The sequence below is a fragment of the Lupinus angustifolius genome, chromosome LG03 (assembly GCF_001865875.1).
Source record: "Lupinus angustifolius cultivar Tanjil chromosome LG03, LupAngTanjil_v1.0, whole genome shotgun sequence".
In the NCBI taxonomy this organism is placed as follows: Eukaryota; Viridiplantae; Streptophyta; class Magnoliopsida; order Fabales; family Fabaceae; genus Lupinus; species Lupinus angustifolius.
This window is the reverse complement of record NC_032011.1, coordinates 20,505,656-20,649,834: the sequence shown is the minus strand read 5'-3', so window position 1 is coordinate 20,649,834 and position 144,179 is coordinate 20,505,656. Positions and strand designations below refer to the sequence as shown.

The 144,179-nt window shown below is 32.3% G+C and overlaps 11 protein-coding genes and 1 long non-coding RNA gene across 15 annotated transcripts; 4 read left to right on the top strand and 8 right to left on the bottom strand.

The window, feature by feature from the left end:
• Positions 6,785-14,923, bottom strand: LOC109343610 (lysine-specific demethylase JMJ15-like). The gene is given in 13 exon segments (XM_019581998.1): positions 6,785-7,077; positions 7,079-7,306; positions 7,700-7,897; positions 8,119-8,222; positions 8,324-9,290; positions 9,440-9,808; positions 10,791-10,952; positions 11,237-11,458; positions 11,551-12,060; positions 12,158-12,235; positions 12,401-12,472; positions 14,350-14,445; positions 14,641-14,923. Coding segments are annotated over 12 exon segments (3,051 nt in total). The 5' UTR covers positions 14,392-14,445; positions 14,641-14,923; the 3' UTR covers positions 6,785-6,978.
• On the bottom strand, positions 42,220-54,053 carry LOC109342419 (the record flags this gene model as incomplete). Its single annotated transcript, XM_019580406.1, has 4 exons — positions 42,220-42,315; positions 43,423-44,493; positions 48,203-49,273; positions 52,983-54,053. Coding segments are annotated over 4 exons (3,309 nt in total), but the record flags the coding sequence as incomplete, so codon positions are not given.
• Positions 67,243-70,144, bottom strand: LOC109343609 (cationic amino acid transporter 1-like). The gene is made up of 2 exons (XM_019581997.1): positions 69,731-70,144; positions 67,243-68,607 (listed from the first exon to the last, which is right to left on the bottom strand). Exons 1-2 carry the CDS (start codon positions 70,131-70,133, stop codon positions 67,265-67,267), a joined length of 1,746 nt encoding a protein of 581 aa, XP_019437542.1. The 5' UTR covers positions 70,134-70,144; the 3' UTR covers positions 67,243-67,264.
• On the top strand, positions 74,688-78,639 carry LOC109343608 (BTB/POZ domain-containing protein At1g30440-like). The gene is made up of 4 exons (XM_019581995.1): positions 74,688-75,284; positions 75,909-75,978; positions 76,544-77,758; positions 78,020-78,639. Exons 1-4 carry the CDS (start codon positions 75,226-75,228, stop codon positions 78,599-78,601), a joined length of 1,926 nt encoding a protein of 641 aa, XP_019437540.1. The 5' UTR covers positions 74,688-75,225; the 3' UTR covers positions 78,602-78,639.
• On the bottom strand, positions 81,475-82,260 carry LOC109342418. The gene has a single exon (XM_019580405.1). The coding sequence runs from the start codon at positions 82,258-82,260 to the stop codon at positions 81,475-81,477; it is 786 nt and encodes a 261-aa protein (XP_019435950.1).
• Positions 85,698-87,948, bottom strand: LOC109343606 (photosystem I reaction center subunit psaK, chloroplastic-like). The gene is made up of 3 exons (XM_019581994.1): positions 87,776-87,948; positions 87,108-87,188; positions 85,698-86,063 (listed from the first exon to the last, which is right to left on the bottom strand). The coding sequence occupies exons 1-3, from the start codon at positions 87,854-87,856 to the stop codon at positions 85,836-85,838; spliced, it is 390 nt and encodes a 129-aa protein (XP_019437539.1). The 5' UTR covers positions 87,857-87,948; the 3' UTR covers positions 85,698-85,835.
• LOC109343607 lies at positions 86,604-87,187 on the top strand. 2 transcript variants are annotated; one of them, XR_002107235.1, is made up of 2 exons: positions 86,604-86,637; positions 87,077-87,187. It is a non-coding gene; the product is annotated as an uncharacterized LOC109343607 (long non-coding RNA). The 2 variants fall into 2 exon arrangements; XR_002107236.1 differs by having other exon boundaries at positions 87,045-87,187.
• LOC109343604 (cell division cycle protein 123 homolog) lies at positions 90,401-94,288 on the bottom strand. 2 transcript variants are annotated; one of them, XM_019581991.1, is made up of 2 exons: positions 94,235-94,288; positions 90,401-91,650 (listed from the first exon to the last, which is right to left on the bottom strand). In XM_019581991.1, the coding sequence occupies exon 2, from the start codon at positions 91,584-91,586 to the stop codon at positions 90,567-90,569; it is 1,020 nt and encodes a 339-aa protein (XP_019437536.1). In that variant the 5' UTR covers positions 91,587-91,650; positions 94,235-94,288; the 3' UTR covers positions 90,401-90,566. The 2 variants fall into 2 exon arrangements, with proteins under 2 accessions (XP_019437536.1, XP_019437537.1); XM_019581992.1 differs by having other exon boundaries at positions 90,401-91,646; positions 94,235-94,287.
• LOC109343602 (desiccation protectant protein Lea14 homolog) lies at positions 114,543-116,429 on the top strand. Its single transcript, XM_019581989.1, has 2 exons — positions 114,543-114,748; positions 116,131-116,429. The coding sequence occupies exons 1-2, from the start codon at positions 114,543-114,545 to the stop codon at positions 116,366-116,368; spliced, it is 444 nt and encodes a 147-aa protein (XP_019437534.1). The 3' UTR covers positions 116,369-116,429.
• Positions 119,015-132,087, top strand: LOC109343600. Of its 2 annotated transcripts, none has more exons than XM_019581987.1 (4): positions 119,015-119,240; positions 119,760-120,487; positions 120,591-120,689; positions 131,823-132,087. In XM_019581987.1, exons 1-3 carry the CDS (start codon positions 119,189-119,191, stop codon positions 120,681-120,683), a joined length of 873 nt encoding a protein of 290 aa, XP_019437532.1. In that variant the 5' UTR covers positions 119,015-119,188; the 3' UTR covers positions 120,684-120,689; positions 131,823-132,087. The 2 variants fall into 2 exon arrangements, with proteins under 2 accessions (XP_019437532.1, XP_019437531.1); XM_019581986.1 differs by having other exon boundaries at positions 119,018-119,261.
• On the bottom strand, positions 135,225-136,789 carry LOC109343601. The gene is made up of 4 exons (XM_019581988.1): positions 136,548-136,789; positions 135,991-136,210; positions 135,504-135,549; positions 135,225-135,355 (listed from the first exon to the last, which is right to left on the bottom strand). Exons 1-4 carry the CDS (start codon positions 136,672-136,674, stop codon positions 135,266-135,268), a joined length of 483 nt encoding a protein of 160 aa, XP_019437533.1. The 5' UTR covers positions 136,675-136,789; the 3' UTR covers positions 135,225-135,265.
• On the bottom strand, positions 138,694-140,420 carry LOC109343603 (60S ribosomal protein L32-1-like). The gene is made up of 3 exons (XM_019581990.1): positions 140,263-140,420; positions 139,090-139,271; positions 138,694-138,996 (listed from the first exon to the last, which is right to left on the bottom strand). Exons 1-3 carry the CDS (start codon positions 140,350-140,352, stop codon positions 138,867-138,869), a joined length of 402 nt encoding a protein of 133 aa, XP_019437535.1. The 5' UTR covers positions 140,353-140,420; the 3' UTR covers positions 138,694-138,866.

Sequence of the window (144,179 nt, the reverse complement as noted above, 5' to 3'; positions counted from 1 at the left end):
AGAGGGAAGGATATGTATAGTGGCAAATATGCATGGTGACTATAAGGAGGATCATAGCTATAGATAAGAAGACGATGATGTGGTGGCCATGATGGTGGTGATGGTGGTGGTGATGATGGTGGCGATGATGGTGGCGATGATGGTGGCGATGATGGTGGCGATGGTGGCGATGGTGGTTCATTATTCTCCATGAGGAAGAAAGAGAGAGGGTGGGTTATGTTTATGTGTTCTTGGGTTTCTTGGGATACAAGTTATTTGGCACTTTGTGTTTGAATGAGGTAAAGATAGCTTCTTCTTTTTTGTGATTGAATTTCTGAGAGTTTATATGTTAAGTTCATGCAACGGTTTTGTAGTCGCAATCACTTTCCTACCATAAATCAGTTTCATGGAAAACTTAGTTCTCAACTTGGATGGTTAAAAATATTTACTTCAAACCTTTTTAAATTGGGGTTCTATCACTATTATTATGGTAATGGTTGTGATTATTACTATTGTAGTATGAATCATTTTATAATTAAAAAATTATTTTTCAATTTGACGTGGCTTGATGCGACTCAATGTAGTTGCGTTGTGGTATGATTCAGAATCACACTACAATTATAGTATGATGCAGTTGCGATTCAATGTGGTTACGTTGCGGCCTGATGCGATTGCATTGCGACCTAATGCAATTGCAGTTGCAATGTGATGCAGTTGTATTGTGATTCGGAATCAAAATACAACTTAACTTATTTTCCTCCCCTTACTTCCCATCCAATTTGAGGTAGTTTAGCACCAACTATATGTTGAACACCAGATAATCGTGGGTTGTTTTTAATTTTTAATTTTTGGTGTGTAAGAGTTAAATTTTGTGAAAAAATAAATGAAAAGGCTATAGTATCATGAAATGTACTTTATGAGATAATTAAACATTCATTTTCACTTCCCTTTCTAAAAACTCAATTTGCAAATAAATTATAAAGGTTCATTTGGTATCTATGACGGGATTAAATACATAGTGTAAGGTTGAATATAAAATATTTGGCAGTGACATTATATAGTTTAATATTTGAGTTATGTTCTGTTGTTATGATAACTTGCAACAATTATAAATGACATAAAATAATAATTATTATCCGAGTTATGATCAGATCGCTTTCTTTAAGATATTTCATGGTACTGTCTAAAATGTGCAAGGAGACTATCAATCATGCGTCCCCAGGATAAAACATCTTAGATATATGTTATCGAGTTCTTACTGCATTGTAAGAACCAATCTCGAATACACCCACTACGATATGGTTATCAGTGCCAGAAGTTTGCCGGAAATGTATCGGCAGAAAATATGAGGGAGAAACAAAAAGTTGAATGAAAACGCATTTAACTTGGGGCAAGAAAATGGGAAGGAATGATGCTTCTATTTATAACTTTTCAAGTTTCTTATCTCTTTAATATGAGACTTTGAGAATAGTTTTTTTTCAAAACTCTTCTATGTGAGATTTAGAAGATTTTTAGATTTCACATCCAAATTCTCCATTATAATTTTCAATAAACCATGTTCCAACATGTTATACACGTACTCTTTACTTAGAATATAAATTTGAGTAAAAAATAGTGAGATATATAAGACAAGTAGGAGCTATATATGAATGTAGGAAACTTAATTTTAGATAAACCACATGTTGAGGATTGAAGATGACAAGAAGAAGAGTATATCTAAATAATTTGGGTATTTTATAGTATTACCAAGAAGAAGAGGACATCTCTTCATCCTTTATGGGTAAAGAATAAATTATTTATGGGATGTATAATTGTTCTTTCTAATAAATGTTATTCTCAAGAATTGAATATTTAACATTTTAATCATCTTAGAAATTTAGTGGGGTCATATATCACTAGAACAATACCTAATTGGTTGAATAATTTGAGTATATGTTAAGGTTGTAATAGGAAATTTTATAAAACACTTATAAGTTTATACAATACAATAAACATAACAATGTATTGACTTAGTAGTATAACGTTCTGTTATATCCTCAATATAACTAAAAGGTTAATACTTCGATTTGTGGGAGCTACACTTATTGAGAGGAACAACCATAAATCTCGAAAGAAATTAGTGTAATACCCTTGGTAATACTAAAACATGATAAATAAGTCATAATGTATTATATTACTTTAGATTATAATGATAAATAAGTCATAATTTGATCACGTTCATGTTCTTTCTTTCTGGAACGGTTTGTTGAGAAAACATAATTTTTATTATTTTTAAGTTATAAAATATTTGAAAAGCTCGGTAAAAAAACTAATACATTAATAGATACGGTATAATTTTAATGGGTCACGCTCATTTTACTTTAGTGTCTGTATTATTAAGTATTAATAGCTTTATTATGTGTAGGTGTAAATTTTAATTAATATCTTCATTATTAGTCTCTGGGTAATGTCACTTATAGAAATCGAACTTTCGACCTTAGGGATTCAGTAAAGTCTTACACTACTAAAGTAATATTAGTATACTACATTAACTTTGAATGAAAAATACTAACATAAAGGACTAAATACTTAGAAAATAAATAAAGACTAAAGTCAACAATAATCCATAGCACAGAAGAGGAATCTTGCATAGTCACTCTATTTATTTCTTGGCAGGTATGTCAATTATATACTCCTTAATTTTATAGTGCAAGTGAACAATATCAAGTATTCATTCATAGCTAATGCTTTATATTCTTAATAACAGTGGGTATCTTATGTTTTTGTACTGCTTTTTTCCCACTTTATATCTAATGTTTTATACTCATAATTTCACACCTGTTAGTGAACAATCATGTACTCATTTATATCTAATGTTTTATACTCATAACAGTAAACAATATCATATATTAATTTCCCCATTTTTTTATTGAATGTAATGAACAATATTATGACCGAAAGAGAAGATGGACCACTCAAAAATAATAACGGTGATGGACTTGAGAGAAGCAAAATTGATGAAATTCATGAAAAGATTCCTAGTAAGCTTATTCCAAAAATTGGAATGGAATTTGAGTCTGCAACTTATACTTTTTACAATTCTTATGCTTATAAAGTGGGTTTTAGCATAAGGAGAGGTAGAAGTCACAAAACCATTAATAGTCAAATAGCAGATCGATTACTTTGCTGTTCATGTGAAGGTCATCGTGTAAACGACAAAAGAGATGTTTATATGAAAAATTATCGTGCTCAAACAAGATTTGGTTGTTTGGCTAGAATGAAAATAAGTAACCATTTAACTAGAAAGTTTTCTATTACTGAATTTATTGTCGAACTTAATCATCAAACATCTACCTCTAGTAAGAGTCACTTGTATAGATCTCAAAGAAAAATAACCATTTCCCAAGCAGATGAGGTGGATTTAGCTGAGAGTTGTGGAATCACTCCAAAAGCAAGTTGTGAATTAATGGCTAGGCGAGCTGGTGGGCGTGAAAATCTTGGTTTCATCCCAGATGATTACAAGAATTATTTACGCTCTAAGAGAACAATTGAAATGAGGACGGGAGACACATGTTGTATGCTTGAGTATTTACAAAGAATGCAATTAGAAGATCCTAATTTTTGCTATGCAATACAAGTTGATGAAGATGATTTAATAACTAATATTTTTGGGCTGTTGCAAAAATGATGGTTGACTACTCATATTTTGGTGATATAGTTTATTTTGATACTACTTACAGAAAAAATAGAGAAGGTCGTCCATTTGCAATGTTTGTTGGGGTCAATCATCACAAGCTAAGTATTATTTTTGGTGTAGCATTGTTGTATGATGAGACAACTGAAACATTTATCTGGTTATTTAATACTTTTTCCAAAGCCATGTTAGGAAAAAAAACCCACTAATTATCCTCTTTGATCAAGATGCAGCGATGGCTTAAGCTCTAAGATTAGCATGGCCAAAAATATGTCACCGCCTTTGTATATGGCACTTGTATCAAATGCAATGAAGAAACTTATTCATGTATTGATAGAATTTGGTGAATTTAGTAAGGATTTTAGTAAGTGCATTTATGAGTATGAAGAAGAGGAATAATTTATTGAAGCTTAGAATAACATGCTTAACAAGTATAATCTTAAAGGTATTATGTTAATCATGTTAATTACATTGTGTTGAATATGTTTTTCATTCATCTATTTTACATATTAATTTTTGTAACAGGTAATAGTTGGTTGGAACAAACATTTGGTTTGAGGAAAATATGAGCTTTGGTTTATGGGCAGCATATTTTTGTGCTGATATGACAACCACATAACGTAGTGAGAGCATGAACATTTTGATCAAAAAATATTTAAGCTATGAGCATGATTTATTGAAATTTTTTGATCACTTTCATAGGCTGGTTCAAGATCGTCGTTATGAGGAGACAAAGGCAGATTTTAAAGCAACTCAAAGAAGTTTGACATTGTCATTTAATATGGAGATTTTGAGGCATGCGTCAACAATTTATACTCCTACGGTTTTTAAAATGATTCAATTTGAGGTATCAATCGCATATGATAGTAGTATGCATATTTTCTATGAGGCAGAGAATGTTATTAAATATAAAGTTATCCCATACAAAAAACATTTTCAATACATTGTCAAGTATGATACAAATAGTGGTGTTGTGACATGTAGTTGTAAGAAGTTTGAATTTTCCGGAATCTTGTATTCACATTCTCTTAAAGTTCTTTCATCAAGAAACATAATGAAGATTCCTGAAAGGTATATATTAAAGATATGGACAAAGGATGCAAAAATTGGAAGTGATAAAGATATATGCCAGAATGTAATCCAAGAGGATCCTAATGCCAAAATGGCTAGCTGGTTTGGTACTGGTATACACATTTTTGTAGGTTGCGTGCAGATTTAGCAACTAAAGGTGCACAAAATGAAGAAGTGTATAAAATATGTGTCAATGGTTTGATCAAGACCATGGAAGTTATGGATGAATGTCTTAGAAGCAGTTGTAAGGAAACAAACACTCAAGGTGCTTCAATCATTAATACTGAAACTATATGTGGGATTAATAATAATATTAAGGGATTGAAGATTAAAGAAAAATCTCATGGATCATCTAAACAGTTGAATCTATTCTTGAGAGAAGGAGGGGAAAAAGAAAACTGTACAAAAAGATCAGAATCCTTCACTAAACAAATTTTGTGCAAGCACAAGTAATTGGTACAAGACAACTCAATGAATGTCGTGGATTCTGAACGGAAAGACCAACAAAGTCATTCATGAAACAACTTGACAAAACATATTGTGTATAAACACTACAATTTTTAGATAGATTATGTTTTTTATTATTTATCTATTTTATTAAATGGTATTAAGCAATTTTTTTATTTTTATTTTTTATCAATGACATGATTGGTTAAGTTTCTATTTCCACATTTATTTTAAGTTGCAAGTAAATTTATATTTCTAACTGTAAAAGAAACTATTGAGGGAATATAATACTTTATTTTAAGTTAGTTATCTTTACTTACCATCATGTCACAGTTCATTGGACACAATGGAAAAAAATAAAAGTGAATATTAAAATTTTAATATGCTTAATAAAACATAACTTTTTATTGACATGTTACATGGCAATTAGAAAATGACAATGTTGTGGTTCTTGAAATGATAGTGTTAATTAGGTTAGGAAGGAACCCAAATTATCTTTTATTAACTTTTGGTTAGTTTTATTTTGTAACTTTAATTGACATGTTAATTTGTAATTGGTGGCAGAGAAGTGGTATAGACAACTTCTGCTTATGAATAGTGACCACCAAAATTAACACCAACCCAAAATGAGGACTAAAATCATATTTTACACTTGAAAAACTTATAATAAAATACCATGATATTGTGATTACAAATTAATTTCATGTACAAGGTTTCATTTAAGTTCATTCAAGTTTACATGTGTTATTTTCTTAGAGTTTTCTTAAGTAGAAAACTTCTTGTTGGAAAATATTTTGCCAGCAGGAATTGGAATTCTTGTGTTATAGGAATTTATGATTTCAAACAACATATGACAGATTGAAAAATTGGTCACAATAGCAGCTCCAAGAGGCATGAAAACCTTGAGAAAAATGAACAATGTGTTGGATTTTGATAAGAGACTAGTGAGAACGAAAAACCAAAAATTCAGTTTTCGGTATTGCTATTTCAGATCCTAAACAACATCGTATCTGACAGTTTCAGAAGGCATAAAAACCTCTCCATCACACCTGATAAATGCACTCAGTTTCCTCGCATCGGAATTGCTGTGCGCGAATAAATTCCTACATCGTCAAACATCTCCACGCGGAAAGCGTCGTATTTAAATTCCGAAACCCAACAAAACCATTTTTGCAGATTGTGGATCAGCCATTGATGAGCAAAAACTCCTACAAGACCAGACATTAGTTGATTTTTCTGCTTGATCATAGATGTTTTCTTCAGCAACAATGCCTTAACATCATGCAAGAAATGGAAAATTGCTATTTCCTTGAGAAGCATATATATTCAAACTTCTTAGCAGCAACATGTGTATTTCACCATGTATTTCCCTACTCTTATCATCTATGATAAAGCAGCATTTATTTTCTGTGTATACACAACATTTGTTGCTTATTGAGTTCAAATCCTGGAAACAGCCTTTCTGCTTACAGGAGTAAGGCTGCATACATCTACCATTCTCAAACCACACTAAGTTGGAGCATCGTGCACTGGGCCACCCTTATATATGAACTTAGAGAGGAAGGAAATAAATGTAAAACCTAAATCTAACACAAACTAAATTGCTAGACCTTGAAAAGCAAATATACTTCAGAGAAAGGAAACTTTGAATTGGTTAATGCCATTTATCAACTATAATCAGGTCATTCATTATGGGCAAGTAGGAAAAAAAACTTCCTCAGTTTAATTGATCTCTAAAAGAATGGACCTAACTAATAACTAAACTGAAGACATTCCAAGCCAAAATAAATTGAGATCTTATTCTTACTTTATCTACAAGCTTTCCGATCTCCTCCATTAGTGCTATAAATGCCGTTCTCCACCGAGTTGAATAACTTTTGGATTATGCTTAACTCATCAGGATTTAAGGGATCCTTGTAGTAATGATTTCATCTCAAGGGAATGGCAACTTCCTCTTATGCTATCTTCTTCCTGCTTGATCAAATTGACACCGAAAACTTTGGTATTGACATTACCAAGAGAGTTACTTGAACAATGAGTGAACTTATTATCGATGTCACTGCATGATGATGGAGGGATAACTTTGTGATTCCAGTACTCTACACACTGATGACTGAGATCTTGAGCTTCAATGGCCTGAATGTAATATAACATCAGAGGTGAGAACATAATTCCGGGGTAACATTCTAGAAGAATCATGTAAGCTTTTACCGAAATGTCATCACAATAAACAATGTTAATCAATCTAGGTCAGAACTATGTGATTTAATTCTACATTATAAAAATTATGCACCTATGATATTAGTGTTTGAGCTCAAGGCAAGCAAAAGTATATACAACAACAACCCGGCCTTAATTCCAGTAGGTGAGGTCGGCTACATGGATAGACCGACGTCATAATGCTCTATCAGAAATCATGTTCATTGACAACGCATTGATCTCTAAATCTTTCCTAATAAGTCTGCCTACGGTTTTTCTTGGCCTCTTTTTTCCTCAGGCAAAAGTATATGCAAGATTTAAATGCATTACCTGGATAATGGAAGGTGAAAGGAAGCCAAACATTCGAAGACCGTTGATGTTCTTCAGAAGCTCTAAGGGAGGGAGTTCATGTTCACCTAGACTCCTTCGCCTCATGATTTCGTTATGTACTCTCTTTAGAACTGATTCCCAGCACTTATCTGCTGAGATATCTGTGAAAGTCTCGCCTGGATGTTCTTCCATCGTAACCTGAAATGTATTTATATTTATGGGATGAGAAAGAAATATACTTCAATCGAAAGATGGAAGACATACCAAAACAAATAAATACCAAATGTGAACAAATAAATTCAGATATAATAACTAAGTGGCTATCAATCAAAATACATGAATAACAGAAATCAAGAAACAGTAATTTTAATAACTCTATCATCTCGAACTTGAAGCAGAAACAAGAGCAGAAATGATACCTTGAAAATAGGTCCAAGAAATCCAGCATCAATGATTTCAGATATGTATCCAGAGATTCTCGCAGGGTCGAGAATGCTAAAGAAATTAACTCGACTCTTGAATCCTTCATAAGTTTACCAAAATTATAGGGAAGTTAAAATCCTGAAAGGCTAATCAAAGCCAAAGGTATAATTGAAGAGCAGAAAAAACCGAACTGTGGCATACCTTTTGGATATATTGTGTGCCTACTAGACCATAGCTTTCCATAAACAACCGATCCCAAACTTATAGGCTTGACAGAATTACCAAACGTTTGCATTAGGTAGCTTTCGGCTGTTGAAGTTATATTTGTATTTGTGGTGTCTATGACTTCCATCTTGAATACATTGTTCGGCTGCTTTACTGAATTTGAATCCATTTGCAGATCCAACCCAAACTTTCCACCACCAAATGTACAAGAATTGTGGACATCCCTTGAACATGATGAAAAATCTGTCTTTGAACCTGAATACAGATGTGACACGTTACCCTCACCACCAAGTTCCATATTGCCTTGTCCCTTTCCAGACCCTGAACGGCATACTTTTTCCTCTATTAAAACATCCATATTATGTTGGCTATCAGAAATATGCATCGAGTAATTTTCATTTTCACCAGATATAACTTCAAGATTCAAATCCAGACAACCAGCCTTATCCATGTTATCTTCATTGTCTACGACCAATTTTGTATCATTAATATTGTTATTATGACCATCCTTGGTTCCTGCACAACCAGTTGAGCTTTCCCCATCTTCACGACTCTTGGTCTTGTATGTATCTCTCTCCGAATCTTGTTTAAATATGGAAACCTTATTGCCATCAGAACAAACCATTCCAAGATTTTTATTTGCCCAAACTTCAATAGCGACTGATTGTCCTTCTAATGCTTCAACCAATTTATTTAGTTCATCTGTAGTATAACGAAGCAGAACGGATCTTCTGTCCATTCCACATGAGCAAAACAAATTTGAATGCTTAAGACAAGAATATCTGTCGGGAGAGCACTCACAACCTACAGCAGATAGGTGCAAGTCATAGAAGCAAGAGAAGCATTCCCTTTCCTTGTACAAATCAAAGTCACTATCCATCTTCAGCAACTTTATATCAGTTGCAAGACACTCTAGTCTCTCTTTTTCCATCTTTATCCTTGTCTGTGAAATGGAAACAAGAAAAATGAGTAAAACTCAGATACGTAAACAAGTAAATAAAACCATAGAATGGAGGAGATCGGAAATTTTATGGAGCTTTCAATTTGATAGAGTGGGTATGATAAAAAAGGAGAGAATAGGAGATCCGTTACCTTAACTGCCTTGGTAAGAACTCCATCTTTCCCACAGACACTTCTCCATTTTGAAATTTTTGGAGTTTCATTTCCAAGATTAGCTAGCTCTGCAAGAGCTCGTACAGCTTCCTGTGCCGATCCAAATAAAAGCTTGTCATGTGACAATGATGTCTTACGGCACTGCAGACTGTAAAGCTCAATGGCATTCTGCCCATGCATTAACCAATCGACAGGAGCCACATTCACTGCCTCGGCACAGTTGAATCCACAATTGAAGCCAGAGTGGTATGCCCTTGGAAATGTAATAACAAATTCCCCAGAATGCTGTACAGTGCGATATAAAGGTACTCCCTCGGATTTAAGGACTGAAGGAGATAACTGAGTAACCTGCTCAAATGTGAAAATCATCACCATTATAATCACAACACGGTTCCCAGACTTAGAATCTCGGTAATTTACATGGAATACTAAAATATCTAACACCACTAACTGAATAGAAGCACATAGCGTTTGTACAGATAAACTAGTATTATCGTTATTAGTAGAATACTAGAACAAGATTGTCAAAAATTCAGCCCATTATGTAACGAAGGAAGGGTTAAAAACACATTGATATGAGCACCACTGATTCACTGCAGCGATGATAGAGCTGAAATCTTATATCAGTTATGTGTCACAGTATACATCAGGATAACATTTGTTATCCCATTCCCTGCATCCTTCCCTATCACACTCCCTCTAATAGGTCAATAAAATAAAAATATATTTCATAACTTAAGAATTTAATATTTAATTAACCAATTAGAGGGAATGGGACAACAAATGGTATCCTGAATAAATCACAAAGGATATTTTTTTCTGGAGGAACCATTAAATCGTTAAGTTATGATGATGCCATAACTCGCCACTTTTTCCCAAACACGCTAGCAGCTCTCTTGGGTAGTATCTAAAGTGAACATAAGTTCTTAGTGGGACTACCTAATATCTTATCTCTTTTGTTCATAATTTAATGACTAATTAGTATGGTTTCCACTTTATACTTCTACATGTGAGGGACCTTACAATAGACTGATCAGCATGCAACATCATTAACTGGTAATAACCCTGAATTGACATTTCACACTTCAAAGTTCAAACATTAAAAAAACCATCATTGATTATAATTTTCTAAGCTTCCGAAGTGTATTGAGGCATAAGCATTCCTAGCAAACTGCACCGACGAAATATTATATTTGGCATCAACTAAAATCTTATTGCATTCATGAAATCTACACATAGAAACAATATAATAGCACTAAAACAACCAATAACTAAAAACACTTGTCAACGATGTTCAGCAATAAGGAAAGTTTATGTTGTAGCATTCTACCAGTTCATTGAGTAGATTTGGATTTTCCTCAAACAAATCAGGCAAGTGCTTCCTCATTGCATCTTCAAAAGGTGAAGCATGGCTTCCAGGCACTCCGTACCATACTTTTGGGTCACCCCAGTGCAGATAATTAAGCGAATAGAGGTGGTGATCCTCAACATGCTGTTCCAAGAAGCAGGAAATGATGACAATGTGTTAGTCTATCTAGGAAACTGCAACAATTTGAACCAAAAGAAATGCAAAATTCAAGACACCTTACTAGTTTTACAGGTCATTATTTCAAATATGTTAACATAAATATGTTAACATAAAGAAGTAAATCTTATCTTTAACTCATAACTCCACGAACAGATACATACAGAGACAGGTGACAATGAAAATTGGTGTTATCCTTTGTTATGCGTTCATATATTTACACATGAAATAAAATAATTATCACCACTTACCCAGCAAAATGATGAAAAACACATGCCAACATAGAGCCATGGCACTAGAACTCCTGAGATGTCACTTCCTTCAAAACTTAGTACGGAACCTGGGAGTCGGGGGAAGTTATTGAGATTCCAGCCAGATAGGGCATACTGATCTGAATCACTCTTAGTTAAGGAAGATGCCTTCGGAAAACCACTTCCAAGTGCACCACTTTCCAAGTCAGCTCCATAATACACCTATAATATAACAGAGTGACGTATTTACTATTTGCACAATTATGTGACAGCAAAGACCAACATTGTTGTAGTCAATAAATGATGATTAATACCTCAACCTCGTCCGTTGGTTTCTCAATTATTCGCCAGTATTCACCTTCAATTTCCTCCTGACAGGGTTCCCATCTCAGCTGGCTGTTACTATCACTAAGTTTTCCATCTTCATTAGTTTCTTTCAACCGGAAGTAGCATTCCTTAAAAAACTTATCATATTGCTGAAAGTCTTTAAGTGTGAAGTCTGACCCAGATTGGAATCCAAACTTCTCATCGGGATCAGGATTATTAGCTTCAGAACCTGAATTAGCAGGTCTCCTACATGTGCCCATTTTGGAGTGCTTTCTACGTTTTCGTTTCCTTCCCCTACTTTTCTTTCTCATGGGCTCCCTATTTTGAAGCAAATCAATATACTGAATTCGGGTAGGAAATTTAGTATTTTCCCATATGTCTTTCTCCTTAAGAGGGCAAGGTGGATTCCAGCAAGCTGGAGGGACAATCCTACATATGCCATGGGGTTCAGCTAGGGGCCGTATCTTTGCTATGTAACCAAGTGTATCCTCAAACTCCTAAATCAAAAGAGCATAAATAAGAAACGAAAAAAATTCAAAAATACAATATCACTATCAACAAAAGCAAAAATATGAAGGTGGTACTAGTAAGTACCTCAATAGTCGGATGAAATACAGGCGCTTCATCAATCATAGGCCGGCATGCTTCAACTGGATCCCATCTAGCTGATACCTGAAAATGAGAGGGGCAGTGATGAAAAATTTAAAGCACTAGCGTTGAAAAGTTAAATTCCATTCAAATTTCAAATATACGGTCTCTATTTGTTCAGAAGAGCAAGAAAAATAAAAAAAATATACCATCAAAGATTATGACTCAGTACAGTAGACATTCTATTACCTTTCTACTTCTTGGACTTGTAGACGACTCTAATGCATTGTTAATTTTTGGCTTGTGCCTAAAAGGAGAGTCCTGCAAAGTATGTAAAAATGCTGAGTTTGTTTAACTAGAAGCCTCAATCATAGTCATGGAATAAAAAATGAATTCAAGCAAATTACAGTTAATGCTATTAAGGCCAAACATTGCAAAAGGACTTCATACAAACCATGTGTAACAACTTGATGTCAGATATTGAGATGTAAATAAAAGAAAATGTGAATGGGCCAAAAAAGTACCCTCAAAATACAAATATACAATATAGATAGTCATGCATTCATATTACAAAATTACAAGGGTTAAAAAGGAGTTTGAGTAGACATTTTAGAGTGCCAATAGTCTCACTTGTTATCTTATAACACAGGTTCTGCATAAAATGCAAAACCAAAACAGTGGTCACATTTCACACTACTTTCATCCAGGTTTAATATTTCTAGCTTCATAATTTAATGCATAACAATTGCAATGTTAACTGAAGGATTAAAAAAATTTAAGTAAATAATCATTTCACAGTTCAAGTTAGTACTACCTCCCAACAGTTGAAAACACTAAAAAATGATCAGTGTAACTTCCCTATTGTTTGAAAAATCAAGAACCAGAGATAAAAAAAACATTAAATAATAGGTACAGATTGCTATTGTACTCTGGCTTCGACGGAAATTTGAGGAGGAAAAAGTGGATGATCACAAAAATAACATTCACCAAATCTAGGCTAACCAGAAACCTATAGTGATTAAAACATGGCAATGATCAAATGATGAAGCGATACTAATGCCAGATATAGGTTTTTCCAAAAAGCTAAACAAAGGCAGATGAAAAGCTTCTATAATCTTTTCAAACCCTGTGAAAGAAAGAACCCATATAGCTTAGCACATATATCCTAAAGATCATGCTACAGAAAAAGATTAAGGTTGACCCATATGTGTGAATCAAACACTTCAACATCATCCTTCTGAGAGCAGAATTAGCTCAGCAACTAAACTAAAAATAGTTAAACAATGATACCTCTTAAAAGACAAAATACAATGCTAAAAGCAGCAGAACATACAAAGAGAAAGAAAAGGTAAAGATACACAAGAACAGTAACAAATTTTCAAATTCCATTAAACAAGATCAGCAATTGTGATCTGCAAAAACCTATGTTGCATACATACAACTTACAAGTACTGTATCGTACCCGGTGCAGATACCAGTATGGTACCTGGTGCGGATACCGGTATGGATACGGTACCTAGTATGGATACAGGAATGGGTATCGTACCCGGTGTGGATATGGATATGGTACCTGATGTGGATACGCATACAGGTAGGTGTGGATACGAATACGGGTATGGCACCCGTGCGGATACAAATACGGGTATGGCACCCGTGCGGATACGAATACGGGTATGGCACCCGTGCGGATAAGAATACAGGTATGGCACCCGTGCGGATACAAATACGGGTATGGCACCCGTGCGGACACAAATACGGGTATGGCACCCGTGCGGATACAGATATGGGTATGGCACCTGTGCGGATACGGCACCTGGTGCTTATATATTTTTTTTTTTAAATCAAAGATAATGATACGCCAATATAATTAGGTAAAAATTATCAATTGAGGATGAGAGATTGAGACCCAAAACTAGCTGAGATATGAGGATTAGAGACTAACTATGTAACTCGGAATCAGTATTGTGATATGTTTAAGAAGGGAAAATAAAAGTTTCCAACCTAAAATGACAGTTTTGAAATAATTCACACCAAAAGAGTATCAATGCAACATATGCAAAATCAGAGGGTAGAAGATTTGAGCAAAGGAAAGATATATATAAACATATACATATATATATATATGAGACATGCATAATGAGTTATGAGTTCCAGAAACAAAGGCATATCATACATTAATATAGGTTTGAAAATCTAACCTCTTTGGCCACAGATTCTGCAGCAAATTTCAACTGTTCCATTCAAATCAAAGCAAAATTACTGGAGAAAAAAGGTCTCTTATTCAATAACCAATCCTGAATCAAAAAACCAGACACCCTTTTAAAATAACATCATCATCATAAATAAATAAATAAAAAACCATAAGCGGTTTTCTACTTTCTCCATTAACAAAAACTACCAAAAAGGAAACCTTAAAAACTGCAAAAAGAAAAACAAAACAAGATTAAAATTAAAATTAAAAAATAAATTCAGAACATCATGGTACACACCCAATGCAGCAAAAGATAGTTCTTTTGTTCCCATGTTCTGATTGCGTGCAAATGAATTAACCCAAAAAATTCCCAACACAAATCAACACAGTGAAGAAAACCTAAATGCAAAATTCACTTTGCATGTGTGTGCAAATTTTTGTGAAACTTTCCATTCAATTGTACAAAAAAAAGTGTAAAATTGTGTGAATCTTGGAATTAAATGCTCAAAAATCAAATGGTCCTAGAATAAAATAAGAATTGACTTGGTAAAAATTTGTTTTTTTTTGACAGGTGGAAAATAAATTGACAATTTATGGGAAAGATATTTGTTCTATCTGAAATTTAACTCTTTAAACAAATATATAATTTCATTTAATGATTAATATGTTTTTCCCAACATGGAATAAAATAAAACAAAATTTTTATAAGGACCAAAAGCAAAAGAAGAAGCTAAGATTCTACTTTGAAAGACGTGTTAGCTGAATTTGAAACCTTGTGCTACTTGGCTACTATTTTATAATTCTTTTTTTTTTGTATTATAAAGAAATTAATTAATTTTAAAAATAATTTTTGGATATAAATAAGTATTCAAGTTACATAATATTTTATGGGATATATGAGATGTTTATTATAAGAGAAAGTTACTTTTATTTTCTTTAGTATAATTTATAGTATCACTTTATCCTACGAATAATGATTATTATTCTCTTTTAGGGTTTGCGAATACTGAGAATTAAATCTTTGATTTTTTTTTACGAATCAAATGAATCTTATATAATTAGAAATTTTTAGTGAAAATAAATCTACTAATACAATATATTATTTTATGTCAATACAAGCTAATATATATTAATATATATTTATTATTCATGTGTATTGTTTAAACATTAATAATATGTTTGTGATATAAAAAATTTCAATACATTTTTCTCAAAAAAAAAATATATTTACATTCACGTTATGTTGGAATTAAATCTAAATGAAATGAAAAAGGGCATTAGAAGAAAATATTAAAAAACAGAAGGAAGCAATATTCTAATAAAGTTGGAAGAGAGAGAGAAACAAGAAGCCGCTGAATCGCACGCAGTATTAACTGAAAGCAGTGAAAGAAAGTAAATAACAAACCATGTACTTGTTGGACAAATAAAAAACAATCACGTAACAATATCACTGGTTACACTCAAAATATGAAGAATATAATATATGTGAATTGTCCCCATAAAGTTTTATTTACATTCAATATTGTCTATTATTTATTTATATTACTTTTTCAATAATAATTAAATATTAATAATAAATAATATAATAAAATAAAATAAGTACATATTTTTATTTTTTAATTCATCACACTTCTATCTATATAAATATCAGGTCTTTTTTCCTTATCTTTAATTTTTATGATTTATCTTTAACTACAAAAGTTTCATCATTTTCAAGCTTCCTTAAATCTAAAGTTTAAAAATAACATGTCATGCTACATTTTCTTTATTTTTAAAATATATTAAAAAACAAATAAATATGATCACTTGAATTTTCAATTTAAAAAATAAAAAGTAAATTATTTTACTTTTAATTTTAGTAAGTGTATGATAAACAATAATAAGCTACCATATTAAGTTAAATTTGTTTGTAAAACATTAATAGGGTGTGTTTCAGAATTGATGAATGAGATTTTTTTTTCATTTTCTAAGGCAAAAATTTGAAGTACTTAAAAGTCCATTACATGTGTAACAATTGAAGAATCATAATTAATAATACGGCAACAGTAGAGTCCGGTAATGAGATACACATACTCTCAATTACCTAGACTTGCTGGCCATTCATAAATTTATATATATACCAATATAATTGTAATATTATTAACTGTTATACTATAGTAATTTATAAATATGATTATTATGTTGTTAAAAATAATGATGATGTTATGTTTGTTAATCATTCATTTTATGTTATTAACTCATATGAACTGATGTTATCTTAATTAAACAATCTTTACTAAAATTGTTTTTTTATATTTGTTTTAGTAAAATGAGTTGTGTTTAATAGACAATTTAAATTATATTTTATAAAAAAATTTGTTTTTAATTTCCTAAATAACATATAGGATTGTAGAAAATAAACAGACAACTACATAAATTACTCGAACCATTTTTAATATTTTCTAATTTTCTAGGTAGTCAATGATTTGTAGGTGGTAGACTCAGCAGTATTTACAGGATCTGGGGCAAATCTAGACAAAAAAAAATGAAGCAACTGAGCAGTCGGATGGTGCACTATTCTGACCCATCACACCCATTGTCATCCATATGCATCATAGCTCTCTCTCCCTCCCTTCATCCTCTTCATCTAATAATTTCTTAGTATTTCTAACATTTATTTTTTGAAACCTCATAAGTTTTCATATTTTCATTTCAAATTCATTATGCAAAGTTATTACTTGTAGAATAGTTTTTGTGCAACCCCATATGGTCCTAATAGAGAAGATAGAAGAAAAACAACTTTTGAAGAATTGATTATTGGAACAACTCAGAATCTAGCAAAACATGAAATAATAATATATATTGCTTTTTGTAACAATTACAAGTAGAGTGTTATCAATATTTCTTTTGTTAATCATTGTTATTGTTTTTGCAGTGAGGTTTATAAAACCCTTATTTGCAAACCAAAAGGGATTATAAATAAATGTGAAATTGAAACAAGATAACTTGGAAATCAAAGTGCATTTAAAACTTGACTAGTTCTTCCAACATGTGGAAACACACAAAAAGACTTTAGTCCAAAATGAGACATTACATATACCCTTGAAAAAACAGAACAAAATAAATATGCAATTTCCCAAAATAACTTTACAACTTCCAAATTAACAGATTTGCCACGAATAAATGTGAAACTAAATTCTTTTACCAACTCAAAACATTCAATGTACATTCATTTCATAACTAATTCAAATAATAATGTTTCACAATAAAATAAAATTATGCTTGACAAACCTATAATGTATAACTTCTCATAGATAAATGTTTTTTCTAATGTCCAATAACCAATGACATTCCATCAATTTTAAAGAACTAATTCCTTTCAGAATATATAGTTATATTTTTCAACAAGGGTTGCTCACATGAATTAAATATATTTTTTCCAAATATTTTTTTTGATACATTTGAATATACACTTTCAAAATGCAATAACCATCTATTTGATAATGTATTAATACTAACTATGAAACCATATACATAATATTTCTTAATCCAAAACATCACAATCAGACCAAAATGATGCTCCATAACCCAACATAGAAAATATTCCTTATTGAATCACAAGTCTTTCATCATATATCTATTAAATATTATATTCATATTGTATTTCTACTCGACCAGCATAATAACATTTAACAAATAAAAATAACAATATAGAGAGTAAGATACCAATTGCAATAATCATAGCATGATTTGCGTAGGATATTATATTCAAGCACACAATATATATATATATATATAAACCATATGTACACAATGTATAATATTTATACCATAATATATGGGGAAGGATATCCCTAGGTACCAAAGTGTGCGCCCACAATCAATTATTCAATTTTTTTTAATCCACTTTCATTTCTTTTCAACTCTACGATCTTCAAAAAACAATTGACATTACATGTTATATTAGGTGTGTCTATTCAAGAGCAACATCATTTCGGTACAATGATAATAGAACACTATACATCGATCACGCTAGCTCAAAGGAGTGGCATAATACATTTGGTTAATACAAGACTAAACTAGTATTGTAGGGAGAAAACCTGGCTCATTTCTAAAATCGCCTCATCTAATTAACCCTCGAGACTTTTGATGAACAATCATCAAGGCCACCGATATTTACTTCCCTAAAATATTTATATTTTATATCACACGATCTTTCCTCCAAAGTAAATGTTGTATGCACACTAACCAAAATTGAATGAATTAAGTCTTTTAATCAATTACACATGAGCTTCATGTAACTTGAGATATCTCATATGTAGTCATTTTTGCTCCAACGTCTTATCACAATTGTCTTGTCTTTAATAGACAAACCAAAAACTAAAAGGGATTCTCAATGTTGGACTCAATCCTGAACAATAACAATAACAATAACTTAGCCATCATTATTCGAATATAGCCTAGAAGGCAATCGCCACTTAGGAAGTATATAATGCTAAGAAGGTAATCGAATCAATCCTTAGGCCTCACCCACACATCCACACTTTCCAAGTGTACAACTAGCCTCAAGCTTATAAAGGACATTTGGTCCACATCATTTGTACTCTAAGGATCTTGTTTACCTATCTTTAGAATCAAACAATATCTTTCATATGAGTATTAACTTCATTTACACATATATCTCACTTGATCTTCCACCTAAATGAATTCTCATTTAGTGATTCACACAATTCCAAACATAGCTCAAAAGCTACCACTTTCTATCTTTATTCTCAACCTCAAGACACCAACATAACATGTAAAATTAGGACAACACGTTTATTTTTACCTTCCTATGGTGTTGTTAAAATTGTATCAGTTATCAAACCAGACAGGGTACTAGTATAGTGGTACAGTATTTTAACCGGTGTTTCAGTAATTAAACCGCATTTCGGTTAAACCGGACATAACTGCTTATATTTATATATATAAAAACCTATAATTAAAAAAATCAAATAGGTAGATACTCAAATTTATAATTGATCGAGGTCGTACCCAATACAAATAATATAACGATTAAAAACTGCATTACTAGGAAGTGACTCCTAGGTCATTTCACAAGGATTATCTTTCAAGCAAAGCTTCAAACACCTTATACTCACACACTCACAAGGGGTTTTTTTGTTGTTGGATAGTATGAACATAAATCAAATTCAGAAACAGTAATTAAGCAATGTAATAAAACAACTAAATCCCTTTGGTTCGTTTGTTCACAACTCAATCCTCGGTTTCAAAAGATTATTTTCAGATTCCAACCATTAACTTCCGAATTTGTTGAGAATCAATTAACTAAGTGATAATCAATTCAAAGTTCCAAAACTAAGCCTCTAACTAAGTGAAATCAGCATAAGCATAAAACGATTAACAAATTCACATGAACTAAGCATTCATGCACTAGAGAGTAAATCAAGTAAGCAAAGATAAACTCATAAACCAGTTTCTAACATAGACGAAATCAACAATAAAGAAACCGAAAATGCACTAATAACAAAACCGAAAATGAAGAAGATGAATGAAAACCGAAAATGAAGAAATTGTTAAACCCTAGCAGAGCAAAAGATGAGAAAACGGAATTCTAAACTGGGTGAATGTAGAGAGTGAGAGTGGAATTCGGGTTCCCTATTTTACAAAGAGTAAAACCGAAAATGAGCCCTAAACAATGGGTCCAAAACTAAAACCGAATTTATAAATAAAAACTCCCAAAATAAAAATACAATCTTCACTTCAATACATATCATTCACTTCCATAATGCCCAAAATGTCATTGGTGCCAAATATGATCTGAAAATGATAATAAATTTAATCAGGCTAATTAATTCCAAATTAACTCATTTTAGAAATATTAGTCCAGTAAAGTCTAAAATATTAAACCATGTGAAACAAAGTCCATTAGGCACCAAGAATCATCAATCATGCTAAATTAAGGTTATGAATAGTGTGTAATATATTGTTCATCAATAATCCATATTCATAATCTACTCAAAATTCACATAAACAAACAACTTTAAGTCTTTAACAAATTCAAAGTCTAAATTACAAAACATATATCAATCCAAAAGTATCACTTAACAACCGCAAAAAATAAATGACACAAGTTCACAACTCACTCTACAAAAAAAATGGAGTTTTAATATTTAACACCAAGGTGTCAAAGGTGTCTCATATTGAGATTATATTTTTGCACCAAATCCTATCTTCAGACACTCTAAGATTACACAAATGTCACTGAGATTACACACGAATGTTATGAACCAAAAGGCGTAATCTAAGCATGGCTTGGAAGCATGTGTCTTAAAGTGTTGAAGAAAAGTTGGAAAAATGGGTCGCTTTGTAATGAATTTTTAAGTTTTTCTTTTAAAAAAAATTATGTATAAACTGGTCAGTTTAGTCAAATACCGTCCAGTTCACCGATTTTGACCGATTTTGATAGGTTTTGACCAATTTTAATATTTGACTGATTCAATATCTATACCGTACCGGTTAATGATTTGATTCACTGGTTTTCTGGTCGAACCGGCATATACAATATGGTTTTTACATCATTGCTATTTCCTAATTTAGGAACCTCTCACTGAACCTACCTTATACTCACTCTACTCACTAACCCTCTAAAAGAACAATCAATTATAAACTTATCAAACATGTACTATAACCTCCAAATCTGAAATCACAATTACATAATTGGTAAAGAAAGTCTAAAAATGTTTTTAATTGATTATTTCCTTTATGCCCCATATGTAAATAATTACAAACGTGATTATTGTTTCATTTATATGCTTATCAAATATATTCCCTTTACAAATTTCAAATATATCATTCCTTTTTCAAGTTTAGGTTTTAGGTTATTAATAAATAAATATAAGCCCATTTCGAATATCAAATATATGATTCCTTTTTCAAATATATGATTCAAGTTTAGATTTTATAACCACAATTTCTACACTTACATACCCAAAAAAAACATTGGTATTACTTTTAACTCAAAACCTTTCCTTTTTCTTTAAAAGGCAAGCATTTGTGGTTTAGATTAGAGAGGAGAAGAGAATCATAGTTTATTCCGTTATGTTCCTTAAGTAACAATAATCTTCATTAATAACACATAAAATATAATATATAATGACATTTTTATCATTTTATTTATCATGAAAACACATTTTTGTTATTGGAAATATGAAAAAAAACAATCACTTGTCTCTCAATTAATTAATTATTTATTTCTTCTTCCTCCCCTCTATGCTAATCGTTAACTATTATATATGTTCATGGATCAGATTCTGAATTATTTATTTCTTCAAATATTAAAGATGATAAAACATTTTCAATTTAGTTATAAAATATAGTAAAATATTTATATTATGATATATTAATGTTTACTATGATGAATAATGTTAGCATTGAATCTTGGAAAATTATATAGGTTCTTTATTATGACCAGAAGAAAAATATAACTTCTGATATTAATTTTTTAATCAATTGTTGTCTTTGCTATAGAACAGATAAACAATATGATTTTTTTTAAAAGTGTAATATTTATACATTATTAAGGTACAAATTTATATAAAATCAGTACATTATTTACTATTTATTTGCATTTGTTAAGGTTTATTATAGTAAATTAATTTATTTTAAAATATTTAAAACAAAAAATAATTTGTTATTTAATCTATTTATGAAACTTGAATAAACCACGTTCATTCACATCATGCCAGCCATCCACGCCATTGGAAGACGTGTACTCCATACTTTAACTCGTAATTTATTTATGCTATAGAAATTTAAAGTCTCTATGTGATATTTTTTCCCTCTTATCAAGATTGCACTGAATGAAGAGGTTCAATTCATGAAGATGTGGAAGAAATGAAGAGTTATAGAACATTACCCACCTTTGTTTTTATACTACCAAATATATCTATTTATTTTATGAGTAAGAAATTAATTAATCTTTTTTGGGTTCATGATTGCTCCTCCAAATAAGTGTCGTTCACTTGAATCAGGCTCGTAACTTTTTGGTCATCATAGGAATCTTGTAAGGTCTTACACCACTAAACCAATTGGTTCATACATTACTCAGCTATAATATAACTATTATATTAATACATTCATTTGTTAAATTAATACAATATATATGTCCTGTCTGTCTAAATATTTATACAAAAAGAATATATCAATAATTTATTTGTATTACTTATATTTGAAAGTTAATAATAATTATATATGAATGATAACTATTATAGTAACAATATAAAAATTCTTACAATATCAATACATACATTTTTTTTCCTTATTCAAATAGGTAAAGATTAATAAATTATGTGAGAAAATGGGTGTTGAGCATAAGTACCTATCTTTGCTAATGTTACTTTGATAGAAGGAACCTGACACATAAATCTATTAATATTCTTCCTAATTGAATCATCCATTCTTGTACTATTAATTATGATTGGAGCCCAAATAGTGAGAGGTCTATAATAAATGGGTCTAAGCAAAATGAAGAGTCGTATAAATTACTTTGAGGCTAATTTTTATATTAAGGATTATTCTCATTCCCACCAATAAAAATAGTTACTTTATTAAAATTATTTTTAATAACTTATTTTTAATGAAAATTAATTATAGTTTTAATGAGATGACTATTTCTAATTAATGAAAATTAACTATTGTTTTAATTCCAAATTTCTTTCCATTCTTGACTAAAGAATAGCCTAAATGGAGAAGAAGTCAAAAGTGGTTTTGACGACCAAATTGTCATTCCTCATTCATAGTTATTTGAGTTTAAAATTAAACTTAGTATTATTTTTTGTTTAAGAATCAATGAAAATTAATATATAAATGATAAATAATTTGTGATAGTGTAAAAATACTTACAATAATAATATATACACGTTAAATCCTAGTTATTTTGGCATCATTTTGATTGCGACTAGAAGCATTAAATGTTGTTGTAAGAAGAACCTTCCATCAACCTTATGTCGCATGCTTGTCGTATAATTTAAGTCATGACATTTTAATTAATTGTCAAAAAATTGTTTCAAATTTTTGCGGGACACTAAACTAATCCAATACGTTATCCGAATCAACTAAAAAAGAAAAACTAATGGATTGATCGTTAAGTTAACTACTCCATTCCGTAAATTAGAATCTATCTCCATTTCTATGTCATATTTTCATTTTTAAAAAATAATTTGCATATTCATATTTTTATTTCTTCAAAACACGTTTGTTATTATCATTTTCATTTTTAAAATACATTCATTATTATCATTTTATTTTCAAAACTCTTCATTCTATACTTCAAAACTAGGACAATTACCATTGTAAATGATTCAAGTCTAAATTTTAACAACTAAAGTGCTTAAAACAATTATTCATAAGATATCTTCATATTTGATATTTGTATTTTCTTTTCCAACAGATTCTATGTCAACGATACATTGAACCCATTTAATTATTGGGCTTGATCAATAGTTAACACATGGAAGATCATATTGAGCATGATGCACATGTAGGTGCTCTCCAAAAAGGTTAAAGTTAAAATAAATTAGTAATATAGTAGTGTTGACCAACTAGGCGTTGGTCTAGTGGTGTAATGACCGGTTGGATTCCCAAGTTCGAGGGTTCGATTCCTAGGAGTTACACTTGTTGAGAATGACAGTCACGAACCCCGAAAGAGATTAGTTTCTTACCCAAAAGGTGAGGGGATAATCTTAGTAATACAAAAAACATATTATTGTTCTATTATTTAATTCACGATGCAATAACTTCAAGGGACAACAACTTTCATCCCAAAGTCATATATTACCACAATCATCATCCAACTATTTCAGCAATACTATTAAGAGAGACAACAAAATGTTGTTATGTTAAGAGAGTAAGAAAAAAATATTATTACGAAGATGTGTGGTGGGCTAAACGAGAGAGACAATCATTAATTGATTTTGACATTTTGTTGATTATTGCTGAGAATAATTGAAAAATATATTCTCGCCATTCCATATATTTTAATATTTAAGGTTATGCACATAATTTAAGAATTTATTAAATGATATAAAAATTAGATACAATTCGACTAAAATAACCATATTTAATGCACATTGAAAACTAAATAAAAAAGAAAGAGTAAATTACACTAACACCATCTGAGTTTTAGTGAAATTACATAAACAACCATTACTTTTTACACCTACATAAATCCCCTAATTTTTTATAGTTTCATTACACTAATCACCCATACACGAGAAATGAGTGTAATCTTTTAAACAAAAAATGTGATAAATGCAATTAAGTTAACCAAAACATAGTATATTATGGAGACAAATCCAAATAATATATCAGTCAATACCTATTTATTATTTTTGGTTCGTTACGATAAAATATAAGATCGATTTAAATAATATATCTTTAGAATTGTTGATATATTTTGTAGCAAAAAATAATGAAGATACATTGATTTGTATATTATTTGGATTTGTCTCAACAATATATCATGTTTTGTTTAACTTAATTGCATTTATCATATTTTTTGTTTAAAATATTGTATTTATTTCACATGCAAAGGTAATCAGTATAATAAAAGTATAAAAACTAGGGAGGTTTGTGTACGTATAGAAAAGCGAGAGGTTATTTATGCAATTTCACTAAAATTTAGGGGCTGTCAGTGTAATTTACTAAAAAAAATGAAGAAATACGGGGTGAAAAGAGGAGTAATGAAAATGTTATAGCTTAAAAGTAAAATCTAAATGTGTGTTGAGTTTTCAAAAAATAAAAAGATTTTTAATCACATGGAAAGTTAAAACAACAAAAGATATGTAAGGAATGAAGTAACAAATGTGTTATATATTTCAAAATATGACATTCATTCATTCTTGAAAATGCTGGAAATGATATTTTCTCATTTTCAGATTTTTTTTCAAAATAAAGCTCATGTTTTATGAAATATGAAATAAAAACAATAATTCAAACATACATTCACCTTACTTTTCTCATTTCATTGAAAATGTAAATAAAAATTGACCAACCTAAACAAGCCCTTATATAACTGTTTCCCTCTTCTTTCAAATATGTTCTTCATGTTTGTAAAGTTTGTCATATTCATTCTTTTTTTTCACCCTTAAGGAACCAATAATTTTTGGAGGTGCATAGCCACCCCTTCTCAACACATCTCAATTATAATATTCGATCTTTTAACCTTTGGCTTAATATGATACATGAAAATTTAGTAAGGCCTTAAAATAGTAGGCAAATGCTTTATCGGCCTTCTTCATTCTCTTTGGTGACCTTATAACTTTTTTCGTCAACTCGCCATTTTTCTAGCGACCTTTGGGGAGGAAAAATCTCATTTTCTTTCCTCTTCACCCACCTCACCAATGATTGTAGTCAAGTTTAATGAACTTCTCGAAGCCACTAGAAACCTCCAGATAGGCCCACCATTTTGTCATGAGTTTTTTGACAACCTTAGTTGCAATTGACACTACAACATGTTTGACCTTTGGCAACGGCTGAAAACCATGGCCAAAAGTCATAAAATCATTCTTTTTGCCAAATGCAACGGTTTTTTTAATTATTAGAGTCTAAGGTGTTGCCTTTTGTTTAGGCCATAGTTTTTTGACTTTTGGCAACACCTATTTAATTTGGTATCCTTGTTTTGATTCTACATGTGAACCTCTAATTTTTCAGGCCAAAGTGAAAGGTGACCAAAATTTAATTTTACAAAGGTAAATGATCTTTTCAAATTAATAATGGTTGTTAAGAACTATCTATTGATTTAAATAAATAAATCTCAATGTTTGTTAAGAATTATCTATTGATTTAAATAAATAAATGTAAATGTTTGTCAAGAGTTATTTGCACACTATCAAAGCTACGTCGTACCAGCCGTTTCAACCAAACAAATGGTGAAACAGTCCTCATATCGATACAATATGACAGTTATATCGGACATGTAATTAAACATATCAATATCAGTCAGAGTGTATCGTAGCATACCGACCAAACACCATTTATGAATGATTTTTTTAAAAATGACATATTAAGAATTCAAAACTTCAATTTAATAATTGTTTGTAACGTAATTAGTCGCTGAACAATTTCAATAATTGAATTATATAATGCAAATAATAATATTTATATTTATAACTGTATTATATTTTTTATAATACATATAACTTAAGCAATGTGCAATTTAATTAGTAAAGTAATGATTGAGCTCCTAGGTCAATACTCTGATTAGTATGATAACTAGTATAGTATTAGTAACATTGATTATTTGTTGATTTAAATGAATATATTCTATCAATTGTTATTGAGTATTATCTATTATTTAAGAATAACATTAGCAATTTGGGCAAAACTCATGGGGTCCCTCTGCCCATACTTATTTAGCAAGCAAAACATGAAAAATATGTCCATCCACCATAAAATGTTTGTCCAACATGCCATATTCGTCTGCGGGCGTTTCTAATGGGAACAATGGGCGGGCGGCGAGCATTGTTTGATAAAGTATTATTGAACATCAAATAGATAAATGTATATGTATTTTGTCAAATGTAAGAAAGTGTATTCTATTTGTTATATATGCATTTGTAAATCAAATGTAAGAAAATACTATCATTTTCTTATTATATATGTATTTTAATTTTGTATATTATATATATATATATATGCATATGTACTATTTTGTATTGTACTATGCATATTTTATATTATATATATGTATTTTTATTTTGTTTGTGTTATTCAATTTATATAATTGTTTATTATGTTTAAGATATTTGTATATTTGTATATAAACTATGTATTGTTTATTTTGTATGAACCATATATAATTCTATTATTTTATTTAGGGCGGCCCGCAAGTTCTCAATGTGTATATCTAGAGCATGATATTTCATGCACTAGTTAAAAACGGGCATGCGTGAGCATGGGTCGGGTAGACAAAGTGACCCTAATTATCAATATTATTTAAGAAAAAGAAAAATTCAACTGTAGTTAAGAGTTATTTGTTAATTTAAAAATAAACGGATCATATCAACTTTTAAACATCAACGGACGTTGGTTCAAGTGGTACATGCTTGATTCCCCTTAAGCAAGGTCTCGAGTTCAAGTCTTGTGGATGAAAAAATGTCTGATGGGAGAGTTAGCCCCATACACCTGTGAATGTTCCCAGCTCAGACAGGATTGCTTCCAGTGCGAGGATACCTGTGGAAAACAAAAAAAATCAACTTTTAAACGAGAGATAAAGAATCCTATTAGTTTTTTAAAGAAGGTTAACAATTTTTATTAGTACTCTTGGTAAAGGCAACATATTCTCTAGCATAAAACTGGTAGATGTTTATAAATTTCCAACAAAAACCTTACATTTTTAACTAAAAATAGGTTTTTATCTCTAGTTGAAAAAATACTATAAAAAACACAAGATAATCCCAAGAAAAAATCTCGAAATTTGTACCACTTATTATTTCCTTTTTCTTTGTTTCTTGTGATGTCAATTCAACTCTAGTCACAAGTAATAAATATTACAAACTTCTTTTATTTTCATTTTTCAATTATTTAATTTAATTATTTTAGCTTTAATAATTTAATTAAATAATTTCGATTTTTATCTATACTAATATATAAAGGGAAAACTTAAATTAACTGTCAGTAGAGTAATTTATATTCCTATTTTACCCTTTATAAGTCTAAAATATCATTTCTCTATAGATTATGAGGTATGTTAATTTAATTAATGCTTCTTTTTAAACTGCCACAACAATTTTGTTTTGAGAGAAATGTGGATAAGTGAAATATATTGAACATGCTCATGGCAATTTACACTAAAACATGGGTAACTGGTTTACATGCTCATGACAGTTTATTCTCATTTCAAACTTGCCATGATGGTTTCCATTTTGTATGGAGAAAATGGATGGGCAATGGCAGTTTTCATTTCTTAATAAAACGTGCAAATACAAGCTTTGTCACTATTGTTAAAAGTTGATTACCCTATAAAATATAGTATTTCATACAGTATTATATATCAAACAATTTTTTTCAAATAGTATTGTTTCACACAGTATTACAATAATGAATAAGGCAATAATAACAAAGTATAAAGTTCTTCATCTTCAACAATAAGCATAAAGAAACTATCATCCAAAGACATTCTGCTCATTTTTTCCTACATATTTTTGAATTTGTTACACTAACTTACATTCTCTGAACAAAATTTACAAGATTGCATAAAGTCAACAACAAAAGGAGAAAATATAAAACACATTCCATAAATCGCTACATAGTATCAAGGTAAGTCATACTTTTTCGTGTTAAATTATTAACGTTACAAAAGTTTATTAACACATTTTGTGAACAAAAATTACAGAAGTGCATAAATTCATCAACCAAAGGAGAAAGTATAAAACTCATTCCAGAGATCAGTCCATAGTATCAAGGTATGTCATACTTTTCATGTTAAATTGTTAAGCTTACAAAAGTTATTACACAAATTACATAAAATAAATATGGCCAAGTGAATCAACACATTCTCTGAACGACATTAACAAAAGTGCATAAATTCAACAACAATATGAGAAAGTATAAAACACATTCTACGAATCAGTGTATACTATCAAAGTAAGTCATATATTTTCATGTTAAATTATTAAGACCCAAATATTACTACACAAATTAAACAAAATAAATAAGACTAAGTGAATCAACACATCAACAAAAAATAAATAACAAATCATTAGTCAAAAGACAAATCTCACAGATTTATTTTAAAACGAAAATCTACTTAGAAAGGGAAGTAAAGAAAATGCTTAATTAAGAAACACATCAAGGCAATAATAACAATTAATGCATAAATAAACTTTACTAGAAAAAATAGGAAAATGCAATTAAGGTCAAATATTTGATCCATCAATTCAATATTTTGTACTGGAACAGAAAATTAAAACTTCTAATACTATAATTTAAAGCATTATGTAATTTTAATCTTATATTTATATTCAATTTCGTGTGAACTTCAATTCTCTAACATACATTAAATTGAATTTCTCATTGGGTTTTTGTTGCTCTCTATTATTAAAGTTTTTATATAATATATATCAACACTCTATATCAATGCATTTAATCAATAACAACATAGAAAAAACAAAAGATATTTTACTTTCATAAACGTATAGGGTTTGATGTAGGAAGCAAATTAGTGTATTATGAAAAAGAAAAAAACACAGTTCCATAAACCTAAACCTATTAGGTTTGGTGCAGTAACCAAATTGGTGCAATTACCAACTTAATGAATAAAAAAATAACTCATTTTTACTTTTTATGAGACACTAGATTTGTGCTTTCTCATCCTACAAATCCAATCAGAGGAAAAAAAACATAGTTACACCTTTCCAGACTCCATTTTTCTCATTCAAAACGTACTTCTACTTTCTCTGTTTTTTTCTCCACTTCTATCTTACACTTATATTTGCGTTTCTTCATCTCATTATTTTTCTTTTTCCCTTATTTTAGTGCATTTTTTATATATGATGATGTTTGACTATGTAACTGTTGAGGCCTAAGGGACAACAAATGTTAGTTAAAATTATATATTTCTTAATCACTCTTTACATTTGTTAATGACTCTTTATATTTTTTAATGACTCTTTCTATGTATGTTAGTATTGCCAAGCATATCAACACAACATAAACATTGTCAACTAAGTCAACACATCAACAAATTACATTGGATTGTTGCTGTGCAAATTCATCATCCTCGTAAGTCTAAGTCATACTTTATCATGTCAGATTATTAAAAGTTATGAGAGATTACAAAAAGTAGTTTTTGATATTGCTAACTACTAAGTCCTAATGGACAACACATGTTACTTAAATTTACATATTTGATAATGACTCTCTATTACAAAACAATATAAAATCAACACATCAACATATTATACAATAATATAAAATCTGGAACTGCATTAGAAATTCATAAAACACAAAATAACTATTCACATCTAAATTGTAAATAATTGATTATACATCAAAAAAAATAAACCTAAAAACATCAAAATAATTGTTCGCATTTGAACACAAAATAATTGTTCGCATCTAAATTCTAAATAACCGATAAAATTCCACTCATTCTTCAGCTACAAAAAAATTATATTTTTTTCCTAAAAGCAAATTGACCAGTCTACAAAAAATAAAATGAATCTTCAAACCAATCATAAAAGACATATACAAGTTTAAAGATTACCAACAAATCATACAATAAACAGTCAAAGTTACTGAAAAGTGAAAGCAACAAACGATTGAACGATCTAGAAATAGAAACTCACAGATTGATGTTGTGATCTTCAAAAGGATATGGATCCAGAAGCGATGGAAGAAAAAAACAAAAAAGAGAGTCATCGAAGTCAGATCATTGAGGGAAACAGTGAGAAAAGATAAAAGCTATAACAACAGCGTAACAATCATAGGATAAACAAAGATAAAGAAGAAATTGATAATGGAGAATATGGAGAACTTACAAATCATAATGTGAAGCTGGAATACCAAAAAATATGAGTTGGTCCCAATATATAGAAGAGGCGAGATCTGATTGAGTATTAGGTTTGAAGGGTCGGATTTGAATAAGAAGGTGAAGACAAAAATATTTCCACAAAAAAAATGAGTGAGTTATGTGCTCACAAGTTAGGGTTTTTACGTTTAAAACATGGGAAGCAAATATTTAGGTTCCAAAATTGCCCTCAATTTTTTTCATAATCCCTGATATCCCCACTTATATTTAATTTATATGATTCAGTTTTCCTACCATGCCTCACTAATAGTTTTTATATAGAGTTAACATTTGATCAACTTTATTCACTTTTATGCAAATCATACTTAATTAATATATGTTTAATTCATATGATTTAGTTTCCAATATATGCTTAGATTTAATTAACAATAATAGCTTAATATCTTCGTCATAATTATTTTTTTCATAAAATATTATTATGTGCTCAAAGAAAAGGAATAAATATGTTTTCCTTTTCATGTAATTTTTTGCTTAAATTATTATGTGGTCTATAGTTAAAAGTTTTTAGTAACTATAGTTAAATTTCAACTTTGTTAACTACATAAATAAATATTTTTTCACGTTGTTAACTTTGAAAATAAAAAAATATATGATTATGTAATCTATAGTTCAAAGTTTGAACTATAGTTATAGTCAAATTTTAATAAAATATTGGTTTTCTGTTATTGGTTCTCTTCACTATTTACATATATCCAAAAGTATAAAGACTCATACTATATATAATGAAAAATATGAGTCACTAAACTATTTCAACGTTCAATTTATAAAAAATTAACAATTACACCAATAGTTAAAAACACAACTGCAAAATACCTTTATTTAATACAAAATACTATATTTGGTAAATATAATATATTTATTTACACGTTACAAACAATAGGAAAGCGGGTTGACAGACACAGTAGTGCCTGTCAACACGCTAGTATAAATAGTGACAATACTTTCTTTTTATCAATTATATAATTAAATTATTAATTTTCATTTTTCATAAATAATAATTATATTTTTTACATAAATAAACAATTATTAATTTTTCTATATTTCTTTTTTATAAATAATAATAATAATAATTTTCCTTTTTTAATTAAATAATTCATAATTAAAATGGTTTTAATTATCTACTTAAAGAGTTTAGGGAAACAATTTAGGGTCAATGTTGTCTTTGTTCTCTTAACTTGTTTATAAAAATTACAATAAGGATTAAAAGATGCATCTTCACTTCTTCAAATACATCTCTCAACAGATCTAGTATTATATTCATGTCCTTATCACTTAATCCACACAAAACTTGAATGATATAATTTAATTATAAATTCTAATTTTATGTACTTACTCCCTTCATACAATTTATGATTTGCATCTTTAAGAAAATCATCAATGAAAGTATGTTCTAACCTTTGCCCCTCATTTATCATTTCCTCTAAACCTAATGGATGTGATACACATTCATGATAAGTTTGTTTCCCAAATGCATCATTATTAATAAATGTGTCCATTGGAATTTCATGATGGCAAGTATCTTCTAGTGTATCTAGTAAACTTATATACTTATTTTTTTACCATGAAGATTGCATATAACATAATTTACACAAAGAAAAAATCAAAACAATTAGTCATTAATCACGTCTCTAGTTTGCCATTTCAAGAACCCACATTTGAGACAACCACAACATATTGCAACACCAACAACTCCATTATGAAAAGCAAAATCTAAAAATTTACCTAAATCAATTGAGTAAGCATTTGTATTATGTGGCTTACAATATGAGATTTATCCATTATCAACTACCTAAAAATGTTAACAATGCAAACTCAATGTAAACAAAAGACAACCATAATTTCATAATATAATAAATATGAACAGCACAACAAACTCAATGTAAATAGAACAAATGAAAATAGAACTGGAAGTGTATTTTGCCATGTGAGTAGTGTTTTCTCGTATTAACAATAAGTAGTGTTTTCTCGTATTAACTGGAATGGCTATCAGTAGTGTTTTCTCGTACTTCGTACTATTTGCGAGGGGTATTATGAGTACCAACGAGTTATTAAGTTTAAATATATATTTTATAACAATATATAAAATAAGTATTACATGAATAATATAATTTATGTACATGTTAAATTTGTCATTACATTTCAATTATTAAATTTCATTATAAAATAATAAAAAAATAGATAATAGATAATTATAAAATAATAAAAGTGTAGTATATAAATTATTTAATTAAAAAATAAATTTATAAATATGTAGGTACCTGTTGGACGAGTATCATGATATTCATTAGTTATTTTTGTAGTTAAGGTATTTTAACATATACTCAATGGACAAATATTTTTATCAATCCCTAATTTTAGGGAGTTGAGGGAGTGGATGGAGTTTTAGTGGGTTTTAGGATTTTCATGTGCATCAGTTTGATCTCTTAAAAATTGAAAACTCTAAAATGATATCAAAAAATATTAAATGTAAGTTAAATTAGTTATTTTTACCGTATTTTATAACATATGATAGACACTAATTTAACCATAAAATGACTAATTTAACAAAAAAAAAATTATTTTGAGTTTTTCAATTTTTGAGTTATTAAACTAGTATACGTTAAAATGCGAGGGACCAAATAACTATTTACTCTAACAAAACAATAATATAATAAAAAGTTTAATATTTATGCATTGATAATGTAAAGATTTATACATGGCTAATGTATCATTTATTACTCATTGTATTAGTTTTATTAAGGAGATAATGAGTAAAAATGAATGTTGAAAGATGTAATGACAGTGTAAAAAACTCTTACACGGTCGACGCGCACGCCATTTTCTCTATAATAATTTTTTTTAATTAAATTTATTTTCTTCGTGATGATCTTTACGGTTTGACACATTGCATTCGCAAAAGTGTGAGACAAGTAAAAAAAAGAAACAAGCTAAAAGAATATATATATATATATATATATATATATATATATATATATGAGGTTTTCTAACATAAATACACGTTATCTTATAAAGGAACATGTTAACAATATGCATTTAAAAAGTGGTTAAATCATCTTTAATTGATTAACTTAAGTTAAGTTACATATCAAGGCTATTTTAGTAAATAACTTAATTTCTTATCCAAATCACCCAAGCCCAACTCATTCTGTTTCTCTGATAGCTTAATGAAGATCTGTTATCCCTTTTAATATATCCAATAATGTATCAGATTAATAAAAATGTATCATTTAATTGAGAAATAAAAGTTATAAAAACATAAAGTAATATTTTATATTATTTAGTGTAATTCTATTGGATGACTACATGGGAACAAGATCCCTATTCCGATCCCCATAGCTATCTTGAAAACAAACCTCTCAACATTCAGAGTGCCAATTTCCTCCATGTTGGTCGTCCCCAGTATGTGATAGTGTGTTTTAAGGATGTCCTTTCATTCTAAGTAGACACTGTATTTTCAATCTAAGTAGAACAATTATGAACAATTATGAATAATGATAATGAATAAAGAGTAAAAGACATGGTATCCATACACTTTGATCAAACTACCAAGCACAAATTATCTAAATATACATTCTTTTCCTGAACATATTCCACTATAGGCGCATAATATTGATACAACCTTAAGTTACTTGACTACAATTTATTCAGACTACAATTTGGTTCTTTAATTTTGTGTCCCATACTTGAACCATTCTTTTATATTCTGTAAGTTACTTGACAAAAACATCTTGAATTCATATTTAGAAGGTCTATTTCTTTATATTAAATACAACGTGTTTTAAGGAGTACATATTGTGTAATGTTGAAAGGTTTGTTTTTTGGACAACTGATTTTAAGTTATTTACTAAAATAACTTTGAGAAGAAACTTAACTTGAGTTGATCAATTGAGGATAATTTTGACCATTTTTGCACACGTTACTAACATTTCTTTAGAAAATGGGGTGGACTCATGATGTTAGTAAACTCCTTTATATATTATTGAGCTTAATTAGTTTGTATGAGGTTAAATATGTTTTAGTCCTTAAAGTATTCATATACAACATGATACAACACCTGGAAACATAAATCTTACAACAACCACCTCACACAATACACAACACTTGTGCCAACCGAATCTTCAACTCTGATACGATTGTTAAAAAAAATCATACACTTAAAAGCACACCATAGAAAAACAATGGAAGGTATAATATAACTTACCCATGTAGTGCATCATCTTACTTACCTCACTTAAGAGATACAAGGAACCAAGACACTCTTGTCTCATAGGTAACATTCTTACATCTCCTCTATTTGAGTCTATGACCCATGGCTTTGGGTGTTCATCCACGGATGGGGATCTGCTGTCCCCAACCACGTCACTGACCAATCACAATGAAACAAGCAAAACTAAAAACTAATGAAGTTATGAATATTTAATTTTTTTAACTGACGTAGCATAATATAATTGGTCTAGACAGGGTTTGGGACAACATATCCTTGTCCATTCATCCACTTCACTGAATGTAATCCTCTCCAATACTAGACCAAAATGATTACATGTGTTATCAATTTTTTTTTAAGGGTGCACACTTTTTATTGTGTTTTGATTAAATAAATTAAAAAATGAATAAAAAAATAGTTCTCTCACATTAGAGTATCCAGTACCGGAGATAAGTTCATTTTTCATTTCTAGGAATGCCAATGGGGTGGATCGGGGTCGGATTTACCCTTACCCAACCCCGAACCTGAAATGTAAAATCCAAATCTGAATCCAAACTCAACGGGGTTGAAAATAAGAATATCATCCCCAAACCCATCAGGTTTCAGGTAAACCCGACAATTGTGCAATGGAAGCAGTGATTGAACACAACCCAATTGAGCAATGGACTTGAAACACACAAAAATAACAACATTTACAACAATCTGATAAGATGGACAACAATTAAATTCAATTGGGTGAAAGAAAAAAGATGACTTTATATGTGGAAAGATGAAAATGAATGGATAACAGGAAATGGAGTTACCTTGGAAGTGTGGGTGAAGAAGGAGTGTTGTTGAGGAGAAACGGTGAGGACTTGGAATTAGAGGTGGGTTTAGTGAAGGTGGATTTAATGAGAGAGAAAGTTGGTCGTGAAACATATCTGTAACGAGAAGTTATTGAAGAAATTAGCACCTCACCAAAAATTGGGATCGGGTTTTACCTTAATCCGAACCCAGTCACAACGGATTTTCCCCATTAAATTCGGGTTGAGTTCGGACGGGTACCCACAGATTCGGTTTTTTTTGTCATCCCTACTCATTTCCCAAAGCTCCTCAATCATAGTGGAATGTGCGTTCTTCCAAACATTAATAAATGACAATTAATTGCTTCTAACATTTTCAATACCATTTAAATATGCATCTTCTTTTTTTGTTACATGAAATCCACATCTTCTTATAAGGATGAATATGTCTTCTTAAGGTTAAAAAGAATAATTCCTACGGACCAATAATTCTTTATAAACAGGAAAACCAAATCTTTATTGGAAAAATTATGTTTCAGTTATAAGTAATAATTTGCATATTCCTTTGAGATAATTCCAGGGGTACAAGGGTTCCATTTTCTCTACCTCCAAATCAAGGGGTAATAATGATATTGAAATTCCAAATAGGGGTGGAGAAAATAGGAAGAGACCACCCAAGTCTGTGATTTCTTTTACCAATGCTAGAGTTTAAAATAAATTAGGAAATCATTAAAGAGGATTCCATGGAAGGTTACATGGAGAGTAGCCTATTGTATATAAAAAAATGAAATCCTTATAGGGTATGTAATCTATGACACCAACTCAACCAAGATAGGATATCACTACTATAGAATTTGTATATAACAATGCACATTCAATAGTGGCTTGTTCCTGGAATGTTGTTAAATAATAGATGGATAAAAATTAAAATAGTCATGCTCGGGGTTGTCGCGTCAATATTTTTGGTTATGCGACTTCTTAGAGTCGTCACTATATTTTATAGTAAAAAATGTAGCAAAATATTTTAGCTCTATCATATTGGGCTTTGGATTTTGATATCCAGGTTCGGGAGTCGATTACGGATCGAGAAAAGTATTAACACCTCATCCACCCGTAATTAAACGGTACCCTTGTCAATTGTCTAATTTAAATGCCCTTAGTTAATTTAAAACTAAATGGCCTAAAACAAAATATTTATTTTTTATACACAATAATAATAATAATAATAATAATAATAATATAAGTGTAAGCATTTTAACGTGAGCAAATAACATCATATCCTTGCAAGTCCTCAGCTTTGGTCTTGATATTGAACCACTTTTGGACCAAAGTTTTTTGTCTGTGAAAGCATCTTAAGATTTTACGTTCTTTATTTGCTTGTTAAACAATAGTATATGTTTTTGGTAGTAATGAGATTTATGTAGAAATAGACATATATATATATATATATATATATATATATATATATATATATATATATATATATATATATATATATATATATATATATATATATATATATATATATATATATGAGGTTTTCTAACATAAATACACGTTATCTTATAAAGGAACATGTTAACAATATGCATTTAAAAAGTGGTTAAATCATCTTTAATTGATTAACTTAAGTTAAGTTACATATCAAGGCTATTTTAGTAAATAACTTAATTTCTTATCCAAATCACCCAAGCCCAACTCATTCTGTTTCTCTGATAGCTTAATGAAGATCTGTTATCCCTTTTAATATATCCAATAATGTATCAGATTAATAAAAATGTATCATTTAATTGAGAAATAAAAGTTATAAAAACATAAAGTAATATTTTATATTATTTAGTGTAATTCTATTGGATGACTACATGGGAACAAGATCCCTATTCCGATCCCCATAGCTATCTTGAAAACAAACCTCTCAACATTCAGAGTGCCAATTTCCTCCATGTTGGTCGTCCCCAGTATGTGATAGTGTGTTTTAAGGATGTCCTTTCATTCTAAGTAGACACTGTATTTTCAATCTAAGTAGAACAATTATGAACAATTATGAATAATGATAATGAATAAAGAGTAAAAGACATGGTATCCATACACTTTGATCAAACTACCAAGCACAAATTATCTAAATATACATTCTTTTCCTGAACATATTCCACTATAGGCGCATAATATTGATACAACCTTAAGTTACTTGACTACAATTTATTCAGACTACAATTTGGTTCTTTAATTTTGTGTCCCATACTTGAACCATTCTTTTATATTCTGTAAGTTACTTGACAAAAACATCTTGAATTCATATTTAGAAGGTCTATTTCTTTATATTAAATACAACGTGTTTTAAGGAGTACATATTGTGTAATGTTGAAAGGTTTGTTTTTTGGACAACTGATTTTAAGTTATTTACTAAAATAACTTTGAGAAGAAACTTAACTTGAGTTGATCAATTGAGGATAATTTTGACCATTTTTGCACACGTTACTAACATTTCTTTAGAAAATGGGGTGGACTCATGATGTTAGTAAACTCCTTTATATATTATTGAGCTTAATTAGTTTGTATGAGGTTAAATATGTTTTAGTCCTTAAAGTATTCATATACAACATGATACAACACCTGGAAACATAAATCTTACAACAACCACCTCACACAATACACAACACTTGTGCCAACCGAATCTTCAACTCTGATACGATTGTTAAAAAAAATCATACACTTAAAAGCACACCATAGAAAAACAATGGAAGGTATAATATAACTTACCCATGTAGTGCATCATCTTACTTACCTCACTTAAGAGATACAAGGAACCAAGACACTCTTGTCTCATAGGTAACATTCTTACATCTCCTCTATTTGAGTCTATGACCCATGGCTTTGGGTGTTCATCCACGGATGGGGATCTGCTGTCCCCAACCACGTCACTGACCAATCACAATGAAACAAGCAAAACTAAAAACTAATGAAGTTATGAATATTTAATTTTTTTAACTGACGTAGCATAATATAATTGGTCTAGACAGGGTTTGGGACAACATATCCTTGTCCATTCATCCACTTCACTGAATGTAATCCTCTCCAATACTAGACCAAAATGATTACATGTGTTATCAATTTTTTTTTAAGGGTGCACACTTTTTATTGTGTTTTGATTAAATAAATTAAAAAATGAATAAAAAAATAGTTCTCTCACATTAGAGTATCCAGTACCGGAGATAAGTTCATTTTTCATTTCTAGGAATGCCAATGGGGTGGATCGGGGTCGGATTTACCCTTACCCAACCCCGAACCTGAAATGTAAAATCCAAATCTGAATCCAAACTCAACGGGGTTGAAAATAAGAATATCATCCCCAAACCCATCAGGTTTCAGGTAAACCCGACAATTGTGCAATGGAAGCAGTGATTGAACACAACCCAATTGAGCAATGGACTTGAAACACACAAAAATAACAACATTTACAACAATCTGATAAGATGGACAACAATTAAATTCAATTGGGTGAAAGAAAAAAGATGACTTTATATGTGGAAAGATGAAAATGAATGGATAACAGGAAATGGAGTTACCTTGGAAGTGTGGGTGAAGAAGGAGTGTTGTTGAGGAGAAACGGTGAGGACTTGGAATTAGAGGTGGGTTTAGTGAAGGTGGATTTAATGAGAGAGAAAGTTGGTCGTGAAACATATCTGTAACGAGAAGTTATTGAAGAAATTAGCACCTCACCAAAAATTGGGATCGGGTTTTACCTTAATCCGAACCCAGTCACAACGGATTTTCCCCATTAAATTCGGGTTGAGTTCGGACGGGTACCCACAGATTCGGTTTTTTTTGTCATCCCTACTCATTTCCCAAAGCTCCTCAATCATAGTGGAATGTGCGTTCTTCCAAACATTAATAAATGACAATTAATTGCTTCTAACATTTTCAATACCATTTAAATATGCATCTTCTTTTTTTGTTACATGAAATCCACATCTTCTTATAAGGATGAATATGTCTTCTTAAGGTTAAAAAGAATAATTCCTACGGACCAATAATTCTTTATAAACAGGAAAACCAAATCTTTATTGGAAAAATTATGTTTCAGTTATAAGTAATAATTTGCATATTCCTTTGAGATAATTCCAGGGGTACAAGGGTTCCATTTTCTCTACCTCCAAATCAAGGGGTAATAATGATATTGAAATTCCAAATAGGGGTGGAGAAAATAGGAAGAGACCACCCAAGTCTGTGATTTCTTTTACCAATGCTAGAGTTTAAAATAAATTAGGAAATCATTAAAGAGGATTCCATGGAAGGTTACATGGAGAGTAGCCTATTGTATATAAAAAAATGAAATCCTTATAGGGTATGTAATCTATGACACCAACTCAACCAAGATAGGATATCACTACTATAGAATTTGTATATAACAATGCACATTCAATAGTGGCTTGTTCCTGGAATGTTGTTAAATAATAGATGGATAAAAATTAAAATAGTCATGCTCGGGGTTGTCGCGTCAATATTTTTGGTTATGCGACTTCTTAGAGTCGTCACTATATTTTATAGTAAAAAATGTAGCAAAATATTTTAGCTCTATCATATTGGGCTTTGGATTTTGATATCCAGGTTCGGGAGTCGATTACGGATCGAGAAAAGTATTAACACCTCATCCACCCGTAATTAAACGGTACCCTTGTCAATTGTCTAATTTAAATGCCCTTAGTTAATTTAAAACTAAATGGCCTAAAACAAAATATTTATTTTTTATACACAATAATAATAATAATAATAATAATAATAATAATAATAATAATAATAATAATAATAATAATAATAATAATAATAATAATAATAATAATAATAATAATAATAATAATAATAATAATAATAATAATAATAATAATAATAATAATAATATAAGTGTAAGCATTTTAACGTGAGCAAATAACATCATATCCTTGCAAGTCCTCAGCTTTGGTCTTGATATTGAACCACTTTTGGACCAAAGTTTTTTGTCTGTGAAAGCATCTTAAGATTTTACGTTCTTTATTTGCTTGTTAAACAATAGTATATGTTTTTGGTAGTAATGAGATTTATGTAGAAATAGACATAACATCTTTGAAGGAAAACCCATGAAACACTTTTGAATGCCCTCTATATCCCTATTACATTAGATGACCAATCTCTCATGTGAACTACCTCTCCCTAAAAACTAGGAAAGCTACCTCCATTACTGAAACTGACTCTCCACTACCAAGAACCAATTTATGGTTCCATTTGCCATCTTTTTTATTATTTGACTTTTTCACAATTAAAATAAGCCGGGGTATATTTTTTTTCTATTTTTTGAAATATTTATATTTATTTATTTCTGGAGAAGCTATTTTGATAGTAAAAAAAAAGGTTATTGGGTTTTTATGGGTCGGATAAATATAGATATTCACATTAGTAAAGCATATATTATGATATCGGATGAAGATCAGTTCTCACACCCAATAACATAGGCTACATCATTGAAGAGAAAATTGAGCGGGATGGTATTATGGATACCAACTTAGGAGAACTAATTTTCATTGTAGATAAAGAGGTAAGTGCACATAGGAATGAGATGAAAGTAATCGAAAGAGATGACAAAATTGGTTGTCCTGCTTGTTTTGTGTGTGGGTGTAGATGCTGTAAAAAAATTTAAGCGAATCTGAGCATGGTTACATTGTCAACAAAATTTCATGTCATGCCCATTTTTGTTAAATAATTAAAAAAATATCATAAAAAATTAAATAAAACAGTTGAAGATGAAAATTAACAAAAACTGATATTTCATATGAAGTGGAACATGTAATATTATATTATAATTTTTTGAGGTATTAAAAACCACATTAAATTATAATTTATTTTGAAGTTTTCTTATTTTGTCTTAAATTGATGTTTGTGGGTCGACTGCATTGCCAAATAGAAAATGCCTACAGGCTTGGCAGTAGGGACAACAATATGGGCTCGCCTGACCCGGCTTGTCTTTGGCCCATCAAAATATGGGCTGACCAGACCCGTATTGCTAAAAGGGTTCAAAATGTTAGCCCAACCCATATTTGACAGGGCTAACAGGCCAGGTGATCGGTTTTTTTCTTCAAAAATACACATTAAACTTTTTTGACAAAAATAAATAATCATTACGCATCATAAATGTCTTTCAAATAAAAAACAAAAGCTCACAATATCACAATAACATATCGTCTTAGACTTGTAAGTTTTAAACAACATAGTGTTAAACTTTTAAACTCTTAGTAAAGCTTCTAACAATTTAAAATAAGATATCGTCTTAGAGTATAGAATTATGGAATTCTATGCTGATTCAATGTTTCCCATTTGTAATTGAGACATTACAGAATCCAAAGGAGCTGAAATACATCCAAATTGTTGAAACATGGGGCAAAATAGCTAGCAAGAAGCCATTTGTCAATAAAAACAACAAATGTGATACAAATAACTGATCCAGTAGCTAAAACAAGCATGCCTCATTAATAATAAAGAATTAAGTGAGATAGCAAAAGGAAAACCCTAAAGAAAAACCTCCATAGTTAACACTTGTATATTATGAAAACAAAAACCTTTAACAATGATCATAACATGTTACTCATAAACAATGAATGGTAAAACCCAAGAAAGATTTGACCAGTCCTAAACTTTTGTTTCTCCACAAAAAGATTCAGTCCACTACTTTAATATTAACAAAAAAAAATCATCATGGGGATGCAACAACATAATCATTCGCAAATAAAAAATATAGGTTAATGTTAGCCAGCAGCAATGTCTTTGTTTTGACTCATTTTTGTTGATGCGGAAGACATATGGAGAAAATATAATAGAGAAAATGACACCGAGAAATTAACGTGGTTCAGCAATTTGCCTACGTCCACGGTTGAAGAGCAACAATGATATTATCACTATGATAAAAGAGAATTACAAGTTCACTCAAGTGTTTCACTCACTTCCCAAAAACCCAAGTACACCCAATATCACTCTCACTCACTTATATCTTAAACACTAAAATATTCCTCACAATATTAGAACAAGAGAAGAAGAGAGAATATGCACTAAGGCTAGAATATTGGTGTGTCTTACAATGGCTTGGAGCATTCCTATTTATAGCCAAAGCCTTGAGGATCCTATGGCCAAAAACAAAGATGCTTCACCACAACCTCTTCTTCTCATTGGCTACAAAAGAGGTTACACTATAGCCACTCATTTTACTTGGCCACAAGAATGTTTCATCATAGCCACTTCTTTTGCCACATCATTCTCTTTTTCTTTTAAGCCAATATTTAATAAATCTCCACCTTGACTAAAAGACTATCATAACTATTTTCATGTTGCTCTTCTTCATGCCCACTAGAGATTCTGGACATCAATCAAGTCCAGACAATGCCTGAACTTCGTTGTTGGAACTGGTTTCGTCATCATGTCAGCAGGATTATTTGCACTGGGTATTTTCTCCACTTTAACAATTCCTTTCTCAATGATATCTCTGATAAAGTGCATCCGAACATCAATATGTTTTGTTCTTTCATGATACATTGGATTTTTTGTGAGATGTATAGCACTTTGACTATCACAGTAGATGGTTGTTTCTTCTAGTTGTATACCCAACTCTTCAATTAGACCTTTCTCCCAAATGGCTTCCTTTACAGCTTCTGTTACTGCGATGTACTCCGCTTCAGTTGTAGATAAAGCAACAATTGATTGTAGTGTTGCTTTCCAACTAACAGTACAACCACACAGTGTAAAAACATATCCAGTGAGTGATCTTCGCTTATCCAAATCTCCGGCATAATCTGAGTCAACATATCCGATGACCTTACTTCCAACACCTTTGACTTTTCCATACAATAAGCCAATATCCATGGTACCCTTTAGGTAGCGCATAATCCACTTCACAGCCTTCCAGTGAACTTTACCAGGACTTGCCATATACCTACTTACCACACTTACTGCTTGTGCAATATCTGGTCTAGTGCATATCATGGCATACATAAGACTGCCAACTGCACTAGCATAAGGTACACTTGACATCTCCTCATTTTCGCTCTCAGTTTGTGGACACAAGGCCATTGAAAGTTTGAAATGAGACGCCAATGGAGTAGTGACTGGTTTAGCATTTTGCATGCCAAATCGTTCCAACACTTTCTCAATATACTTCTTTTGTGATAGAAAGAGCGTCCCTTCTTTTCTATCTCTCTGAATCTCCATTCCTAGAATTTTCCTTCCAGCTCCTAAGTCCTTCATTTCAAACTCTGAGCTCAATTGAGCTTTTAAGCTTTTTATTTCTGACATGTTCTTACATGCGATCAACATGTCATCAACATAAAGAAGGAGATAGATAAATGACTTATTTGCCAGCTTCTTGTAGTAGACACAACTATCATGCTCACTTCTACAATAGCCATTTTCGAGCATGAAGGTGTCAAACCGTCGATACCACTGTCTAGAAGATTGTTTTAAGCCATATAAGGATTTCTTCAGTAAGCAAACATGATCTTCCTTCCCTTGAACTTCAAATCCTTCAGGTTGTTTCATATAGATTTGTTCCTCCAACTCACCATGCAAGAATGCTGTTTTGACATCTAGTTGCTCAAGTTCCATATCAAATTGAGCTACAATGGCAAGTAGGATGCGAATAGAGCTATGTTTTACCACAGGGGAGAAAACTTCATTGAAATCAATTCCTTCTCTTTGTGTAAAACCTTTGGCCACTAATCGCGCTTTGAATCTTGCATCTTCAACTCCAGGAATTCCTTCCTTCTTCTTGAAGACCCATTTGCATCCAACAACCTTTTGAGACTTTGGTCGTTTCTCAAGAACCCAAGTATGATTCTTATGAAGAGACTCAATTTCCTCTCTCATGGCAGAAATCCATTTGGAAGCTTCTTTATTGTTGATAGCTTCTTCATATGATTGTGGCTCACAATTGCTGATATCATCAGCAACATTTAGAGCATAAGACACCAGATCAGCATAACCATATTTCTCAGGAGGTTTTATATGTCTCCTTTGCCTATCCCTAGCCAACTGATAATGTTGCAATTGGGATACATCACTACTAGTAGATGCATCATGAACTTCTTCTTCTTGATCAAATGTATTTTCCTTCGTTGGCTCCACCTCAAACTCCACCTCAAACTCCACCTTCTCCGAGATACTAGGGTCTTTGTTTTCACTTGAAGACTCTTTATGAGGCTTTAGCATTTCAGCTTCATTAAAAGTAACATCCCTACTGATAATACATTTTCTTTTCTCTGGCCACCACAACTTATATCCTTTTACACCATCAGGATATCCAAGAAAAATGCATTTCAATGCTCTTGCATCAAGTTTTCCTTCTTTGTTATGAGCATATGCAGGGCAACCAAATATCCTCAAATTATCATAATTTGCAGGAACACCCGACCACATCTCTTCTGGAGTTTTAAAGTCAATAGCCGTTGATGGACATCTGTTGATCAAGTAACAAGCTGTATTGACAGCTTCCGCCCAGAATTGTTTTGGCAATCCAGCATTTGACAACATACACCTTGTCCTTTCAAGTAAGGTTCTGTTCATCCGTTCTGCAAGTCCATTTTGTTGAGGAGTGTGCCTCACAGTATAATGTCTGACAATACCATGATCCTTGCAAAAGTTTCCGAATTCTCTGCTACAAAACTCTAGGCCATTGTCAGTTCTCAGTCGCTTGATCTTCCTCCCAGTTTGCTTTTCGATCAAGGTTTTCCACTGCTTGAACTTCACAAATGCTTCACTTTTGTGTTTCAAAATGAAGATCCAAACCTTCCTTGAATAATCATCAATGAAAGTTAGCATATATCTCCTACCACCATGAGAAGGTACTTGGGAAGGACCCCACAAGTCAGAATGTACATAATCCAACGTGCCTTTTGTTCGATGAACTGCATTGTTGAATTTTATTCGACATTGCTTCCCAAAAATGCAATGTTCACAGAAGTCTACCTTCCCGACTTGTTGACCACATAGCAATCCTTGCTTGGCCAACTCGGCTAGGCCTCTTTCACTAACATGACCCATTCTTAGATGCCACAATTTGGTGACATCATAATCACTTGTTGATGAGACAGCAGCAACACCCGTGATTGTGTTTCCTTGTAGCATGTAGAGACTATTCTCTTTCTTTCCTTTCATTACAACCATAGCGCCTTTAGATATTCTTATAGCTCCACCTTCACCTTTGTAGCTATAACCTTTTGAATCTAGTGTTCCCAAGGAAATCAGATTTTTCTTCAATTCTGGAACATGCCTTACATCTGTCAACGTCCTTACGATTCCATCGAACATCTTGATTCTAATTGAGCCGATGCCAATGACCTTGCAGGGAGCATTATTTCCCAAAAGGACCTTGCCCCCATCTAAGGGTTGGTAAGTTGAAAACCAATCCTTAATGGGACACATGTGATATGAGCATCCAGAATCAAGTACCCATTCATCTTTTGAATCGTGCTCTGAGACTATTAGTGCATCTGCACTATCATAGTCATTTGCTACAGCTGCATCTCCATATTCACAAATCTTTTCCTTGCCTTTGCGCTCTGGACAATTCTTTCTTATATGACCTTCCTTATGACAATGAAAACATTTATACTTTCTAGGTTTCGCTTTAGACTTGGACCTAGATTTCCCTCTTTCACCAAATTGATTTCGCCTCTCTGTTCTTCCTCTGGCAAAAAGACTATCACCTGAGCCTTCAGATCTCGAATATGATACTCTTTTCTTCAGTTCTTTTGAGTGCAACGCCGCCTTTACTTCGTCTAAGGTCAGATCTTCTCGACCATACATCATGGTGTCGATGAAGTGCTCATAAGAACTTGGAAGGGAACATAGTAGAAGAATTGCTTGGTCTTCATCTTCAATTTTAACATCAATATTCTTTAGATCAAGAATAATTTTGTTAAATTCATCCAGATGATCTTTTATGGGTTTTCCTTCCTGCATTTGAAGGGTATATATTCTTTTCTTCAAATACAGCCTGTTGGTGAGTGACTTCGTCATATACAGGCTTTCCAGCTTCAACCATAATGAAGCAGCTGTAGTTTCATCTGACACTTCTCGTAGAACTTCATCTCCCAAGCACAACAAAATTGCACTATGTGCTTTTTCCAGGTTTTCATCCTTCTCGTCCTCGGTCAGACTCTGTGGTAACTTGTTTCTACCTTCCAAGGCTTTTCCCAAGCCTTGATGAACTAGTAGAGCCTTCATCTTCAATCGCCATAGGTTGAAATCATTTTCTCCATTAAATTTCTCCAAATCAAATTTAGCACTCGCCATGATAACCGTATACCAGAACAGTATCGTAGTCCGTGAACATACACCAGGAAAGCTCCCAGGAAAGAGAGGTGGGTCTTAACAGACACGCTTAAATACCAGGTCTTTCCTAAGACAGAACTTTCCTAGACATGCACTTTCACACTATTATACCTTTCTAGTAACAAGAACAATTCTTTTCTGGTGTGTAAGATCAGACAATGCTGCAAACACAGAGCATACTAAGAATTTTCTTTTAGATCGTACGGCTTAGCATGCAAGAGCTCTACGAGCTCTGATACCAGTTTGTTGATGCGGAAGACATATGGAGAAAATATAATAGAGAAAATGACACCGAGAAATTAACGTGGTTCAGCAATTTGCCTACGTCCACGGTTGAAGAGCAACAATGATATTATCACTATGATAAAAGAGAATTACAAGTTCACTCAAGTGTTTCACTCACTTCCCAAAACCCAAGTACACCCAATATCACTCTCACTCACTTATATCTTAAACACTAAAATATTCCTCACAATATTAGAACAAGAGAAGAAGAGAGAATATGCACTAAGGCTAGAATATTGGTGTGTCTTACAATGGCTTGGAGCATTCCTATTTATAGCCAAAGCCTTGAGGATCCTATGGCCAAAAACAAAGATGCTTCACCACAACCTCTTCTTCTCATTGGCTACAAAAGAGGTTACACTATAGCCACTCATTTTACTTGGCCACAAGAATGTTTCATCATAGCCACTTCTTTTGCCACATCATTCTCTTTTTCTTTTAAGCCAATATTTAATAAATCTCCACCTTGGCTAAAAGACTATCATAACTATTTTCATGTTGCTCTTCTTCATGCCCACTAGAGATTCTGGACATCAATCAAGTCCAGACAATGCCTGAACTTCGTTGTTGGAACTGGTTTCGTCATCATGTCAGCAGGATTATTTGCACTGGGTATTTTCTCCACTTTAACAATTCCTTTCTCAATGATATCTCTGATAAAGTGCATCCGAACATCAATATGTTTTGTTCTTTCATGATACATTGGATTTTTTGTGAGATGTATAGCACTTTGACTATCACAGTAGATGGTTGTTTCTTCTAGTTGTATACCCAACTCTTCAATTAGACCTTTCTCCCAAATGGCTTCCTTTACAGCTTCTGTTACTGCGATGTACTCCGCTTCAGTTGTAGATAAAGCAACAATTGATTGTAGTGTTGCTTTCCAACTAACAGTACAACCACACAGTGTAAAAACATATCCAGTGAGTGATCTTCGCTTATCCAAATCTCCGGCATAATCTGAGTCAACATATCCGATGACCTTACTTCCAACACCTTTGACTTTTCCATACAATAAGCCAATATCCATGGTACCCTTTAGGTAGCGCATAATCCACTTCACAGCCTTCCAGTGAACTTTACCAGGACTTGCCATATACCTACTTACCACACTTACTGCTTGTGCAATATCTGGTCTAGTGCATATCATGGCATACATAAGACTGCCAACTGCACTAGCATAAGGTACACTTGACATCTCCTCATTTTCGCTCTCAGTTTGTGGACACAAGGCCATTGAAAGTTTGAAATGAGACGCCAATGGAGTAGTGACTGGTTTAGCATTTTGCATGCCAAATCGTTCCAACACTTTCTCAATATACTTCTTTTGTGATAGAAAGAGCGTCCCTTCTTTTCTATCTCTCTGAATCTCCATTCCTAGAATTTTCCTTCCAGCTCCTAAGTCCTTCATTTCAAACTCTGAGCTCAATTGAGCTTTTAAGCTTTTTATTTCTGACATGTTCTTACATGCGATCAACATGTCATCAACATAAAGAAGGAGATAGATAAATGACTTATTTGCCAGCTTCTTGTAGTAGACACAACTATCATGCTCACTTCTACAATAGCCATTTTCGAGCATGAAGGTGTCAAACCGTCGATACCACTGTCTAGAAGATTGTTTTAAGCCATATAAGGATTTCTTCAGTAAGCAAACATGATCTTCCTTCCCTTGAACTTCAAATCCTTCAGGTTGTTTCATATAGATTTGTTCCTCCAACTCACCATGCAAGAATGCTGTTTTGACATCTAGTTGCTCAAGTTCCATATCAAATTGAGCTACAATGGCAAGTAGGATGCGAATAGAGCTATGTTTTACCACAGGGGAGAAAACTTCATTGAAATCAATTCCTTCTCTTTGTGTAAAACCTTTGGCCACTAATCGCGCTTTGAATCTTGCATCTTCAACTCCAGGAATTCCTTCCTTCTTCTTGAAGACCCATTTGCATCCAACAACCTTTTGAGACTTTGGTCGTTTCTCAAGAACCCAAGTATGATTCTTATGAAGAGACTCAATTTCCTCTCTCATGGCAGAAATCCATTTGGAAGCTTCTTTATTGTTGATAGCTTCTTCATATGATTGTGGCTCACAATTGCTGATATCATCAGCAACATTTAGAGCATAAGACACCAGATCAGCATAACCATATTTCTCAGGAGGTTTTATATGTCTCCTTTGCCTATCCCTAGCCAACTGATAATGTTGCAATTGGGATACATCACTACTAGTAGATGCATCATGAACTTCTTCTTCTTGATCAAATGTATTTTCCTTCGTTGGCTCCACCTCAAACTCCACCTCAAACTCCACCTTCTCCGAGATACTAGGGTCTTTGTTTTCACTTGAAGACTCTTTATGAGGCTTTAGCATTTCAGCTTCATTAAAAGTAACATCCCTACTGATAATACATTTTCTTTTCTCTGGCCACCACAACTTATATCCTTTTACACCATCAGGATATCCAAGAAAAATGCATTTCAATGCTCTTGCATCAAGTTTTCCTTCTTTGTTATGAGCATATGCAGGGCAACCAAATATCCTCAAATTATCATAATTTGCAGGAACACCCGACCACATCTCTTCTGGAGTTTTAAAGTCAATAGCCGTTGATGGACATCTGTTGATCAAGTAACAAGCTGTATTGACAGCTTCCGCCCAGAATTGTTTTGGCAATCCAGCATTTGACAACATACACCTTGTCCTTTCAAGTAAGGTTCTGTTCATCCGTTCTGCAAGTCCATTTTGTTGAGGAGTGTGCCTCACAGTATAATGTCTGACAATACCATGATCCTTGCAAAAGTTTCCGAATTCTCTGCTACAAAACTCTAGGCCATTGTCAGTTCTCAGTCGCTTGATCTTCCTCCCAGTTTGCTTTTCGATCAAGGTTTTCCACTGCTTGAACTTCACAAATGCTTCACTTTTGTGTTTCAAAATGAAGATCCAAACCTTCCTTGAATAATCATCAATGAAAGTTAGCATATATCTCCTACCACCATGAGAAGGTACTTGGGAAGGACCCCACAAGTCAGAATGTACATAATCCAACGTGCCTTTTGTTCGATGAACTGCATTGTTGAATTTTATTCGACATTGCTTCCCAAAAATGCAATGTTCACAGAAGTCTACCTTCCCGACTTGTTGACCACATAGCAATCCTTGCTTGGCCAACTCGGCTAGGCCTCTTTCACTAACATGACCCATTCTTAGATGCCACAATTTGGTGACATCATAATCACTTGTTGATGAGACAGCAGCAACACCCGTGATTGTGTTTCCTTGTAGCATGTAGAGACTATTCTCTTTCTTTCCTTTCATTACAACCATAGCGCCTTTAGATATTCTTATAGCTCCACCTTCACCTTTGTAGCTATAACCTTTTGAATCTAGTGTTCCCAAGGAAATCAGATTTTTCTTCAATTCTGGAACATGCCTTACATCTGTCAACGTCCTTACGATTCCATCGAACATCTTGATTCTAATTGAGCCGATGCCAATGACCTTGCAGGGAGCATTATTTCCCAAAAGGACCTTGCCCCCATCTAAGGGTTGGTAAGTTGAAAACCAATCCTTAATGGGACACATGTGATATGAGCATCCAGAATCAAGTACCCATTCATCTTTTGAATCGTGCTCTGAGACTATTAGTGCATCTGCACTATCATAGTCATTTGCTACAGCTGCATCTCCATATTCACAAATCTTTTCCTTGCCTTTGCGCTCTGGACAATTCTTTCTTATATGACCTTCCTTATGACAATGAAAACATTTATACTTTCTAGGTTTCGCTTTAGACTTGGACCTAGATTTCCCTCTTTCACCAAATTGATTTCGCCTCTCTGTTCTTCCTCTGGCAAAAAGACTATCACCTGAGCCTTCAGATCTCGAATATGATACTCTTTTCTTCAGTTCTTTTGAGTGCAACGCCGCCTTTACTTCGTCTAAGGTCAGATCTTCTCGACCATACATCATGGTGTCGATGAAGTGCTCATAAGAACTTGGAAGGGAACATAGTAGAAGAATTGCTTGGTCTTCATCTTCAATTTTAACATCAATATTCTTTAGATCAAGAATAATTTTGTTAAATTCATCCAGATGATCTTTTATGGGTTTTCCTTCCTGCATTTGAAGGGTATATATTCTTTTCTTCAAATACAGCCTGTTGGTGAGTGACTTCGTCATATACAGGCTTTCCAGCTTCAACCATAATGAAGCAGCTGTAGTTTCATCTGACACTTCTCGTAGAACTTCATCTCCCAAGCACAACAAAATTGCACTATGTGCTTTTTCCAGGTTTTCATCCTTCTCGTCCTCGGTCAGACTCTGTGGTAACTTGTTTCTACCTTCCAAGGCTTTTCCCAAGCCTTGATGAACTAGTAGAGCCTTCATCTTCAATCGCCATAGGTTGAAATCATTTTCTCCATTAAATTTCTCCAAATCAAATTTAGCACTCGCCATGATAACCGTATACCAGAACAGTATCGTAGTCCGTGAACATACACCAGGAAAGCTCCCAGGAAAGAGAGGTGGGTCTTAACAGACACGCTTAAATACCAGGTCTTTCCTAAGACAGAACTTTCCTAGACATGCACTTTCACACTATTATACCTTTCTAGTAACAAGAACAATTCTTTTCTGGTGTGTAAGATCAGACAATGCTGCAAACACAGAGCATACTAAGAATTTTCTTTTAGATCGTACGGCTTAGCATGCAAGAGCTCTACGAGCTCTGATACCAGTTTGTTGATGCGGAAGACATATGGAGAAAATATAATAGAGAAAATGACACCGAGAAATTAACGTGGTTCAGCAATTTGCCTACGTCCACGGTTGAAGAGCAACAATGATATTATCACTATGATAAAAGAGAATTACAAGTTCACTCAAGTGTTTCACTCACTTCCCAAAACCCAAGTACACCCAATATCACTCTCACTCACTTATATCTTAAACACTAAAATATTCCTCACAATATTAGAACAAGAGAAGAAGAGAGAATATGCACTAAGGCTAGAATATTGGTGTGTCTTACAATGGCTTGGAGCATTCCTATTTATAGCCAAAGCCTTGAGGATCCTATGGCCAAAAACAAAGATGCTTCACCACAACCTCTTCTTCTCATTGGCTACAAAAGAGGTTACACTATAGCCACTCATTTTACTTGGCCACAAGAATGTTTCATCATAGCCACTTCTTTTGCCACATCATTCTCTTTTTCTTTTAAGCCAATATTTAATAAATCTCCACCTTGGCTAAAAGACTATCATAACTATTTTCATGTTGCTCTTCTTCATGCCCACTAGAGATTCTGGACATCAATCAAGTCCAGACAATGCCTGAACTTCGTTGTTGGAACTGGTTTCGTCATCATGTCAGCAGGATTATTTGCACTGGGTATTTTCTCCACTTTAACAATTCCTTTCTCAATGATATCTCTGATAAAGTGCATCCGAACATCAATATGTTTTGTTCTTTCATGATACATTGGATTTTTTGTGAGATGTATAGCACTTTGACTATCACAGTAGATGGTTGTTTCTTCTAGTTGTATACCCAACTCTTCAATTAGACCTTTCTCCCAAATGGCTTCCTTTACAGCTTCTGTTACTGCGATGTACTCCGCTTCAGTTGTAGATAAAGCAACAATTGATTGTAGTGTTGCTTTCCAACTAACAGTACAACCACACAGTGTAAAAACATATCCAGTGAGTGATCTTCGCTTATCCAAATCTCCGGCATAATCTGAGTCAACATATCCGATGACCTTACTTCCAACACCTTTGACTTTTCCATACAATAAGCCAATATCCATGGTACCCTTTAGGTAGCGCATAATCCACTTCACAGCCTTCCAGTGAACTTTACCAGGACTTGCCATATACCTACTTACCACACTTACTGCTTGTGCAATATCTGGTCTAGTGCATATCATGGCATACATAAGACTGCCAACTGCACTAGCATAAGGTACACTTGACATCTCCTCATTTTCGCTCTCAGTTTGTGGACACAAGGCCATTGAAAGTTTGAAATGAGACGCCAATGGAGTAGTGACTGGTTTAGCATTTTGCATGCCAAATCGTTCCAACACTTTCTCAATATACTTCTTTTGTGATAGAAAGAGCGTCCCTTCTTTTCTATCTCTCTGAATCTCCATTCCTAGAATTTTCCTTCCAGCTCCTAAGTCCTTCATTTCAAACTCTGAGCTCAATTGAGCTTTTAAGCTTTTTATTTCTGACATGTTCTTACATGCGATCAACATGTCATCAACATAAAGAAGGAGATAGATAAATGACTTATTTGCCAGCTTCTTGTAGTAGACACAACTATCATGCTCACTTCTACAATAGCCATTTTCGAGCATGAAGGTGTCAAACCGTCGATACCACTGTCTAGAAGATTGTTTTAAGCCATATAAGGATTTCTTCAGTAAGCAAACATGATCTTCCTTCCCTTGAACTTCAAATCCTTCAGGTTGTTTCATATAGATTTGTTCCTCCAACTCACCATGCAAGAATGCTGTTTTGACATCTAGTTGCTCAAGTTCCATATCAAATTGAGCTACAATGGCAAGTAGGATGCGAATAGAGCTATGTTTTACCACAGGGGAGAAAACTTCATTGAAATCAATTCCTTCTCTTTGTGTAAAACCTTTGGCCACTAATCGCGCTTTGAATCTTGCATCTTCAACTCCAGGAATTCCTTCCTTCTTCTTGAAGACCCATTTGCATCCAACAACCTTTTGAGACTTTGGTCGTTTCTCAAGAACCCAAGTATGATTCTTATGAAGAGACTCAATTTCCTCTCTCATGGCAGAAATCCATTTGGAAGCTTCTTTATTGTTGATAGCTTCTTCATATGATTGTGGCTCACAATTGCTGATATCATCAGCAACATTTAGAGCATAAGACACCAGATCAGCATAACCATATTTCTCAGGAGGTTTTATATGTCTCCTTTGCCTATCCCTAGCCAACTGATAATGTTGCAATTGGGATACATCACTACTAGTAGATGCATCATGAACTTCTTCTTCTTGATCAAATGTATTTTCCTTCGTTGGCTCCACCTCAAACTCCACCTCAAACTCCACCTTCTCCGAGATACTAGGGTCTTTGTTTTCACTTGAAGACTCTTTATGAGGCTTTAGCATTTCAGCTTCATTAAAAGTAACATCCCTACTGATAATACATTTTCTTTTCTCTGGCCACCACAACTTATATCCTTTTACACCATCAGGATATCCAAGAAAAATGCATTTCAATGCTCTTGCATCAAGTTTTCCTTCTTTGTTATGAGCATATGCAGGGCAACCAAATATCCTCAAATTATCATAATTTGCAGGAACACCCGACCACATCTCTTCTGGAGTTTTAAAGTCAATAGCCGTTGATGGACATCTGTTGATCAAGTAACAAGCTGTATTGACAGCTTCCGCCCAGAATTGTTTTGGCAATCCAGCATTTGACAACATACACCTTGTCCTTTCAAGTAAGGTTCTGTTCATCCGTTCTGCAAGTCCATTTTGTTGAGGAGTGTGCCTCACAGTATAATGTCTGACAATACCATGATCCTTGCAAAAGTTTCCGAATTCTCTGCTACAAAACTCTAGGCCATTGTCAGTTCTCAGTCGCTTGATCTTCCTCCCAGTTTGCTTTTCGATCAAGGTTTTCCACTGCTTGAACTTCACAAATGCTTCACTTTTGTGTTTCAAAATGAAGATCCAAACCTTCCTTGAATAATCATCAATGAAAGTTAGCATATATCTCCTACCACCATGAGAAGGTACTTGGGAAGGACCCCACAAGTCAGAATGTACATAATCCAACGTGCCTTTTGTTCGATGAACTGCATTGTTGAATTTTATTCGACATTGCTTCCCAAAAATGCAATGTTCACAGAAGTCTACCTTCCCGACTTGTTGACCACATAGCAATCCTTGCTTGGCCAACTCGGCTAGGCCTCTTTCACTAACATGACCCATTCTTAGATGCCACAATTTGGTGACATCATAATCACTTGTTGATGAGACAGCAGCAACACCCGTGATTGTGTTTCCTTGTAGCATGTAGAGACTATTCTCTTTCTTTCCTTTCATTACAACCATAGCGCCTTTAGATATTCTTATAGCTCCACCTTCACCTTTGTAGCTATAACCTTTTGAATCTAGTGTTCCCAAGGAAATCAGATTTTTCTTCAATTCTGGAACATGCCTTACATCTGTCAACGTCCTTACGATTCCATCGAACATCTTGATTCTAATTGAGCCGATGCCAATGACCTTGCAGGGAGCATTATTTCCCAAAAGGACCTTGCCCCCATCTAAGGGTTGGTAAGTTGAAAACCAATCCTTAATGGGACACATGTGATATGAGCATCCAGAATCAAGTACCCATTCATCTTTTGAATCGTGCTCTGAGACTATTAGTGCATCTGCACTATCATAGTCATTTGCTACAGCTGCATCTCCATATTCACAAATCTTTTCCTTGCCTTTGCGCTCTGGACAATTCTTTCTTATATGACCTTCCTTATGACAATGAAAACATTTATACTTTCTAGGTTTCGCTTTAGACTTGGACCTAGATTTCCCTCTTTCACCAAATTGATTTCGCCTCTCTGTTCTTCCTCTGGCAAAAAGACTATCACCTGAGCCTTCAGATCTCGAATATGATACTCTTTTCTTCAGTTCTTTTGAGTGCAACGCCGCCTTTACTTCGTCTAAGGTCAGATCTTCTCGACCATACATCATGGTGTCGATGAAGTGCTCATAAGAACTTGGAAGGGAACATAGTAGAAGAATTGCTTGGTCTTCATCTTCAATTTTAACATCAATATTCTTTAGATCAAGAATAATTTTGTTAAATTCATCCAGATGATCTTTTATGGGTTTTCCTTCCTGCATTTGAAGGGTATATATTCTTTTCTTCAAATACAGCCTGTTGGTGAGTGACTTCGTCATATACAGGCTTTATCATAAAAGTTTCTAGTACTTCATAATACATGGAGAATTTTTGGTATCCACTATTTATTTAGTTTTAGTTTATAAACGGTAAAATTAAATTATAATATGTCTGTAACTCTGTATTATGATTAGTTATTTATGTTTATTGATTTTAGTTGAAAATTAATTATAAACTAATCTATCTTGTTTGGGTAAGACAAAAAATTATTGTTTTATTGAGTAAATTAAAAAATGTATCAAGTTATTGGTTTATGTTATAATTAGTTTGATTGTTTTTATACTATTTTTAAAGTATATATTTTAATATTTATCAATATAATATAATATAAAAGTTAAAAAATTGTAAAAAAAATATAATATAAAAATCAATATTAATATTTAAGAATATCATGATACATAATAAATAAATAAAAGTTACTAAACTTGAATTCCACAATCCATAAAATAAATAGTACATAAATAATAAAAATAAATAATCTATCAATCCAAAATTATAAAAGTGCTATTGAAATTTGAGGGGTAAAATGAGAAGTAAAATTGGTTGGAAAAAATAAGCAATACAAAAAGAAATGCAACCCCCATAAAAGAGACACCACTTTTTGTCAATTTTTCTTAAATAAAAACTGAGTTTGTCAAAAATACTTATTTTACAACTTTAAGTTTATTGCCTAAAAAAATAAGCAGATAATCTTATAAATAATAGTTTCTAATATACTCTGTTATTAACTTCAGAAGGTTGAATAAGGTTGCAAAAATTATCCTTTACTCTTTAATCTTATTTTTAGATTTTAATTTGATTTTCTAATAAAATAAAGCATCAACACAATATTTTTGACAAAAAATAGAACGATATAGGAGTAAATTGATGTATTGTTTTATTAGATGATGTAAAATCTAAAAGAATAAAAGAACATGTTGTTCTCATTTTTATCTCATTTAAAGAATAGATAGGTTTTAGTCTTTTTAATGTGATGAAACAATTTCATTGGTTGAGACCATAGTTGAGGTGTTGGGTATGTTTTAAAAGTTTTATAGTAAATACTTGACTCTTTTATATTTTCTTTCATATTTTCCAATATCATCCGTATGGATCTCAAAAATTAAAAAACCTAAAATAGTAAAATAAATCAAATAATGATCAAATTAATTATTTTTGTCAAATTATTCTCTATAAGGTGTTATAAAATATACTAAAAATAACTAATTTAATTAATATTTGATTTTTATTTTTTTGAGGGTCAAACTAATAAATCAAACAACATAAAAGACTGTATTTACTGTTTTATACTATATTTATGCTCAATCCAATTTTCATTTTAGTTCAATTGGCCACGCTCCCTTCATGTGTTTCATTATAAAAAAATTAATAAATATCACTTCCCTTTAACATCAACATTCAAGTTCAATGTAGTTATACAACTTGATTTGAATAAAAAGAGAAAAGTAAATTGATCGAAAAAACATATTTAATTTAAAATTTAATAAGTAAATAACAATAAGTTGTTTTTCTATACTATGAAAGGGTTTGCTAAATCAGTTGACTCTGCCCAAGAATCTGCACATATATAATAGAAAGCAAAATAAAGGAATATGACTTCAACAAATATAAACAAAAAACTGGCACAACATTAACAACTATAAGACCAAGAGGCACTTACAAAGCAATGATTATAATGAACTCAACTAATAATTTTGGCACTTAGCACATAGATGATACAAGCATCACCAATAGAAGTTTTGATGTTTTGTAGATATTTAGCCTAAGTTAGATGGTACATGGTACCGAATTTGGTACACGGTTCATATGGGTTCATAACTTTTTTTTCATGTTTTCATTACAAAGCTTCTTTTATGACGTACCCTGAATTCGTATGCAATGCGTAAGGTAAATGAGTGAACCAGATACGGTAATGAAGCAACCTTGGCATGGATTCTGATGTGTTTTTTCTTCATCAAGGAGATAGTTGGATTCCTAAGGGCCAGAGTTGGAAACTGTTCATTGAACCCAAGGTAAAAGGTTACCACAATCTCTCCATATCCAATAACTTAAGTTTGTGTCTTGTCTCCATTTTCCAATTGTCCTGCTTTTTTCCCACTATACTTCCAAAGCTGCAATCACTTATGAAGAGTCATAAGTAAGGTTGCTCTTATAATCCCATAAAACCTCCTCTGTCTCTTCATGTTAGGGTCATGATACTGTGATCTCAATAACATTGTGTCTAGTACTATTTTCATTATAACATTTGCATGGATGCATCATTGCTATGGAAAGATACAATGATAATATGTGAGTAATGTAGCATTGAAATTAACAAATAAATAAAAAAGAGCCATCAAAGTAATAAAAGGAATTGAATATATTGAATTGATAGAGAAACTTACATGAAGGAGAATAGGCAAAAATCACTTGTGATGTCCAAGTTTGTGAGTGAAATTATGGGTCTTAAAGGAAAGTGATTCAGTGGGGAAAATGACATTATATCCAAGATGGTTTTTGCTTAGGTTATTCCATCTGTGCATCAAAACTGCATTTTCTCAAAGTTACCTGGTGCACAGTCTTAGAGGAACCACTTAGAGACATAAATTTTTTTTTTGCTGAGATTGAAACAATGAATGGTAACTAATGAACTTTTCAAGAAATTGTTTGATAACTGTTTTAAATTGTGGATGCTTTTACCTCATTTGCAAAAAACTGGGGCTGCATTTGCATTAAACATGCACAGAGTACCAAACCCACAATACTGCGCAATTGTGATTGCAGAATACAATTTAAAATACTGATATAATAGTTATCATTATCATAGAACAAGCAAAAAAAATAAACATTTTTGCTTTTTGAAACTGGAGGTAACCACCATAGCATCTGTAATTTATTCATATGATCTTTGCAATGAAAATCACAAATCTTTAAACTCAAATTTTATCATAGCATAGCATACTTTTTCCAAACAAAAATGAAGAAAAGACAGCTACAAATCATACTATTGTATCACATAGTTTCACAAGATCCATTTTCCCCTCACAGCCAAACCCAGTGATTTAAATTTAAATTGCAGACACTGTTGCGGTTGTCATGACCTCCGCAACCACAATCACATTACACCGCAATTTTGGTGTGATTTCAAATCACATTAATACAACTGCACTAGGCTGCAATGCAACAGCATCAGGCTGCATCTGACCGCGCATAAGGCCATATTGAATTCAAATATATATTTTTTAATCACAAAATAATTCATACCGCTACAGCTGCAATCCGCTTCGCACAACGGCAATGACTGCAATCGCATTAACTGCAACCATTACCGCAATCATAATTTAAAACACCGGCCAAACCTAAACCACACCAGCTACAAGTCTCGTGCACTAGATCACAATTTCTTGCAAAAAATGCATCTTGCTTGTGGAAATAAAATTTATCACATGAAAAAACACAAGCACACAGAAAAAACTTAACCCACAATTATAAATAGACTTATGCAATGCTAAAAACCATGGTAAAAAACAATGGTGATGCTTTAATTAAAAAATATATTTAATTGATGCATTTGATCAAACACCTAATGGGCAATTATGAGTTACAGAACCTTCAGATAATTATCATCATGAGGCGCTAGAGTAAGAAAGAGAAAGTGAGGAGAATACGAGCAACAAGGTGAGAAACGTGATTCAGATTGAAAACTATTATAAAAAAATGAACATCATTAGGTTAAACCCTTTAAAATGTTTCAGATTGGTTTTCTTTCCACATGAATTTTCCTTCCTTGCTGCTTCTAGCATTAACCCTAATTTCTCAATCATATACTCTAGCTTCTTGTGACACTCCTCAATTGCTCTCTTTTTATAGCACTCCTTTTTTAAAGTGATATATATTTAAATAAATTGGATTTGGTATTGGTGATGGACAACTAAAATGTGTACTAGTTACCTATTATTTATTGTTTTGTAGCGATGAATTAATTTATTCAAAATTAATGTTATTAAATTTGACTCAAATGAATCTAACACTTCGTTTGTCCCTTCCAAGCCCAGATGGAAACATGAAAAGATGAGAATGAATAGTGCTTTCCTATATTCATATTCGTGATATTTGTAGGTATCCGTGTGAATATTAAATATATGTAGGTAGTCAACGAGTTTTTAAATTTAAATATTTTGTACTGATTAATATATGCAAAATAATAAATATATTAGATTATAAAATTTATGTATATGTTAAATATATTATTTATATTTTAATCACTAAAATTCATTATAAAATAATAATAAAATAGATAATATAAGTATAAAATAATAAAAAAACTATAACATGTATAAATATTTAACTACCGGCGAAACAGATATCATAATATTTGTTTTCACTCATATGTTATTTTGCAGATACTCATTATAAGTATTTTAGTGGGTACCTATGAGTCAAATTTTTCTCTAATCTTTAGTTCTAAGTCATTCATTCAATTTACACATAAAAATGATGTCTTGATTGATATGATTCATCGGATCAATCGAATCAATTATTTTTTTGAATGATAACACAATGTTATTTTTAGAGGAAGAAGTCTTGTTTTTTTTCTTATTTACAATTATATATGTCATTATTGTAGTACTCATCTTTGTCATTTACTAAGTTGTGTTGTAAAAAAACATTCTATATTTAATTAAGTTTAAAACTTATTTATCTAACTAGGATTAGTGCATAAAATTCATGGTGTTGAGTAATATTTTCAAATTATTTATAACATTTTGTTGTAGTAATATCTCTTTTATTGGTTGTTTAAGTAAATATTTGTGTGATGATAATATTTTTAATTCAAATATTTAAATATTATTATGCATTTTTAATGTCAACCGAGTAGTTATGGCAATTTGGGCATTACTAGTGAGTCCGATACCCATAAAAAAATGCAGGTAAGGAGTCTTTTTTTTTTCTATTAGCCCATTATGCCTAGGACACTAGCTCATTTTTGTAGTGAGCGTTATACCTTTAAAAACAATAACTCTATAAAGTATAGAAGTTCAAGAACAAATAGACACTTGATTTCCTTAACCAAATACCCAAAATCAAACCCAAATACAATTCCTAAATGTGCAAATTCATAAGAATAAAACGACCAAATACATACACTAAATATGTTTTCTAATATAAAAATGCTTCTTTTTATTACCATTTTAGTCATGGCTCGTAGGCCGCCGCAGTGCCTCTTGGCAAAATTTAAAATGAGCAAGACATGTAAATTTATCCGTGGAGAGAAAATGTGATTTCCGCCCCCAGTTGAATTTTGTGAGCACGGCCTATATGTATATGACTACCCATTTTGTCATTATTAAAATAGAGTTAATCGCTTAAATCTATGACCCACTGATTAGACCAGTCATCTATTGATTCAATACTTTGACGAAGTTATTGGTAATAAAATTATTCTCATAGTAATTAAATGATTATTATTTTTCACTTATTTTTATTTAATATCTCTTACGATTATTTCATTAATAAGTTTTAGTATTTGCTTACACAACCCTCTCTTTTTAAGCTCAAACACTTCTTTCTTCACCACAAGTAGTCACCTAGTTTATCATGCTTGTGACTTTTCACCTTTCGAAAATTGAAATTTGTCTTTTTAGTATTCTTATAGATAATCATAATAAAAATGATATGTGCCATAAATGGTACTTTAAAAGCAATACTTTGTAAAACATATCATTTTTCTTGTCCTAAAAGATAATTTGTATGATTATTTGGTATGAGGATCGAATACATCCCATTTTGTAAAAAATATCTTTGAAAGATGAATATAAAACAATAACTAAACCTTTTTTTCATCATTAGGAATGACAACGGGATGGGCCGGAGTCAAATTTATACTTAACTAAACTCGAATCTGAAATTCAAAACCCAAACTCAAATTCAAATTAAACGGAGTTGAAAACAAAGCTACCATCACTGAAGCCGTCAGGTTTCGGATAAACCGAAACCCAACGGGAACCTACCAAAAATATGTATTTCTATATATATGTTCTATAATTATGTAAAATTTGTATATATATAGGTTTTATATATGTATTTATGTATAATTTAATAATTTTACATATATTAATCGGATTCAAGGTGGGTTCGTGGTCGGGTATCAACTATACCAAACCCGAAATTTGAATTCGAGGTTTTCCCGATAAATTTGGGTTGGGTTTGGACGGGTACCCACATGTTCAGTTTTTATTGTCATCCCCATTCATCATGTTTGATTTAATGTAATGCAATATCAAATTACACTAAAAGAAAAGATCTATTTAGTGTTGGTCATGACATTCAAGCTATTAACATCAGTCTAGTCGATGCAAAATGGACACAAACCTTATAATGGACACAAAATGTGTTCGAAGTCTTATCTCACCATAACCTTACTTATAAGAGTGTAAAATCTATACATTGACAGTGTAAAGATTTATACACATGTACACTATCATCCATCCTTTATTTGGATTACTTTTTTTGAAAAGTCAACAATAATTAAATATCAATGGTGAATGATATAATGACACTGTATAAATCTTGTACACTGTCAGTGCATACATCTTTTTCTCTACTTAGAATGAGGAAAAACTCACGATTGACTCACAAAACAAACGGGGGAGTTTAGGGAGAAAAAAGTGCTTACAATGAAGATGAATTGTAAACTATGAATCAGAGGAGGCAACAAAGATGAGAGTGACAACTATACATGAAAATGAGTGAAAATTATAGGAGTGAAAATAGAAGTGGAGAAGTTTTAGAGCTACTCAACTTAGAATGATTTGCTTCTTACTTGTATGCTTCACAAATGAAGGATGAGTACCTATTTATAGGCTTTATACAATACTTATGAATTTCTATATAGTTCCATAAGTATCTAGTATACATTTTTCTCAAGGTTTCTATATACTTCTTTAATTATAATACTAAATGCCTATGATAAAATATAATAAAAGCTTATGATAATTCTAGATATTATGATACAATCATCACTATTTGTTTCTACACAAGTGTGGAAGCTTTTAGAAAGTGTGCATCAATATTTTAACTGGAGTAGCAAGTGGTGGTGAAGGCAAATGGTGGTGGTGGGGACGTTAGTGAGGAGTTATTGAGTCTTTGTAAATGATGGTGGTGAACACTAGTCATTGTTAATAGTGATTAGTGATGCGTTCAAACCACAAGTGCATGATTGTATCGTCAGGTAATAAAAATAGATAAATAAAAAAAAATCAAAAGATAAATAAGATGGATTTAGGATAAACAAATATTTTCTGAGATAATGTTACAATTTGACTTTTATCAGTTCTTATTATCACAATCATTCCTTACACAAATGTTAATATTTATTTATTATATTTTTTTTGTTTGCTACATTATACACATCTGTACATCTTCCTAAAGGTTTTAAATTCGGAAAGACACTTAAGACAACTAAAAAAACTATCTTAAAAATAAAAAAAAACTCTAAAAAACGTGATACCTTCTAATAAGCACTTGTTAAGGTCCTAAGCATGACCTATAATGTTGGCACCTGGGTTCCATTGCTTGTAGCATGAGGGCCAAGTGACAACCAAAGAATGACAATAATTTCCAATATCCCATGGCTTGTTACATGGCAATTGAAGGAATAATAATATGCATACATTTTCAACTCCCACGAGGTTAAAGGAGATAGTGATAAAGACCTATGATGGACCCCAAAGACTTTTCTATTAATAATGAAATATGTATTTGCTCATGTATTGACTTAGACCCCAAAATCAATTGTTCCATATCAGAATATGACATATAATTCAACAGAAGATGAATTATTTCTTTCGGCCAATAAAATTCTAACATTTGTCCTATTTAATTATTTTTTATAAAAATATGTAAAATTAAACAAAATAGTATATTACATGTCATATTTTTACTGGCTGAAGAAGATAAATTATATATTGATACGAGGAGATACTTTATTTTCATGATTGAAATTTGCCAATTTTGACATGTCTACACATGAATGCAAACGAATGTCCATCTGCAAATCTCGTATTTTCTTCAAATATGCTGAAATTGATCTCTTCAACCTCCATTTTTTCTTCTTCTTGGTTATTCTCCTCACACATTTATTTATTCTCAATATGGGTTTCAAGCAGCTTTTCTCATTGTGGTACTTCGACTACTTCATTTTCCACCTTTGTGAGTATAGTGGCTTGTCAGATTTTGTGAACACCGAAAGAGTCAAGTAAAAAATTTAGTATCATTAATGTCACATCCAATTTTTCTATTAAGCTTGTCTTGAGTCATTATAATATCCTAAAAAAGATCTTCTATTCAAACTTAGGTGGTGTGGGAGGATGAAACAATATCTGGCTCTACCATTATATAATATAAATTAGACCCATCTCCAGTAACTAAGAGAGAAGTGCTATAAAAAGAGAGTAAAAAAATAACGTGTAATAACATATATATCTTTTTATTTATATTTGTAATGACATTTTTGTCATTGAAATTAATGTAAAACATCACTTTTCTCCGGTAATTAGAGAAAATCCCTACTCGTATAATATGATGATAAAAAATATATTGAAAAAGAATTCCACTATGTAGAATAGTTTGAGAATGAATTTCAATGTTACTCCACCAACCCATCAATTTGCTTACAATGACATTGTCAATCCAAATTTTAAACTTGTTGGAAGAGATAACCACAAATTTTAAAAAAAATTAGTTTCTTATTCAAAAAAGTAAGATGATATACTTGATAATACAAAAAAATTCCGATCTCAAAGTCAGATTTCTAAAGGATAATAGTAATATGTCTCCTCCATACTGGTGGTGAAAAGATAATTAACAAAAGTACTAGTGTAGTTTTCAAATATTTCAATTTACCACTACAATTTATTTTATTTATATATCTCTTACATACATTTCTTACAATATTATCTTTGGTCATATTAATAACTTACATCATATTATTTCCCTAAACTTAAATTTATTATTATTACTCATATTCTTAAGAACCTTAAATTTATCTATGTATCACAAGTGAAGTAACGTTAAGAAATTATGTATTGGCTGAATCACAAGTCATATTGTTACATTTATGTGATGTGTTGTTTAGATGCTATTGAAATTCAATGTATGATACTCATCGTCCACATAGCTAGTAGCAATACATGTTAGCTTTAACATTTAACTTAACATACGAAAGTTTTATGAGAAAAAGATATACGGACCAATAGTATAAAGCTTTTATATATTATCAGTATATCATTTATTTTTAATTATTTTTTATACTTCAAAAAAAGTTATATCAAATAATAATAGATGTTATATCAATTGTGTATAAATCTTTATACTTAAAGTGTATAAATATTATACTTATGTTTTAATTGGCAACTTCTTCGACACTCTCCTCATGGCGTACACATTTGTTGTCTCACTCCTTTATGTCACTCAATGTGACAGAAGATATAATTGATCAAAAAAATATTTAATAATTGCAATTTTAACTTAAATAATTTTTTCAACCATTCAAAAATGATGATACATGAAATGGTATAAAAAGTGGAACAACAAATGTCCCCTCATCCTCCTAATTCAAATGGCACATTCTTTTTGCAAAGTTAATAAACCTTGATTTTTTTCAATTCTAGTTTAATCTTCTATATTTTCACTCACATGTGAGACATACATATGTAGCTCCTTCAGCAACGAACAAACTATGTGTTCTTGTGGCTAGAAATAGTGATCGAGGGAGATAAATAATATTTAAAGACCTCTGAGATGAAGTAGTGTGAACAAAATAAAATATTGAATTTTGGTCCAAATATTACATGATCCTTTGTAAGAATTACTTTAAACCTCTTTATATATTTACCTTTTTAGGGGTTATTGGTTTTTTGATTTTTTTTTCTAATTTAAGATTTTTAATTCATATTTAAAGTTCGAATATTTGAAAATTAAATTTTAAGTTTTAAATGTGAATAATATCTTCATTCATTCCATTAATAATTCATATTTTACATTTTTATAACGACTTCAAATTTTTTGAGGTTTCATTGTTAGTGTTTTTATTCATTCATAATGTTCTAGTGATTCATAATTTACTCATAATAGTGGTAAGTGTGCTAGTGGAGACTGTGATCTTATACATAATTTACTCATAATGCTTGAAAAATTCATATTTTTCTCACTTAAAAATATATTCATTTAATTAGAATTCTAGCAAAAAAATAAATCATATCGACAGTACTAAGACTCGTTGATCCAGGATTTGAACTTACTTAATAGGTCATAGTCCTTAAATATTAACCTTCCATATTTTCAAGAGTGTAAAATCTATACACTGGCAGTGTAAAGATTTATACACGTACACTTCATTATTCATTATTCATTTGATTTACCTTATCTGAAAAGTCAACAATAATTAAAAATCAATTGTAATAATGTATTGACAGTATATAAAATTCATATATCGTCACTGCATACATCTTTTTCTCATTTTCTAATATTATTTTAGTATAATTAATGCTATCACCTTATCAGATATGTTAGAAATTAATAATTTAGGGATGTGTGACAACTAAAGATGAAAAAATAATATAAAAAACAAAAAAACTAGACAATATAAATAATAACTTGATATTGCAAATTCATGAAAACACATACACAACAATCTAAAACAGCTTAAAGAACACATTTGAGATAAAGTTTATTACATTACTAATTAGCCTTCCATGAATCAATGATGCATAAACTTAACCTTGCTGGACCTTGTTTAAGAGCTATTATTGTGCTCAACATCAACCCTAGTTTTTGTCTCAAACTCTTTTGCTGTGTCATAAGAAGCATGCAACCCAAAGAGGATATAATAAACTATGAGAAACCCTGTCCATATAGCAAATCTTATGAAAGAATCCTTATCTATAGATCCAAGAAGGAATATGTTAATGGCAATAGATAGTGAAGGTAGCCATGGAACTAAGGGTACCCCCCAAAGTTTAGGTTGCTTTGCTTGTGGAACAAAAAGCCAAAGACCACAAGTAGATATAGCCCAAATTGGCACAAATATTGCATAACCAATCCAACCATCACTTATTGCAAAGTAAACAGAAATTCCACATGAGGATCCAAGAATGAGCATAAGGAACACAATGAGCTTAATTTGATTCCCTTTAGTTGTTTCTTCACTTGAGTAATATCTTCTTACTAATAGTCCAACTGCTACAAGCATGAAGATAAAAAGAGTAGAAATTGACAAGAGGTTTGAGAGAATACCGAGATTTGTGAACAATGCAATCACAGATGTAGCTACAAGCATTGAGATTGTAGCGTTCACTGGTGTTCCGGTCTTCTCATTTACATGAGCAAACCAAGGCGGCATCATGTGAATTCGTGCGATGTGAGTTAGATATCGAGCTTGACCAACAACACTCACCAACAACACAGTTGTCATTCCCTTCAATGCACCCAATGAAACAATGTACTTAGCCCAATCCCACCCTATGATACTAAATGCGACCGAAAAAGGTGCATCGACATCGATTGTATTATATGGCTGCATAAGGCAGAGTGTCACCGCTAGCAAACAATAGGCCAATGTTATCATCACCATTGAGCCTACTAGGCCAATAGGGATGTCCCTAGCAGGATTCTTTGTCTCTTCGGCCATCGTTGAAACCGCGTCGAATCCTACATAAGCGAAGAATAGCACAGCTGATGCTTGAAACACTCCCCTAACACCAAAAGGCATGAATGGTGTGTAGTTTTGAGGATTGGCATTGATGAGACCAGCTATGATGATGAAGATAATGACAACAACGTGGACCACTGAGGCAATGTAGTTGAAGACTGAAGAACCTTTGATACTGAAAATTGCGATGATGGATATGACTGTAAGGACTACAATTGCAATAGGGTCAAGATGGCCATAGTTAGGGTCCATGCCATGGACTACTATCCGGAAGTCATCAGGGCTTTTGTTGCATAGAGTAGCAAAGTATGAGGTCCATGACCGAGCTACGGCTGCGCCGCTTATTACGTACTCAAGGAGGATGTTTCCGGCAGCTATAAAGGCCACAAAGTCCCCTAGCTCTACTCTTAAATATGCAAATGAACCACCTGAACATAAATATAACAGCCAACATAATCAATTATTAAATTCCATTGGTTGATCCAGGACCAACAATATTTTAAGGAAAGTGAGTTTGATCAGATTTATTTGCTTGCAAAATAGTAATTGCTTTCATCACAGACTTTGGTTTCTCATGACTTGAATATAGTTTAGCTGGCTTAAATTCCCACACATCAAATCAACCATTAAAAGAATATGACTCATGGCAGTTATACATATTCAAATAAAATCTGTGAAACCAATCTTGTATCCATATTGCGATTTTAAGAGTATATGTAGCAATATCATGACCACAATTGCGGATATGTTTTTCCATAATTATAATAAACATAATATAAGTGTGAGTGTTATGGCAATTTAAAACATAGACGAATAATAAAATATATGCAAATATGGCTAGCAATACTTGTGTATTATACTTTCATAAAGAAGAATAAGTATGCAATTTATAGAGATCCACACAGATACATGCATTTTTAAGATTTCCACCAGTCAAACAGTGCACACCAGAATAATTTCTTCTTCAAATCACTTCAAATTCAGATTTCACCTTAAACAAATTTAGCAAGATATTCAAATCACAAAAAACTATCATATTATACCAGAAAAAAGTGCTCTTATTCATAATCACTAGCTGATATAAAATTCTAACAGATTACTTTAATTTGATTCAGAATCTCTGATCTATAGGAATTAATAAAGAATATTTAAATACGGAATTTTGAATTTGTCATATAAGGGTGATAGATAAACAATGTCATTAAAGAAATTCCATTTCCAAATCCATTAATTAATTAGTAAAATAACTAGTCACAAGAATCAAATAACCATATAACATATGTGAAACAGGAAGTTAAGTCTTACATATAGAGTCCTACTCAATTAAATTATAGAAAAAATTTGATATAAAAATTGTAAAAATAACAATCTCGATCATAAATATAACCATACCAGCCATATATAGAATAAACGATTATTAAAAGTCAGTTAATGATTATATTATTGTGATACTAAAAATTCTCGATCATATACTAATATCAAGTACTAATTATATGTACATAGACAATTAAGATTAAAAGTCGGTTATTAATGATAGGATAATATACATACCAGCAACTGGGATTTCCACAGCGAACTCAGTGTAGCATAGGACAGAAAGCAAGGCAGAGATACCCGACACAACATAGGACAACACCACAGCGGGTCCGGCAACCTCCCTTGTCTCAAGTCCAGTAAGTACAAATATTCCGGCCCCAATGACAGCCCCAACTCCAAACCAAATAAGGTCCCACCAATTAAGAGTCTTTTTCATCTCATTGTTGCTTCGAGCTTTCATATCCACCAACTCCATGTGATCAGTGGATCGGGCCATGACCCGATCCATAAATCTATGTGGAGTATCTAACAATGCTTTACCATAGTTGCCCCAACTCTTAAACGACTCCTCCGGGACGAAATCGTTTAAAGTGCAACCACCCCTCCTTCGTCGTACTCCATTGTCAACTGATCCCATCTGTCAAAAAACTAAACATGATTGTATTTCAAGAAAAAGTTTCGAACTTTCATATCTTCTAAAACATAAACTAACATATACAACGTTTTAAATTTGGGTACGTGACACCAATCAAAGATGCAACATTATAATTTTTATGTTGTACATTCAATGATAGCAATTATAGCTGCATCTGACAATTACGATGAACAAAAACTAATATTACAATTTCTGTACTATACCAGACACATGTATACAGTGAAAATGTGATAATACATATGATACATAAAATCTAAACTATGAAAAAATAAAAACACATCCACTAGTTGCTATATATATATATAAGAAAAAAAAGCACTAGAATGAAAACAAAATTCCTTCCATTAATAAGTTGAAACAGTATTTTAAATTGTATCCTGCAACCGCAATTTCGACCATAATATTGTGTTTTTGAAGTTTAACACAAGTGATCATAACCACAATCATAATTTAAAAGAGTGTTAATGTTATAGTATCAATGAACAACGATGAACACTTACATTTGATATGAGGAGAAGGAAAGAATATGGAGTATCTCAAAGGGTCTGGAATGATTTAAAAGCTAGCATGTTGCTATTAATATCTTATTTCTCTATCTATTTTAAGGTATCAAATATTTCACAGTTAATTCACATTATTACATTGAATCAATTTTAGAAATTACGTTCCACAGTTGAAAACTAACCACATCAATTTGAATAAATATTAATAAATATAACTTAATTGGTTGAGACGACTTTTCTAAATTAACTATTCAGCACACAAATAAGGCTGGCAGTGGGAGAATTGTTTAACTCAACAAATTTAAATAACAATATGTGGAAACTAATTTAGTTTTTAATAAAATTAAATTATTATTTCCATTGCCAACTTTTAAAATCTAGACCTATATTAATTCTTCTGTTAGTTTGTGTCTGTTAATGTTAACAGAGTCACTAATTGCATATGTGACTACATATTGCGATTCTATGGTGGATATTTACACAATCAACAAGACAATGTCGTTAAATTTAAAAAAAAATTAAATAAAAAAAGACATCATTTTGTATTAGTTTTTTTAAAAATAATACAGGCACACATTAAAAAATAAAGATTTTGTGTATTATGTTCATAGAAAATAAGGTAGGAATTTGGGATCACCTTTCACTTGTTTTCGAATTTGGGGTTGGAATGTCAACTAAAACAAGCTGAAATTGTAACGAACGTCGACAAAAACATATTAAGACTTATTGGTAGAAATGAAAACCGGAAGGAATTGGAATCAAGCTCAGTAAGAATGAAAAACTATTCTATTAGCTATATAATAAAAATTGTTCTCTCTCTTATATCATTTTGTTGTCATATGTCAACTTCTCATTCATTTTTTCCTCCAATATGGTTTTATCTCCTTAATATGTACATTCTCACATTATATAATTTATTTCCTTATTATAATTATATAATAATATTAAATCCATTTATTAATAATTTTGTTTAAACAAAAAACCATGTATTATTCTATGAATTATTATACTTCTCACTTCATTCAAGCTTTGTGGAACTTTTCTCAATCCATGTTAATATCACATTTCAAATTTTTTGGATTTTAATTTTTCTTATTATAATTGAAAAATAAAATTCAAAATTGAAGTTTTTTTTGTAACTTTTAAATATTTTTTAATAAAAAAGACTCATATAATATCATGATTTGATTTCCTTATTTTCATTAAAAAATAAATTTGAAATTGAAAAAATCATTTTATTTTCTAGAACTTTTAAAATATTTTATTTCAAAAAACATCACATAGGATTATGTTTCGGTTTCCTATTTTCATTAAAAAATTCAAATTCGAAAATGTTATTTATGTGTTTGAATAGGTAAATACACGAGTAACACATGTGTTATTAATAATGCAAATGCACGAGTTACATGTGTGTTTTAAATATGCAAATGCATAGGTAATATGTGTTCTTAGCAATGCAAATATATGGGTAGTATGTATGTTTTTAACCATGCGAATGCGAATGAATGAGTCACATGTGTGTTCTTAACAATATGAATGCACAAGTAACATACGTATTCTTAACTATATGAATGCACATATACTATTTATATTATTAATCATGCAACAAAAAATATCATATATCTTTTTAAAAGGATAACAGTTGCTAGTTTAATTGAAAATGAAATGTCAAATTATAGCTTGCAGAAGATAAAAAGACGACGTAGTTTTGTGTCTTTATTTTTTTAAAATGGTAAAAAATGACATCATTTTGTGCCTATACTTACAAAAATAATACAAAAACGACATTTATTTGTGTTCAAAATTAAAAATATATGGAAGAAAGTTGCTTTGTCATGTGTGGCTATATATGTAGTTAACTTACTACATCAACAATTCTATTAGTGTTAATAGGCACATGTTAACGAAGTGACTAATGTGTGTGTAGAGATGGACAAATAGTTTGCACTCTCTGTTTTGTTCGTACCTGCAAAATTTAATCGGACGTGAGCATATCCATATTATTTTAACGAACAAAATCTCATGCCCTATCCGTTTTGAAATGGACTAACAGGCATGCGAGCAGGCCAAATACATTGGTGAATAATTAAAAGAATAAAAGAATTCATATAATAAAATAAAAAGAAATTAAATAAAGTAGATATTGAGAAAATAATAATGAAAATTTGATATTTTATATGAAGATAAACAAATCACATTAGATCATAATTTTCCCTATATATTAAAATTATATCACGTCAGAATTTATTTGAATTCTTTGTTTTTTTAAATTATGTTTGTGAGCTGCCCACATTACTCAATTGAAATGTCTGCGGACTGGGAGTGCAAACAGGTAGGGCTAAAAGGGTAAATGAGCAAAATTTGTATGTCCTACTCACAAAAAGCGTGAGTTATGCAATCCTGTCTATGGACATTGTCCATTTTTCTATCTATATGTGAGTGTACATTTTAAAAGTTAGGGACCATAATTAAATTTATCTAAAACTAACTTCAGGATTTACTATTTAAATTATCTTCTTAAACTATATTATATTTTTTAAATTATTATCTTAACCGTTTATTTATTATGTTTTATATTTATCTTTTTAAATTGTTAACTTAATAAGTATGGGTGAGCGTGAGACAGGTTGGGACGGGTTAAACATGTCCCTCACCCATCCCTAAATATTGATCGGATAAACTTTTAAATTTGAACTCGTCCCTAATTAGGATGAGACACATGAAAGACGAGTCCAAAATAAGATGGGTCAAGATATGGACGAGTCTGAGTTGGAAAATGACAAACGTAAGTTTTTTTCTTAAATCTTTAAGCATGCATAATCAAAATTATCACAATTTGTATATAAACTCAACTAAAACCTGCATCTCACCTACATGATTATATAAATTATAAACCATAAATTACATCATTCAAACTAAAAACTATCACAATCATGTGACTGAAAATTATAGAAGACATTGAAAATTCAGAACAATTTAAACCGTCAAGTGTCAACATAAACACATGAGAATTGAAATAACAACAATATATGAATACTCAAAAGTTCACACAAAAATGAATAAATAACTAGCTATTAAGTGAAAAAATAAACTTAAATTGGACTTGTATGTATTTGAGTTATGTGGGCTGAACATATTGAGCATTGATAAATACTTATTCAACTATTCTTGATATATAACTATAAGGGATGACCCGAGTGACCTGGACATAGACTCAAACTCGTCTTTTTTTAATGACAGGTCTGTTCTTTTTAATCAGGCCTGTCCTTTTTAATCAGATCTGTCCTTTTTTATTTGTTAGGATGGGTCAGGCCCGTCCCTAAGTCATCGAGTTTATGGGTCGGGTCTTACTCACCCCTACTACCAGGGTGTTGATATAGTGATGTAAGACCTCACTACACCCACAAGGCCGAGTGTTCGGTTCCTAGAAGCGACACTTATTGAGATGTGTAGACACGAATCTCGAAAGAGATTAATACCTTACCAAAAAAGTGAGAAAATACCATTAGTAATAACAAAAACTTAACAAGCATGTTTGACCTAATTCTTGACCTACATGCCACTCTTTAAAATGAAAATTTAATTTTATTGGTCTATTGTTTTGTTGTCTTGTGCATTTATTAAATATATTCAAATTCTTTAAATATATTCAAACTATTTATTATTTAATTCCTTAAATGTAATATAAGGATTAATATTTTGATAAATAAAAGTTATGTATGGATTAAAATTTGGTAATTATTTGTTAGACTAAATATATTTATAAATTTGGTTTCTGAAAAATTGGAAAACATAAAATGATCTATAAAAATATCAAATGTTTACTAAATTGATTATTTTAACATTTTATGACCTCCAATAAAAACTATTTTAACTCTTATTCATAGAATTTAAATATTATATTGAATTTTAATTTTCCTTAAATTTAATTTGTATAGGCGAATTTAAAGAAGTCTAATTCTTATTCCTGACTTGAAAGGATTACGTAGAGAATATAAAGCCTTTATTTAGTTTAATTTGAGATTCTAAATGAGCAACGGCTCATCAGCAATACCCATAAACAAATCCCTCTAATTTTATGTGTTAAAAGATACTCAATTTTCGGTTGATGAGATATTTTACCTAAACTTAGGTTGATAATTAAGAATTTGTGTTTTTGGGTTCAATTTACAGTGGTTTTGGCAAATGGGTATGTGATGATTTTAGTGGAGTGGGTTTAGGGTTTTAACTTTTTTAGTTATATTTTTTTGTTGAATCTGTTGGTGAATTTGGCTCTTTTGTTTTTGTGGGGTGCTGAGAATTGTGATAAAGTTTAAGTCTTTGAGGAAGAGATTGGGAATAAGCTGCATTGTTGAATCAATTTTGGTACCAAAAAAGCCCTTCACTGTTTTTTCTTCATGGGTTTTGATTTTTGTTGATGCAAACATTGTACTGGTTTGAGTCCAATTGCTTCTGTAGTTGTGAAGATTTGGAAACATCATTTGGTGCTGTTTGATGATTTCAATTGACCTTAGATTTGTTCTGAACTTGATTTTTCAGTTGTTTGGTTTTTGGGTTTTGATTGAGTAAAAATGGCTTGTGTGAAATTGGGTTCCAAGGCTGATGCATTCCAACGTCAAGGGCAAGCCTGGTATGTTTCCTTTTTACCTTATGTGTTTTGTAAGTTACTACAATTTTTTATTGTTCTTTTCTCTCCTGGACGTAACCGTAAGATTGTTTGCCTCGTGACTTGGAGTTCATGTTTTAAATACTCTAAACAGTCTCTCAGCTTGAAACGATAAGATTGCGTATATCTATCCACTGGGTCACCTTTTTTCTTTTTCTTTCCTCAAATGTGATATCCTTCTTTGTTGTTGAAATTTTTGTGTGTTTTGGTTTAGAAAGAATCTGTTTATTTACTTTAAGATGTCGGTTTCTGGAAACAGCCTATCCGTTTGCGGAGTAAGGTTAAGTACATATACCCTCCTAGATACCACTAAGTAGGAGGCTCATGCAATGGGCTGCCCTTGTTACTATTCTTTCGTTGTCCAATGTTTCTTTTATTACTACTACTCTTAAGATAATTAAGATTTGCCATTTTCCTACTTTTTATTTTACAAGGCACGGAAGGATTCTTAATGGAAGCCATTTTGAATGAGACCGACCTGAGTAATACCTGATTGGAAATACATTGTCTCTGATAAAAATTTATTTGGAAATTTCTCACTTATACATTGTGTGATGTGTAATATTTTCATTGCTATTATAACCACAGGTTCTGCACAACTGGGCTTCCCAGTGATTTAGTTGTTGAAGTTGGTGAAATGTCCTTCCATCTTCACAAGGTATATAAAATCTATTTGTTTTTATAACATCTAGGTGATCCGTTATTTATATGGACGGTGTTAGTTTACTCGCGTGTCACTATTTTCGAAGGTCTGTCTTATCTCCAAATTTGTCAAATTGCATGTTTGACTTACAGTCTGCAATAGCATCCTGAAACCATGGTTTGGTGGGTGCAAACTGAGTTTCACCTTAGATATACATGTTTGGTAAAATCACACTTCGGTTATTTGTAACTGAGTTTTGATCTCAATACCATGGTTTGAGAAGGTGCGGTGCATTCATCCAAGCTCGGTTTTTCCAACAGAAAACCAAACATGCGATAAGTTTACATGAAGATAGACATACCCAAGTTTTTCATTGCTTCATTAGCAATATATTATTATAACATAGTAAGAAGTATGCTATGAGGAAAAGAATATCAATTTAGAAGTCCTTTTTCCTTCATACTTCATTCAGTACATGTTTGGTTTTGCATTTTTACACATATAGCTTTTAAGCTAAAATGCTCTTTCTCAATATTTTGATCTTAAGCTTTTGAAAAGCTAATACACACATGTAATGCAGTTCCCTTTGCTATCGAGAAGTGGTGTTATATCCAGATTGATTACTGAAACTCCAGAATCAGAGGAAGAATGTGTCATACACCTCCTTAATATTCCCGGCGGGGCCAAAACCTTTGAACTTGTTATAAAATTCTGCTATGGCGTGAAACTTGAACTTACAGCATCAAATGTTGTGTACATCTGGTGTGCTGCCGAGCATCTTGAAATGACCGAGGAACATGGTGAAGGCAATCTTATTTCACAAGCTAAAACCTTTTTCAGTGAAGTGGTCCTCCGAAGTTGGAAAGACTCTCTAAGAGCACTTCAAACTTGTGATGATGTACTTTCCCATGCTGAAGCACTCCACATTGTGAAAAGCTGCATTGAATCGCTTGCAGCAAATGCATCTAATCACACAAATTTGTTAGGATGGCCTGTACTGGAGCATGGTGGGCCCGTGCAGGGCCTTGGTGGAAGTGTTTTGTGGAATGGAATAAGTACTGCGGCAAGACCAAACAATTCAAGTTCAGATTGGTGGTATGAGGATGTAGCAAATTTAAGTTTACCTCATTATAAGAGGTTGGTAGCTGCTATGGAATCTCAGGGCATTAGGCAGGATATTATTGCCGGTTCTCTTGCTTTCTATGCTAAAAGGTATCTTCCAGGGTTGAATCGACGTCATGTTGCCGGTGAGTCCAGTACCCATCTGATTTTGGGGTCTCCACCATCCGAAGAAGACCAGAAGATTCTTGTGGAAGAGATTGAACGATTACTCCCAATGGAGAAGGGCCTGGTCCAGACAAAGTTCCTGTTTGGTCTACTTCGAACAGGCATGATTCTTCGAGTGAGCTACTCTTGCACGTCAAATTTAGAGAAACGGATCGGGATGCAGCTTGATCAAGCTGCTTTGGAAGATCTCTTGATGCCTACGTTCTCATATTCAATGGAGACACTTTACAACGTTGACTGTGTGCAAAGAATTCTTGATCATTTCCTTGTTATGGATCAGGATACTGGTGCTGCCTCTCCATGTTCAATTGATGATGGCCAGTTGATTGGATCACCTTCACTTACATCAATCACCATGGTTGCCAAGCTGATTGATGGTTACCTGGCCGAGGTTGCCCCAGATGTTAACTTAAAACTTCCGAAGTTTGAAGCTCTTGCTGCTGCTGTTCCAGAGTATGCAAGGCCTTTAGATGATGGTTTATACCGTGCTATAGACATTTATTTGAAGGTACATATCTCTAACAAGTTGTCACACATTCGTTTTGTGCATTACATTCAAATGTTGAGTCCTAAATTTAGTATGCATCATGCCACAAGTTGTCTATTTCTTGTTTTTTTATTTCCTTAAAGAAACTTCAGAAACTGAAAATATAAGTTTTCAAATATATTCTGTTTCTTTCCTTGCACATGTTATTTGACTAGTCAGCACACTTAACAACATTTCATGCTAATTGTGAACTTCTAACTAGTTCTGAGTGAGTCACTGCAGTCTCACCCTGAGTTGGTGGAATCCGAGAGAGAGCAACTATGCCGGCTGATGGACTGCCAGAAGCTCTCATTAGAAGCATGCACCCATGCAGCACAGAACGAGCGGCTACCAATCAGAACAATAGTTCAAGTTCTATTTTTCGAGCAACTCCAGCTCCGGACCTCAATTGCTGGTTGCTTTCTAGTTTCAGATAATCTTGATGGGTCAAGACAGTTAAGAAGTGGTTTGATCGGAAATAACGAAGGTGGCTGGCCATCCGCTGTGAAGGAGAATCAGGTTTTGAAAGTGGGAATGGATAACATGAGGATGAGGGTATCTGAGCTTGAGAAGGAATGCTTAAACATGCGGCAGGAGATCGAGAAGGTTGGTCGTGGAAAGGGATCAAGCACTTGGGGAATATTGTCTAAGGTGTTCGGGTTTAAGATAAAATCTCAGATTTGCAGTGCTGAAGAAGGATCAGTTAGCAACCAGAATAATGGAAATAGTAAGGTTGAGAAGTTGAAGAACAGACTTGTAGTGAAACAGAAGAAAAGTTCTTATATTAGTGATAAAGAATCTGTCTCTTCAATTGTTCCTTCTTAGTGTTCTAAATGTTCATTTACTCAAAAGGTTTTTTCTTTCTATTATGTTACTATGTCACAAACAGGTATGGCTGAGATATTGCTGTTGCGGAAATGGTAGTGATTATTGTTATTGTGGTTATTACGATTCGGATTATGGCATGAAAATATTTTAAATTCATAAATTGAAAAAAATCTTTAATTATTGTATCGAAAGGACATTCATTTTATGTGAATGAAAGAAAGACTCAAATATATGTGGAAACCATTGGGTGGCATGGACATTATGGATGTTGGTCATGGTTTTTATATGGTTAATTTCGACTAGGACGGAGATAGAATGAAGGTTGAAGGTGATGTCAGAAGGCCCATGATGATTTATGATCACTACTACTTATCGGTGAGATCTTGGTATGACCATGTTGGACATAACTGCACCATCAAACCTCCTTAAAAACTCGTGGTGACGAAGAACACCGATGTAATGGTTAATCCTTCCCAATCAGTCTTCATGAAACCTTAGGAAAACATAGCCGCTGATTTTCTGAATAAAATGAAATTGATGATGGTACAACAATGCATACGATTTCAAAAAGGTAAAAATGGTGATTTTAAATTTTTAGTGCAACCCTGATCCCCTCGAAGACTCATGAGCAATGGTTGATCAAGAAAAGGCAACAAAAGAATAAGAATAATTTGTTTCCTTTAAGGGAGAAATTATTGCACACTCCAAAAGAGAAATTGGTCAGTTTTAATAATTTTGGCAAATCAACGACTATTAAGATAATTAATTCAGAAAAGAATCTTCCAATTAATGTGGACAAAGCTAGCGTGGGGAAAAACAACTTTTTGTTAAAATCGAACCGGTCAGGGTACTGGTATAGTGGTACAATGGTTTAACCGGTGGTTCAGTAATTAAACCGCATGCTGGTTAAACCGGACATACCTACTTATATTTATATATATAAAAACTTATAACAAAAAAATTACAAATAGGTAGATACTCAAATTTATAATTCATATTTATAATCTACTCAAAATTCACATAATCAAACATCTTTAAGTCTTTAACAAATTCAAAGTATAAATTATGAAATATATATTAATCCAAAAGTATCACTTAAAAACTGCAAAATATAAATAAATGACACAAGTTCACAACTCACTCTACAAAACACAAAATTTGGATTTTTAATATTTAACACCAAGGAGTCAAAGTTGTCTCATCGATATTATATTTTTCTACCAAATCTTATTTTCAGACACTACTCAAAGATTATACAAATGTCAATGAGATTACACACGAATGTTAGGAACCAAAAAATATAATCTATGTATGCCTTGGAAGCATGTGCCTTGAAGTGTTGAAGAATGGTTGGAAAGATGAGTCACCTTGTAATGAGTTTTTAAGTTTTTAAGTTTTTTTTCAAAAAAAAATATGTGTATAAACCAGCCGGTTCACCGGTTTTGATACTTGACCGGTTCAACACATGTACCGTACCAGTTAGGGGTCGGTTGAACCGACCGGTACGAAATGGTTTTTACAACATTGGAAAAAACCGTGCAGTTTGATAGAAATAACCGTGTAACAATTACTCATGTAACTACTCCCTTCATTCCTATATAACTGTCACTATTTTGAGAAGTATTTTGTTCCTTTTATATGTCACTTTTCCATGTTCAAGAGAGTATTAATTTTTTTCCAATTATACCCTTAAGTCAAAAGTCTTCTCAAAATGACTCTACACAGTTATCCAAAATTATAAATTAATGGATATTGTTGATTCCTGTAACATTACAATTACTCTTTAAAGACACAAAAGAAGGCAAATTTGAAAATGTTGAAGATTCTAAAGAAATAGCTCACGACTTCTGGTTTCTCGTTCGAGCTAGAGATTCTCGCTCGAGCGAGAGAGTAAATTTTAGCATTAAAAAATCTTCTCGCTTGAGCGAGAGAAGTTGCATTTCCACGCCTGAAAACCTCACCCGGGCAAGGCTCCTTCGCTTGGGTGATGGAGAAATAGTAAGTATGAGGTTTTTTGTTTTGAAATAGCGCCTGAGCGAGGCTCCCTCGCCCGTACTAGTGTTTTTTAGTGAATTTCCTTTGAATTATGGCTTGAGCGACCATTAACTCGCTTGGGCGAGGCTAGTGTTGTTCAAAAACATATTCTTCTCTCTTTTTCCTCCTTTTTTCATCATTTCTTACCCACAAACGACAACAATTACTTAAATTCATAAACAATACAAAATTGCTAGATTATTGGAAATTGTATGCGATTACATCATAAATCCACACAAAGTGCCCAAAATCATATACATTTCATTAACATTTTGACACTTAACACCCCAAATCCCATAACATCAAGATGAATCAATGTTTAAATAATTGAGAACTTCTTGTACCAATCCTGGGTCACACTTCAAATGATTGACAAATCCTTGTTCCCTTTGTAGCATTTGTTTCTTCAAATGTGAGATTTTATAATGATTAGAACCTCTGGCTTTCATGATCTCAATCATACATGATTGCAATGTTACAAATATGCAATTAGACTTTTCAGTAGAAAAGTTTTCAAATGAACTCATAACTGCACTCACAAGTTCATCAATATTTTTAGGTGATTCCTTGTGTTGCGATGATTGTATAGCACTGAAAAATCCAAGATCTAACACATTTAAATTAGAAGAGTTTGCAGGTTGGCACATCAAACGAATATCAAACCCATCTTGCGTAGCTACTTTAGAACTCATTATCAGCGTGACTAATATTTGTTCTAGCATTATCTTGTTGAATAAAAATTGGATTCTTGACGTCCTCTCTTGGCCATTTTTCCTTTATAGCAGGAATGACTTTCTCAATCAAAAATGATCTTATCATATCTCTATTGACGGAAGTCATTGCTTTTGTCTCCAAGGTTCCCGCAATTCTGTTGAAACTTGTCCTTTTAGCCAGTTATTTAGTAACAAAGGGAAAAACACCAATTTTTCTAGAGAAAACTTCACTTCCTTGTGAATCAAACTTGGACGAGCTATAGCAACTAAAAACATTACTTTTGTAATGAAATTTTTGCTTTTACATATGTGATATGGATCTTCATCATATGGCAACAAATAATAATTATTAGACTTCTTTGACATGTAGAACCACTTCTCATCAATATGAACAATGTTATTCATACTTTTAAATATTGGATCATGTGGTATATTATAATCTTCCAACATTGACAAACAAAATTGTAGTTGTGGCCTTTTATTTTCTTCTTTCAACAATGGTTTTATGGCATTCGAATGACGACGTATGACACTTGCCTTTAGAAGCCTAAACGCTGAAGTTGAATTAGTATTCAAAGCACAAGCTAAAGATCGAATGGTTGTTCGTTGACGAAATGGGATTTCGCAAATTCGATCATGATCAATCTGAATTCTCTTACGTCCACAGTTTATAGGCTTCCTTTGAGATACATCATGCAAGTCACTTTCTTTTGAACGACGCCATATACGTAGAATAGTTCTTCTAGAAACTGAAAATGGTGAAGCCACAGTATCTATCACTCCTTTCTTTACTCTTCCATCAACTCTATTTTGATGTAGAACATGATAAACAGTTGCATGTTCTTCATTACTAAGGTATTTTAACTTTTTATTCATGTTTCCTTCCAAATTTGTTTCATTAACCTCCATATCTATTTAACATTAAAATACATAAAATAATAAATAAATAATCATTGTAAAAATAAAATAAATTGAACACGTGGAACAAGTTTAAAGGCTTAAAATAACTAACAAAATTTAAATGATTTAATTAATAAATCAATAATAAATATAAAAATTAAAGAATTAAAAGCAAAAAATAATATTGATACCATTATTTAAATTTGCTTCTGTCGCGTCTATATTTGCATTATTCTCTTCTCCTGTTTAAAAACACAAAAATAATTAACATAAAAAAAACAATCCAAATAATAAATTATATAACACACATAAAAAAATAAAACAATAACATATGTTGATCTCCTTCCGTCCAAATCTTTTCATATACAAGAAATGGATTGTAAGATAGAGAAATAAGGCATCTATGTTGGGCATACACTTCGGACCAAAGATTAAAAATATAGGCAGATCATTCTCCTAATTTAGTTGCTTGGACTGTGGATATTTAGGGAGTTCTTAATTTAATTCAAAACACTGTGCATGACTAAAAAAACGGTTTATTTACCTCTAAATTCTGCATGACGAAAAAAATTTAAAAACAAAATATATTATCATACCCTATGAAGCACGGATTCGCCAAATACCCCCGCGTGTCGGTGTCCAACACGGATACGCTCAGATTCGCGAAGGATACGTGTCCATAGAGTATCCAAAAATAAAAAAATAAAAATAAATATCAAGACACGTATCAGATTCATTTTCAATAAAATATAGAATATATAGATTCGTTTTCAATAAAATATAAGATATATAGATTCGTTTTTATGATAAGATAGATTTGTTTTCAATAAACACTCACTTTCACATCATACCAACTTACCATCACACCACATTGACCCTTGAATAGCTGGTATTTTCCGATCCATAACGTCGTCGGCAGGTGCTTAATGTTACTGCCTCTACCGCCATAGGTATGTTGTGAAGAGCAAACAGAAAAAGGGGATACTAAGATGTGGGACATTGCTGGAGATGCGTGGGAAGACTTTGATAGTGCTGGAACTCTTTAAGTGGCTACACTATCTCTAGATGAACCAAAAATAGAAGTTGTCCTCTTTACAGATGATGGTAACGGAAGAGATGAAATTGATACTATTTCTGTTTCTAGGGCTAAACAATAAGCAATTTTATGAATTATTCTATTATATTTTCTAGGTTTGATACTTTGAATTTTGGAGGACAATGATTTTCAATTTCCATTATATTTTTTACATTGAATATTTTGATTTACACTTATAATTTTATCATATTTTATGTATTTTTTTATTAATTTATACACGTATCCATGAACGTATCGTATCCTACATTTTAGAAAAATGTGTATCAACGTATCAGATACATACCGTATCTAATACACGTATTCGTATCTGTGCTTCATAGATCATACCCATAGTGAAGCTACTTTCTCCATTCATATCTGCACCACATGGCTTCTTGTTTAAATCCAAAAAAACATGGTTTAATTGTGATGATTGTAGAGAATGAGGAAGAGCATTGAGATCAATAAAGTAACTTTCTTCAATATCAACATTTAAATCTAGAAACGCGACCATTACCTCGCTTGGGCGAGGCTAGTGCTATTCAAATACATATTCTTCTATCTGTTTCCTCCTTTTTTTTCATTATTTCTTACCTGCAAACAACAACAATTACTTAAATTCATAAACAATACAAGATTGCTAGATTATTGGGAATAAAGAATGAAATTACTAGCAAAGTTTTAAAAATTATGGCGATAAGTTAAATTGAAATTTCGGTGGTAAACAAATTTTAATTTAAATTCTAACCAATTTTTTTATTTTTCACTTTGATTTTTAGGAGGGAAAGTTGTTTGGAGGCAAAGTTTTTTAGAATATATGAATTGGAGTAACGAAAAGACAACACTTGAGTAATGAGATAAGTATAGTCTCAAGTAGGAATAATTGTGCAAAATGATTGAAATTTATGAGCATAAGAGATAAAGGGTATTATAGGAAATTAATATATAATTTTACTACATTAATTGACTTTCTTAATATATGTGTCAAAACCTTAAAGTGACAGTTATATAGGAACGGAGGGAGTAACGTCTAGTCTCGTGGGGGAGAATAATTTGAAACGAATTGATCTAGTGGTATAAGGTCATGTTAGATTCTCATAATAATCAAAAGGAAGGTTCGATATCGAAGAGACACTTGTTAGAAGGAGAAGGGGTAGTCACACACTCCAAAGTAAAAGATACCTAAAACGTGAGAAGATACCATTGATAGTACAAAAAAAAGTCTCAAATGAAAAATGGTCTACGTGTACACGTGCATTTGAAAAAATGAAGATTATTGTTTGGAATATTAGAAGGAGCGGCTAATGTGGGGAGAGAGATTTTTATATTGCAAAACTTTGCAGGTGGCATTTGGGTACTCATTAGATACCAAAACCTCTTTTCTATCGACATCCATGATGTCCATAGGCACATTATATCCTTTTAACTTTCTACTTTGAATGTTGTTTCCATCGTGCTCTAGCTACTCAACATTGACATTTCATGTTCCACCAATGTCTCCTTCTGAACCCTCCTATAAATTGGAGGACAAAAATCACACGTAAAAAATTAAGGAGATTAAAATTGTGCAATTGAGAAACTTATGGAGCAAAAGTGCATTTAGCCCAAAGATTTATTATTAATGAATTTTTAATTATCCTATAATTGCTAAACACATAATTTTTTTGATTACCCAATATATAGTGTGTGTTCTCCACATTACAAAATCAAGACAACTAATCAAATTTAACAAAAAAAATTAGAGTAATATTATAAATTGGCTACTAGTGGATGAATCCTATATTCAAAAGGTCAATGAGCATATAAGTTCGACAAGATAGGCTAGCATTGGAAAATTGTACTTAACAATTTAAATCCACATGACACACGTTTATGTGTACCTTTATCTCATTAGTTTTAAATCCTCAAAAAGTTTTATACTTTTCTTCTTTGATTAGTTTTAGTATTCATCTACTTTAGTTGGTATTATGAAAATACATAATCTAGGTTGCTAACATGGTAGCAAACCAAATCTACAAGCCACACACATGCTTAATGTTAGGGAAGAGGTTTTAAACTGTGGTCCGTAACTGAAATTTAAAATCATGATCAATGATTTAAATTGCAAACCATATTACATGATGCAGCTGTAATATTACTATTGTAGTGATTGTCACAACTACATCACATAACACTAAATCACAATAATGTAGCTACATCAAACTGTAACACATTCGCATCAGACAATATTTGGACCACATCGGATCGGATTAACTACAACCATGACCGCAATTATAGTTGTAACCCCAATTTAGAATACTTATCATGGTTATGATGAGCCATAACTTTTACCAATTTATCATAAAAAATCACATATCTATTTTTGGGTGTGTTGAAGTTGGAAAGGGAGTAACTGAAGATTATGGTTCGGTGACACTAAAGGTTCACTCTCAGTGACATGAAAAATAAAGGACATTAAAATTGATAAAAATCTAAAGATACATCATGCATGAAACTTCATTGTTTTTATTTATATGGCACCAATGTTCTTAAGGCCAAGAACAACTCCAACTCCAATGATGTGGCCAACAGTTCCACAGGCCAATGTATCAGCAAGGGTGAATCCAGCTGGGTCACCAGTCTGCAACCCTGAGTCCCTCACTTCAAGCTTTAGCCCTGCAGTTGCTTTTCTGTTTGCTGATGGAGCCAATCCAAATCTTCCAGCAAACAGCATTATGCTTGTAGAAGCCACTAAAATCTGCACATGCATGCACATAATTACCGATAAGAGGCGGCATAGTACACGAGGCTCTCACTTAGTGTGATCGAGGAACAGTAGATGTATGCAATCGAAGAGATTGTTTCCTAGATTTGAATGCATAAACTTCAAGTCACTAGGCAAACAACCCTACTGCTATGCATAGCCTAACCTTCTATGTAAGACTCCAGACCTGACATGTTATACACCATGAATCTACTCAAGCTTAAATACTATCTGCAGTATTCTATCCCCTAAAGGGAGCATCCCGTGACTCGAAGGACTTACAGTCATTGATTCCATTGAGTTACTACCACTAAGTTATAGTAATCAATAACTGTAAGTATCTAATATTATGAGTTTGAGTCACTAGAGATTTCCTTCAGAGAATAAAATAGTGCATGAGTAAGTGGCATGCTCAATGGATTGATGATAGATAGCATGTCAAGAATGTGGTGTTATACTCTACATAATTATTATAGATAAAGGAAATTGCAATTTTAAGTTTGTAACAAGTGCTTTTGTAAGTTATAATTTGTTCAACTCTATAACCAACTTTCACTAATAATTAAATGTATTCTCCCACACTTACTATGTTATAGGCAGTTATTTCTGCAACTAAAATTTCACAATTTTTCTTGTCCTAAATAAAAATTATATTTATCTTATTTTTTTTATTAATTATCTATACAAATCTAAAAAAATAACAACAAAGCCAAAAGAACAACAAAAGTAATCCCTAAGTTTTCCATGAAAAATTACTATTTCTTTATACAACAAAATTTGACAATTCATAATTACTATGCATTATAGAAAGTAAAATTCAGACTTTAGAAGCTGTAACATTTTCTGATTTTGGTACCATTATGCAGTCAATAATTCATAAGAATGTTGCATGAATGAATGAGTTCTTCTTAGAACTCAATTAGTACTGTATTTGTACTATTTAAATGCATCTATTATCCATAGACTATTTTGAAGTTAGATGATTAAACAAAAGAAACACTTAAAAGTGGAATTGATTCTCAAGTCTTGAGATTGTACCAGATTAGTTGGAGAACCAATGAAGTCACAACGAACACTCAAAGCACCCTTCCCTCTGCGCCTCATGGGTTGTACAGCAACCTGCACAATGATGCAAAGAAAATTCACAACCAAACCTAAGTAGTTACAATCATATATCATATATATTACAGTGATTAATGTTTTAAATTGTATTTCTCAATTGTAATTATGGCCGCAATATAGCCGTTTCGGGAATATCCACAACCAGTGATTCATAGGACGGATGGTATCATGTGTTGCAGGCACAATATTGTAGTTGGTTGATCACCTAAACTGCATCACATTGCAACTGTAGTGCCATACCAAATCATAATGATTTGACAACATCAGCTCGTAGCGCAACCACATAAGACAGTATTTGGGCTGCGTCAAACCACAACAAACCGCATTGAATTCGAAAATATATTTTTATTCACAGAAAAAGTCACACTGTAATGACCACAATCACAGTAACAATAACTATGACAACAATCACAACCATATCCACAATTTAAAATACTTTGTACGACAGAATCACGACCACACTTGCAGCTCCATTAGCCATATTCACTTAAAACTCCGGCCACATCTTCCCACAATCTTTTGTAAATACAACATAACTGCAACCATAATTTAAAACACGAGAAACAATATATGATGATGCTGACCAAGTTTTGCACCGGTGTTGCTGAGGAACTGGGTCTAAGGCCATTGAATTGAGGAAGAGTTGTCATCAAAGAGGTTGCCATTTGTTAAAACTCAAAAAGGAGAATAGATTGTTGAATCTCTATACCTTAATCAGTCACTATGATGTGATAACATGAAAGTGAATCTAATAATAGATAGCCACATAACAAATTTGTGGTTTCAAAGAGTCAATATTAGATCTCCTTAGATACTTGTTTCCAATGTGGCATTATCTTATTTGATTTGATTTTTGAGGAATGGATAATGTCCTAGATGCTTCGTCTTCTGATAATTTTTTCTCTCACCATATATATCACTTTTATGTATTATTTCACTTTTATTGGTTACAAAATTTAAATTTAATATATATTTAATTCAAGTTTTACTTTTCTAACCAATAAAAAATAAATGATATATAAAACAACACAAATTTTGACTCTCATGAGGATTTGAATGATCTCAAACGATTATTATAGTCATTATATTATTTAATGTGTAAATATAAATGACAAGTCATGTAATCTATATCTATATTATATATAAAGTAAAAATATATTATAATTATCTACATGACATAATTTTCACTTACTTATTTTGCCCTTATAATTAATAATTATTACAATATTTTTTTATACAATAAAAAATATAAATGGAAGTTAGAGAAAGTTACCTTCATTAAATATAGCAAACTACCAATGTTTTTTTTAATAATATCACAATTCATTTATATATTTTTTATCAAAAAATTATAATATCATATACAATTTTCTAAAATGAAATATATAAAAATTAAATATTCAATATCATAGACACGAAGTGACTGCCGACGCGCTAGTATTGATAATAAAAAACTCTTACCCATACATATTTTTCCTCATATTAAAATCATTTTTTAATTTTTGCTCTTGAATACCAAATCTGGCTCTAGCTTATGTCGGAAAGGATCCTAAATTCCTAATCTCTCCACTAATATTTTCAACAATTCATTCTATTCTCTACTTTTTATTTGTCCAAATGTTAAATAACATTCAATTATATCTATAAAATGTTTAAATGTATTTTTATATTACATATCAATCAAAATTAAAAGATGATTATTTCAAGTATTTTCTTAACCTAAATGTTTACATTTATTTTATCAAAATTAAAATATTATTATTTAAAATATTTTCTTAGCATGGATCATAATAAAGAATTAAAAATAATAAAAGATCATTGGAAAATTAAATCAGTACTTCTTATAATACATTGAATACTTAATTTATCAATATCATTTTATACTGTAGGACGATAAATCTAATAGAAGTGCTGCATTGCACAGTTACCAGAAATTAGAAATCAAGTTGCTTGAAATTTAAAGATCAAAGTGCACATAACTTTTAATTGAAGGATGTAAAAAAAATTCCAAAACAATAATTGAAAAAGTAAAAGAGTTTTTTTTGTTGTATTATCAATTGTATCCCTCATCCTATAAGTAAGGAATTAATCTCTTTCGAAATGTGTGATTGTTCCTTCCAACTAATATCACTCCCAAAAATTAAACCATTAACCATGGAAATGAAAAGGGTAAACGTAGCCTAGAGAAAATGAAAGAAGGTAACGTGCAGATCAACGCATGCCTGTGAGGATAAAAGTTCGTGGGAATAATTTCCAACTCAAACCAAAAAAACATGGATCTAACATTAATACTCTCTACCATCTAAGTTTTGAAACAATTTTCAATTGCTACACTTACGAGAACAGAATGAACATGGATTATTTATGATACATTGTTCCACCCATTTAACCAATCTAATCTAATAAGATTAAGACTCGGATGTTGAATTATAACAAGATGTAGGGCAAAATCTAAGTTTGATCCATGTTGGTGTTGTACACTTACAACTAACAATAACTAAGATTTTGTAGTACATCTTGTTACAATTCAACAACAACTAAGTGTTAATCCACTATATAGGATTGACTATGAGACAATATTTGTTGTAAATTGTGTCACTGCATATACCATAAATCTATGATTGGTTGAAAAAATATTTTGAAGTTAAAAAAATAATAATTAATTATTTTTATGACCAATCATAGCTAATGGTACATGCGGTGACACAATATGTGGGACAACAGATGTATACCCATTGACTACATGGACCAAACGATGTCATAATGTTTTATCATAAAATCATATTTATTGACAAAACATTGATTTGTAAAATTTTGCTAATCGTTTCGCTTATTGTTTTTCTTGACCTCACTTTTCCTCTAAGAATTAAACTAACCTCAATTTGATATGCAATCTTTATTGTGGCCTTTATCAGTGTCCCCACAATTGCAGAAATCACCTAAGGCAGAATTGTTTCTTCACATTTGTAATTTCAACACTTAGTGTCTAGTTTGAGTTGAGGAATGTGTAATAGTATTCTGTCTACAATAAATTTCACTCCGATAGACCATGTAGAGAATGTCAACTTGAAAATATTTGAGAATGATAAAATCCAATAAGTTTATAATTTGTAAACTGTAGAGGTTATTTTAAAATTTCAGATACCAACATATAATTCAATAAAAGTAGCTTATAGGTCATAGACATATAAAGGAAGAAAAAACATGGATTACATGAAGCAAAACTCAAACATTAGACTGTTAAGGTGAGTACAAGCAGCATCTAATTAACTTAGGTCAGAAAAAATATATCCTCAACAAGGTAAGTATTTCCAGTTACACAAACTTCTCAATTTTCTATCTGGAAGGCAACATTTGAGAAACACTATCCAATTCTCACGTGTCGGCTTCGGTAGACCTGGTTTGTCGTTGTACCTCTTCATCGGTATTCCTTAGAAATTGATCCCAACCACTTCCTGGGCTGGTATCCAAGTAATCATATGGAACTGCTGTTTTCAAACCTGGCCGAACAGCACAACGATCTTCAAGGATTCTAAACTCCAAATCATTATCATCGTCATCTCCATCACTACCAATATGCTCTAATTCATCCCACGTAAACAACAATGGCAATGTAAAAGCACCCCAAGGGTTGAAATCCACAACCTTAACTCTCTCATCCTTTGTAACATAAACATCAAATGTGTAGTTTTCAGACTCAAATCTAGATTTCACGCGATCCTTGAAAAATGCCTGTATCAGTAATAGAAGACTATTCTTCTTTTCAAGCAGAATAGGATAAAAAGTAGTAACCTCACGCTGAGAAATACCGACTAGTTTTTGACCTCGTACAAAACAACGAAATTCCATGTCAGGCTGAAGGGATTGATACCACTTACGGAGGGCAAGAAAGAAACTCTCAGGTCTGGATGAAGATTTATCAATGCAGGAATCATAAGCATGACATAAGTCATGGACTAATGAGTCCGATGCTCGGAACAAGAGTGCAATCTCAATGAAAGTGGTGCATCTTAGGGTACCTGCAGTACTTATCCAAGCTGAATCTTTTGGTGCACTCCAATTCAACTTAGGGAAGACTTCACCCCCAAGGGACTCAATGGACTCCTTAATTTTCAATTCAAGTTCCGGGAACGAAGGAGGTGGAGAAGGTTCTTCAGCTTCATCACCAGATCCTTCGGAAACCTGAAAATCTTCTTCTTCTGCAGGATTATGGACTCTATTGGGTAAGGCATCTTGGTTTAAGATCGAAACTGGCAACACGAAAGGCCCGGAATCATCAAGAAGGTACTGAACAAAAGACTCCGGAAGTTGATGGATTAAGGTCTTGATGGATATAGATTTGAACTTTGGGTACCATTCCTGAATCTGACATCTATTCACCTCTTCCTCTTTCATATTCTGTAAACACTGATTTATCTCTCAAATAAATATATGGCTGAACTTCCTTTTCATCAACTATCTAGTATGCAATAGCCAAGAAACATGATATGATTAGTGATTAATTATTGAAACATAATTGATTATTACAACAATATGCTCTGTGGAAAAAATAACTTCAGGTTATAGCATCGTTCGATCCATGTAGTCAATCTCACCTAGTGAGGTAAAAGCTTGGTTGTTGTTTTTGTTGTATTCAACCAACCACCTCTTAGATATGTGGTGTCAAAACAACATTAGATCATGGTTAGCGTATATCATTTAAAATTTAAAGTCAGTTTGTAGACACTCAAATATGTTAAAGGACCAACAAGGTGTTGGTCTAGTGGTGTAAGGCCCCATTGGATCCCCAAGGTCGAAGGTTCGATTCCTGGGAGCGACACTTGTAGGGAGCGTAGCCACAAACCTCAAAAGGGATTAGTTCCTCACCCAAAAAGGTGAGAGGATACCCTTGGTAGTACAAAAAAAATATGTTAAAGGGTGAGATGATTTTAACAGAAATTATTTTAAGTGAAAAATAATGGCAATTGTAGAAATTGGAAATTTCCAAGGTAGAAGAACAATACACTTTTAATAAGAAAAGTGGAAAAGGGACCAAACATATGATTCTGAGATTACATGGAAGTATGGAACATATAACAAACAGAAACATGAAGATTATCAGGTATGACAAATTACATACTCATTACTCAGAGTTGTTGTTTTGAATTTCGGACCACAACTGCAATTGTGGTCACATTATTGTGATTTTAATGGTCTCTTCAACAACAAAATAATTGCAACCACGATTCAAAAATATGCTCAGAATCAGAAATAGTTTTTCTCTAATAATAACAACAGAATAGCAATCATATCCTTGGAAGAATACAATTATTAATAAATCCGCGTGACAATTATTCCAGAAATTACATCGACCTTACTTAAGGTTTATGTTGCCATTACACTTACCACCATGATATTTGTGTTGTCAATGTAATTTCTAAAACAAGGGAGATATCATGTGCAGTCAAGCCAAAACTCACATGAATTATTGTAATTTCCCCTAAGACCTATTATGTTACAGAATTGAATAGATGAAAAAAACAACATACATATTCAGGACCTTGAACAAACTTATAACAGAAACAACACCAATGCTAAGGGTGATTATAATCAAGTAGAGGGACACAAAATGGAATAACATTGGTTTATATGAACAAGTTAGACTCAGCCACAAATAGTTGTTGAAACCCATGGCATTAACAAGCTCAAAAATGGAAGAACCAATCCAATTTATATCTAAACCAACTAAGTCTAACACACTGCTTGGTTCAAATGAGAAGGGAAATATTCATCCCTTATTTGGTTTGGTTATTTCAAACAACCTTTATTTTCACTCGTGTCCTTAAAGTTTGCGAAGGGAAGGAATGGAAAATAAAACTAATATACTAGTACAGTCATATCATATATATTTTCAATACCCTTGCCCAAATTGAATAACTCAAACACAAACATATAACTACACTAAGATACATTGGTTGAGAAAAGAACATGTTTCTCTATCATAACTATAGACACTGAACAAATAGCAAATAGTTTGTCTTCAATCTTTTGTGATAGAGGATAACGGCTACAAAGTAACCACATTTTATATATTAATGTATACTGTAATTGGAGATGAAAACAAGACTTATAGAAAAAAGACAGCTTAGTGCACGAGACACTGACCTAATGGAGGTTTAGGGAGGTTAAAAGTATACAGTCTTGCACTCGCAAGCAAAATAGTATGTTTACAGGATTTAAACCTATGACCAAAGTTGTAAATAACAGTTTCGGCAGTGGTTTTGGAAACTTTAAGAACCTTGATGTTTCGGACAATTGTGAACATTTACGATCAATGTGGCCACAATAATGGTAGTGATATGGTTTCTCAATTACTCCCAAAACCTTGATATATCAGTGTCTATAACAGTCACAGACCCAGAATTAAAACCTTGACTATAACCTTAGTTCACAAGTCAAACAATTTAACATTAGGCAGAAACTGACACTCGAAACCAAGACTTATGTCTACACATAATAACCTGAAAATTCTTCCCTGGTTTGAACACGGATCTCACACTTCATGCCTACTACCATTGTTGCAAATTGCAGACCACAACAAATGATACAAAAGCAATACTGCGGTTGCGGTAACCTCCACAACTGTAAGAAAATTGCAGTGTAATACTGAATCACAATTATGTGGTCGCATCATATCACAACACAATCACATCGGGCCTAACCAAATTAAAATCAGTTTTTAATCATAAAAAATTCACACAACAACGGCCACAATCGTAATATTCACAATCATGACCGGAACTATAATTTAAAATACTGCCTACTTCTCTACCAACTGAGCACTGATTCGTATTGGTTTGAAACTATTAAAAAAATGGTAAACAAAAAACATGATGCACATAAAAGATAAAAAAAAGGTTGAACAAGAAAAGGAAAAGGATGAAAAATAATTGAATTCCCTAACAATGAAATAATAATATATTATTATAAGATACTCTATGCTATTAATTATATGAATGTTATGAAACCCAGAAATAAAAAGATGACTGAAATTGAAATCATACCCAGATTGTTAATTTGGATTTAGTTGCAGTCTCATTTCTGAAGAGGGTTTAGGCTGAATAGGTTGAAGATAAAAGAGGATACTTCTGGAATTAAATAACTTAACGAGGGTAATTCAGTAAATATGAGTTATCTGCTAATGATATCTGGGCTGTTAGTTAAACCATCGGTTTAGATAAATCTATATCTATCAACTTAAAATTTCACTAAAAAATATAGTCCTTAGGTTAATCTTATCATCCGGATTAACCCCAAATAACAAATTTGAAAGAGTATAATATCTATGAATTGTTATTGTAAATATTTTTACACAGTTAATACACCATTCATTATTTAGATTATTTTATTTTTTTGAAAAGTAATTAGTAATTAGATATGAATGTTAAGTTATACAGTAACGATGTATAAAACTCATATACTACTATTACATACACTTTTTCCTTAATTTGAAACCGTGAGTTTTACTTATAGTTTAATATTTATGCACCAGATTGATAAACTTCTATCATGATGAATGATGTGTATGATATAAAAAACGATGCATACATATTAATTTCTTCTACTGCAATTTGTTGGTATTTTTTCTTGCTAGGTATTAGGGGTGTTCAAATCCAGACTGGTCCAAAACAAAAACCGCAACCTGATCCAAAGTAGACCGAAACTGCAAAAACCGATCCACGCCGTCCTCCACCATGCCTCTGTCCATGCCCCTATCTACGCCTTTGTCCATGCCCCTATCCACGCCCTCCTCCATCACGTCCCTATCCACGCCCTCCTCCATCCTCTCTCCTTCACCACGCCCTCTTCCATCAACCGCCACTTTCTTCGTTTTGGGTAAGTGCACTAATATTATGGTGTTGGGTGTGAATGAAGAATTCGGGCTTCACAGTGTTGTTACTGTTACAGTTGCTGTTGTTATTGTTGATATTATTGCTATTGTTGTTGTTTACTTTAGTGTTGCTATTGTTGTTTACATTTTGCTGTTGTGTTGCTGTTTTTTAATGTTTTTTGATTGATTAGATCATGAAATTGTTAAAAATGATTGGATCATTAGACTATTTTGATGTTTCTAATCTTACTACTAAAAGAATCAAACTTTTCTTCATTGTTCTGGTTGTTGCCTTGTTGGTGTTGTAGGCTGAAATTGAAGGGATTTATATGTTAATATCTAAAAAAAGACCGACCCAAACCGGACCGAAATCACATATAATATTTGGATCGGATTGGATCGGACGTTTTAATATAAATGGACCCGACCGGACCGTATACTAATTACGCGTTTGGATCGGGTAATTTTTTGCTTAAAAATTGTTCCAAATAGACCGCGAACACCCCTACTAGGTATTGTATAATATAACTAAGGGTAGAAACATGTCACACCGCCTATTAGGAATCTATTACTTGGTCATGTTAGGTTAGGCCAAACTTTTTTTCGTCAACAGGTCAGGCTCAAACTTTAAAAAAAATCTATTTAGCTTAGTAGGTTAGGCTTTGGGACATCTAAAAGACCTATTAAACCTAACAAGTTGACATATTTAGTTGTATTATATAGCAGGTCAAACTTTGAGACATTTAGACTCTGATTTTTTTTAAGCAGACTAACAAATCAGACCTAGACTCCTATATGTTATATAGACCCGATATGTTTAAGGCAAAGTCTGATCTGACCTATTTTCACTCTTAAATATAACATGCAAAGGGTTTGCATGAGCATCTTAATGTGAAGGAAAATGATATATTTTCCTACTAAATCATCTTACTCACAAGAAAATGACATATATCACAAAATGATACTTTGTTTATTCATGATTGATTTATAAGTGAGATATATCATTGTTTTATAATATAAGGAATTATAGGAATATATAACACTAAAGATGTTCCTCCTATTGAGGGTACCTGTTCTTGTATGGTTTAAAGAAGGCACATACTTAAGAAACAAATGAAATTAGGAAACAAATAATCCAAGACCAGACACAAGAACAAATTGCAAAGCAAAATATGAGACTTAAGAATGTTTGTGGGAAAATGAGATTATGTTTATATAGAAGAACATAACTACATTTTACATCTACAAGAAAAATTCATATATTTTGGCATCTCAAAGAAAATTTAAGAATCTAAACTCATGAAGAATCAACTTCCTGCCATGCCTATCAAATAGATATTGAAGACCAAATCGCCAATGTGTTATGGGCAATTGATTAAGGGTATTTTGGAGATGTGATTTCTCTTAAATCAACATAATGCACAAATGGCTCGCAAAAATTAGATGCAATTAGGGTTGATAATGATCCGAATAAATTTGATTTTTGTTCAAAACTCAATTTGTTTTTAGCTCGAAAAGTTTGGTTTATAAACCAAACGAATTGAACTTGAGGTAAACATTAAGCTCATTAAATAAATGAACCAAACTTGAGTCAAGTACACTTCAACTCGTTAGGTTCATGAACTAACTCGATTATACATATTTATAAAAATATGTTTATATATTTTATATTGTGAATGCCCCATTTTGTCTCACCCGAAAAGTCCAACAAAACTAATTTAAAAAAAAATGATTTTAATAATATGATGAAAAAGGAAGGTGCATAATAAAAACAAATCAACTTGATAAAATACTTAAATTAGATCTGATTCAAAAACAAATAGTAAATGAAAGATTTCATTTTGAAAAAATAATTTGTGGAAGAAGATAATTTCATATTTCTCACTCATATTAAATGGTGATAATATATGTTTACAAAGTTTGTCACTTCATGTGTCATTTATAGTGATTGGTTAAAAAACACACTTTTAAGTTCAAAGATTAATAATAATTAAGTATTTTTCTGACCATTCACATCAAATATCGCATGTAGTGACACACTTTGTTGGATAACTCATATGCACTTATAAAAATGGGGTATAAATGACTTATTGAATATTTATAGGCTAGATACAATATCGGTCAACATCTCTCCCAATTTTTTATTTCCTTTACAAATAAAAATAAAAGTAGTTAAAGATTATTTAGACTCAATAGTAGTGGTAGGGATGACAATAAAAACTGAACATGTAGGTACTCGTCCGAATTCAACCTGAATTTAATAGGAAAAACTCATTGTGATTAGGTCGGGTTCGAGATTTACCTGATTTTAATTTTCAAGTTTGGGTTTGGTACTACTAATACCCTACCTCGTATCCACCCCGAACTCAGTGATTTATAAATATATCATATGAGGGGCTTTTGTTAGCTGTTGAGGAAAAGTCACAAGGTTATGAGTTCTTACACTAAAACAACTCATATGTTAAAACAACCTACATTTACATTGAATTCCTTATATTGAGTGTCTCAAGCACGAGCTCCAACACCTTATATTGGGGCTGGATTGTTTGTGAACTATTTTGTTTATTTGATCATTTTTTTCTTTCTCTAGTTGTACTTATGTTCTATTAAATTTTAATGTTGTATTCTTTTTAAGATTATATTATCCTATTTGTTCATTGTAAATGGTGGAGGTGATGATTGGTAAGTTTATTTGAAGTTGGTGGCTTTCAATTATCTTTTCTTTGGTTTTTCTTCTTTGCTTTCAAAACCATATTATAGTTAAAACAACCCATGTTATGAAATTAATTTTCGGGTTCGGGTTATTCGAAATTAAGCGGGGACGGGGATGGTAACATTATTTTCAGCCCCGTTGAGTTTGAGTTTGGTTTCGGATTCTGAATTTCAGGTTCGGGTTTGAGTAAGCACAAACCCGATACTCATCTGCCCCATTGCCATTATTTCTCCCCACGAACTTTCATTTTTTAAAATAAAAAATAAAAAATATTAAGTGACTTCATTGACACTTATTAGCCTAATAATGGAGTGATTCCATTTTAAAAAAATATAAACATGTGTGATTTCCCTTTAATTTTAATTTTTTAGTTAAATAAAAAGTTATTCTATTCATTTTTTGAAACTTTATAAAAATCAAATAATTTTTATTTTTACTCACATGTGAACAAAAGTAATTATTTTGAGATTTTTATAAAATCACCAAGAAAATTCTACCAAAGCAGAGCATTTTGTATACTTTTAATTTTAAAGTTGAATCAATAAGGAATCGCAATAATAATCTAAGACTTCATAAAATTATTAAGAGATTTATCTACATATTCTAAAAACAATCTTAAACCCAATATTTAAATTTTAAATAAAGTCAATCAATTAAAGATTTGATTCTAAATAAAAAAAATAAATTGTTTTAATTGATTAGAGGTGTATTAATAAGAGAGATTCCCTTTTATTTTGAAAAGTTTCAAATCCCTCCTAAAATAGAGGTCTTGAGCACATGAAAAATGAACAAGAAACACATTAGAAAAATACCAAAAACAGAGAGTAATACTTATACACCAGACACACTACTCCAAAAGTACCAAAATTGATGGATAATTAATTACACATTTCTAAAAAAAACATCAAATATTAAAAAGATGAGATTTTAGTTAAGCTTTCTATCGAACATAAGGATTGTACTTTGCTCATTTAAGTAAAGACACGATGTTAAAATTAAAACATCCCTCTTATTCAAAATATAAAATCTTCACTCAGGTTAAAATTAAAATATCGCCTCATCTTCAAAATATAAAAAAAAACTCAATCAATAAACCATTTTCTATCAAATTACTTGTAGCCTTGATTATATAATACTCATAGGGATACATACGAGCAAGATCCAATCTTGTTAGACACAACACAAAAATAAAAATAATTTCCCTTTAATAAAAAATAGTCGAACAAATTTGAGTATAAAGTTAGTCCATACAATTAGTGACAGATGGTCTACTATGAGCGGATGAGTGATAATACATTCTCTATTTTGTAATTGACTGCTGAATCCAAATTTCAAAGACCAACATATTCCTAAAAATAGGTTGAAAGAGAGTTTTCTACATTTTGACTGCAAAAATATAGTGGTGACCCAAAAACATGTTGTATATCTAATACTCAACCGATAATTAGGGCTCAACATATACACATATGTATATTTACGTATGTATGCAGAGAGTAACTCTAATGAGAACAATTCTTATATAAAACTTATGATAACAATAAATCTGGACCTTGTAACTAATCATGGATAGTTAGGAATAAAAGTTAGTTATTGGTTACATGATAGTCATGTGCTCGTATCTTTTAATCTTGACCATTCAAATAAGATCTAGTGCTCCACATTAAATATTCTCATTTCTCACAATAGTGCATTATTCTCACATGAGTCACTCTTTATGTATGCATATGTGTGTATATGTGCATATATATATATATATATAGAGTATTTAGTTTCATATATGTTAAATAAATAATTGTCATTCGAATTGACGAACTGAACCAATTGAACTAATGAGTTAAGTTAAACATTGCGCAAGCTCTTGACGAACTAAACCAATTCGAGTTGACGAGTCGAACTAAACAATTCACAAACATCAATCGATCTCAATTTGAGCTCGAAAAATAGCTCATTTCGAACTCAAGTTGAGTTTTGAGTAATATTTTAAGAGTATAACCACCATCAAATAATAGTGATCTTTGGGACTGTTAAATCCTAAATCAATTTTCCCTTATCAAGATCAAGCAAAGGTGAAAGAAGGTTATGCCTACAACTTACCATGGTCTATGCACATTGCATTTAATGTATAATGGCATGTAGCACTTAGGTCATAATGAAGCTTGAGTGAAATTTACTTATAAACTTATTTTTCTTTCGTTAAAAAGTGGAAATTGAGAGAAGAAAGAGAGGTGAAAAAGAAAGATATGAGAAGTAAAGTAGATTTTTTATTGTTTAGTAAGATAGAGAGATAAGAGAAATATGTATTATGAATTTTTAAATAACAATATACATACACTAACCAGAAAAGAAATATGTTCTCTACAAAAGTGAAGAGAAATCATTTTGTGTGGGTCTCATGTCACTTTTTCTCTCTCCTCTCACTTTCTCCATTAAACCAAAGAAGAGAAAATTGATGTTTCTCTTCAACATCTCCTTTTTCTTTTCTCTTTCTCTTATATTTACAAATAACTAAAAACATGCAAAGAAGTGAATGCATGACTATGACAATATAAAATGGACTTGACGGTAAGGATTGAAATATCATCGCATGTAATATAAAGAGTGTGTTGGACTTGACCGCGACTGGGGATTCTGTAACTATTAGAGAGTTTCATTATTACTAAGGCATGAGAATAGTGAAGAGTCATAAGTGAGACGCCATGTTTTGAACCAAAATCTTAAGGCTTTAGTTCCATGGGTCTTTCCACTTATAAACTCTCTATCATTCTTCCCCTCATATCCAATGTGAGATTTCACACTTGAATAAACCCAACAATCTCCCCCTCAATTATGAATACCATACACTTATTGGCTCATTCCCCCTTAAGTCCACCATGTCTCATCCGAACCATCGACTCTGATACCGCTTGTTGGGAACAATCTAGCTATCATATAGTAAAAGAGAACAATAACACAAGGAAAGTACCATTGTTGGTGCAGCGGAAACGATCATTGCATAATGTTGGCCACAAACAATCAAATAAAGTGCATAAAATAAATAGAAGAGAAGAATATAAGAGATTTGTTAACAAGATTTAGCCAATTGTGCTTATATCCCCTGGAGTAGTGAGTGGCTACCAATATATTTATTAGAGAATAATGACTACAAGCTCCAGCATACCCATGGACCTAAGTGCCAATGTGGTATTTCTAGTTGGTGAACATTATAACAAGAAACTTGATTCCAATATATAGCATTGGTTACTTTACTCTATTCCAATTCTAGGCAATGTGTGACTAATATAATAATATATTTCAAGCATCCACAACAATCCCTACCTTGATGGAAATAACGAATGTCTCGCTCCTTAGGAAATCTACACAAAAATCTATACCTTAGCGAATATCTCACTCCATCTTGCTCAATGCCTAATTATCTTTAACCATTACTCCACATAAGAGTATGTCCCCTACAACATAAGTCTTTATGAGTATCCTTGATGATGTTACTAAGAGTCTAACTCTCAAAACTTATAGTGCATCTTCTTGTACCACCATCTAATGGAACATGCCGTCTAACTCTCTGTTGCTAGGAAGTCTTTCCATATTATGAAACTTCTACACCAAAGTTCACCAATAACACCCTCTTTGATACTCAGCCAACCGTATCATGGAGTTTCCTTGAAAAGCCTCAACTGCTACCACTATTGTCTACTCCAACAATCATAGTTCAAAAAAACTATTATACTCCACCATAAGAAGTATACCCATAACACACACCTTGTGCCAATATCAACCAATGCTTGTGTCACACCTTTACATCCAATCCAATATCCATGTCACACTCTACATCTCTATCAATACTTTTGTTACACCTTGCATTCAAGTCAATGTTCATGTTATACCATGCATCAAAGTTAGTCAGCGCCCCCGTGCTTTTATGGATCCACTAACAATTAATATTCTTCATTATGACATCGCGAACATGCCATAAAGATATTCCACTTCTCATCTCAAATGAAGTCATTATCTCAACATCTAGAGAGATATTTTCAGCTTTGACTTAGCAATTGTGTCTCTATCTCCACCTTGGTCTCAATCCAATACATGGACTTTTGAGGTTTTGGATCCAACACAATTATGGTCCCCACCATGTTCATGTCATGTTTGCTTGTCCTTCAACTCATCTACTTTATCCTTGCGCAATACCTTTGATAAACCTTGTCCATCCAACATGTGTTCACCCTCTTTAGCTATAATTTGGCGTATGAGTTAAAAGTTATCTACTAAGTAGCTCTAATACCAATTTTTGGTGCAGCTAAATCAACCGTTGCGCAACATTAGTCACAAACAATCAAATAAAGTGCATAGAATAAATAGAAGAGAAAAAGACAAGAGAAATTGTTAACAAAGTTCAGCCAATTGTGCCTACATTATCGGGACCAGTGAGTGACAACCAATATATTATTAGAAAATAAGGATTACAAGCTCTAGCACATCCATAAACCCAAGTGCACATTGAGTTTTTATATTTGATGCACATTATAACAAGGATTTGAGACCAATATATAATATTGGTTACTCTTCTCTATTCCAATTCTAGGCAATGTGAGACTAATATAATAACATATTTCAAGCATCCACAACATATTGAAATAGTTGCATATTTTGTGGAAGAAGCACATGTTTCCCACGTAGAAGGTATTGTCATGCTCAAATACAATGTTCTAAATTGTACTCTGCAATTACAATTGTGATGATAACATTATGGTTTTGAAATTTCTGCAATGATATTGCAACCATTATTGTGCTAGCGTCGCAATTTTCCATAATTGATACAATGTTTGTCATACTATTCCACAATTGCAATAAATGTAACATAACCAAATTTTAAAATATTGCTCATATATACTGATGTTTCTGCAAGAGGTGATGAACCATACCCCGTAGCATCACCTGATGGGGTTATATGTGTCTGGGATGTTCAAATGACTGCGAAGAGAAGCTAAATCCATTGCCTAAGTGCAAGAACTGTCAAGGCTGACATGCCCTTGTTGGGCCTCCTCTAAAAATGCAAGTAGTAAATATTAAGCTTTTGTGTATGTTTTTTAAATAATGAACTATAAATTTTTCTTTTTTATTTACAATTTACCTATTACAGTGCATTGAACTAATTTTCGGCGGCATTGTATGCTTCACTAAGACCCAGCATTAGCCATCTTTATTCATGGAATACCTTTTTATCAATATATGTCTTTTATTTTTCTCTTCTAGTTCACCACTACTATTAAATATTGGCTTAAAAGAAAAAGAGAATGATGTGGCAAAAGAAGTGGCTATGATGAAACATTCTTGTGGCCAAGTAAAATGAGTGGCTATAGTGTAACCTCTTTTGTAGCCAATGAGAAGAAGAGGTTGTGGTGAAGCATCTTTGTTTTTGGCCATAGGATCCTCAAGGCTTTGGCTATAAATAGGAATGCTCCAAGCCATTGTAAGACACACCAATATTCTAGCCTTAGTGCATATTCTCTCTTCTTCTCTTGTTCTAATATTGTGAGGAATATTTTAGTGTTTAAGATATAAGTGAGTGAGAGTGATATTGGGTGTACTTGGGTTTTGGGAAGTGAGTGAAACACTTGAGTGAACTTGTAATTCTCTTTTATCATAGTGATAATATCATTGTTGCTCTTCAACCGTGGACGTAGGCAAATTGCTGAACCACGTTAATTTCTCGGTGTCATTTTCTCTATTATATTTTCTCCATATGTCTTCCGCATCAACAAACTGGTATCAGAGCTCGTAGAGCTCTTGCATGCTAAGCCGTACGATCTAAAAGAAAATTCTTAGTATGCTCTGTGTTTGCAGCATTGTCTGATCTTACACACCAGAAAAGAATTGTTCTTGTTACTAGAAAGGTATAATAGTGTGAAAGTGCATGTCTAGGAAAGTTCTGTCTTAGGAAAGACCTGGTATTTAAGCGTGTCTGTTAAGACCCACCTCTCTTTCCTGGGAGCTTTCCTGGTGTATGTTCACGGACTACGATACTGTTCTGGTATACGGTTATCATGGCGAGTGCTAAATTTGATTTGGAGAAATTTAATGGAGAAAATGATTTCAAATTATGGCGATTGAAGATGAAGGCTCTACTAGTTCATCAAGGCTTGGGAAAAGCCTTGGAAGGTAGAAACAAGTTACCACAGAGTCTGACCGAGGACGAGAAGGATGAAAACCTGGAAAAAGCACATAGTGCAATTTTGTTGTGCTTGGGAGATGAAGTTCTACGAGAAGTGTCAGATGAAACTACAGCTGCTTCATTATGGTTGAAGCTGGAAAGCCTGTATATGACGAAGTCACTCACCAACAGGCTGTATTTGAAGAAAAGAATATATACCCTTCAAATGCAGGAAGGAAAACCCATAAAAGATCATCTGGATGAATTTAACAAAATTATTCTTGATCTAAAGAATATTGATGTTAAAATTGAAGATGAAGACCAAGCAATTCTTCTACTATGTTCCCTTCCAAGTTCTTATGAGCACTTCATCGACACCATGATGTATGGTCGAGAAGATCTGACCTTAGACGAAGTAAAGGCGGCGTTGCACTCAAAAGAACTGAAGAAAAGAGTATCATATTCGAGATCTGAAGGCTCAGGTGATAGTCTTTTTGCCAGAGGAAGAACAGAGAGGCGAAATCAATTTGGTGAAAGAGGGAAATCTAGGTCCAAGTCTAAAGCGAAACCTAGAAAGTATAAATGTTTTCATTGTCATAAGGAAGGTCATATAAGAAAGAATTGTCCAGAGCGCAAAGGCAAGGAAAAGATTTGTGAATATGGAGATGCAGCTGTAGCAAATGACTATGATAGTGCAGATGCACTAATAGTCTCAGAGCACGATTCAAAAGATGAATGGGTACTTGATTCTGGATGCTCATATCACATGTGTCCCATTAAGGATTGGTTTTCAACTTACCAACCCTTAGATGGGGGCAAGGTCCTTTTGGGAAATAATGCTCCCTGCAAGGTCATTGGCATCGGCTCAATTAGAATCAAGATGTTCGATGGAATCGTAAGGACGTTGACAGATGTAAGGCATGTTCCAGAATTGAAGAAAAATCTGATTTCCTTGGGAACACTAGATTCAAAAGGTTATAGCTACAAAGGTGAAGGTGGAGCTATAAGAATATCTAAAGGCGCTATGGTTGTAATGAAAGGAAAGAAAGAGAATAGTCTCTACATGCTACAAGGAAACACAATCACGGGTGTTGCTGCTGTCTCATCAACAAGTGATTATGATGTCACCAAATTGTGGCATCTAAGAATGGGTCATGTTAGTGAAAGAGGCCTAGCCGAGTTGGCCAAGCAAGGATTGCTATGTGGTCAACAAGTCGGGAAGGTAGACTTCTGTGAACATTGCATTTTTGGGAAGCAATGTCGAATAAAATTCAACAATGCAGTTCATCGAACAAAAGGCACGTTGGATTATGTACATTCTGACTTGTGGGGTCCTTCCCAAGTACCTTCTCATGGTGGTAGGAGATATATGCTAACTTTCATTGATGATTATTCAAGGAAGGTTTGGATCTTCATTTTGAAACACAAAAGTGAAGCATTTGTGAAGTTCAAGCAGTGGAAAACCTTGATCGAAAAGCAAACTGGGAGGAAGATCAAGCGACTGAGAACTGACAATGGCCTAGAGTTTTGTAGCAGAGAATTCGGAAACTTTTGCAAGGATCATGGTATTGTCAGACATTATACTGTGAGGCACACTCCTCAACAAAATGGACTTGCAGAACGGATGAACAGAACCTTACTTGAAAGGACAAGGTGTATGTTGTCAAATGCTGGATTGCCAAAACAATTCTGGGCGGAAGCTGTCAATACAGCTTGTTACTTGATCAACAGATGTCCATCAACGGCTATTGACTTTAAAACTCCAGAAGAGATGTGGTCGGGTGTTCCTGCAAATTATGATAATTTGAGGATATTTGGTTGCCCTGCATATGCTCATAACAAAGAAGGAAAACTTGATGCAAGAGCATTGAAATGCATTTTTCTTGGATATCCTGATGGTGTAAAAGGATATAAGTTGTGGTGGCCAGAGAAAAGAAAATGTATTATCAGTAGGGATGTTACTTTTAATGAAGCTGAAATGCTAAAGCCTCATAAAGAGTCTTCAAGTGAAAACAAAGACCCTAGTATCTCGGAGAAGGTGGAGTTTGAGGTGGAGTTTGAGGTGGAGCCAACGAAGGAAAATACATTTGATCAAGAAGAAGAAGTTCATGATGCATCTACTAGTAGTGATGTATCCCAATTGCAACATTATCAGTTGGCTAGGGATAGGCAAAGGAGACATATAAAACCTCCTGAGAAATATGGTTATGCTGATCTGGTGTCTTATGCTCTAAATGTTGCTGATGATATCAGCAATTGTGAGCCACAATCATATGAAGAAGCTATCAACAATAAAGAAGCTTCCAAATGGATTTCTGCCATGAGAGAGGAAATTGAGTCTCTTCATAAGAATCATACTTGGGTTCTTGAGAAACGACCAAAGTCTCAAAAGGTTGTTGGATGCAAATGGGTCTTCAAGAAGAAGGAAGGAATTCCTGGAGTTGAAGATGCAAGATTCAAAGCGCGATTAGTGGCCAAAGGTTTTACACAAAGAGAAGGAATTGATTTCAATGAAGTTTTCTCCCCTGTGGTAAAACATAGCTCTATTCGCATCCTACTTGCCATTGTAGCTCAATTTGATATGGAACTTGAGCAACTAGATGTCAAAACAGCATTCTTGCATGGTGAGTTGGAGGAACAAATCTATATGAAACAACCTGAAGGATTTGAAGTTCAAGGGAAGGAAGATCATGTTTGCTTACTGAAGAAATCCTTATATGGCTTAAAACAATCTTCTAGACAGTGGTATCGACGGTTTGACACCTTCATGCTCGAAAATGGCTATTGTAGAAGTGAGCATGATAGTTGTGTCTACTACAAGAAGCTGGCAAATAAGTCATTTATCTATCTCCTTCTTTATGTTGATGACATGTTGATCGCATGTAAGAACATGTCAGAAATAAAAAGCTTAAAAGCTCAATTGAGCTCAGAGTTTGAAATGAAGGACTTAGGAGCTGGAAGGAAAATTCTAGGAATGGAGATTCAGAGAGATAGAAAAGAAGGGACGCTCTTTCTATCACAAAAGAAGTATATTGAGAAAGTGTTGGAACGATTTGGCATGCAAAATGCTAAACCAGTCACTACTCCATTAGCGTCTCATTTCAAACTTTCGATGGCCTTGTGTCCACAAACTGAGAACGAAAATGAGGAGATGTCAAGTGTACCTTATGCTAGTGCAGTTGGCAGTCTTATGTATGCCATGATATGCACTAGACCAGATATTGCACAAGCAGTAAGTGTGGTAAGTAGGTATATGGCAAGTCCTGGTAAAGTTCACTGGAAGGCTGTGAAGTGGATTATGCGCTACCTAAAGGGTACCATGGATATTGGCTTATTGTATGGAAAAGTCAAAGGTGTTGGAAGTAAGGTCATCGGATATGTTGACTCAGATTATGCCGGAGATTTGGATAAGCGAAGATCACTCACTGGATATGTTTTTACACTGTGTGGTTGTACTGTTAGTTGGAAAGCAACACTACAATCAATTGTTGCTTTATCTACAACTGAAGCGGAGTACATCGCAGTAACAGAAGCTGTAAAGGAAGCCATTTGGGAGAAAGGTCTAATTGAAGAGTTGGGTATACAACTAGAAGAAACAACCATCTACTGTGATAGTCAAAGTGCTATACATCTCACAAAAAATCCAATGTATCATGAAAGAACAAAACATATTGATGTTCGGATGCACTTTATCAGAGATATCATTGAGAAAGGAATTGTTAAAGTGGAGAAAATACCCAGTGCAAATAATCCTGCTGACATGATGACGAAACCAGTTCCAACAACGAAGTTCAGGCATTGTCTGGACTTGATTGATGTCCAGAATCTCTAGTGGGCATGAAGAAGAGCAACATGAAAATAGTTATGATAGTCTTTTAGCCAAGGTGGAGATTTATTAAATATTGGCTTAAAAGAAAAAGAGAATGATGTGGCAAAAGAAGTGGCTATGATGAAACCTTCTTGTGGCCAAGTAAAATGAGTGGCTATAGTGTAACCTCTTTTGTAGCCAATGAGAAGAAGAGGTTGTGGTGAAGCATCTTTGTTTTTGGCCATAGGATCCTCAAGGCTTTGGCTATAAATAGGAATGCTCCAAGCCATTGTAAGACACACCAATATTCTAGCCTTAGTGCATATTCTCTCTTCTTCTCTTGTTCTAATATTGTGAGGAATATTTTAGTGTTTAAGATATAAGTGAGTGAGAGTGATATTGGGTGTACTTGGGTTTTGGGAAGTGAGTGAAACACTTGAGTGAACTTGTAATTCTCTTTTATCATAGTGATAATATCATTGTTGCTCTTCAACCGTGGACGTAGGCAAATTGCTGAACCACGTTAATTTCTCGGTGTCATTTTCTCTATTTAAATTTTCTCCATGTGTCTTCCGCTACAACAACTACTCTAGAAATAATCACATTATCATGATCGTATTTATAGTTGTATGTCTAGATACAAAGAAGATTGAGAATACAAATATATAATATCCCCGACTTCATCTATTTATATCGCTTTCCACTCCAAGGGCATTATTATCATTATTACATGTGAAATTACCATATCTTTTTCATCCTATCAAACTAATTGTGTTGTGGAGTTGGGCTATATTGCCTTTTGACCAATGTGAACTGATCCTTTACTTAGGGTGTGTACCCTTACCTTTGGTGGGGAGGAAGATTTTCCAGCGTGGTAAGTTCTCACTAGGCTTTGTCTTACCATTGCTGTCAGTTCTCATAGTTAGGTCAACCTTTCATGCAATCAATAATCATGTTGGCCAAATCATGTTCGCCATAGTATTGGTCTCATTTCTAGTGGGCAGCCGTTGTTGACCAATCCTGACATTGGAATAGAACAATAGTTTGGAGTCTAGTGGCATGTCCATAGTCAGGCGTGTCAACAGACTTAAAACCCTTGTATCTTGGTTGGTTGATTTGAGCACGAGAAAATTGTTGTGATGATTTGCCTTATAGAGATAATGATAATCGAGCCTAAGTCCATCCTTCCTTGATTTGCTTTTTGGTGGCCAAACATTTTGGATGGGAACTTTTCAAATGTTTGACATTAAGTGATGTATTTTCATCTTTTGTGAATTCGACTTATATGTGTCACATTAGTGGTTGGACGTCAATAAATATTATGACTTTGGTCTGTGTATTCACCATTAATTTCAAAATTAATGATAATAGTGGGTGGTTAGGGTGCATTAATGAACTATTTTGGGGATTTGGTGGGGTTTTATTCCATATTTGCTCTCTCCTTGGGACCTTAGTAATAGGGGTTCACTCCTTCCTCACTTCTTTACTTCTGCATGCAGATATTTTGCTTCGAGTTTGAAACCTTGGCTTTGATTTCCTTGCTCCTTTGTCTCAGTCACTCACGCCACCGCATAAATTCTTAGGTACACTCTTTTATCTTCCTTTACTTTTTCCTTTGATATGAGACGGTAAGGAAAGAGCCTTTGGAGGAGGGTTATAGCAATATAGATGTATTGAGATCCTCCATGACCTTAATTACTCATTCCCGTTACAACTCCCACGACGTCGACGAGCTAAGGGTGCATCATTTCCACTAGCTCCGATGGGGAAGTTTGTGGCTCCCTATTTCCTAGGGTGTCTTGGTCGTAAGCTAAGTGAAGTCTTTGACTCCCTTGCCTGTCGGAATTTCACTCGCTCTGAATGGATCTCAGTCGTGGGGTCCTTGATGTCATTTGACAATGATACTTCTTATGGCAGGTTCAAAATGGTTGCATGAAAATACGAGTCTAAGTCCAAACATTTTACTCTTCCCTGAAGGACTTGTAGCTTCTACTAGGAGGGAACCTATCTGTGAGTCTCATTGGCAAAGACACAAGTGGAAATGCCCCAAGCAAGAACGATCACCAGTTGTTCTTCATGTATGAGATGTACTTCAAGAAGATTGAGTTTTGTCTCCCCTCAATGAGTAGAAAGTGAGTATCCTTGCTCATATGCATATCACATCCTCCTAGATGCATCCCAACTCTTGGGGATTCATTCAAGCATTTGAGTTGTTTCTCAGGTTCACTCAATGACGTGCGTTGTCCGACTCTTTTTTGGTTGTTCTGGATCTTCCATAGTGCCAACAAGGAAGAAGAACAAGCACGAAAGCGAGGTTGGACATGCATTCAATCGAAGAAAGAATGATCCTTCTTTACTCCATTTGAAGGGTCAATCAAATCCCATAAGACCTTATTCTATAAGGTGGAGTTGAAACCTAGAACAAGGTCATGTGTATTTGGATAAGACAAATTGTTGAGGCTCCCCATGTACTGGAATGAAGGCCACCATCTCATAAGCTAAAAGCAATATAGTTGTGAGGAAGACGTCTTGGAGGATGAGAAAGGTTGAACACTGATGAGATGAAAATCTAGATTGACAAGGGGGTTATCATTCCTAGCTCAGTATTGGTGATACTACTTTCAAGTAAGTCATAAGTAGGATTGTAAATATACCCTTCTCCTTTTTTCTAACTAGTTTTGTTGATCAGGCATTTGATACTTGTTTTTCATTGTTTTTTAGTTGAGATGTCTTGCAGGAAGGATCTCTGGAAGAATCTCCAGGTAGTTGGTTTCCTAAGAAACTCTAGGGTAGTGGATCAACAAGGATAAAAGAGGCTCAAGTCACGCCCCTACTCAAGATGCTTTGAATCAGTCCTTTTTCTGATCATTAGGTCGAAGGTTGTTGCTCCACCTACTTCAACTCCAACCCCAATTGCTCCAAATCCAACTACCTATACTCGAGCTATGACCGCTCCAACTTTGACCCCTCATATTCCTTAACTAGGCTAGCCTTTCGAGCAATCGACAATCAGGCCGGATCTTTTCTAACCTAACATTGATCTCATTCATAATGGTCAACTAGTGTTAACTAGTCTTAGCACTATGATGGAACAAAGACTAACCATATCCCATAAATTTGTGTTCTCTATATTCTATATGGAGCTCTTAGAAGATATTTCTTGGCTACTCAATAATAAAGCCTAAGTTTTTACATGTAAAAAGTAATTAAAGTCACACTTTTTTTTCTCATGTGATGAACAAAAATGTCTCATGGGTGCACTTGTGTTGAGCTTAAGCTATGAATATTCCTAATATTATTTATGATTATGATGATGTTTCTTAGAGTTCGTTTGCGAGTTGTGTTTTGGAGAAGAAAGTAGATAAATAGTAGATTTGAGAGTTATGAAATACAATTGTGAGCTACTTTTGAGGCCTTTTCTTCCCTTCATTTCCCTAAAAATCCACTCGCAACTGGACTCTTAGGCTTTGTTTGGGAGTTGGATTTTGAATAGGAATGAAGGGGAAGGGAAGGTTTGGGAGTCATCTCACAGGTGTATTTCATGGCTCTCATGCCTTCCCTTTCCATTCTTTCTCCTCCAAAATCCAACTCTCAAACAAACTTTAATGTCTGTTTGTGAGTTGGTTTATGATGAGAAATGAATAAAGATTGAAGGCTTTAGAGCTATAAAATATACTTATGAGATGACTATGAAGCATTTTCATTTCCTCTCAAACTCAACTAGCAAACGTAGTTTGGATTATCTGGAATTTTGGTATTTTAAGAGATTCTAATTATCACGATTCCAACAACCTTCCTCATATACTTTGCTGTCCTTATTTGCTTCTATTAAGAATAACCATGTGATGAGAATTTTCACTTGATGATTATCTACCCATTTATCTTTCCAAAAACTTGTGTTCTTTTCATCTCATATTATTCTTCTAATTCCATAACCAATTTAAAAAAACCATATTAGGATTTTCCTTATCCACCTAGTTTGTATAAGTCCCTCTACATCTGGAAACCACCAATTGTATTATAAACATTTTTTGTATGATGATGTAGGAAATAGAGGAATAAGATGCACAACTTAAATTGCTTAAACTATTCAAGCTGTAACAACTAATGAATTTCTTTGTAAGCCTTCTAAAATGAAATTACTTTTATTGGTGATGATCTCAAATCTTATTTTATGCTTTCTCAATTCAAATGGATAGTTATATGATTCCATCATTTAATTTATAGCACATATAGGAGGCTTGAGCATGATCCAGCCTTATCCGCACACATGTTTTAATCTATCATGATCGAGTCTAAATAGGTTTGAGTCTCATTAGGTTTAGGGTTATATTCAGATTCAAAAATTAAACCTAAACAATATTTAGGGTTAGGTAGAGGATAATCATGATTCAACAAAAAATTATATCTCAAATGCAAGCTCATGTTATGTTGTTGCGCAGAACTGAAAATAATAGGAAGCAAAAATATCTTCAATTCTTCACCAAAAATTAACTCAAGGAAAAATCTTGGTTTACATAGAAGTTGAGAACAATAGTGCATCTATATTACACATTAAGGTGAGTGAAGATTTTAGGATTTAGAGGTTGGATGTGCAATATAGGTTAAAATTAAAATAATAAATATCATCAATTAAAAAAATAAAAATATTGATGTCAAAATTATAAAATTTAAATATATTTAATCAAATAAAATATATATTTCATAACTAATCTCCATCTGATTTCACATTTTGAAATTGTTGAAATATATTTACTTCGTTTACAATGTTGTGGAATACTTCTAATCAATTATAAGTCACTAGATAGTTATTCATTCATGCATCTTCCATTCGATTATACAATCTATCTTTTACAATTTTCATAGTTGAAAAACTCTTTTTAAAATTGTATTGTTAACTTCAAAAGAAGATAAATTAATGAGAAACAACGTGTCTTCTACCTCCAATCAACTTATCTTAAGATTATTTATTTTTCACGACGCATTTCATGTCATTTACAAAAGAATAAATTTTGGGCTTGTAGAATTTTAAGTAAGGGCGTAATATATATGCAATGCTTAAATAATTATAGTCACTAGATAATCTATCATTTATTTGAATTACTTTTATTTTAAGAGTAAATAATAATTAAATATGGATAATGCAATAACAATATATAGAACTCTCACATTCTTAATATATATATTTTTTCTCTATAAATAATATAGATTTTTTACGAAAAAGTTCGACTCAACACATAGCATAGTCACTGGTTAAGGTTATATTGTTTTTGTTGGACCCTTTCAAGACATTGTTTTTGTTAATTGAATTTCATCAATCTTTTTTTAATTCACAAGGTTAAGTCAACAACCTCAAACAACTCATAAACTTCTTCCCAAATTCATCATAAAAAAGTTCTTATAATAATAGTATAAAATATGAATCATTATAAATCACCTATTGCATATTAAAACCCGCATAGGTGTCACATATCATGTAACTAGATTTAAGGTGTTTTTGGAAGGTCTATTATTTAAATTTGTAACATTTATAGATACATTTTAAATTCCAACCCATTTTGTCTTCATTTATAAGATTGACTTTATTTTTTTCTCCATTAGTCAACCTCATCACATTCATCATTGCATCAAATTTTCTCATCAAATTATTTTTTCTTTTTCCTTATTATGCTCCTTTCTGTATTTATCTTTTCTCCTTTCCAGTATTCATTCCAAATTCTCATTAAAGCATCATATGATTATCCATTCATGCATGCACCAATCATTTTACAACAGTTAATTCTGTAATCATCATAAAAACAATTCATATTAATTTTGATAGAGAGGATATACATTTACATCAAATGTAAGTTTACTCCACATCTTAGTCATCAAATATAGAGAAATTCAATAGTTTAAATTAGTGAATAAATCTAAACCATCAAAATTCCCCTAGAATTGATGTCTAAGATGTGGAATAAGTTTTTTAAACTTACTCTTGGAATAAATATACATCATCTCATTCTTTTTACTTTATTCAGATAAAACTAATCATATCCTTTCTCTTTTAAAAAACGTAAAAAAGGAAAAGAGTAAAACTTAAAAAAATTAGTTGGGCTATAACAAGTGATACAAGTTATTTATTAGAGTTAATTACACTGATCACCTCTGCATAAGAAATAAGTGTAATTTTTTAAATAAAAAATATGATAAATGCAATTAAGTTAAACAAAACATCGTATACTATGAGAAAAATCCAAATAATATACAAATCAATGTATCTCTATTATTTTTTATTGCAAAATGCATCAACAATTCTAAAGAGATATTGTTTAAATTGCTCTTACACTATATCGTAAAGAACAAAAAATAATAAAGAGGTATCGACTCATATATAATTTGGATTTGTCTCTACAATATATCATGTTTTGTTTAACTTAATTACATTTATCACATTTTTTATTTAAAATATTGTACTTATTTTTCATACAGAGGTGGTCTCTATAATGAAAGTATAAAAAATTATGAGGTTTGTGTAGGTTTAGAAAATTGAGGAGTAGTTTGTGTAATTTCACTAAAACTCAATGGATGTCAGTATAATTTACTCTATTTATTATGAGTATCATTTTTTTATTATCATTATTATTATCATATCATAATTTTTGTAATTGTATCTCTTTAGTGACTTTTTTATAGAAGGAAAAAAATAAGAATTTCTCTCTCTTGGAAAGAATCCAACTTTCTTTCAAGGAAGAGAGAGAAAGTCATGAAGAAAAAGGTATAAAATATTTGTTGTCTTATAATCTCACAACTACCTAACCAAAGTTGTGAAAATGTTTCACTTGTTGGACAAAGCCAAAAACTATGTTGCAGAGAAATTTGCAAATGTGCCCAAGCCTGAGGCGAGTGTAACCAATGTGGCTTTCACATGTGTGAGCCTTGAGGGCGCAGAATATCTAGCCAAAGTGTCAGTTAAAAATCCTTACTCCACACCAATTCCGATATCTGAGATCGACTACTCTCTTAAGAGTAATTTATGGTTAGTATAATTTTTCCATCACTTTTCTTTGCTTCTTTTCTTACAAAAGTGGAATTTATTTAAGGGATCATGACATGATGTACTTCGATTCTGTTTGTATTACTTAGTTTTATTTTGTTTGTTTAAACACCGGATTATCTGGTTATTTATACATAATTTCCTCGCACCTTATAAATTTTAGCTACCCATGAAAATATTATATAAAATGTATCACAATTATAAAGAATTAGTTGAGAGTATGTTAGACAAGTGAATAATTTATCTTAGTCAACTAGTTTATTTAATACTTCTTTGTATAAGACACTTTACATTTTATTATAATTTATTATTATACTCCAAGATCATGATTCCAACCACAATATTGTAGTTTGAGAAATCTATACAATGATATGGTGACCACGATTGCAGTTAATTTCTCGTAGTTTTTCGTGATTGCAGTCAACGTAATTTAAAATACTCGTTGACACTGTTAATCAATAAAATAATGTTTTATAATGGTAAAAAGTAATTTATAATATTTAAAAAAAACTTTAAAGTAACTTATTGGCATGTGAAATTTAGTTGAAATGTACTATAATAAAAGATAAGATGATTAAAAAAATAAAATACCTAATGATGTTTAGCAAAAGAGCTTATTTGAATAAACAAGTTACTATTTAATAAACTTATAACTTACAAATCAAATTGTATTATGAATATATATCATTCATGCACTTGATTTATTTATAAAAGAGAATAAAATATCTCCTAATATAAGGAGATAAGTTATCTCATACGTCCATTAAAATCATGACATGTGTCAGATTTAATTATTTTTTACAAAATTATTTTTAAAACAAAACAAAACAATGCACATATCATATTTTTACGGTTAGGAGAAGATAAGTTATCTCCTAGTATAGTACGAGGAGATGTGTTATTCTCTTAGGCCTTGTTTGGGAGTAGAGTTTTGGAGGGGAATGGAAGGGAATGAATTTGGAAAGCCTTCTCCTTGTTGTTTGAGAGTTGGATCAAGGAGAGGGGAATGTTTTGGAGGGTTTCTCAAACCTTCAAATCCCTTCATGTGTCTATTTTTAGAGATAAAATGTCAAAATAGCAAAATGTATTTAGTAATAATATATAATTACATATTATTATTCATTTCTCATTGTTAATTAAAAATAAAAAATATTCTTACATTATTATTAGTTTATCTTCTTTCATCTAAATTTCATACTCCTAAACAAGGGATAATTTCCTTCCTTTTTCCTTCCCCCTTCCTAAACCTTTGATCCTTCTTCTTCTTCCCTTTCACTCCTAACTCCCAAACAAAACCTTACGCACATTATAGTGACTTACCTGTCTTATTTATTATTATTTCAATTTATCTTTGGTGATGAAAGGGAAATAGCATCAGGAACAATACCAGATCCAGGGTCCTTGAAGGCTAACAACACAACAATGGTAGATGTTCCAGTTAAAGTACCTCACAACGTATTGATAAGCTTAGCAAAGGACATTGGTGCTGATTGGGACATAGATTATCAAATTGATATTACCTTAATTATTGATCTTCCTGTGCTTGGAAACTTCACTATTCCTCTTTCTCATAAGGGAGAGTTCAAGCTCCCAACACTTTGATCACATGTTTGCTTAGCTTCACCATAAGTATTGGATCAACAAAATAAATACAGCCTCCACTTTTCAGTATTTGTTTTACCCTATGGTTGTAACGATGTTGTTCTATAATCATGTATCACTATTACTTCAAAATCATGTTTTCCGATAATTACGTAAACACAACCATAACCACAAAATGCATAAAAGTAAGTAACATGTTAATGGCTATAATGAAGTCAACTCAAGTAGCACTCAACTTCAATTTTTAAAAGAGAGATAGTGTCTCAAGAGTCAAGACACTGCTCATCCAACATTGGACCAATACAACAATGGATTTGGATCTATTGTAATCACTCTATCGCTTTAAGTTATATATAACATAATATATATATTATTATTTATAATATATAACTCAATTATTAAAATGGTTTAATACTCGATTATATTATAAATAACTATGAAGTTCAAGGTCTGAATTTTTAATGTGTTATTTTGAAAAGTATAAAAAAATTATGAGTAAACCAGTTTTGACTGGTAAGATATAATACAATTTGACTAACATTTTTTAATTTTAACCAATTTAGTTGCATGTTTAGTATAGTGGTTATATTTTAGCGGTATGAAAACAAATTTATCAATTGAAACCAAAAAGTTATACATAGAGAGAGGGTGGCAAGCAAACATAGTTAGTTAAGCTACTTCAAAATTTTCAAATAATAATAATGACAGAATAATCATCAAATCAAACTAAGGATGCAGAAGAAGATACCAACTCTTCCACATGATTTAGGAATAGATTTTCCGTAGTTAAGCTAAGATAATTTATCATTCAAAAAAATATTATCTACTGTATTTCAAAACTATATAGTTTGATTTATCAATAAAATGCTATTTTTAGGAAAAGAATGTGTATAATTGGGTGAATTTTTTTCTTTCGATATTATATTTGTAATTGTCATTTGAACTAAATTATTATGATTATCTTCAAATAGGAACTCATATGTTTTTTGAAGTGTGGCTAATTTCTTTGTTAAAATAATTTCTAGATTTTCATCCAGTCTCTAATCCGTAGAACTAAATTTCATGTTGGTTTTTTTATGATTGAATTTATCGAATGGAAGACTAAATTTTAACTTCAATCTACCATTTAAAAAAACTCATCTAAAAAATTCATTTGTATTGAAAAAACACAAATAAAATAATTAGAATATTTTTACTTGAGACTAATTTCGTTAGAATCACAATTTTAATGGGGAGAGCAATCCACATTGTCACTTTGTATAAAATCTAGAAGTAAAAACCACTTTGTATAAGATCATAAGTAAAAACCTCTCATAATTATTGTCCTCATTGTTCCACATAAATCACTTTGTATAAGATCTAGAAGTTCACTTATTATTTCACCTTTCCGAGTGAATGAAACTTTAACCATTTCCTCCACCAAACAAGATTCATATATGTCAATTAATTCAAAATCAAAAGAGTCTAAATATAAAATTTGATGGAGGTTGGATATATGTTTCTAATTTATACAGCCCAAGCGATAATGTAATAAATAAATATGGTTCAAATTGCTAATTTTCATCTTATTTGCATTTATATTATAAATTATTATTTTGAGATTGAGGATATAAAGTCAATTGCTCAATTCTGCGTTAGCATAAAACATATTGTTTAAATAAATAGAAAAAAAGTTTTCTTTTATTATAAACCAAACACCTTTATTTTTCAAAAAAGAAACAAAAATACTATTCATAGAAATAATGGGCACACAATAGCAATTGTCTAGTTTAATAACTAAACCAAAGGACAAATTAAAACATAGGATACCACATTTAAAGCAACAACTCTTGAATAGGGCTGTATATTAACTAACCTTAATTTTAATTTTGTACACATGAATGTGCACATGGTTAGGTTGATTAGGTATATGATATTTTGATCTTAAGAACCATCCCACATAAAACAGTTATTGATTTGATTGAGTAATCTATGGATTCTAATATATAAAAATGAAAAAAATAAATAGTTTTAGTGAAATTATAAAAACTATATCTTCTAATTCTAAACCTATATAAAACCATCTAATATATATTATATTGACTATTCATGTAAAAAAAGTGATAAATGTAATTAAGTTAAACAAAATATGATATCTTGTGAATACAAGTACAAATAGTATATAAGTAAATATATCTTCATTATTTGTGGTTCATTGTAGAATAGTATAAGAGTGATTTAAACGATATCTTCTTAGAGTTATTAACGAATTTTATAAAGAATCAAGTTACTACATTGACTCTTATACTATTCAAATTTATCTTCACAATATAACTTTATTACACTCGTCATTTTTTTGTTTAAAAAATAACACTTATTTATCTTCTTCTTTTCGGTTGGTTAGTTAGTGTAATATATATAAAGAAAATAATTTGTTTAGGTAAAAAAAAGTAATTTCCATAATTTCATTAAACATTTTTAATATAATTTACTCTGAAAATTATAAAAGAAATAGAGATCCATAATCTCATTTATATCGTTATATACTAGTCAACCCAAATTAATATTAATCTTTCAAAATGAGATCCATAACTTACTACACTACTCTTATTTGATTAAGATTAAAACGACATTACAAAGTTTAAACATCCACTTCAAACAAAACCTTCTTCAATTGTACAATTATTTAAAATCAAGTTTGAGTTTAAGTCTTAGTAAGATAGAAATGAAGATACTGTAATAGTGAGTGACGCAGACAGTTTCCACAATAAACTAAGAGAGAGTGGAATAACCCTTAACCCACAATTTGTGGTCTCTATTCTATTTGATTCATAACCAAACATGCCTTCAGGTGCTAAGAAGAGAAAAGCTGCTAAGAAAAAGAAGGAAAAGGGTACCAATAACAACCCTCAAGGTCACAATTTTACCCCAATATTTTTTACTTTTCAAGTTTTGATTTTTATTTTGTTTTTTATGTTTTTGGTCAATTTGGTTAAATGGGTATCTGTTATTTATTCTTATTTTGCTTTGTTTAGGATTTTTTTAGGAATAATCTTCTTGCATGTATTTATCATTGAAAAGAGATCAGATTGCATGTAACTTTGAATAATTTGTTGGACGGTTGTGTTTGTGGTAGTTAGGACTTAGGGTTAGTATTGACCATATGTTAAATTTGGCTAGATGGGTATCTGTTATTTATTCTTATTTTGCTATGTTTCAGATTTTTTAGGAATAATCTTCTTGCATGTATTTATCATTAAAAAAAGATTAGATTGCATGTAACTTTGAATAATTTGATGGATGGTTGTGTTTGTGGTAGTTAGGACTTAGGGGTTGTTATGACTATATGTTAAATTTTGTTGATTGATTGTTAAATGTTATTGAAATTGATTGGTTCAATAACAATTGTTAGGAAATGATGAGTTGAAGTTTCATGATGAGAAAGGAAATGATGATGGTAAGGGTGGTTCACCTTCACATCATGATTATGATGATGACAATGACAATGACCATCCGTTCAATGAAGGAAATGAAGATGTGGAAGAGAGTGACCCTTCTGCTGCTCAACCATCTGCTGCTGATGCCGAGTCTGTGGAAGAAGTCCCTAGTGATGTTAAGATTGGTGAAGCCCCGGAAGGAAAACAAGATGTGGTGCTGGAGAGGGATTTGAAATCCGGGGAGAGTTTTGAGGGCACGAACTTAAGTCTTGTGCACGTTGAGTCTGCCGAGGAATCGGATTTTAGGAACGGGAACTCCAATGCTGGTTTAAATGATGAAACTGCCGCTGAGAATGCAAAGGAAGAGCCGGATAATTCAGTGAACGAGGAAGTTACATTTGATGAGATTGTTAAATCCATTGATTCTTCACACACCAAAATGACTTCGATTTTTGAGAATGCACCGGTTGGGGAGACTGATAATTCAGTTCTGGAACCCCCTATTGACCCAGTGAAAGCAGTGGCCTCTATATCTGAGGTGAAAAGCAGTGACACTGGAAGTGCTTTACCAGAGAAATCAGTGGACTCACTAGTAGGACCAATTGATCTTGCTGTGAAGAAAAATGAGGATAAAGTACATCCGGGCTCTTATAGTGCACAACATGTTGATGATTCTGACACTCAAGAATCCTCCGAAAATCAGGTTCTTCATTTTCCCATGTATATAAATTTCATCTGATACGTTTGTGAGTTTTTTATGTTGAAAAATATTTTAAGCTGTTTCTCTTTGCTGAATTGATATCCAGCCTTTGGTAGCATCAGCTCCACGTGTGGTGCAAAAGGCCTCCTGGTTGAACTGTTGTGGACTGTTCGAAGTTTTGACAGGCTCCGGCAGATAAGTTCAGGTCAGGAGTTGTTTAATCTCAGAAAATTGCGTCCCAACTTCAAAAGTTACTTCTCAGTTGATTCTACTATTCTTTGGCAGCATCTCATTTTATTTTCACGTATGTTATGTATTCTGGTTTTTAAAGTTTGAGTATTTTTTCCAATAGTGGGATACACAATTTGATATGGTTGTTTATGGATTTAGGAATTCTAGCAAGAATTCGAAAATGACAAAGGAAATAAGGAGTAGAGATTGAAGAATGAATCTGAACTTCTTATTAGAAATCATTGTAAATGAATGAATGGAAAGATTACAAGAAGAATTCTTATGAAAATTGAGATATCCAAGTAACTTGTACTACAAGTTCTACTAGTTACTTATGCAAGTTCCTTCTTATTAACTAACTTTCCCACCAAAACTAACTAGTAACTAACTACTTCCAATTGCAGAAGTACCCTTAACATAGCCCTCCCCATAGAACATTTCTTGTCCTCGAGAATGGAAACTAGGAAACTTTTTACACAAATCAAAATAAAACTCCTAAGTAGCATCTTTGGGAAGTTGGTGCTTCCATTGAACCAAAAACTTGGTTATAACTTTTCCTCCCCTCTTCACAGTCATCCTATCCAATATTGCTTCTGGTTCCTTAGGATTAGTGACTTCATCAACTTGTGTAGGCATGGATGAAGAAATAGGAACTTGACCAACATGTTTCTTCAATTTTAACACATGAAAAACATCATGCACTTTGGAATGGCTTGGAAGTTATACCCTTTATGCAACTGCTCCCATCTTGCTCAATACTGGAAATGAACCAAAGTATTTTGGTGCCAACTTCTCATTTCCCCTTGTAGCTACAGAAATTTGTCTATAAGAGTGAAGCTTCACATAAACCAGATCCCCTACAAGGAATTGTCTATCACTCCTATGCTTGTCAGCTATCTGTTTCATCCTGTTTTGAGCCCTCATTAAATGGAACTTGAGCACCTTGAGCATCTCCTCTCTTTTTGCCAAACTCCTATCCACCAATTGCACCTTAGATTCACCAGGTAGGTAGGGAAGATATGCTGGAGGTGGTTGTCCATAGACTACTTCATATGGTGTGGCCTTTATGAAAGTATGGTAGGTAGTATTATACCACCATTCAGCTAGAGGCAATCACTTAGACCATTGGTGAGGAGAGTCAGTACACATGCACCTCAAATAAGTTTCAAGGCATCTATTTATTACCTTTGATTGCCAATCTGTTTGAGGGTGGTAAGCAGTAGATAGATTGAGCTGAACTCCTTGGAATGCCATCAGGAAAACCATGTAACTTAAAGACATTGTCCATATAAGATTGAGCCACAATCCCAACAATGTAAGGATATGCCAAGTTCATGAAATGAGTAGCCTTGCTAAGTCTATCAACTACCACAAATATGATCTTCTTAGGGAGTCCCTTTATGAAGTCCATAGTGATATGTTGCCATACATGACCAGGAATTGGTAGAGGCTGCAACAATCCTGGAGAAGCAACAATGTCATACTTGCATCTCTGGCATTTTGAACACTGTTGGATGAAATGCTTGATGTCTTTATTCATTCCCTTCCAATGTATCACTGCCTTAACTCTTTTAGTAGTAGCATTCCTACCAGAATGTACTCCTGCAGTAGTGTTGTGAAACCATGCAATAATTCTTATGTGAGAGCAGTGTCTTGTCCCGCTACTATCCTTCCCTTTCTTCTCAATTCATCCCTGAGCCAAGTGTGATGTTTGTGCAAACTTGGGTTTGATTGCAACTGAGTTATGATCCTAACAAGGCCTGCGTCAAAAGATCAAGTAGTCTTGATCCTATCCATAATATCAGACTGTAGGTTATGAACAACCAATGCCAAACATTCTACTTCTTCCCTTCTTGACAAAGCATCAACAACTACATTGTCTCTACCTTGCTTGAATTGTATTGAAAAATCGAATTTCAGCAATTTGACCAACCATTTCTATTGAAAGGTAGTGGTAAATCTCTGATCCAACATATATTTCAAGCTCCTATGATCTGTTCTAATGAGAAAATGCTTGTTGAAGAGGTAGTGTCTCCACTTTTGTACTGCAAACACCATTGCTACCAATTCCTTCTCATAAGTTGATAAGGATCTCTGCTACTGGTTCAACACCCTGTTGATGAAAGCAATTGGATGGTGTTGTTGCATTTGAACAACTCCAATTCCATGGCATGAAGCATCCACCTCTACCACAAACTCTTGAGAAAAGTCAGGTAAGGCCAATACTGGTGTCTAGGATAATAACTGTTTTAGCTTATAGAATGTAGATTTAGCTTCCTCGGACCATCTGAACCCATCGTTCTTGAGCATATCAGTCAATGGCCTAGCTACTACACCATAGTTTTTCACAAACCTTTTATAATATCCAACTAAACCCAAGAATCCTCTCAACTATTTGATAGAGGTAGGTATAGGCCACTCCTGAATAGCTTGAACCTTAGCAGGATCAGTTGCTACCCCATCTGCTGAAATGAAATGACCTAAGTATTCAACTCTCTGCACCCCAAAATAGCATTTTTATTGTTTGGCAAACAAGCCGTTCTTCCTCATGACATTCAAAACTCTTTCTAAATGGATCAAATGCTCCTTCAAGTTCTGACTATAGATGAGGATATCATCGAAGAATACCATCAGAAACTTCCTCAAAAACTTTGAAAGATAGAGTTCATTAGGCCTTGAAATGTTGCAGGGGCATTTGTGAGGCTAAAAGGCATGACCAAGTACTCAAAATGCCCACTATGTGTCCTGAAAGCTGTTTTATGTATGTATGTGGGATCCATCCTCACTTGGTGATACCTTGCTCTTAAGTCAATCTTAGTGAAAATAGTAGACCCATACAACTCATCCATTAAGTCATCTACCAAGGGAATGGGGAATCTGTCCTTGATGGTACCTTTATTCAACTCCCTGTAATCAACACACAACCTCCAAAATCCATCCTTGCTTACCAAAATCACAGGACTTGCATAAGGACTTTTACTACATTGAACCACCCCTGACTTCAATAACTCTTGAACCAGTTTATCAATGATATCCTTCTGTTGTTTAGCATACCTGTAAGGCCTTCTATTCACTGGATCACAAGCCTGAATCAGTGGAATTTTGTGGTCATGCCCTTCCCTTGGAGGGGGTAATTGTGTTGGAGTAAAGAAGACATCCACATACTTGCCCAACAGTTGCTCAATAGGACCTTGGACCTAATCTTGAGATGCATGAGTAGTTAAGGATTGTAGCTAGGAATGGCAACGGGGCGGGTCGGGGGCGGGTTTGCACATACCCAAACCCAAACCCAAACCCAAACTCAACGGGGTTGAAAATAAAAATACCATCCCCAGGGTTTGGGGTAACCCGAACCCAAAGAAAACCTGAAAATGATAAAGTATTAAGGAAAATATGATATTCTTTTCGTGTAATTTTTCTCTAACATTTCTATTTACTCTGGTATTATTTCATTTCTTTTATGTTTGAAGATCCAATAGTATGTAAAGTGAACTTAGAAATTAAAAACAATGGGCAAATGATAGAAATTTCAAGTGTGAATTGAATTACCTTACTTCAGGGTGGGTTCGGGTTAGGGTCTTTGCTATACCAAACCCGAACCCGAACCCAAAATTTAAACCCGGGTAAAACCCGACCCCAATCACATCGGGTTTTCCCCATTAAATTCGGGTTCGGTTCGAGCGGGTACCCACGGGTTCAGTTTTTATTGCCATCCCTAATTATAGCAAGTGTCCCTCTCCTACAACTGCTTGTATCATTGACAATTGCACCCCCTGTCTAACATCTTCTCTATATTATGATCCTTTACAATTTTATACCCCATCTGTGTTGCTCCTCTAAGGATATGCCTTCTGCCTTGAACTGAGAACTCCATCCTTAGTTTATCAAATTTCCAAGTGATGTCTCCTAATGTTACAAGCCATTCCACTCCCTATACATCACAACACACTAGTGGAATAAGCAACACATCATATGTGAATGTAGTATTCTGTATAACCCAACTAAAGCTCTTGACCACAAATGAATTTTTCACCTCTGTCCCATCTCCTACCGTGACTATAAGAGGCTACAATTCATCAATCTTGCATCCTAATTGTTTGGCCCTATTGATGTCCAAGAAGTTATGGGTGCTACCACTATCAATCAATATGTGCAGTGATCTCTTTTGGTACTTCCCAATGACACGCATGGTTCTGAAATTAACTACCCCTGTTAAGGCATTCACTGAAATTTGAGGCTCCTCCACTTGCACACTGGTCTCATCATGTAGTGGATCTAACTCTTGTACTTCATCCTCTACATCTTCCACCTCCAAGAGATGAATTTGTAACTTCTTGTGGATCAACCCATGTTCCACTGAATAAGGTTCATCACAAAAGTAGTGCAATCATTTGGCCCTTCTTTCATTCATGAAGGCAGAGGACAAGTTCCTAGCCAATCTTGCTTTGGGTTTAACTTGTTCTGTGTCACTAGTGCTTGCCTGATATGGTTGCTTCAGAGTTTGTGCAGTCTTGTTGGTTGGTAATTGCCTGCTTTTCAAGGAAAGACCCACTTGGACATTGCTATTATTAGAAGATTCATACAATTTTGCCAATGTGAAAGCCTTCCTCACTGATTGGGGTTGGAACATTCTCACTGATTGGGGTTGGAACATTCTCACCATCATCTGAATATCATTCCTCAAACCCCCCAAGAAGGAACTCAATGTGTAATCTGCAGGAAGGTCCAGTTTGATTATAATTGCATCAAACTCCTCATGATACTCCCCAATGGTCCCTTTCTGCCTCAGTTTCATCAATTCTGCCATAGGATCATCACAAATCTCACCAAATCTCTCCAGCAACACCTTCACATACTCTCCCCACCTAGGCAGATTGTTCCATAAAGATTTCACATAGGCATAGTGTCATTTCAATGCTTTTCCCTCAAAGTGCATAATTGCCAATTTGACTTTTACCTCATCCGGTGTATCATCAATCATGAAAAAGTTTCACACTGATACACCCACTCCTTCACGTTGTCACCATTGAAATTGGGGAACTCAATTCTTAATAACCTAGTATGGCCAGAGTAGTGAAAAGATTTGTCTTGTTTGAACCCCCGATCTCCTTGGTTGGTTCTACTTTTCCAAGAAGATCCTTCTTCATCACCATGCTTCTGCCGAAACTCCTCAATAGATAGCTTCACTGATCCTACGAGAGTTCTTTGTAAAGAACCCGCAAGTTCTGCCAACTTCAGCTCTAGTCTCTCTAAAATACGATTCTCCACCCTCTCCTCCATCTCTGTAGGCCTGCATCCTCGTCCCCTTAGCCATGATACCTTTCCCGGAATTTTTTTGGCTCTAGATACCAATTGATATGGCTGTTTATGGATTTTTAGGAATTCTAGCAAGAATTCGAAAATGACAAAGGAAATAAGGAGTAGAGATTGAAGATTGAATCTGAACTTCTTATTAGAAATCAATGTAAATGAGTGAATGAAAAGATTACAAGAAGAATTCTTATGAAAATTGAGATATCCAAGTAACTTGTACTACAAGTTACTTATGCAAGTTCCTTCTTATTAACTAACTTTCCCACCAAAACTAACTAGTAACTAACTACTTCCAATTACAGAAGTACCCTTAACACAATTACAAAATTAAAAGACACCATATATCTGACCAATGAAATCAAAGTAAGAAAATGAGGATGAATCCTAATGTATTCAGGAAATGAGGAGGAAGGGTTTAGAGCTTAATGTAATCCGTGGCTGTTGATTTGGAAAAAAGACGGGACTTGTTGATTCCCAAAAGTATCTTCACTCAGTAATAATATGAAAGGTGGTATTTGATGTTTTGTGGCCCAAGAATAAAAGATAGCTATTCACAGACGTGATTGACCTGAAATTTTAAGTTGTTATATATAGGCTTTAGAAGGAATTTTCAATTCACCTTCTTATAAAATAGCCAATTGCGCTTGAAGCATTGATTTATTATGGGGTTAAATTAAATTTTCTTAGAGGCTTGAACTTATAGCCTGAGATTCAACACAGTCTTGTGAAGAGATTTAATTTCAAGTCTTGGGTTGTTGAAGATCGAATTTTAGAACACTTCATCCATAGTATTTTGCTTTCTGGCACAAATGCACAATATCAAAGAAAACTGCTTGACCTTAGGTCCAAGTTGGATTAATAATGACTTTTATGTCCTGACATGTCTCTAGTAGCAGTATTTATGCATCATTAAGATATTAGGTCCCGGTCAAATTCAGTTATCTACAAGATCGTAATTTTGCTTTATGGTAGGCTATGCCCTTCATTAAATTGTATTTGGTGATTGGAAGTTAATGTTTCGAGATAAGAACAACATGTCCTCCATTAAGTTGTTTTTGCTAAATGGAAGTCAATACCTGGAGATAGGAATTCTGTTATGATTGCTTTTGATTTTGAATGCTGAATAAATAAATATAAATGGTTATTGGTCTCCATTAGGCAGTCTTTCTCTTGTCCTCTCATACTTTAAGCCGAGTTCTGTTGTGTGAATAGACTGTAACCTCAACAACTCTGTCTTTTGCTCATGAGGGTACACACAGCCACACACAAACTAATAGAACTCGGTCAGTTTATTGATATAATTCTTGACTGTAACAAACTAGTAGAACGCTGATTATCAAACTCTCTTCCTCTCTACTATGGGTATTGGAGAGATCTAGCCTATGCCTCACTCTTTTTTCCTCCAATCAATAAATGCCCCCATTCATTATCTACAACTGTCTTATAACCACTCAGATTCTAAGTAACTAACTCCACCTCTCCCCCTCTAAACAGTTACTTCTGTTATTGTCGGATTATGGCCCTCTTCTTAATGTGGATCCTATGCTTACTCGATATCTATCACAAATATATGACTGGAACTGCTCACTCCATTGCAACATCACCGCATGTTTTTTTCTCCTCAGCTTTTCCTGCCGAAAGTTGTGATGATTTTATTGGTTTCCATCCCATTTGTTCTGTAGTTACTGTGGCCAATTCACTAAAGAAAATATCAACAACCAAGCCTTTTCTAAGCAGGTGGAGTCAACACTAGAATGCTTCTGTTATAAATCACAGTATAGAAAAAAAAATGTTGAGTTTTTATTCTCACTCCATGTTACCTGCAGTGTAAGATTATCACAGGATTATTGCTTTCAGCAATTGCAAAATTCCTTCGTTAGTCTTTTTAGCGTCTTGCAATTAGTGCCTAAAGTCCTACCGTGCAAGACTTGATCCTAGGATTAGTTCTCAATACTGAACATCGAAGTCCTTAAAAAAATGTTGCAGCCCTTGCATTTGGTTTTCATGAAATTGAAAAACTCTATGGTTTGCTTTGCATTAGGTCTTTGTTTTCATGAGGCTCTCACCTAGTGGGGTTTGGTGAGGGTAGATGTATGCAGCCTTACCCCCAAGCGGAGAGGTTGTTTCCATTGTTTAAACCCCTGACCTCTTGGTTATTAAGCAGCAACCTTACTATTGCACTGAGGCTTGCCAGGTGGGAGGTAAAAAAAAGAAGTTATCCCTGTTATGTAACTTCAGAAGCACTTTCTCTCATAAATAGAAAGTTTTTTTTGTTGTTGGTAGAATCACTTATATGTAATTTAAGATTGATATTTTCATTTTCATATCAATTCCTGTTTAGCATCATGCAGCATAGTATAAAGTTCCTGCAAAAATTATTGAAATTAATTTTTGTTGGTATTCATTTGCAAGGATTTCTCCCCACTGTTTAAACTTAACAGGGATCAGATTTTTGAAATCTTTAATGTCACAAAAAGTTGAGTTGGTTGGACAGCATTAAAAATGACTTAAGCCTCTAGTTTGGTCCGTCTAATGTTTGGTTGTGACCTGTAGTTTCGGGCTTATAAGAACCTGTCGGTTATGTAACAAGCAAAAATGCAGAGAGGAAATATATTATGTAGAAAACTTGATTTTATTCATCAACAAAACATAATTTATACAGCATGGAAAAGAAAACTGATGCAGAAAAAATAAATTCCTACATGAATAGTATAATGAGTCACATAAGTGCTCTAACATAGTAGATGAAAATATTCCTAACATCCATATTGGCTGTTTATTGCCAATGAATAGAAACATAACAACTTTTGATTCATACTAATCAACACTCCTCATTGACTCTGAAGCTGTAAACTTCAAGCTTTTGCCATATACTCTTGTGTTTAGACATCTCTACCAACTCACATGTCTCGTTTTTTTAATCACCATGAACTCCTTTTTCATTGCAGCTATCATTTTCTGGTCAGTTGCAGCTTATTCATATCCTGCAACATCTGATGGTGTAGTCATAGGTCCTTCAACATTTGTGTGTATCAGTTGCAGCTTCTGTGTAGCCTTCCATGTCTTTTTTTGCGGAAAAAGAAGCCTTGTTTGCTTCCCATATCGGCAGACAATGTATGTAGGAGATTTTGTTTCTATGTCTTCTTTGTGTACTGCAACTTGCTCATCTTTCATCAAATCCAAGACAACTTTTGCTTTTCATTTGAACTTTGAACACCTCTCTGCCTTCTGAATCTTTAATCATGCAGTTTTTGTCTTCAAACAAAATCTTATAGCCTTTCTCCATTAACTAAGAAACACTTAGCAAATTTTGATTAATTTCAAGAACATATAAGACATCATAAATTAATTTCAAACCTGTGTAACTTTTAATTTCAACTGTTCATTTGCCTTTTGTTGCAATATATGCCCCATTTTCAATTCTAACATTGGAAATAACAGTTTTGTCAAGCTCTCTGAAGAGCTCTCGATCATAATTCATGTGGTTTGTACAACCACTATCAATGAACTAACTTTCTATAGAATTGTTGGCGCCAAAGCATGATACTGCGAACAATCGCTCTTTTTCTGGTTGATCATCAACAACCTTAGCTTCTCCATGTTGTTTTTGAAACTTGCATATTCTTAACTGGCCACACTTATTACATCTTGCATCAGGCCTCCACCATCTGTTTTGTGGATGATTAGTTTTTTTTTTGCAGTAGGAACAAGGTAGAAAGACTTCATTGTTGCTATTTTGGTTATTGTATTTGTTGTTTACTGAACCTGTAGTTGTCATTTTGCCTCCTTTTTTTTGTCATTCCAACCTTTGTAGTTTTGTAATTTGGTTTGGAAAGTACTCTCCACTAATCCTTCTTGCCTCATAAGCCTCATTTGAACTATTCTAGAATGAGAAAATTCAGTACGAAGGAGTCTTACATTGTTGGCAATGGCTAGAAATTTATCAGAGTACTCCTTGATTGTTTCTGAATCTTTCATCCTTTGTATCTCGAATTTTTTGGATCAAATTCATCACTTGCATCCCTTTGACCCTTTCATTTCCCTCATATTCTTGCTTCATAAAATTCCATTTCACAGTTGTTTTCAGTGTCATTATTCTGTTAAAAATGGTGGGTGAAACAGCTGCATATAGACATGCTCTTGCTTTGGATTTTCTTTGTTTCATCTCCTTCACATTTTTAATTTGTGCAACAGTTGGATTGTGTGGAAGAGTTGAAATAACATAATCTTTTTCAATGACTTCCCACAAATCATTAGCATCCAAGAAAACTTTCATTCTAACAGCCCATGCATTATAATTCTTTTCAGTAAACAAAGGTGAAAATGCAGCAGACACTACTTTTGAATTCATTTTGACAATTTTAGGTAATAGAAGGTAATAGAAAAAGTGTTTTGGTTTTTGTTTGGTTTTGGTTTGTGTTTGTTCTCACAGATCACTCAAGATATAGCTCTATATACAAATTTGTTGATTATGTAGTAAGCAAAAATGCAGAGAGGAAATATATTATGGAGAATGTTTGATTTTATTGATCAACAAGACACATAATTTATACAGGATAGAAAAGAAAACTAATGCAGAAAAAATAAATTCCTACATAAATAACATAATGAGTTACATAAGTTCTCCAACATAGTAGATGAAAATATTTCTAAAAGCCATATTGACTCTTTATTGTCTAATGAATAGAAACATAACAGCTTTTGAGTTATACTAATGACCAGTTAGTTGCTTCATAATAATTGACTTAACCGCAAAGAACTGATAAAGTGTCTCTGCCCCATGCTCTGTATGCTATAAAGGACTCAACACTTATTAATCAGTAATGGCAAACGATGATTTTTGTATATCAATACTTTTAACCGAACAATATATAGCCATTCCTAGTTACCATTGGAAAATGGTTGATTATGTGTGTAATCTATACAAATAGAGTATAATACTGGTAGGGGGCACATGATCCATTTAGAATTAATAAAATGTGCACTTATTATTCTGAACCAAGAATCTTTGCTATGATTTGGATTACTAAGAATGTAGCACTATGATTTCTCTTGACTTGATGGAATGTGTGCTTATTATTCTGAAGCCATAATCTTTTTTTATGATTTCAAGTGAATTAATGAAATTTGTTGGACACAAAACGATTTGGATAGTGCATTTTTACTTAGTTTTCTATGTGAAAATAATATATTTCCTTTAGTTTTTTTCTTGGCTAATTTAGTTGTTCTAACATGAGTATTATTTGATCTTTCATAACCATTTTCATTTCCCTTGTTCTTATGTATGAGATATAGGGATGTTTTAGGATAGATGCATGATTCTGGCTCTTTTACCCGCTACAGCTAGGTTTTCTTAGCTGCATGACATGAGTGATTTTTTTTGGGTAAAATCAAGGGTATCCATAGGGTAAGGAACTAATTTCTTTCGTGTGTGGGGTTGCCCCTCCCAGGAATCGAACCTTTGCTCTAGTACGATATCTGGGGATCTAGCAAGGTCTTATACTTCTAGATCAATGCCTCGTTGGTTGACATTAGTGGTTTGTTTATGTATTTTAATAAAAGAAGCAATTAATTCATAAAACAATTATCTATGGAATTTCTCCAACAACATGTATTTGTTCACTGCATTGCTGTGTTGGCATACTAATTATTTTCAAGTGTGTCCATCAATTTATGGATAGTCTACTTCTTTCCGATAACACCGACTTCGGAGATTATTGTAGTATCGGCTTTCGTTTTGAAATTGAAAATTTAGTTTCTGATGGCATCATCTTTTCTCTGGATTCTCTTGCAGGAATACAAGGACAAGGATCTCATCAAATTGTCATACTGGTGAAGATTTAGGACTTTGTTCAGTAAATTTTGTGATATTTTGATTACATGTGTTCTTTAAGATTCTCCAAAAAAATAATAGGCAACATGCCTAACTATTTAATCCATGAGATTTTTATTGTAGTAATTGTGTTAGCAACAGTTTCATCTCAACATACCCTACTCTCAAACTTTACAACTTGTAGTTTTGTTTAGTCTGCAATTATTATTCCTCGTAGTTTTGTTAATTTTCACTCTTATTACAAAAATGTAGAGCATGTGCCATTAGTGACTTAGAAACATCTGAAAATCTAAATGAAGGTTCTTTTTTCTGTTTTGTGGTGTCTATTGGTGTTTTTGATCTTAAGTGCATTTGTTTCCAAGCTATTTGAGCATGTGATCAATCAAGGCACATGTGTTGTTTCACAAAGTGTGTTGCTCCACAAAGTGTCTATTGGTGTTTTTAATAATTAAGTGTTTTTCTGATCAATCACATCACATGAGACAGGATCCTCTCATGTAATGGAGAGGCTAGTGATATAATATGATTATGACATGTGGTTAAGTCAATCTTCAACGGTCAAGATTTTAAAATGCAAATTAATATATTTTTAAGTAAATTAATTTAGGGAAAATGACAACCACATTCTTTTTCTTTTCTCTTTCCCTCTCATCCCCAATCTATTCCATGGTTTCATGAGTAAAAAAAATGACATTCTACAAATAGATTTTACGGGAATGAGAATTAGAGAACCGATTCTCCATGACTCTTTTTTATGCTTCCATGAATAGGATATTGACTTCATCTTTTTCTTGTCAACTTTGTTAGGATCCAAGAACAATAATCACATGTCATCATTTGTTTCAAGTTCACGTCTTTATCCATTCTTATTTTGCTCTAGACCACTCAGTCTGGTAGCTAATCTGTGTGTTGAAGAGGAAGAAGAGAGGAAATGATTTTTGATTTCTTTCTTCTAGTGATGACCTATATATTTTCATTTCTGATTTGTCATTCCACGATTGATGGTTGAAAAACTTGAAAGCAACCAATTCTCTTTTCCAAAAAGAAGAGAAAATGCTACTGAAACTTACGAGAAATGGGAGAGACAAAAACAGAAAAAGGATATGGTTGTCATTTTCCCTAAATTAATTAACTTAAAAATATATTATTTTACATTTTAAAATCATAACCATTAAAAATTGACTTAATCACGTGTCATAATCCTATCACATTATTGGCCTCTCCATTACAGGAGAGGATCCATACCCATTTTTTCTGATCGAAGATGTGCTCCCGTGATCCACGAGGGACTAAGTAATATGTGTTTTGCATAAGGGCCTGTCGTTCAGTGCTAGTAACAATAATAAGAGCAGGACCAACTATGAATTAGTAAAATCTTCTCGGAATGATACAACTTATTTTTAGACCATTCAGTGCATAGGATTTCTACCTAGTGGAGTTTAGATAGGATAAATGTACGGGTCAATATCTGCTATACTAAAAGAGTGTGTTACTATATGTGATACTGCCTCTGATTAGTTGAAAAACATATTTTTTTAGTTTAAAATTTCATAATAAAATACTTGTATGAACAATCAGAGAAAGTGACACATGAAGTGTCACATTTTTTAGGACAGAAGATGTATTTTTTGAATGCACGTAGTCTTATCTTACAAGTGAAATGCTTGTTTCTAATAACAATAATCAACTAACATGTAATAATTAAACAATGCTCTTCATGATCTTTTTAACATATAATAATACAATTATCTGCAATGAGAATTGACACAACTGTAAAATGTACTGCATTTTTTAGGTGTGATATTTGCTATAAAAAGCCAATAAGTATGTCATATGCGTGAAAATGCATTATAGGGAACATATCATTGGTTCTTTTTTAATAATGTAACTTGGACTGTAATTAATTCGGTTAGGGCACTCGATGAGTGGGTCATTGGTTGGTTATTGAGTCAATAATTAGAACTTTTGACTCGAAAGTATATAATAATAGTTAACATTATTTTAATAATTGTCCATTTTAAATTTAACTATTACTAACTCAGAAGTACCCAATTATGACTCGGAAGTTTATAATAATAGTTAACTTTATTTTAATAATTGTCCATTTCAAATTTGACTATTACTAACTCAAAAGTACCCCTTAAAAACATAATCAAAACATGAGTTTTATGCCATGGCAAGAGAAACACAAATAATTTTAAAATTTAACTAAATGACTAATGTTTTGTTACAAACTAAATTAACAAAAAACGAACATAAATATAAATAAGTTGAATACATTATATTTTTTAATCTCAAAACCTTAGTGTTTTGGTGTTTTTTATAATAAATAATTTGGTTGATTGGATTGGTCCAATCGACCAAATTACTAGTTTTAGGCTTATAGTTTAAATCGAATCAAGGTATCACAATTTTTTATGCAAAACTTATAGATCGAGTAGCTTGGGCCGGCCATGTGCCAAATTCATAATCGAGCGGACTTGCCTAAGTCGATATTTATTACTTTGTTATTAAGTAAGTGAAGGTCAAAGAATCCTTACAAGTTGGGATATAAAGGCAACTTAACTCTCTAGTCACAGTCTTTGTAAATAAAAGAAGGGAAATGACACCTTACCTCTAAGAGTGTTTGTTTATTTTTATTTCTTTAAATATGAATTTTTTTTTGTAACATATCACCCTCTTAAATTATGATAAACTATGTAAATGTGTGTTTTCCATCAATTAATTGATGGGAAATGTATAGGTGAGAACGACATGATGATTTTTTTACCTAATTATCAAATGGTGAACTCCCAAAACTTGCCTATTATGATGGTTAAATTTAATATAATTGTTAAATTTACCCATTTTTCATATTTTATAAATAATCATTTTGCCTGATCTATAAGAAACTAATCTTTTGGAGTACGATGAATTACCTAAGCAGATGTTACTCTGAAAAGTATTTGGTTTACACATTTTACTACAATTAGAGGAGTTAGATTATGAGATAAATCTTGATGGAATAATGGCTAATTTACCTAGAAAGAACATTTGGATTTATACTTTATCATGTTCTATTAACACATGTAAATTATTCAGTTTAAGCAACACTTGTATAGATATGTATATAATGAAAACAAACAATAATTATATTTCATAAAAGTAACGAGTGATAATATTTAAATTCATTAGATACAAGTCTAGCTTGATCGGCTTTCTATGCTTTGTTCAGATTTACGAAATTTGTCACAATTAATGTTTATAGCTTAATAATAGTGCATGGTTCATGATGTTCTTTAATATTTTGTACACAATTTACTCTCAATAAATACAACAAATCCAATCTTAAGGTAAGGAAAAAGAAAGTATATGATTTTAAAAAACAAGACAAACACACTAACACATTCACACAATCATCAAATTTATCTCCTATAAGCAGCAGCACCATGAATAGCACCTATGTAGAAAAGCTGAGTAGCTGAAAGGATAATAAGAAAAGCCTCCAATGTTCTCTGCAAAATTGGACATGTCAAAGTTCTCGGAAATATGACATTCTAGCATTTACAAAGTTTAAGACAGAAAATGTGACTCCTTAAAAATGTATCGAATATGTCAATAAAGATGAGAATATTACAGTAAATAAAATTTTCCATGACTTACCAAGCGGGCATTTCTGATGTTAAGCTCAATCTCTTTGCATGCAAAGCTGCATAAATTATATGATTGTTAGTTAGAACACTTTGTTTATCAGTGCAACAAGTTAAAACCAATTTTTAGAGTTAAGCTTTTGATTTTAACTTAAATAAATAGTCAATGCATGTAAAAGTCTTTTAATTTGATATCTTGTCATGCATTGACACTCATTAAAAACTACTTACTCTCATCATAACTACATAAAAATATATGATTATATAATGGTGTAAAAATCTTTACTTTATTCGTGTATGAGGTTCCTACTTAATGAGTCTAGGCTGCAACGTTACCTTTGAGTATAGATGTTGTTTCTAATATTCTAATGTGACCTATTTTACTAAATAGCAACCTTACTGTGGCGTCGATGTTCATCCTCAAACTTTATTCCAATGGGGTATTAACATGAAATACTAATTTTTTGTGTGGTGGTTGGTGTGGAGGAGGAAAAGATTACCCCATGGCAAGAAGTGTAAGAGACCATGCAATGGTAGCAACTGAAGCTGCAGATGGCAAACTCTCTGAAGTCCACGAGCGGATATGGTTGAGTCCTGCTATCGTTGATCCAGCACCAACAACTCCAGCAATCAAAGCAAATGTCACAAAGAACCCAGTAGCAGCATTTCCCATAGGGAAGTATATTGGTGAAAAATGTGCAGGAAGATCAAATCCTGTACCTGCATAATTAATTTCTCACACAAAATAAGCATTTTTTAATACAATAATGATATTTTTAAAATCCACATTCACAAGTTTCGCAAAAACTTATGGTCAGTATTTTAAATTGTAGTATGGAATCGAAATTGTAGTTGCATTATTGCGGCTTTTGGAGTTTCCGTAAATGTGTCGCAACCTCAATTGTAGCGCAATAACCGCATTTTCTTGGAATTGCGGTAAATACAACACAACCACAATTTAAAACACTATTTTTGATTTTGTAAGGCAAAATATCGATATTTCGTTTTGTAAAGCCAAAAGTCGTGAAGTATAAATGAAAGATAAGACACTCTTTACCTATAACAAAACCATGATCAATAGCCCTATTAACAGCCCATGCACCAATGCCTAAAACAATGACATACATGCAAAAGTTTAGCCCTAAAAGAAGTGTTGCAATAGGCTTCAATTGCTCATTTGCCATTTCTTGACTATGTGGTTTAAGACAATGGATTAAAAAGCTGCTATGAACAAAGAGAAACAAAGGGAATTTCAGACTCTTAAAAAGTTGTGAAGGAAACAAGACTCAAATACAAGACTTTGATGCATGTGTTGTGTTACAATTTTGAGGGCTCTTTAAAAATATAAGTAGTGGATGAAAAGTTTGGTTCTTTTCTTGCTAAGGCTGCTAGTTCTATATCCCTGTGTAGGGTTGTAAAGTGATTGGTTCATGCTTCACATTCAAGGCAAAGAGAAAATATGCCTTATTCTGATTCTTACTTGTCTCATATTTTTAAGGTTTGTTTGTTTGTTTAAGCATAGTATTAGTACCTTATTGAGTTGCTTATTTGTTTGTTCATCTACACAAGTGATATTCTTTGCATGCTCTGGACTCTTCTAACTCACAACAATGTTATGGGTTACATTTGTAACCTGAAATTAGGCTTATGGTTACATTATGTTTAGTGCAATTGTAAAAAATTACAATCACAATTGCAATAATGAAAACTCCTAAAATTATAATATTGTGGTTACAATTATGATTGTAGGGTATAATTTAAAATATGTTTGTAGGGGCTGCTAATAATATAGTTACTAGTCAATCTAATAAATGTCACAAATATTTGTAGATGCATACTATTTTCAAGTAACCCATTCATCAAATTGGTGCATAAAATTCAAGACCTTCTTGGTTTATAGCTCCAGATAGTGTTCCAAATATATTTTGTTGTTGTAAAATGGAAGGAAAAATAAATAATTAATAACAACTCTAGCCTCAATCTAATTAATATAAGAGTTAATCTAAAAGCTTTTGCTCTTTTTTTTGCTATGGATAATAATGTGATTTTTTTAAAACCTAAAGAGTTCGTTTTAACTACCAAATCATTTTTCAAGGAATTGGTTTTATAAGGAATTTTTTTAAAACCTCTCAACATTGTTTGTAAAATACTTTTCTTTATAATTAAAAATTGATATTTGCTTTACCAAAGTGCAACTGGTACTTGCATTATTATTTTGTCTCTAAAAGAATACTTTTGAATTAGTATGCGCCAAAAATGAATCAACATGTTATTTTGGTGGGATGACTAACTTATATAATTAATTCAGTAGTTCAGTAACTATTAACTTAAACAAACCTTAATTAACCAAAAGGTATTAGATTATTAATATAAGGTCCCACCACATAATGATTAAAAGATGAAATGTTTAATTCTTAAAAACGATATTTATTGAATTGGTCAGTCACACATCCCAACATAAATTAATTTCTTACTTGTAGCTGAGAAAGACCCTTACTAAAAAAATTTAACAAACTTGTCCACTCCTATAAACATGTGTCACCATATAGGAGGATTTAGCAGGCATTACTCTTTTTACTTTGATGCATATTTAAGATTTCTCTTTATTTGCTGATGACTATAAATATAAATCTTAAATTGGTAAAAAAAAAGGGCAAGCATAGAGCAAATACAAGTTACTAATTATTAAATAAAATACAAATATTGCCTAAATTTCGAAGTATATGTATAAAGTTATTACATATTCATGGACCCAAAACTTAGGTTTTCGTATGTTTAATACACATTATGCACAGAATGAGTTTATGACTTTATTTTCAAATGTGCCTGCCAAACTAAAAAAATTAGTTGGAGAGATGAACTAGTAATTTGGAGAGATGAACTACATTGTTGGCAATAATGGAAGGCTTCATAGCCTTCCACTTGTAACTCTTCCCTTTCTCCCCCTCTAAAACAGACAACCTGAAGTATCTAATGTCTCAACACGCATAACGAGTTGCAAAATAGGAATGAGTTCTTAATAAATATGTGTTCCACAATGGTGAACAACATTAACATGTTCTTAAAAAATTAAGAATACCATTGTCAGTTCTCTAATAGAAAGAGACACCAACCCAGATAAACATCACCATGTTGTGAGGATTTCACAAGACAAGAAAAAACAATCAAAAATCACATGTTACTATGAACAAACACCAAGATAATACCAAGAATTAACAGAAAATAGTGAAACAGCAAGATAAACTAACCAACTGGAGTCAAATGTATAACAAGCAACAGGTTTTTGCAATAAACAAAAAACAAAAGTGATCATGATCATAATCCATAAAGGGTGTACCAACTGAAGCTCACTACAAAACATAAATAACACTCAGATCTACTCATCCTCCTGGCTGCGAAGTCTGGCGGTTTTGTTTGTGACAACCACATCAAGTTGAGCAGCTCTCTCAACGATTTCCTTCCTCTTCCTTGTGGAGATGTTGTGAGCAATCTCAGCAGCATATGTCCTGAATTAACATCAAAACAAATGGTATATTGAGCAGATAATCTTATGCAAAGTCGTGAAGGAAGATAATACAAGATGAGATTAAGTACTTCACCTGTTATGCATCAGTAAAAGTTCAAGGTCTTGCACATTGTGCACAACAAACTTCTTGAAGCCATTTGGTAAATAGTGGCGAGTTTTTTTGTCTGAACCATAACCAATGTTTGGCATCAACACACATCCTTTGAACTTTCTCCTGACACGGGAATCAATACCCTTGGGTCTGCGCCAGCTTGGCTGTTGCAAGTAAAAAGCCAAAACATGGTTATATTTCAGCATAAGCAACCAAATCCAACCCAATTAACACCTGGGTCCAACAAAGTTAACTAGCATATACAACTAATCAGATGAGTGGTTTACTACTCCACAATCACGTATTAACAACCAAAATAAAAGAAAATATAAGGCATGCATTCAAAGTAAGTCAACGCAAATTACAGAACATTATTAGGCTCCAACATAGATTATGTAATACATATTGTGTAATCCTCAAACAAAAAACAATTAACAGCTTAAATAGCACACAAAAACAAGATTGGAAGATGCGCAAGAGATCAGATGGTAGTGCATGTTGATAATCATCATTCTAGTGCAGAAATGAAGGATAAACATGGGGGGGGGGATCATAAACTCGCATTGTGGTTCAAAATTACAAAATAAACTATTTCACCAAAATATACAAGATACATGTCAAAATGAGGAATAGATCCAAATGATAAAAACAAACATGAGATTCTCCAGCAAATACAACACAAATAAGGTATAAAATTGAAATATATAGGATGAGATAATCGATCTTTAACGATACATCATATTAGACATTAAAACCTAGGAAATCAAACTTATTATAAGATAAAAGGATAAGATACAAACATCAGTCACCATATTACACAATCAAATAGTTCAAATTATTACTAAGGCAACAAATACTATAATTCAACTACATGAACTTCAACATCAAAACGAGAATTACCCAGATTAAAAAGAAGACTAAAAAAGCACCACACATGGATAGAAACATGTTACAAAACAAAAAAAATCAACCAACCTAACAATCTAGAAAATTTTTATAAAAAATAAAACCTTAAAACCAGTAAAATAAAACTTATTACACAATATAAGTATCATATAAAAATTTCAGCGACCATATTACACAATCTTAGGGCACACATTAAAAATAAAACAAAACCAATATGAAATTAAGAAAGGAGAGAGAAAATGTATTGACCTTGACGGAGATCTTGCGATCACTCTGAGGGCGTTTGAACCTCTTGACCCTCTTCTTCACAATCTTCTTGGAAAGCAAAGGTACCGCCATTTTTTCTTCACTGAGAAATTAGGGTTTCAGAAGTTGAAGAAGCTGCTACTAAGTTTATAAATAAGATGCGTTTAGGGTTTTATAATTCTGAAAGTGATGCTATAAAACAAGGCCTACTTTTGGGCCTGTTTACTGTATTTGAGATTGGATTGGTCCAGCTAAAATAAATAAACTTCACTTCATCATCATATTTCTACCCCTTATTAAAAAAGACTTTAATATTTATACACTTTACATTCACCATTAATTTATATTACTTTATTTTAAACAATTAATAATAAATAAAATAAATAATTGATGATAGACCAACAACTTATAATATTTTTATATTATTATTGTATATATTTTTTTTCTTATTAAGAAATTTGACATTTTTTTGCAAATTCTTTTTACTGTAACGAGTATACCTAACTCAATATATAAGTTAGATTATATTATCATATATAATTTGGGTCAAGTTCATCCCTCCATACATATTGATGGATAGGGTACGAAAGATGTGCATATTCATCCTAAATTGTCCAACATGCCATATTTGCATGCAAATATTTCTATGGGTAATAACATGGGCAACCCATTGATATTATTAGATAAAGTATTGAATATCAAATATATAATTTATATGTATTTTTAAAAATATGAGAAAGTATATTCTATTTGTTATATATGTATTTTATATGAGATGTGAGAAAATACTATCATTTTCTTATTATCTATATAGATTTGTGTTTTGTGTATTATATATAAGCATTTGTATTTTATATATTATAGCATATGGATTGTTCAATTTATATATAAATTATGTATCATACATATTTTGCATTATATATATGCATTTTATTTTATGTAGTGTTCTATTTGTATGATTATTTATTAGGATAAGTGCATTTGTATATTTATATATAAATTATGTATTGTTTATTTTGTATGACTAGTATATATAAATTTATATGTTCGTATATATATATTTTTTAATTTTATTTGGCGACTCGCAAGCTCATTCTATCCATGTTTGAGACAGATATAATATGATATTTTATGCTCTATTTAAAAATAAATATATTCATGCATGCACTAATTTAGGTGGACATGTACATGGACAAAGTAAATAAAACAGTCCTAATTATCAATACTATTTATACTAATATTATATTTTTTTAAGTGAAACTTACGTCAATGACTACCTTATACACTTACTCAATTTGATATGAAATAATTACTTTGATATAGTTGAATTTTATCCTGGTTAAGGTTAGCTTCATTTTAAAGTTAGCCTCCATCATTATTTAAGCATTATTTAAGGTTGGATAAAGTCTTTATTAGAGTATAATATGTATATACTGTATAAAGATTTATACACAATCAATACTTTATTCACAATTTATTTATATTACTTTTTTGAAGAGTCAGTGATCATTAAAAATGAACAATAAAGGATGAACTAACAGTATATAAAAAAAACTGTTATAGTATGGATGCATACATTTTTTATTCAAGCTATTATACTTACCCTTTCCATTCAAAGTTATTTTCATATGATTTATATTTATTCGTGTTTGTTGAATTTTCTATAGAACGCTGATATCCTTTTTACTAAAAGTAGATTCTAACAACATATATGTTAACGTAATTTCATCTTTTAATAATTTTTTTCAAATGTCTGTGCTAGTTATTTAAGACATTCTTATACAAATGATTTATTATTGTATTTATATATCATTTTATATGTCATTAAAATGTATCAGAATAAGATAAAAGGAGTATGCATTTTTATATGATATAAGGTTAAAAGAATATTGCTTATAAGGGTAATGTATAAAAAATTTATTCAAGGTGTACATGTGCACACCCTTATGAAAGTGTGGCATCACCACTAATCACTAATCAACTAGTATTAAATTGTGTGAAGTCTTTACCTCTTAAAACCGGTTATATTTCGGTTGTAGATACTAATCAGTCGATCATCTCCTAGTCATAATTGATCATCTGTATAAAAATAAGTTTCACAACAATTTCAAATGAGTTAATTGATTATATAATCAATTAAATCTCCTTAATGGATACTCAATTATCTTGTGAAAAATACTTAATTTTAGGATTTACTTTCAATAACTTCATTCTCACTTTGTTTTTGGTCACATCGAGTCATGATGATGAGCTTTGCATTTTCAGCATCTTCTGAACCACTTGACACCCTATATTGTGTAGCCACTTTTGTCTTTATTGTCCTTATCCTTTCTGAACTTGCTCACTTTATCAATTCTCTTGAGATAATCGGGACAAGTGAATTTAATGTGCTTTTGATATCCGCATTCATAGCATGTAATTTTGTATAGAGAAAAGTTATTATTCCTCTTGCTTGACCTTGGAATATTATAAAGCCTCATTTCTTCTATAAACTTTTCTCACAAGGGAGCTATCTTTATCCTATTGTTCTTCACTATTTTCTACTCTTCATGGTGTTGCTTTCGTTCGGTCATTTTCTTCATGTTATGTAAGACTTCATTCCATTTAATGTTATTTTAGCTTCTCAAAAACAATGTAATAATGGTCATAGTAGAATGATCATTTGCTTCCATAACAATAGTTAATTTGAGTTGGCAAGTCATATAAATATATCTCAACACTTTGTGGGAAAATTTATCACTAGTAAGAACTTTACCTAAATAAGTGAGATGATTAGCATTATGAGAGAAATGCCTTTGAAAATCACTAATATTTTTATTTGGTAAAATATGAAACAAATCACATTCATAAATTAATATGTTTATTATAGCACGTTTTACTTTACTAGTACCTTCATAGGTAGCTTGCAAAGTATCCTACATATCCTTAGAACTAACACATTGCGAAATTCTAAAGATTTCATTTTAAGGGTTCATTTTCGTTCAAACTTTGTAATCAAGTAAAAATGAAAGATGAATATGATCATTGGTTTGAAGTCATCTCCACAAATAAATGGAAAAAAATGGAAAGTATATAAAGAAATCACTTTTAAAAATAAAAAAATGGCAAATGAAATAGACGAAATCCATATAATAAATGAAGGGTTTCATGGTTACAATAAAATGGTAACCATTTTTTTTCAAACCTCGTAACCCATTAAAAATGACTTCTTTACAAATAGATAGGAAAGTAAATGGATGAAAGAGAGTGAAAAAATGAAGGGTTATGGTTACAATAAAATGGTAACCATTGTTTGTCATCCTCCTAAGCAGTCCCATGGATTACCTTATGGATGAGTTTGAGATTGAAAGTAAGACGAAGATTGTGAGAGAAGACTTTGAAGAGAGAGACGGTTAGTGTGAGTTTCAAAATGGAATTACTTCATTTTCCACCTTAGCCTTGTGAAAGTGGAAAAACACATGTTTGACATGCAAATGAAAGGACATATTTCAACTTTTCGTTTCATTACCTTGTTAAATTACTGATTTAACCCCATCCAAAAAGGGCACATAGTACAAAGTACATATACTTTTTTTGTAATGTACAATATCATTTTTAATAATTTATCTGGAAAAAATTCATTTTCAATTAAGTGTTTAACAAACTATCTGTGCCACCTAAAATATATAAAGAACAAAGTATTTTGGGAAATTGTGCAAATGTTGCTCATGTGTCATAGTTTTGTTAGCGTAGTGGATTTTTTAGACTATAACAAGTATGCAAGGCCTCCTTAGATATAAACAAGTATTCTTTGTTAATCAAGTCTATTTAGACTTATTGTTGGGGTACTTTTTGTTAACCAAATCTTTGCAAATTCGTTGTTGGAGTATTTTTCTTCACCATGTCTCTATAGTCTTGTTGTTCAATTATTCTTTGGTGCT

Coding starts and splice junctions, on each gene's coding strand:
- LOC109343609 (XM_019581997.1), bottom strand. CDS start 70,133: ATGGGATCAGTTGACAATGGAGTACGACGAAGGAGGGGTGGTTGCACT. Junction 68,608..69,730: donor TGTGGAAATCCCAGTTGCTG/GTATGTATATTA, acceptor ATTTATGTTCAG/GTGGTTCATTTGCATATTTA.
- LOC109343608 (XM_019581995.1), top strand. CDS start 75,226: ATGGCTTGTGTGAAATTGGGTTCCAAGGCTGATGCATTCCAACGTCAA. Junction 75,285..75,908: donor CAACGTCAAGGGCAAGCCTG/GTATGTTTCCTT, acceptor TTATAACCACAG/GTTCTGCACAACTGGGCTTC. Junction 77,759..78,019: donor CTATAGACATTTATTTGAAG/GTACATATCTCT, acceptor GAGTCACTGCAG/TCTCACCCTGAGTTGGTGGA.
- LOC109342418 (XM_019580405.1), bottom strand. CDS start 82,260: ATGGAGGTTAATGAAACAAATTTGGAAGGAAACATGAATAAAAAGTTA.
- LOC109343606 (XM_019581994.1), bottom strand. CDS start 87,856: ATGGCAACCTCTTTGATGACAACTCTTCCTCAATTCAATGGCCTTAGA. Junction 87,189..87,775: donor CAACACCGGTGCAAAACTTG/GTCAGCATCATC, acceptor ATCATTGTGCAG/GTTGCTGTACAACCCATGAG. Junction 86,064..87,107: donor TTGGTTCTCCAACTAATCTG/GTACAATCTCAA, acceptor ATGCATGTGCAG/ATTTTAGTGGCTTCTACAAG.
- LOC109343604 (XM_019581991.1), bottom strand. CDS start 91,586: ATGAAAGAGGAAGAGGTGAATAGATGTCAGATTCAGGAATGGTACCCA.
- LOC109343602 (XM_019581989.1), top strand. CDS start 114,543: ATGTTTCACTTGTTGGACAAAGCCAAAAACTATGTTGCAGAGAAATTT. Junction 114,749..116,130: donor TCTCTTAAGAGTAATTTATG/GTTAGTATAATT, acceptor TGGTGATGAAAG/GGAAATAGCATCAGGAACAA.
- LOC109343600 (XM_019581986.1), top strand. CDS start 119,189: ATGCCTTCAGGTGCTAAGAAGAGAAAAGCTGCTAAGAAAAAGAAGGAA. Junction 119,262..119,759: donor TACCAATAACAACCCTCAAG/GTCACAATTTTA, acceptor AACAATTGTTAG/GAAATGATGAGTTGAAGTTT. Junction 120,488..120,590: donor AAGAATCCTCCGAAAATCAG/GTTCTTCATTTT, acceptor ATTGATATCCAG/CCTTTGGTAGCATCAGCTCC.
- LOC109343601 (XM_019581988.1), bottom strand. CDS start 136,674: ATGGCAAATGAGCAATTGAAGCCTATTGCAACACTTCTTTTAGGGCTA. Junction 136,211..136,547: donor TGATCATGGTTTTGTTATAG/GTAAAGAGTGTC, acceptor TTAATTATGCAG/GTACAGGATTTGATCTTCCT. Junction 135,550..135,990: donor CTTACACTTCTTGCCATGGG/GTAATCTTTTCC, acceptor TAATTTATGCAG/CTTTGCATGCAAAGAGATTG.
- LOC109343603 (XM_019581990.1), bottom strand. CDS start 140,352: ATGGCGGTACCTTTGCTTTCCAAGAAGATTGTGAAGAAGAGGGTCAAG. Junction 139,272..140,262: donor ATCGCAAGATCTCCGTCAAG/GTCAATACATTT, acceptor TACTTGCAACAG/CCAAGCTGGCGCAGACCCAA. Junction 138,997..139,089: donor CTTTTACTGATGCATAACAG/GTGAAGTACTTA, acceptor ATGTTAATTCAG/GACATATGCTGCTGAGATTG.